At 54.5% G+C, this 140,717-nt stretch overlaps 1 protein-coding gene across 1 annotated transcript; it reads left to right on the top strand.

Moving 5' to 3' along the window:
* Positions 1-22,005: 22,005 nt before the first annotated feature.
* On the top strand, positions 22,006-131,294 carry LOC123952112 (voltage-dependent N-type calcium channel subunit alpha-1B-like). Its single transcript, XM_046021348.1, is given in 36 exon segments — positions 22,006-22,341; positions 34,199-34,297; positions 37,213-37,334; positions 44,303-44,404; positions 44,406-44,463; positions 44,499-44,565; positions 44,568-45,066; positions 45,974-46,191; positions 73,776-73,849; positions 73,851-73,903; positions 76,185-76,314; positions 76,427-76,486; positions 77,458-77,564; positions 78,148-78,159; positions 80,239-80,341; positions 82,191-82,351; positions 85,095-85,232; positions 85,973-86,174; positions 86,441-86,605; positions 86,882-86,992; positions 87,391-87,474; positions 100,977-101,093; positions 101,431-101,496; positions 102,811-102,902; positions 105,031-105,175; positions 110,266-110,393; positions 115,929-116,025; positions 119,001-119,109; positions 124,961-125,068; positions 125,584-125,696; positions 126,702-126,829; positions 128,161-128,296; positions 128,459-128,575; positions 129,680-129,890; positions 130,137-130,399; positions 130,764-131,294. Coding segments are annotated over 36 exon segments (5,262 nt in total).
* The last annotated feature ends 9,423 nt before the right edge of the window (positions 131,295-140,717 follow it).

The following is a 140,717-nucleotide window of genomic DNA, read 5'->3' as shown; positions in this document are numbered from 1 at the left end:
AAGGAGCCCTGTTCCCCACCAGGACGGGGAAGGCAAGGAGGGAGGGGGGCAGGCGGGAGGGAGGGAAGGGGAGAAGTCATAACTGAAATACAAAGAAGTGTCCATTATCAATCAGGCTAAGTCTAACCCAAACCCTCTGCTTCTCATCGTCTTTTCCAAATAAGCTAACATTTGAACCTCTGAAGTTCTGTTTTCTGAAGGTGCAGAAAGTTTTTTGAGAAATCATCTTATGCAGCAGGAGACTATTAACATAGTAATTCCATCTACAGTAAAATCACTTTATGAAATGTACTGCCCTAATCTTATTTAGCATAAAAATTCTGAATTTAGACTTTGCTGATTCTCCCCTGATGGCTAAATCTCTTCCTCAGCCCCAAAGTAGGTTCTAGTCTGAGCGTTTGGGAGCATTCCCCCCACCCACTTTTTTCCCCTGTCCTGTTTACAGAGCATGGTATGCCTGGCTTTCGGGCCAACATGTCCCTAAGGAGAAGAGCCTTCTTGTGGTTCACTTGGCGTTGGTTGATTGCTTCAGTTTTTTGGGCCAGCCTTGCATGTTCTGTTAATTTGGCCAGATGCACCCTGAGGCAATAGAGCACTTACAAACTTAAAAATATAAATACAAGAGCAGGAAAAATGTAGAGAGAAGAAGATTTGTGTCTGGACTACACAGAAATAGCTGCTTCTAGTCACAGACGATGTTGTTGGGGAACACACAGTTTTCAGTGTCAGGGCGGACTACAGAAACGGTTCAGGGTAATAATACACACTGACCTTTTAAAAAGATGCTGATCCTGAACAGGGTTCTCCTGCCCATGTGGACTTGGGTTACTCTTCCCATGTGACTGTACCCCGTGGCTGTGTGGAGGAGAGAGGAAGGCAGAGGGGCAGCAGGAGTGACCGGAGGGAAGAAGAGCAGCCCACTGTGGGGGCAGAAGAAGGGCTGCTAGAGAGGCAGAAGGAAGAACGAGAGGGACAGGTGTCCCAGACCCGGCAGGAGAAGGCATCCAAGGGTGGTGCGCACTAGCGCCCAATGCTGTGGAGAAGCAGGCATGAGGAAGTCTGAAGGAGCCATCGAAGGTTGGCTTCTCTTGGCATCCATAGGCTCACTGCCCTTTTTTCTTGTATAAAGTTCTTAAGGAAACCCTAACTCTATTGTTGCAATAAAACATGCAGTTCCAAACACTTTTCAAGGAAAGAAAACATTGAATAGTTTTTGGAATTCTTTTTCTTGATTGTAGTAGATAAACTTGCCCTGGCCAATGATTTAATGATGGACCAGGGTGGTAGGTGTCCTGGGTACAGACACTGAACTTGGTTCAGCCTTCTCTGGCCCAAGGAGTACCCATCTGTCGCTGGTGCTGAGACAATGCCCTTCAGTTCTTCACTGTTAGATAAGGCAGTCTTTTTTGTTGCTTTTCGGAAAAAGACAGGAAAGCAAACAATGAAGGTGAGTACAAGCAGCCCTACTGATTCTTTCCAAGAGTCATTAAGAAGCTACACACACATTTTATTTTCCTGTCCATCTTTCTGCCTTTTCTTTGCTGCATGTCTTGACTTAGAAGCTCCACGAGGAAGGACGAACAACGTGTGTTTTGTGGTCAGCGTCCGGCTTCACGGCTGACACACAGAACATGAGCTACTCAGGGGGTAAGTATGGTTGGGGCTGAGAACGAAATGCGGATCCATCGTGGTCTGCCGAGGAAGTAGGTAATACAATGGTCGCAGCTTCTGACCAGTGTTTCCAGCTTGAGTCTGACGCACTCGACACAAGTTAACGTCATGTGTAAGCCTCCGTGTGAAGTTATGGAAGGGAGCAGCCCAGTCACCCCAATTAGTCACACAGGAATTACCTGTTAGGTTTCTTTATTATATTAGAACCTATTATTAAAGGTTTTTTAAGAAGACATTTTAATATCAAAAATTCCTGCGCTTTCAATAGTGAGTGGAAAGAATGTATTTTCACTGAGTATCTAGCTGGCTAATTGTGATAATAATTAAAAATAATGAAATAGATTGCATTCTTACTCTATATCAGGTACTATCTTTTTCTGCTGGCAGTTTTACCACTGGGTTCTCGCAGGAAGCCACTGGCGTCGACCAGGTATCCCCACTCTTAGAAGATATGTAGCATCAGTGAGAAATCTAAGGGCAGAAGAGAAGGGGCCAAAAAATGAAGCTCTCTATGTTCAGATACACCAAATTCCCCGAGCACCACTCTTCTTAGATTTCCAGTGAGGAAAAGGAAAGAGGACCATCCACTGGCCATGAGCCCTCCCTCTCTGTCCTCTGTCCCTGTCCCTGTCTCAGTCTCGGTCTCACACTGTCCCTCACCACAGCTGCCACCGGACCCACATGCTCTGGGGTCAGACACAGGTGGGGCGTGTGCACCGGAGGTGCTGGGTGGGCCGCCAGGGGCGTCCTAGGCACCCAACAGGCCATGCTCTTCCTTGTCTCTCTTCTGCACTCCAGTCGGCCATGGTGGAGCAGCTGAGACAAACTGTAATGACGTGAGAGGTGCTTGCCACTTTCTGTCCCTGTATTCCCCTCCTCCAAGTGTTTCCTTGGGCTCTAAAGTCAGGCCATTCCCGATCAGAGAGCAGAGGAAAGCTTTGCCATCCGAGGACTCAGAGTAATGGGAAGGCAAGCTGGGGCTAGGAAGCAAAACCTCAGGACTACAGAGAAGAGTCCATGACCTGTTGTAGGAACTCAGTCGTGGGTCAGAGGTCAGCAAAGGTTAGCGGCCGAATAATCAACCAGGAACTTAGGGCAGGAAAAATACTTTAGCATAATTTTCCTTAGTTTTAAACTGTATTATAAAAATATGTCAGAAACCCCACATTATATCTTGTTCTTTTTCACCTTTGCCACGCATACGTGCTATTACCGTTTCTGGCCAACAGAAGCCTAGAAAGGTCAGGGCCTAGAACTGGGATGTCAGGAGGAAGACTTGGGGCATCTTTGCTTTGGGCAAGTTACCAGTACATGAGAAAAAGCTTAGAAATTTTTCTCCCATAAGTGCAAATAGAAGACTTTATTTAGAACCCGGCACACTAAGGAATCTGTAAGAAGCTGCTCCAAACCATAAGAGACTTTCAATTATAGGGAAAAACCCGAGGGTTGCTGGAGGGGAGGTGGGGGATGGGGTCACTGGGGGACGGGCACAAAGGAGGCGTGGGATGTGATGAGCGCTGGGTGTTACACACAGCAGACGAATTACCCAACTCTATGTCTGAAACTATGATACACTGTATGTTAGTTAATTGAATTTAACAAGTAGAAAAAAAAGAAGCTGGTAGAAAGTGATATAGGGGCGCCTGGGTGGCTCAGATGGTTGAGTGTCTGCCTTTCACTCGGGTCATGATCCTGGGGTCCTGGGATCGAGCCCCGCATCCGGCTCCCTGCTCGGCGGGAAGCCTGCTTCTCCCCCTCTCTCTCCCCATTATCCCCCCTGCTTGTGCTCTCTCACTCTCTCTGTCAAATAAATAAATAAATAAAATCTTAAAAAAAAAGAAAGTTATATAAAAATAATGACAACTTATGGAATGTTGGCAAAATCTAAATTTGATACAAAGGGACATTCTCTTATTTTTCCATTTTAAAGCCCTGAATGTAAAGAAAAGCAAGAGCATGCCAAACTTGGAATGTAGGTTTGCAAAGTGTTAAAAAAATTACTAATTTTTGGGGAAGGCAACATATTCCAGCCAGCAATCCATGATTGAAATTCTCCAATAAAACCCTCCCAGCTGAAAAAATTTTTTTCAAGGTCTATTTGTGTGGATACAGCAGTTTTGAAGCAGGTTAAGGACCCATTTTTCTTCCCTGAATCTTCACACAAATGGGTTCCCTGGGGTACCCTCTAAGCAAGAGATGAAGGTTATTCTCAGTTGATTAAACTAAGTGGGACTGCATGGGCGAAACGGGGTCACCAGAAAAATGATTTTCAGAAATTTGAATGTATCTATAAAGTATTGAGAGCACAGGTACAATGAACAGACGCGAGGTAACAAAGCTCTCCTGCTGGTCCGAGAGGGGCAACCTTCAGGGCAGCCTTCCTGCTCCTGAAACCATGTGCGTGCAGGGCAGATGGCGCCTTGGCTCCCATGGGAAGTTAAAAACGAGGGCTGCAGCAACACCAGATGTGACATCTATTTTTACCAAAGGAAAGTGGCTGGGTTTGACATGATGGGTACCGCTGCTTCCAGGGACCAGCCAGGGGTAGAGAGGACATTCAATTTCCAGGCCCCAGCCATTTGCTCACAGGCAGCTGCTAACAACCACCCAACCTAACTCGGGAAGCTTACTTGCCCGTAGCCCACCTGAGCGGCCCTGGGAAGGGAGGGTGGTTCATGCACAGACCTGCCCTTGGAAGGCGAGCAAGCTCCGAGTTCCCAGTGAGCTCCGTGCACCTCTCAGTGGGCTACCTGTGACATGAGCAATGATCAGAAGGTCCTTGCTCCTGGGCTCATTGTGTCATCCTTCTGGGAGTCTGGTCAACAGGAGGACGAGGCTTGGTCTGGTGCCCCGTGACTTTCTTGTCACCCTCACCTCACTCCTTAGATTGGCCAAGATCAACACTTCACCGGGAGACCTTTTGATAAAGGTAGTTTGCTGTCTGAATCTCTTGTGTTCTTGTTAGTTCTCTGCCCTTTGGTGCATCTCAAACCATTCCAAGTCTGGAAGATGGGGCACTGGACATCACTAAAAGCTCAGGTTGATTTTTAGTCTGGGGCCCAGAATCATGTTTATTCCACACTGCTTACTCCCCAGAAGGGATTCCCAGGGGTCAGAGGGAGTAAGTCCTTGAGACTCACAAACTTGTATGACTTGGGCTTCCTACAGACAAGCAGTGACTGTACACTTGGGAAACCCTGCTGTCACCCATGAGGGCACACAGCAGAGAGGGAGGCAGGAGGGGCCAAATATGGTTTCATAAGAAAGCTATTTTTCTATGTGTTCCTTGGGTGCCTTGGGTTATTTTCTCCTTTGCTATCTTTCCCCCAAATTTCCCCTTTTCCTCGCCATTTTCCTTTACATTTTTCTCTCCAGTCTTTGAAATGATCTTTTATTGTTAAATGTCATTTATTGTTAAATATTGTAAGAAACTATAGTTTTTCAATATGTATTGGATTTGGGGAGGGAGGAGACAGTGGTTTGCAGAAAACAGGCAAATACACTATTATTTCCAGTTTTCACTGTATGTTCTAGTGGTTGAGATTAATAACAGGGTAATCAGAATAAATATGTAATGGGAAACTTTATTTTTTAAATGATTTTATTTGTTTATTTGAGAGAAAGAGAGACAGTGTGTGTGCAGCGGGGAGAGGTAGAGGGAGAGTGAGAAGCAGGCTCCCTGCTGAACAGGGAACCATACATGGGGTTTGATCCCAGAACCCTGGGATCATGGCCTGAGCTGAAGGCAGATGCTTCACTGACTGAGCCACCCAGGCACCCCTAATGGGAAACAGTAAATGCTAGAGTCAATGGAATTCAAGCTGGAGGATTTTTCTAGGATTCCACTTTACAGCTGAATTGTCAAGGTCATTTTACTGTCCTCCAAGATCAAGGACAGGCAGGGTCTTAGGAATGAGCATCTAGGAATCATTACTCAAGCATGTGGAAATCACCCCACCCATGCCGTCTGTTTTTTCCTCTGCTGAATCAACCTCTGTAGCTGTCACGAATCTTTCCCTCGATTCTGCCTTCACACTGCTGTTTACTTTAGGGAAATTCACAGACTTGTAACGGGAAAATACCTCTCATCGCACGCTTTCCCATCCGTTAGGGCGTTAGGTATTTCACATTCTTTTTTCCATGGCAGCTGAGTGAGGTAGGTGATGTCCCCGTTGTATGGGTGAGGGAACTGGAGTTCAAGGAACTTTAACAGATTGCCTAAGCTGGTGCAGCTAAAAGGTACGGATCTGAACCAGTTCTGTTTGAGTCCCACACCTGATGATTTGACTGTTACCTCATGCTCGGCGAGGTGATAGAATAACCGCCCGTCTTACCTTTGCCCCACGCCACCAACACGGCAGCAGACCGGAGGGTCCGTGTGTTAACTGCTGCAGAAGACACGAAGAGTTCCAGACCGCCGTGCTGCTGACGTCTCAGGTCGTGCTGAATGTCTGATGAGCATGGCGTCTTGTCTGAGTGCATGTGTGGCCAGGCTCAGAAAGTGACTGTCCCAGAAGCCGCATCTTTCATACCCTGCAGCTGGAAGAATTCTGGATCACCTTTCAAGTGGAGCTCCTGTTGACGCCTTCTCAAATGAAGTGATTTCGCTTTGTGAAAAGTGAAGCTACAGCACCACACTCCAAACACCGTGCGAGGAACACCAAAGCTGTCTGTACAGCACTCTACTAGACAGCCCCTGGAGCAGTGGAAAGAGTGGAGCCCTTAAAGAGTGTGAGATTTCAGGGCGCCTGGGTGGCTTGGTGGGTTAAAGCCTCTGCCTTCGGCTCAGGACATGATCCCAGGGTCCTGGGATCGAGCCCCGCATCGGGCTCTCTGCTCCGCGGGGAGCCTGCTTCCTCCTCTCTCTCTGCCTGCCTCCTCTGCCTACTTGTGATTTCTCTCTGTCAATTAAATAAAATATTAAAAAAAAGAGTGTGAGATTTCGAATATATTGCTTAAACTCTCTCATCCCCATTTCTCTCAGAGTTATCATATATTCCATGAAAAAGCACCTAGCATAGTCCTGGCATATACTATATTTTCAACAAATGTTAGAAATGGGAAAAGAACACTCCAACGGGTTTTCAGTTGATTTCAGATCTACTAACTTCTTCTCGGGGCGAGGGTGGATGCGTCCCACCTGCACTCCACACGAAGATTCACATGCAGCAAACGAGGGCTCCATGAGGGGAAAAGGCAGGTTGAGGGACTCTACCACTTGAAATCCACCAGAACAAAAGCTAGGAATTATGGTAGCAAGTTGTGTTGTCTTTGTCATTTTCATGGGCACAAAGCCCAAGAATTCTACCATTTCAGAATATCCAGAGCGAGTTGTCTCAAGAAGCTAACTTTCTCGACCATGAGTGTGGATTGGAAGTGTAGGTCATCAGTAATCAGCAAAAGCAGTTCCAAGGATATTTTTTCAATAAACTACCTTATGGCAGCCATGTCAGGGCTGCCTGCCCTCTCCAAGATTTGGTCACCTGTTGGACCAGAGCACTCATGCTCGATAGTGAGGTGAGGTCGGTAGGAGGTATTCACATCCAACACCTGGCACCCGGTCCACTTCTGTTGGCTTTCCTGAGGAAAAGTATTTGGAATACCTGAATAACTTAACTGAACTTCAGCAACAATATGGCAAAACTCACCCAGTACCTATCACAGGATGGGTATGTCTCCTACCTATTAAAGGGTCTGAATATTATAAATAATACTTTTGAATAAATGAATGAACTAATTAACATTCCAGATGAAGTAGTGTTTGTTTAAAATTTATATTGCTCTGGAATTTTACAATGTTCAAAAAAGACCATTACTGGTATTTCAACAGCACCATATTTTGAAAATCTCTTGGAGACTGTGGACCCTGAGAAACAAACTGAGAGTTTTAGAGGGGAGGGAAGTGAGGGATTGGGTGAAGCTGGTGGTGGGTATTAAGGAGGGCACGGATTGCATGGAGCCCTGGGTGTTGTACACAAACAATGAATCCTGGAACATTGCATCAAAACTGAATGATGTGTTGTGTGGTGACTAACACAACACAATAAAAAAAAGAAAACCTCTGGGTCATGGGATCAATAGGAGATAAATTTGAAAAAGCTTTCAGGATTAAGTGTACAAGTTGTCTGAATAAAAAAAGACACAACAAAATCAGTTTACAATGTTTCTATCCCATACAAAAATGTTTTATGCAATCTATGACGAGGCTATGTATCAAAATAACCTATTTCCCTATGTCTTCTTAATTGCTTTATGTTTTTCTTTCATACAAATATTACCATAATCTTAATTTAGTAACAATGATCATCATTAAAATGCAATTCTTTTTTTGAGTCACTGGGCTAGGTGCTGTGACAATTAAAAACAAAAAAGGGGGGGGGCGCCTGGGTGGCTCAGTGGGTTAAAGCCTCTGCCTTCGGCTCAGGTCATGATCTCAGGGTCCTGGAATCAAGCCCCACATCGGGCTCTCTGCTCCATGGGGGAACCTGCTTCCTCCTCTTTCTCTGCCTCTCTGCCTACTTGTGATCTCTGTCAAATAAATAAAATATAAAAAAAAAACAATAAAAACCAAAAAAAGGTTCTTAAGTGGGTCCTGGTGTCGGGGGGAAATTTAAAGTAACCATAGGCAAGAATTTAAAGAATTTAAATCAGTTTTGAAGAACTTCCCAAGGAAAAGAATTTTTTGGTTGATCTTCCCTCTTCAAAATGATTCTGAGTACAGCTATTTTCATCTTTAATCTCTGGATATGGCAGTAATAGGTTAACATTATGGCTTAAAAGAATTATTCTGGCTGTGAATCTTCGTTTGTAAGACTTAGTAAGAGATTGTTATGGGCAGGAAGTTTATGAGAAGTTTATGAGACCTGCCAGCATTTCAACGCATCACATGGGTCATATAGATAGCACCGTTCGAAAAGCAGATGCCTTGAAGCAGACTGCTGGAAATTATTGGCTGAAACGATCTACCCCCCTCCCCCGTTTATAAATATACCTTTATATCCAGTCTATGTGATTATGTATGGGATGATACCTCAACCTTTCCCTGGATTGTTTCCTCTCACATGTAGTTGTGACAACAAGATCTGTCTTGGATATTGCATAGTACACACCAATAGTCCAAATCCTGATGCATGAACCTGCCTCTTTGACCTCATGAGCTTTCAGATTTCTGAGTTGCAGCCACAGAGACTGTGATTTAGCTTCCCATGTGGTTCTGATGAATATGCCCATTTCTGGACTACTAGTCTACACTTTACTTTCTATTTTGCTAGGTGCTGGGAGATGGGTCAAGGTGAACATCCGCTGGTATAAATTGTCCCATGGGATCTCAGTCATACGAAGTCTAGAATGCAGCTGACTAACACGTCATCTAAACATGGAGATGGCTGAGAGGATGCCAAGCATCTTCTCCAGAGTTCTTCGGTCAGGATGTGTGGCCGCTCCTCTGAGGAACACAGAAGGAATGCATCACTTCTCAAACTACAGCAACAGAATCACCCATGACAGCTGCCTTACCATGGGTTCAGCTTCTCAGGAAGTAACCTTTCTGTTGCTCATTAATGCTTATGGCAGTTAATGGGGAGGCAATATTTCACACACCAAGGAAGTGTGAGATTGCAATGGGGAAGCCTGGAACTTCTTAATAAATAGAGACAGAAGAAAATAGTGGCCCCAAAATGGTTTGCACTCCAGGAAAAAAAAAGACAATCTTATTGAAATTTGGCTCATGACTCATCTGACTTGTTTTGTTGTGTTCTGTTACTATTAAACTCAATGTGATGTTAAGAAATAAAGTTAAGCCCCTTGCCCTCCTTTTCATCTCCCAAGATCAAAGACCCATCAGTCTGATGATGACATTTTAAAAAATGTGGAACGGTCATCCATGGTCTTTTGCTACACACCCAATACAAAAGAAGTGCCCGATCCTAAGGAATTTACCATATAATAAGAAAAAGTATATCTCAAATGTTGAACTTAGTATGAGACCAGGATCAGAAGATGTTAGCATTGGAAGGGTCTTTATATCTGAACTGTACTATCCTATATACAATAAAAGACCAACACCCAGAGTGTGTGGGGGAAGCCACTCACCACCTTCCTACGGTTGTGGAACATACTGTGAAGTTTGCGTCACTCCTTGCCCCTTGAGTTTATTCATCTGGGGCAAGACAGCAAGGCCGATCAGCAATGCTCCTGCTTACTAAATCCCTCCATCTCTGTTGTATCCATGCCAGCCAAAGATTGCACAACACTGCCTCTGCTTGTAATGTGACCTTTCAGTTTCCTCCCTTTGGCAGCCCCAAATTTATTTTTTTGAAGCTATTAACCAAAGAGACAGACTTTCCTCTAAGTTGTTGCTCACTAACTTTTGCTCTATTATTTGCATTTCCTGCCTCTGATTCTAATTAAAAGGTAGAAGTGGTCGTGCTTATGGCATCAAGATGTCCCACATTTCAGATCTGACCCCCAAGAGTCCAAGACGTACCAACCCACTTCCCCCAAACTAGTGTCCAACAGCATTCCAATCTCCACCTATTCCTTTACCTTCCCTTCCCCTGCCCTGCATTTAGTCTGTCATGGAATTCTTCCTGTGTGGTCATCAGAGCCTACACTCCCCTCCTTCTTCCCCCACAGTCAGAAAGTACGGGTGTAAGTAGTAGGTGTAATTGCCTTCCCACATTTGGGAAAGCCAAGGAACTGCAGATGAAGTAAGTAGAGAATCACCACATGCTAAAACTCCCAGATCCAAAAGTTCAGACAAGGAGGCTGTCAAGACAGGCTGGAATACTTGGGCAAGGGGTCCTGGAGATGGGTGGCTAGAGGCAGGAAGGGAGCATCCCAGGCAAATACCTGGCACGCTCCTCTCAAGAGCTGACTCTGGTTTAGGGTCCCTGCTCCCACTCCAGGGTGGGGGGCAGTGAGGAGACTCCTGGCACCGAAGGCTTCCATGTATCCCACCATTCAGGGCCTGCTCTCCTTAACCATTGAAGTTCAACAGTCTTATGTACCTTCTCTGAAGACTTTCGTCAGCTAGGGTTAATCTCTTTAACAAGAGATGTCAGTGCTTAAATAACACATGTTTCTTAGAGCATTGTACAATGAGAAAGGCAAGCATGTATCCCAAAAATTTAGGGAGAAGAACCAAAGGTCCCAAAGCAACATCTAAGTGAAAAATCTCAACATTTGTGCTTTATCTTTAAAGTTAATAAGAAATGTACTTGCTGTGTTGCTCTTCTCACAGGTGGATTTGCTTCCCCTTTCATTCTGGTCTTGGCTCAAATGCCACCTTTGCAGAGGGGGTTCCTAGTGGGCCTCTCTGAATATGGTGGCCCCTTAGTCCACACTGTTCTCTTTTTAGCCAGCATTCTTCTTACTGTTGGTCCATTGATTATACCCCACGCTATTTGCAAGCTCCCAGGGAGGACTAGAGCAATACGTTTGCACAAAGTGGGTACTCAATAAGTATTAAGTGCATGAGTTTTACTCTGTGATATGTATGGTTTTCTTTTTAATTAAAAATATTGATGTTTTATCAGTGAATTTTTTTTACCATTTCAGAATAGATTTGGAGAAAGCTATTGCTTCATGAATATACATCTGGCAAGGCTGTGACTTTCTTATGTCCTGTGTCATCCTTCCCTGAGCTAGCCAGAGAGCTCATGACCCATGTAGGAAGCTCAGCTTCAAACCTTAGGGGTGAGTTCTGTGAAGGCACTGGTGGGCATTTGAGGGGCTTGTCCTGCTGGACGCCACCAGGTCATCTGGGGCCAGATGTGATGTGAGCACCCCCTATTTCCCTAGCTTTCCCCATCTTCCTCTACCTTCTGTCGGCATGTGGGCTTCCCATCAACCATATCTTTGCAGACAAACTCTGAGATGACCCATAGCTTGGGACTCCATTGACATCCCAGAGTCTCGTTATAACCAGTGTCAGAGGTTTCTGGGGGCTCTGACATGACCTTTGTTCCCAGAATAGGCCCCAGAAAGAGTCCCATGAGAGTCTGGGAGTCCAAGAAAGATCAATGGGTGATTGTGGCTCTAGCTAAAGCCACTCTGTGGGATCCTGCTGGAGTCCATCTCCCTTCTCAGTCTGGCTCTTTCGCTGGTTGCCAATACCACCTAGGGGAGTCACTTCATTGGAGTTTGAGGCTCATGCTTTCTAAAATGAGGAAAGGTTTTTAGATGAATTGATTCATGCAAGACGATGGAATGAACTCCGAGGAAGTTCGGGGTGGTCTCCAAGGTGGCTTCTATCTCAGGAGTTCTGACTCCCATCGTCCCCGCTCCTATGGAGTTCGCCCATTGCACACAACAGCTATTCCCTGGAAACTCCCCAGGGAAACACTGGACTGGCCAGTGTCTTCAGGGTGCACCCACAGGCCATTCTGATGTGGCTGAGCCCAGACCCAGGTCTTAACTGCCTGACTTGCTCAAAAACAGCAGTGCCTGGGTCAGGCCCGCACTGCAACTGCTGGGCCGGCTGAGTGAGGACCGAGCCCGGGACACTAGCCCTGGGACACCGACGGCACAGCGAAGTCAGGCAACGTGACAAGGGATTCTCCATCAGGGTAGACGACGCAAGGGCTCATTTCACAGAAAACATGACAAAACATTTAAGTGGCAGAATAGTAAGTAGTTCAACGTACTCCCCATGATGACAGTGATTGGAAAAGTGAGCGATGGGGTCAGAAAGGGGAATGGGAGCTCCAGGAAGCAGGCTGGAGTTCTCAGGGGGAAGGGGGTGTCTGTGGTGGAAGGGACCGGGGGCTCGTCATGGGTTCCAACAGTGCAGCGTCAGGGTGTGCACTGGCCCTGACCCATGACCCCGGGGGCACTGGGGGCAGTCTAGCTCCAGAGGATCTACAGAAATGCAAACTGGCCTGAGCAGAGCCTTCCTGGTCTGTCTTCTTGGTTCCTGGGTGTGGCTCTTTCTCTGCTTCTGGAGGCTGTGGATTCTCCTTTGTTTTCCTCTGAGCTGCAGCCTTTTGTGTGGATTCAGTCCTGTGAGTGGACCCAGATTCTTCCTGCAAGGAAGTGGAGTAGAAGTCGTCCTTGTGTCCTAAGTAGACCCAAAGAGATGCAACACTAACAGCCTTTTCCCAGGTCCCTGGGCCTTCCTCTGCTCGCCAACTCTGAGGTTTTAGAAAACATCTTCTATTCTGAACAGGTTGAAAGAATTGGTTTGGCTTTTTAAAAATTAGACAAAGTCATACTTTTATTAATCTATAAAATGATCTGTAAACATTGAATGAACAAGGTTTTACAGGATGAAGGGAGAATTGGCTTTGTAGTGGGGTTGGCACTAATGTTTACTCACTGTTGCCCCCGTGTGGCCATCTTCAGACAGCGCGTGGCCCAATGCCGATTTACCAGCTTCAAGGGAGAGTAAGACAGAGGAGGGTTGGTCCCTGAATTCCCTTGCTCCTAAAAGCCATCCTCTAATTTGGGAGCGATATTCTAAATCAAGTGTATTTTAACTAGATATTAGGATTAGGGTCAGGGTCAAGTTACATACATTAACTATGGACAGATTTTTGTATGTCAATCACACTTCTACATACAAAATGTATTTCAAAAAAAATAAAATGGGAGACGCCTGGGTGGCTCAGTTGGTTAAGCAACTGCCTTCAGCTCTGGTCATCATCCCGGAGTCCCAGGATCAAGTCCTGCATCAGGCTCCCAGCTCCATAGAGAGTCTGCTTCTCCCTCTGACCTTCTCCCCTCTCATGCGCTCTCTCTATTTCTCAAATAAAAATAAATAAAATCTTTTTAAAAATGGGGTAGGATATAGTCATCAAAGCACTGAGCACGTTCTCTGTCCCAGGAAATAGGTAATTATTGTTTAATTGTAGGTGAGGACTAGGAGCTGGTCCTACAGGTACTTGGCAGGCAGCATCTTGGCCAGCTGGCCACTTCCCCCCGACACCCACACCCAGCTCAGCCCATCCTCTGCTCTGCTCAAGGGCAGCAAGCAGACGGACCGGGTGCACGTGGGACTTCCTCCTGTCAGGCACGGCTTGCTTCCGACATGTAGAGAAGTTGGCCTGCTCGCATGCACATGACGTGTTCTTCTGGTTCCTTGCTATCGGCTTCCCCTTTCTGTCACCGTGGTCCTGAGCCTGTAGCTCCTGAGAACGTGGGTTTGCAGATTTCTGCGGACATTTCGAAGTGTAGGTCTGTGTCGCCTTTGTTCCCTGTGCTTGGGCCAGAGATGAAGGCGGGAAACATCAGCGCACTCTCAAAGCAGAGTATGAAATAGCCAGTGTGCTCTGCCCCCCACCTCAGCTTCAAAAGCAATGGCCAACTATGTACCTCGTGTTGTACCCAATCAGCTTTAGGGACTCATGGACGCATGTGACATGAAATCGTACTGAAAGAACTCTCGTTACGGAACTTTTGCTTTGCAGAAGACAGTTTGGCATAAAAATCCCTAAGAAAATGTGGTTTTTAAAGGGTGGAAGTGTGAAGCACGTTTTGTGGGTAGAATCCTGTTCTTCTCAGTGAAGGTGAGATGAGCAGAAAGTATACCTCAGATTCCAGCTGATTTTCCATCACTACAATCAAGTGTGTGTGGGGAGCCCCAGAGGTCTGGCCAGCTAGGTGGAGCTAATGGCCTTCAGTCTATCACTGCAAGATGGTGGGCTTCCCTGGTGGTTGTGCTCTGGCCAGTCCTGAGGTGGGTGAGGCAGAGAGTGGGGCATGGGGGGGTTGGTGACAGTTTTGCCCAGAGCTGTTATGGTGGATGGTGGTACAGGGGGAACAGGGCAAGCAGACCTGGGCGATGGCGAGGTACTGAGTGAATGTCTTGGGATTGGACAACAGTGGCTGTCTCCCAGTGCCTGTTCAACTCTTCAATGGCACCTCACACCCCAACCCTGTCAGTTCTGGTCAGTTCAATGTCAAGTCACACCGACATGTGTAACCACACAAGGACACAGCTGTGACTGTCCTTCTGGAGCATTCCTGGTCCCCCTGTCCACTGCTCTGGCCAACCCTGCACAGCCCCAGTCCTCCTGAGTGTCTCCTGTCATGGCACGTGTCACACAAGGCTGTCAGTTGTTGTCTCTCGGTCTGTCCTTCCTGCTTGGAGTACAGCTCTCTCCCAGATGCCTGGCTGGATGACAGGCCCATGAATGGTTTCAGGATCTTTTGTCCCAGAATAGCAAGCATCCTTCAAAACCGTGAAGGGCAGAGGGAGTCTCTGTCCCTCTGTGTGCCCCCAGCCTTGGATGGAACCTAGTGGCCAGGACAAGGGATTTGGGAGTCCTCCCAGATGAAGTTTGTTCTATGAAGGTGAATTCCTTCTGAGATCGTTCGGGAACCACATTGCATGGCCGTTCCTGGGGGACAGAAAGCATGCTCCTGTATTGTAGTCTTCTTGCACACTGTGGGTACCAAAGAGGAAACACATGCTCACCCTCACAAGTTCACACTTACACCTCTGTTTCTGAGCATGCCTACCATGGAAATGACAGTGAAGTCCTGTTGGGCTGAAGACCTGTAGTCATGCCATTCCAGGTGTCAGTAGAGGAGGATGGAGATGGAGTTCTGGCTAAAGGGATGGAAGTCCTTGCCTCTGGAGGTGAAGCAATTAGATTTGACCCAGAAGGTGCTATGTTCTACTCACAGAAGGGACATGACCCTAGGATCTTTGAGACCAGGGATTGGCACAGAATTTTCTGGAAAGTCTTCTGTAAGGGTTCTCTGTTAGGTGTTGCAGTCCACATGGTGTTTCTGGCAATGATTCCACTCTTGCACTGTGGCTTGAAAGCAACCACAGACCGTCCATAACTAATGTTCCAGTCACACTGGATTGAGAGAATATGGGGGGAGTCCCCATTTGGCCCATGAGTGGTAGTTTCCCATACCCCAGATCTGCAACAGGATGGATGATGGGGGAGAGGGCTCTTCCTTTCTACTGGCAGAGTGGGAGTACACTGGGATCTATCCTGCCTGACACTGGCCCCTGCACTTGAAAGGAAAAAAAAAAAGATGATAGTGAGACTGGCCAACAATTAAGGTGTCAGGAATTCCCTGCCTTTCTCGGGAGGCCTCAAGCTTCCCACAAGATGTTTGTCTGTGGTTGAAATCCATGTGGGTATTGTTTGGCTGAGTATGTCCCCATTGCCTGGCAGGTATATCTTGTGAGTTATACACCACACAGATGGTCATCTTGTTCAGGCCAAGACCATGAGTACAGTTAGGGTTCTCCTGAGTTAGAGGAGGATCTAACATGTGTGGGCTTCAGGAGGAATCTGATCCAGCCCTCAGCAATGTTATGGAGCACTTGGCTTCCTGTGCCCCCTGTGGCACTGGCAGGGGCCTGGCCTAGGCCACTTCTGCAGCCATGAGGGAAAAGCCCCTGGCCTGGGTGGTCCACCCCATACTTGGTTCTGCAGGCTGAGACCCAAGGTTCTTCCCACCTCATAGGCTGGAACCAGGTCTCATGGCCATGGATGAGCCAATTCCTGGAGCCACGGAATGGAGCCATGGAGGTTGGCACGGGTTGTTAGGACCTCTGGTTTTGTTTTTTAATTTAATTTAATTTTATTTTTTCAGTGTTCCAAGATTCATTGTTTATGCACCACACCTACTGCTCCATGCAATACGTGCCCTTCTTAGTACCCACCACCAGGCTCACCCAACCCCCACACCCCTCCCCTCTAAAACTCTCAGTTTGTTTCTCAGAGTCCACAGTCTCTCATGGTTTGTCTCCCCCTCCGATTTCCCCCAGTTCATTTCTCCTCTCCTTCTCCCAATGGACCTCTGTTGTAATGACTTTTCTAATGGCCATGGGGCAAGATCTTCTGGGACACAACTGCTAATAAAAGGAATATTAATTTCTGATAGTCAGTGAGTCCAAGGTGCTGGCTGAGCACCTAGCACCTCAGTCCCAGCATCTCAGTGCTACTGTACTTCTCTGCAGAGACGATGGCTGAGAAGGAGCAACATGGATGGAAACGGGTCTGGAGTGCACAAGGGAAGGGTGTGTGTGTGTGTAGGTGATTGGGGATAATAGCTCTGGCCAAGCTGTACCTCCAGTTTACCTAGGTTCAAGAAGGTGCAGGGAATCCGTGGTGTTTCACCCTCCATCATTGTGCAGATGACGAATATGACTTTGCATGGAGTATGGCAAGACTCGTTCCAAGTATTCTCTAGCTGGTGTGGAAGTTGGAGAGAGCAGCGCCCTCCATCTGCTAGGATTGGCATGAGAGGCTGAGTGCTCTCAAGGTGCCCGGCTTTCACAGGGCTCACTGTGAGCCTGCACACCAGGACTGACGAGGACAGTTCATGGTTTTGCTCTGAGGATGGAGTCTTGGAAGATTGTGGTGCCCTGTGTGATCCCGGGACAGCGACAGACCTGGAGTCCACTGTAGAGCTACCTTGTGGGAGTGGTGGTGATCTGCAGCGTCCGCTTCATGAGATGTCTGTCCTTTATCGAGTTCTGGGTGTGGCTTCTGCGACTTTGTCCTAACGGGTGGGATTTCCAAGGAGTGGGATTTTTTGGTGTTACTGTAAGAGTTGGTCCACCGGGAGTGGGTAAGTCCCCTTCTGCTGCTGAGAAGTGTGTCTCAGGGTTGGAGTGTGTATCACAAGCCTAGAGGTCAATGGTGAGGTGGTTACAGTGGTAATAATACTCACCATAATAGTCAGCAGGCTATTGTTATTGATGATTTTTATGGGCGAATTCCATAGGATGAGATGTTACATTTTGGTTAGGGATCCTCATTAAGTGCCCATAAAGGGTGTTTTTTCTGAGTTTCATATTTGAGGTCTTTTTATTACTTCTATTAGCCCTCCTTGTACTTGGCATTCCAATGAGCAGTGCATTACAACGTTGCTTGCCTTTTACATGTGTGTTGATGCTGATTCGAGACAGGAAAATGTTGTCAGGGCTTCCACAAATTGTACATGGAACAGCCAAATCATAAAATTTTAGTTTTGACACAAAGTATGACGTAGTCTGCTGTGATTCTCAGTTTAAATCAGAGGAGGGTGTGTTCTTTTGGTACTGGTAATGAGTACCATAGTCCTTCCTAGGGAATCTTATCAGATTCTATTGGGAACTTGGTCTTTGCTCTTGTGGAAGAATCGGGAGTCAACAAATTGTTTGTCTCCTATTTCATTTTCCATGAACATTTCCACAATATTTGGTTTCATACTTCTGCTATTGTGAACTCATCCTGACTTTGGCACCAGCTCACCCTTCTGTGCCAAGGGTATGTTCGATCCGAGAAAAAGCTGCTTCCGGGTGACTGGGAGACTCTAGGACCAGAACGTTGTCAGTAGGGAGCTATTGGGATCCTACATTCTAAACCAGCTCTTGACACCCAGATGAAATAGAATCCCGATTTAGAAATGTCAGATAGAAATTTTGTGACCATGCTGACAACTGAAGAAAATGTGTCCCTAAACCTAACTTTAACCCTGGAAACGAACTTAACCTTAAAGCCCGAACTGGAACCTTGAATCCCAAACCTGAAATTGAGCCCCACACCTGAACTCCGAACCCAAGTCTTGAATCCAAGCCTTGAACCACGAACCCAAACCCTGAGCCAGAACTCTGAGTCATGAGCCCTGAACCCAAGCCCCAAATTTGACCTTGAACTTTATCCCCGAAGCCACAAGTCTTAAACCCTAAATCATACGCCTAAAGCACTGAACTCTGAGCCTAACCATTACCCTCAGCCTCACTCAAAACCCTCATCCGTATCCCGATGCTAACGCGAACCCTGATCTAGAGCTCTGACTGGAGCCTGACCCTGAACCCAGACCCAAGCCCTTCACCACACGGTGGGTGCATTCGCCGCTGATGGATATTTGCAGTCTACACCTTTCGGTCCTTGTGAACACCGTTTGGGTTGGCGGCTAGGGTTAGGGTCTTGGACTGGGGTCAGGGCCAGGACTGAGAGCAAGTTGAGGTCAGAGTGTGGGTCTGGTCGGGGCCAGGGTCGTGATCGGTGCCGTTTGGGTCGGGGACTGTCGTCATCCACACTGTTTCCAGTTCGTGGCTCCTCAGCTGATTCGGAGCAGTCGGGCATCCCGGGCTCCATGCGGCTGCAGGTTCCAGAACGAAATGGCTCCAGCGGGACCCGGAGGGAGCAGGTGCTTCCTTGGAAGCGGGAGCTCCGCGGCCCTGCACTGCCCGCCACCGCCTGCAGAGGGCGCCGGACCCCAGCTCTGCCGGAGCCTGGCCGCGCAGCCGCAGCTGGGACCGGTCGGCCTCGTCGGACCCGCGGGGGAGACTTCCGGAGGCTGCGGGCGCGTGCGCCGACAGGACCCGCGTGGAGGGTGTGGGGCCGCGTCCGCGCTGACAGGACCCGCGTGGAGGGTGTGGGGCCGCGTCCACGCCGACAGGACTGGGTGAGGGGCCGCGGCCGCGCTGACAGGATCCGCCGTGGAGGTCGCGGGCGGCGTCGGCGCTGACAGGATCCGCTGTGGAGGTCGCGGGCGGCGTCGGCGCTGACAGGATCCGCTGTGGAGGTCGCGGGCGGCGTCTACGCTGACAGGATCCGCTGTGGAGGTCGCGGGCGGCGTCGGCGCTGACAGGATCCGCTGTGGAGGTCGCGGGCGGCGTCTACGCTGACAGGATCCGCTGTGGAGGTCGCGGGCGGCGTCTACGCTGACAGGACCCGCCGTGGAGGTCGCGGGCGGCGTCGGCGCTGACAGGATCCGCTGTGGAGGTCGCGGGCGGCGTCGGCGCTGACGGGACCCGCCGTGGAGGTCGCGGGCGGCGTCGGCGCTGACAGGAGTCCCGCCCCTCAGGCCCGCCGGAGCAGGTGAGCAGAAGCCGCCGGAGCAGGACGGGCGCGCAGTGTAGACGGTGCGGCCTCCGCGGGTTTGTGCGCGGCGCGGGGGTCGCGCGGGGCTGCGGGTCCCCCTGTCCCGCTCGGGTGCGCCCGGGTCGCGGCTGTGTCCGTGCGGCGGGTCCCGCACAAGGCGGCGAATCCCGGAGGGCTGCCGGGAGGGCGCGTCCGCGGACAAAGGCGGGGCCGGGGACGCGGGTTCCCTCCGCGGGGCTGCGGGGCGGCTTCCCGGGCGGAGCGGGCGTGCGGCCGCCGCGGGGTCTGTCGCGCTGAGCCGCCCCGTCCGCCGCCCCGGCCGCTGTCCCGAGGCCCGACCGCTTCCTCCGGCTCCGACCGGCTGCGGGCGCCGCGGGGACCTGGACCCCGAGTCCCGCCGCGTCCGCCGCGCCCGAGACCCGGCCCGACCCCGGCCTCCCGCGAGTGTCCGGCGGCCGCGGCTCCCGCGAGGGCGAGTGGCCCGTCCACGGGGACCGGACCCGGCGGGCTCGGCCTCCCTCCGGGTGCGACGGCGTCTCTGCGCCTGCGACCTGGTGCCGCGGGGGTCGGGAAGCGCCGCGTCCTCTGCGGTGACCTCGGATCCGCGGACCGTGTCCCAGAGACGCGTCGTCCCCGCGCGCAGACCCCGCGGTCGCTCCCGAACCACGTCGGCCGTCGCAGGGGCTGCCTCGGGCGTTTGACCCCGAACAGCGGCGCTGCCCCGCGGAACCCCCACGGAACCCCGGGTGAGGAAACCCTGGCGGCGCCCGCAGGGGCCCCGAGACCGCAGGCCACGTGAGCCGCCCCGACCGCGTCTTCTCGGTCCGGCGGGTTTTCTCCTCCCGGAGCCGCGGCCGGACTCCCCTGTGCGCCCGACCCCACGGGTTTGAGGGCGCAGCGGGCTCCGGTCTGACCGCAGGGTCACGTCCCTGGGGCCGTTTCGGTCCGTGCGCGGGGCGACATGCGTCCTCCGTCGTGTTTTCACGGCGACCAAACGTGACCACACGGACCGCTTCGGACAGGGCAGGTGGCAGGTCCGCAGCCTCGGCCGAGGTCACGCGCCGCACGTCATTGTCCAGAACGTTCTCCTCCTGCCCGAGGGGACCGTGTGCACGAGACACCGACTCCCCGTCCCCTGCCCTCGGCCCCGCAGCCGCATCCGACTTTGTGTCCCAGACGCCTCCTCCGAGGGGTCCCCGTGTCCGTCCCTCCCTGAGCACCGGCGTCCGGTCCTCGGTCCGGAGTGCAGAGTGGAGCCGGCAGCCTTCAGACGCGCACGTGGTGTTTGCCGTAGGTTTACGGAAAAATTGCCCCCATTCCTGCTTTCGTGAGTGTTTGTATCCGCAACAGACATGGATTTTGGTTAACATTTTCTGCAGCACTTAATACGACCACCGGTTTTACTTAAACATTCATTGTGGGTAACATTGTTTCACTCTATCGAACAACCCTTGAGATGTTTGTGAAGAGACACTTGCTTATGGCGCACAGTGTATCCGTGAGCTCTTGGTTTTGCAATTTTCCTATCAGGCTCCTCACGTTTATTTAAAGAAAGGTAGAGGAATGTATTTTGCTGATTTTGTGATGATTTCATTGGGGTTGATATTAGTGGTTAGGATGGGCATTAGGGTTAGGGTTAGGGTTGCCTTAGGCTTAGGGTCTCCCTGTCCTCGCCGGCACAGAGCCCATTCTCCTCCAGGAGCCAGAGTGATCTTTTTGGAACATAACCTTTGGGTCTATCTGTGGTCTTCTCCCCTCCTGCCTCCCCTCTCCAGCCTCACCTCTCCCATGGGGACCCTCTGTTCTGTGGGCACCCAGGAGTGTGGTTTCCCACAGGTGCCTCAGGCCTCTGGGAGCAGGAGGTAGGGAGGCCTGGGAGAGTGGCTGTTGCTTAAAACAGCCCAGAGCCTGCCCCCTTGAAGAAGGTGCACATGTTCACCGCCCCCAGCTCTGGGGTCCTGCTGCCAGCTCTGTCCGTGAGCCTCCTCACACCCTGTCCCCTGTCCCTATAGCTACATGGGCTTCCTGGACCTGTTCTTGCAGACAGCGGAGAAGCCCATCATGGTGGCCACAGGGTCATCTACTATGTCTGCACTGACCAGCCGGCTGCCAGGCCCATGTGCCCCTCTAGGAGGGCTGAAACATAGTGGTCCTCATGGTGAGACACAGGGTCACCTGCTACATCTTCACTGACCAGCTGGCTGCCAGGACCTGTGCTCCCCGCCCCCCACCCCAGCAGGGCCGGAGGGTGGTGGTCTTCGAGGTCTGTGGTTCTCTGCACTGGCAGGTTGTGTCCGTGCAGCACATGGTGATGCTCGGCTGCTTCTGCGAGCAGCACTTCCTCCGCAAGGTGGACGACTCGGTGTGTAGGTGCAGACCTGAAGGTCTACGACCACATGGGTGTGGACCTCCTGCCCCCCCTCTTTGGCACCTTGTACCCCAGTTTACTGGGTAGCCTGCAAGGACTTCAGCTACGAGTGCCAGCCGTAGTCCCAGGCCCACATCCCCAGGGATCAGGGAACATTTACTACATGGGGGCTTTTTTGGGGGTATGGGTGGTGGAGGTTCACTGACTGACCTTGGCCTGTCACCATGTGATGGGGGCGACCTGGCCAATGGGATGGAGGCCATGTGGCATGACAAGAGCCAACTGAGCAGGTATCTGCTCAACCATAAACTCACCAAAATGTTATCCCCAGAAGACCTGTGGGTCCAGCAGTGGCTGGACTGTCCCCTGGAGGACCTGTGGTACCCACAACTGCTGGGCTGTCCCTTGGAAGACCTGTGGGACCCGTGGCTGCTACACTGTCCCCTGGAGAACCTGTGGTACCCGCGGCTGCTGGGCTGTCCTGGAGGACCCGTGGGACATGTGGATGCTGGAGGATCTGTGGGATCCACAGCTGCTGGGCTACCCACCACCCCTTCCCCCATCATGGAGAAGCTGAGATACATGGCTGTGCCCAAGAATCACCAGGACACCAGGAACACGCGAGGGGCTGCCCCCATGTCCATCAGGGGATGAGGCCAGTGGAGCCGTCAGAGCAGGTTCCTTCTTCGGTCCCCTTGAGGGAGACTGTGAGGCCCAGATGTCCAGGGCCCCAGCCACACCTGCATACGGGAGGCCTGCCCGGGGACACAAGTTCCTCTCTTTGTGGTCACTACATTTTGATAACTTCTGGGTCATTGGCCCTGTGAATGGCTCCAGTTTTATGTCACATGTTTTTCTGTGTCAATCTGAGCATCATCTTTAAAAAGAACAGTCGAGAGAAAAGGTTTCCTCCCTGGTTCTGAACAGACACATCTTGGTGGGGCTGGGAGTGGCCCTGCAGCCGCCGTGGAGCCAGAATGGCCCTGGCTGGGTCTTCCCTCCCAGTCCCGTGGGGCTTCAGGGTCAAGCGTGTGACGAGCCACCTGTCAGACCCCCAGTCCCCTGACTGCCAGAGGACTTGGCTGTGGCCGATAGCTCAGCCTCCAGGAGAATGGAACCCTCTGGGCTATATGTGGTTCCTGCCTTGGTTTTAAATGGCTATTTCTGTGCTGGTGTTTGTAAAATGGGGGCACCGGCTCCATCTGGATGCAGGTCCTGTTGGGATTCCTCCGTGCCCACCGGTGGTTTTGCCCTTGTGCCCTCATCTGCCTGCGCTGTGTCTTAGCAAGCATTCACTGAGTGCCTGCTGTGAGCTGTCACCAACAAGGGGCGGAGCGTGAGAGTGAGAACTAAGATACAGGATCCCCGCTCCAGGGCCCTCCTGGGACTCACGATGGCCCTGACCTCCTGCCTCACTTCTTTCCTAGCGTGGTGTAACAAACACGTAACTGACATCATGAAGCACGTTTCAGGGTCAGTTCGGTGGGAATGAGTACATTCGCTCTTCTGGACCTGCCACCGCCATCCACTGCCACAACTCTGTCCTCACCGCCAACTGAACTCTACTCACCCTAACTCTAAACCTCCACTTCCCCTGCCCAGCCCTGGCACCCACTAGCTCCTTCCACCTCTATGACTCAGTTCTCCGTCCCTCACAAGTGGGGTCCTTCAGTATCAGTCTTTGGGGGACAGGCTTATTTCATGTAGCATAATGGCCTCAAGGTCTGTCCCCATGAGCCTGGAGCTGAACCACTTCCCCCCAAAAGGAGTGGTTCAGACCTTTCCTGTCTACGCCGAGCCTCCTCAGTCCCCTCTGCCCCTCATCTTCCTTCTCAGCCTGAAGATGATCCCAACCAATCTGCAGCTTTGAAGAGCTCAGAAAGTGAGGGTACCGCTGAGGGCACGTTTCAGAGAGCTTTCCGTTTTCAGTTCTTGAATCAAAGCCCTGAGATCTCTAAAATGCCAGCAGTGTTACAGTGTGGGCCAGAAAATCACACGTCTCGGTGCACCCAACACCACCTGAACAATTGGCCCTTTCTTGTCACTTGAGCTGAATGCAAAGGCTTGGGAGTGGGAGCTTGAGGGCAGGGCCTGAGTCAGCCTTTGTGTTTGGGGGACAAAGGCCGTCCAGAGAAGCTTGTGCCGAGCCTGAGGAGGGGGTCTGTGTGGAGACCGCAGCTGCAGACACTGCTGTCTCCTGATGCCCCCTCAGCCCTCCCCAGTGCACCTGCTTCTGGGCGAGCCCCTGCCCCTCCTCTCTGCAGAGGGCTCTTTCCTGTACCAGCGGTGCCTCCTCCCTGGCCAGTCACTGCTGGCCTGCAGCCTGGGAGGGCAGATACCAGATGACCTCCAGCCCTGGGGGCAGAGCAAGTGTGAGTGGGGTGTGGTCTTCCAGCTGGCTTGAGCGCCAGGCCCCCACCGTGCTCACTCTCCTGTGGGCTCACTGTGCTACGTCCTCCCTCAGGCTCCTTAGACCCAAGTCGTCCTCTGCTTGGGGACCTTTCTTTCTTTCTTTTCAGCGTAACAGTATTCATTGTTTTTGTACCACACCCAGTGCTCCATGCAATACGTGCCCTCCCTATTATCCACCACCTGGTTCCCCAACCTCCCACCCCCCGGCCCTCCAAAACCTTCAGGTTGTTTTTCAGAGTCCATAGTCTCTCATGGTTCATCTCCCCTTCCAGTTTCCCTCAACTGCCTCTCCTCTCCATCTCCCCATGTCCTCCATGTTATTTGTTCTGCTCCACAAATAAGTGAAACCATATGATACTTGATTCTCTCTGCTTGACTTCTTTCGCTCAGCATAATCTCTTCCAGTCCCGTCCATGTTGCTAAAAAGTCGGGTATTCATTCTTTCTGATGGAGGCATAATACTCCATTGTGTATATGGACCACATCTTCCTTATCCATTCGTCCATTGAAGGGCATCTTGGTTCTTTCCACAGTTTGGTGACTGCGGCCATTGCTGCTATAAACATTGGGGTATAGATGGCCCTTCTTTTCACTACATCTGTATCTTTGGGGTAAATACCCAGCAGTGCAATTGCAGGATCATAGGGAAGCTCTATTTTTAATTTCTTGAGGAATCTCCACACTGTTCTCCAAAGTGGCTACACCAACTTGCATTCTGCTTGGGGACCACTCTTGACCCAGGCTCCACAGGCTGGGATTGGGAGCAGATCATCTGGACCTTCTGGACTCATGCTTCCATGCCCATGGGCACAGGCTGGCCTCACAGACTCGTCAGAGGAGACCCAGTGCAGGAAGATGTAGGCTACTACATGGGAGATGCCAAGTGACCCCAGAGGGAGCATATAGGCCTTGTGCAAAGCACCGGGCTCAAGTGCTCAGCACAGGATCTGGACACCAGTCCACAGGACATGGGAAGCCCTGGTGGGGGAGGCCCTGGCAGGGGGTGGGGGTCCATAGAAGTGTCCCAGAACAGGCAGGACACAAGGAAGGCAACATGGCTGAGCTTCCCCAGGAGGTTGATGGAAGAGTCAGAGGATCACAGAGACCTTTGGGTAACCTCAGAGGCCCTGGAGATGTTGGCTGAAATGCTCTCATTTGGTCAGAAAAGTTGTGTCACAAACCCTCAGTCAAAATTGAATGATTTACTGTTTGTTGCTTCTAGGAATCAGTGTGTATGGGCCATTAGAAGTCACATTGCATGAAGTCTAGGATATATTTACTTTTCATCATTTTTCAGGACAAGATTTTTCTTGAGGAAATGCTAAGCATGTGTGTTTCCTTTCTTTTCTTTGTGAAATGGGCCTCTGTTTTCAGGAGCAGATTCCTGGTGCTCTTCACCACTACGAGCCCTGAGGACTACCCCCTGTCACCTCCCACAGTGGATGTGACCACATGGGTTGAGGGGAGCTCAATGATGAAGCCCCAGTGCTCAGTACAGAGCAGGGACCCCAGATTCTCTGCTGAATGAGGGAGGGCATGAGAGAGGATGACAATGAGGGAAAGAGAGGGAGGGAGGATTGCAGGGACGGGGGAGTATGAGAGAGAGGGAAGGAGGAGGATGAGTGGGGAGGGAGAGAGGCAGAGAGGGAGGCAGGGAGGAAGGAGAATGGAGTCCGGGATGGAAGGGAGGGGTGGAGGGGAAGGAGAGGGGGGAATGAGTGATGGAGTGAATAGATGAGGGAGGGAGGGAAGGAGTGAAACTGCAGAAGCCAGTCCACACATCAGGGGCCATTATTTTGGGTGAAGTCCGAGGAAATCACAACCCAGGCCCTGGATGATGGCTCGGGGCTGGTCCATCTGTCCGCCCAGTGCTGACCTTCCTTCTCCTCGGCCCTCTGTCATCCCGGATCCTCTCCACCTCCTCCTTAAACAATTCTGAATGTCTCCAGGAGCAGCGTGGCAGGCGTGGGGTCTCAGGAGGTGCTGCCGCGATCCTGTGCCCCAGACGACACGGAGAAAGTAGCCACGGGACATTCGGTCATGAGGACTGGGAGGACGATCCCATCCATCTCCTTGGGCATGAACACGGTTCCAGTCCCTGCTCTTTCCACCACCGCTGTGCCAGCTGCTCCTGAAAACACGTCTGTGAACGACCGAGCCAGAGTTTCTGGGGGTGAGTCCGGGCTGAGCCCTGCTAGGTGAACGGTGCACCTGTGGCCTGGGACGGGTGCGGCTCACGGTGGTCCCAGACAGGGGTGCCTGTCCCCCTTCTCTCCAGGGGACCTGCCTTGGACCTCTGCTTCCTCACGTTCTCCCCAGGGCTGCTGGTCCCCAGACCTGACCCCTGCCGGTCTGAGGGTGACCAGCGCTGGCTCCCCAGGGTTTCCTTTGCCCGAGTCCTTGCCCGGGAGCTCCTGCATCTCCGGACACATACTCCCCGTGTGCCCAGCCTCCCCCTCGAACTTGCACGTGTTTGGTCTCTGTCCCTGTCTCTGTCCCTGTGGGACCCGGTGACTCGGAGCATGGACTGGAGCAGACCCATGGGAAACCTTTCTCTGGCCTAGGGTTGGGAGCAATGCGTCTGCCCTCTGCGGCGTGCCTTCCGGCTTTCTGCATTTCCCTGGTTTCTGTGTGAGCCACGGGAGGGAACAGCCGTGTCCTGTCTGGGGACCGACTGGGGTGTCCCAGCAGGAACAGGGGCCTTGGCCCCAAGATTGTGCCCAGAATTCCTGAAGGGGTGCCCAGGATGACATCGCCTCTGTAATCCATTCTGCGCTTCAACATCAAATAAGGGCAATTCTCTGTCCAACAGGGAAAAAAACCAAACGAATGCCCTTTGAAAGTGGGTGGGCAGACACAAAGGCACCCGTTGAGGGATTCCACTTCCAGAAACCTCCAGAACACGTGCAGGAACAGAAAGAGAAAGCAACTTAGGGGCTGCGAGGGGCCAGGCCGGGGGAGCCATGGGCAGGGAGGGCTTGGGCTCAGGGTCTCCTTTGGGGAAGGAGCTCTCCTGCAGCGACGTTCTGGGGTGTGGTGGCGCAGCGTTGGGAATGTCCTTCATGCTCATGACGTGTTCAAGGGAAAACAAGAACTTTTATTTAAAATAAATAATACACAGCATAGAGGAGATGGAAGGCGACTAGGACGGTGACTCCATAGAGGAGAGGAAGAACACAGGGGGAGGGGAGGAAACATTCTGCGGGGATGTCGGGGTCAGGGGACGGGACGGAGGGTAATTTTACGGGGAGATCTCCCCGCAGAGTTGTGGGCTCTGGATGCGGGTCTGGGAGCCCCGCAGGAGCAGGTGCCAGGGCAGGCGTTGGGACTGGGGCGGGGGCAGGGTCAGCGGTCGTGGCCAGCGCAGGATCCAGAGCAGGAGCTGGGTCCGAGGCAAGAACAGGAGCCCAGGCAAGGGCAGGGAAAGGAGCAGGAGCAAGGGCTAGGGGCTGGGGCTGGGGCGGGATCAGGGGCATAGGCAGGGGCAAGGGAAGGCGCAGTGGTCCTGGCAAGGCCAGGGGAAGGGCCGGGGGCAGTTGAAGGGGAAGAAGCAGGGGCAGGGTCTGGGTATGGGGTGGGAACAGAGGCGCAGGCAGGCGAAGGGGAGGCCGTCCTGGCAGGAGCCGGGGAAGGGGCAGGGGCCAGAACAGATGTATGACCTGGGTCTGGGGCAGGGGCAGGGGCAGTGGCCCTGGCAGGGAAAGGAGAAGGGACAGGGGCAGGGGCAGGAGCTGGGGCAAGGGCAGGAGCTGGGTCTGGGGCAGGAACAGGGGCCCCATGAGGGCTCGGGGAAGCGGTGGGACCGAGGGAGGAGCTGGGTTAGGGGCGAGAACAGGAGCACAGGCAAAGGCAGGGAAAGGAGCAGGAGAAAGGGCTAGGGGCTGGGGCTGGGGCGGGAAGAGGGGCATAGGTAGGGGAAGGGGAAGGGGCAGTAGTTCTGGCAGGGCCAGGGGACAGGAAGGGGGCAGTTGAAGGGGAAGAAGCAGGGGCAGATTCTGGGTCTGGGGCGGGAACAGGGGCACAGGCAGGGGAAGGGAAGGCCGTCCTGGCAGGGTCAGAGGCAGGGGCAAGAACAGGGGTAGGACCTGGGTCTTTGGCAGGTGCAGGGGCAGTGGCCCTGGCAGGGAAAGGAGAAGGGACAGGGGCAGGGGCAGATGAAGGGACAGGAGCAGGAACAGGAAGTGGGGCATGTGCAGGGGTGATGGCCGGTGCAGGGTCAAGGGCAGGAGCTGGGTCTGGGGCAGGAACAGGGTCACAGGCAGGGGAAGGGGAGGCCGTCCTGGCAGGGGCATGGGAAGGGGAAACCGAAGGGGCAGGAACAGGGGTAGGACCTGGGTCTGGGGCAGGGGCAGGGACAGGGGCAGGGGCAGGGCCAGGAGCAGGAGCTGGGACAAGTGCACGGGTGATGGCCTGTGCAGGGTCAAGGGCAGGAGCTGGGTCTGGGGCAGGAACAGGGGCCCTGTGAAGGCCCAGGGAAGCGGTGGGACCAAGGGAGGATCTGGGTCAGGGGCGAGAACAGGAGCACAGGCAGGGGCAGGGGACGTGGGGGTAGCTCTGGTAGGGGCAGGGGCAGGGGGAGCGGCAGGAGCAGGGCTGGGGGCAGGAGCAGGAGCCGGCTCTCCCTGCACAGCATCAGCACCTCCGTGGGCAGGCGGCCGGTGCCCTGTCGGCTCCCGGTCTCCCGCCGAAGTCTCTCCCGTCACCATGTCCCCCTCCGGAGCTGCTGAGGTTGGGAGTGGGTCTAGCTTCTCCGCCTGAGTAGCTGTGAGAGGAGAGAAGGTCACCCGCGGGCCTGCCTCTCCCTGGGGCTTGGCAGAGACCGAGCACAGCCCAGGGTCTCCCGGAGAAGCCGCAGCCACGAAGGAACCCTCCCCGGGACGTCTCCCCGACGGCAGGCCGCCCCCTGGGTGCTCCGAGCCAGGTCGTGGCTCCCGGCCCCACGCCAGCCTGTGGGGGCTTCGCCCTGTGGGGCCCATCACCGACCCCTCCCCACACAGCCCCAGGCACCCCATCCCAGCCTTCTCACCCTCGGCCTTGGCCTCCGTGGGCTCCGTGTCCAGGACCGCAGTCCAATGGAGTAGCGGGGACCGTGGTCTGGGAGGGACCGGAGGCCTTCCCAGGACCGGGGACTCCAGGGTCAGGGAGGAGTGCGTGTCTTCCCGCCTCCTTCCTCTTTCATCCGTGGCCTGCCAAGGCAGAGACGGGGAGCGTGCAAGAGGCCGCAGAGCCCTGCCCGGCCATACCCACCGTCCTCCTGCCCAGTCCCCCGGCTTCTCCCGGATCACACGCAGACCTGCACGTGCACAGCCCCGCACCTGGGTCAGGGACCCGTCCCTGCAGGGTCTCAGGATAAACCCCGGGCAGAAGGACGCAGCCCCCACACCCCATCCCACGTAGCCAGCCTGAACCTGGGGTGTGAACATGACCTGCCCACCAGGCATCTGACCCCTCATCAGCCTGCTCCTGCTCGGGGCGTGTCCACCCCCGATGAGCTCTCTTCACACACACACACACACACACACACACACACACACACACGGAGGAGGCCTGGGGCGACACGGGTGGATCGGAAGGTGTGGGGCTGTCTGACTCGGAGCCTCCCGGGGTCACCTTTCGATTCTTCTTGCCAAAGGGCCAGAGGCGTCGGGGAGCCCTGCCAGGCCCTCCGCAGTGAGGGGATGTGCTTGGCGGGCGAGCTCTCCTCTGCTCGCCTCCTCTGGACTTGGGTATGCAACAGAGGAACATGTCGCTTCTGTGGGGATCTCCGCAGAAATGAGTTGGGCAGGGGGTTGTCTCCGGAACGTGGGTGCCTGGACACGTGGGTTCCAATTCCGTTGGGCTGTGTCGTCAGGGAAGTGAGGTCACCGCTGCCTGGGGGCTCCTTACGGGACTTCCTCCTCACCCTGGAGCTCCCTGAGGGCGCCCCTCCCCCAGCTGCTCCAGGCTCACCCCCCACCCCATGCCCTGTCTCTACAGTGACCCCCACACGGCCTACCCACAGCCCCTGGGAGGCCTGGGTGCAGCTGTGGTCCCCGCTGTGAGGGCCCAGAGCTGGGTTCAGACCGGGTTCCTGCTCCGGCTCCTGCCCAGGACTGGGACCGCGGACGCACCCTGTGGCTCCCAGGGCCTCCCCAGTCTCCCCGTGTGCACACTGGGGGTGTTCTGGCTTCTACTTCTGGGGATGCCATCAGGGGTGGGACCTCTCCATACGTTCCGTACCCGCTCTCCCGGGAGGCTCGTGCACACCCTTGGCGATGCACGGGCGAGCCAGGGGCTGGGCGGGGGCATGGAGCACAGCCCAGAGGGGCCTGGATCTGCTCTGGGATCCAGGCAAAGCCACCCTCCTTCTGCCTGGGTCCCATCAGCCGTGGCAAGGTGGCAGTTCATGGAGTCTGACCGTGGTGACACAGACTTCCAGGGGCTCCCATTAGGTTGAGGGCCAAGGGCCTCGTCTGCGCCCATGTGCCGGACAGCCCCCACCGTGGTTCCCGGGCATTCCCGAATCCGTCCCGCCAGGGTGGATGGCCCGTGGGACTGAGAAGGGGACAAAGTGTTTGGCGGTGATTTCCCAGCCGATGGAGGAAAGTCTGTGACTTCTCCTGGTTCCCTCTCTCCTGTGTTCGGGGTCTGTCTCTGTCTTTGACTTTGTCTCCGGGTCTGTCTCTGTCTCTGGTTTTGTGTGTCTCACAGGAGCAGGATCTGTGGGCTCCAGGGGTGATGGGAGAACCCTCAGAAGTCTCCCTTGTCCCTGTTTCCCTCCCCTGGGCCGGTGCTTGGTTCCTTGCTAAGGCCTTGTCCCCCTGAGCAGAGCACTGACTCTGGAACCTCTTGCACATGGGGCCCTTGAGGCTGCAACAAGGAGGGTCCCGACCTTGGTCCCCAGACCAGGGCTCTAGGGCTCTGCCACATTCTGCAAGCCCACGATGTCAGCCCCCCAAGCCTGCAGGCTGTCCTCTGCTCAGAAGGACCTCGAGGTTGTCCAAATCTTGTTCCCAAGACTGGGAGCACAGTGGGTCAGGGAGAGAGATTCAAGGCCAACAGGCTCTTCGACAAGCCTGTGGGAGCCTAGGGACAGCTCGTCTCTATGGCCCCATTGATAGAAGAGTAAAGGGAGGCCTTTGGCGGTGTAGCCCTGTCCACACTGGGGAGGGGGGGTTGACCTCTTCCTACTTCCAGGGTAGGTGTCCGGGGTGGTGAAGGACACCAGGCCCCAGACCCTGTCCTCACCCAGTGCCCTGGCAAAGCCCCTGGGCCCCTTGGGGACCCCTTGACCATCAGCCCTTCCTGTCTCCCCTCCCCATGCTAAGGATCTCGGTCCTTGCCAGGAGTCCTGACGCCCCTGACCCCATGGCCCAGCTGTCTCCAACCTCTTTCTTCTTATCCGCCTTGTTTCCCACCATTTTCCCAGGTTGTCTCCCCCTCTGAGCCCTAGCTGGGCAGAGTGGGGTGTGTGTGTGTGTTTGTGTCTGTGTGTGTGTGTCTGTGCGTGTGTGTCTGTGTGTGTGCGTGCGTGTGTGTATGTTCGCACGCTCAAGCAGTCGCCTCTCCCTGTCTGGGGAGGCCCGAGGTCACGTCCCCACATGGGACGGGGTGGGTAGCTCTCCCCAAGGATCTGAGAGGCTCTCACCCTCCAAGCAGACCTCATGGGAGGGTCGGGGCTTGCCTAGGACTGGAGGGAAGCTCTGCTCCTTGGACTCTGTACCCGTCTTTTGTCCTGGGCCGGTCCCTGCCTCTCTTGACCCCAGGTTCCCAACTGTCCCTGAGGCTTGGACATGGAAATGCTTGAATCTGGCCGTTCCTCCAGGGGGAGGTTGAGGTGGGGGAAAGGTGCCCCAGGCACACAGACCTCCATTCCGAGACGGCCAGGTGTGCCCAGGAGACCTGCACGCAGCACCTGGACCGTGACCCAGCCTTGCGGTGGATGTGTACGCGACCCATGGCGCAGTCCCTGTCTGGTCCCCCCTGTTCCCTCACCTCTGCCACGTGCTCTGGGTCCCCGAAGTCTGCTGAGCACCAGAGCCATGCCTATCCCGGGGAGCAAGGCTCAGGATGCAAGGCCAGGCAGGTTGGACATGTGGGGATGCAAAGGTCACCGAGTACTCCCCACCCAGCTGGCCTGGAATTCAGAATCCCTCCCAGGGTCCCGTGAAATGCGGGGTTGAGCCAGAGGCCTTGGAGACATCAGTGGCAGGGCGGTCAGTGGGCCCCTTCCACTTCTCCTCTCTCCCTCTGCTTAGTCTTCCTGGTTGTACCCGGGGACAGAGGTCCAGCCTGTCCTTGGATTTAGCCCTGGCTTGAGTCAGTGGGTGGAAGGAGGACAGGGAAGGTTAGGGTTTGGGTTAGGGGTTTGGGTTAGGGTGAGGGTCACAGTTAGAGTTAGGGTTAGGGTTAGGGTTAGGTTTAGAGTATTAGGGTGAGGGTTGGAGGGTTAGGGTGAGGGTTAGGTTTAGGTTTAGAAGGTAAGGGTTAAGGCTAGAGGAATAGGGTTAGGATTAGTTCAGGGTCTGGGACAGAGTGGTTGACGTGCAGTTTCCAGCCCACAAGGACGATGCCTCGGGCTCCCAGGAGAGCGCTGGTGCCGAGTCCGACCTGCCCTAATACCCCATGGGGCTGGAGAAAGGGCGGGGCTGGCCCACAGGTTTGACTCATCTTCTTCCAGACCGCCCTAAAGCCCCTATGGCTCTGCCCTGTTTCCCCACAGCACTCCTGGACACTTGACCCTGTTTGTCTCTCCTTGCCCCTGCCTGGCTGGCTCTCCGCTGGCCTGGGACCCGTGACCCTGCAGGCCTCCATTCACACCATCCGTCAGCTCCGGACCCCATGGCAGGGAGCCCTGCCTTCGTGGGGGCAGGAAACCCAGCAAGGAGAAGTCGGGGGACTGGGGGGGAGTGTTTGTTTCACTGTTTAGCAGGCGGGTGGGACCTGGGGGTGGCTGACAGGGTTGTTGGAGAGGGCAGGAGCCTGCAGTGTTGACTCAGATGGTGGGGGTGGGGTGGGGAATGAGTGCTGTCGGAAGGAGGTGCCGCCCCCCACCCCCGGGACCGAGCTGTGGCCTGGAGCTCATCCTGACCCTGCACGGTCAGGCTGGGGTGCCTGTGGTCAGGCCTCGTGCTGACCAACGTGCGTCATTCCCTCTGCCTCTGTGCATCTCTCCGGCTGGGCCCTGAGCTCTGGGTCCTGGCCTTAGACCCGCTCTCCAGGTGTGGGAAGGCCTCCGAGGTGCTCGTCGCTGGGTTAGTGTGGGGAAGTGGACCCCAGCCTCGCGTCCCGTCCTCCTCTGATATGCTGGAGCCCTGAGCAGCCTTGCCTATGAGGTGGTACTGGGTACATGGGCCCCCTTGAGTGTCGGGGGCATCTCCCTGCCAGACTGGGTCCTGAGCAGCCAGTCACCGCTGCTGGCCTTCCACAAACCGGCTGCTCCTCAAGGCTGGCCCTGGCAGAAAGAGCTGCCCTTGGGTTGGGTTGGGGGTGGTGCGTCCCCAGGCCTGTGGGGAAAGAGCTCTGTGCCGGGGCTCTGACTGGGGTGACCGTTTCCCCAGAGGACACCGGCCGGGTCTGAGATGGCGTGATTGCCCTGGGGAGGGGCTGCTGCACCCTGGTGCTGGGCAGGGCATCACAGAGGGTGCCCAACGTCCCACGCAAAGGGTCGCCCCGCTCCAAACGTCCGCAGTGCTGAGGGACGAGGCGACGGGGGAGGGCCTGGGTCTGCTGGAACAGAGTGCAGGGGCGGGCTGGTCCTGGGGACATGCTGCCCCGGGGCGCACAGGACAGGAGCTTGTGGGAAGAGGCGGCAGCCCGGTCCGCTCGCTTGGCTGTGTGTCTGGGTGACGGGCCGGCAGAGCGAGGGCCCCCGGAGGGCATGTGGCCCCTAAGGGAAGGAGGCTGAGGTCTCGTCAGGGGAGGGGGGCCCAGTTCTGCCCGGGGGAAGCTGGGCTGTGGCTGTGGGAGGCTCGGGCTGGGGCAGAAGGTTCCCTTCCTTAGCTGGAGCCAACCAGACACTCTGCTGAATGTCTTCCTGGCTATTGCCGTGGACAACCTCGCCAACGCTCAGGAACTGACCAAGGTACGTGTGCAGGGACACGGCCCACAGCCCAGGAGGGGCAGGGGGTGGGGCAGCCACCCATGTCCCACTGCGTGGACCCAGAGGGCCCCGCGGAGGGCCAGTTCAGGGTTAAGGGCTCAGGTGACCGCTGTCTGGAGCGTCTCCTCAAGGTCGCAGGCAGGTGGGAGTTAGGCTGCCGCTGGGGTGTGGTGACGGTGTGGAGGGGGCGCGAGAGACGCCGGGGCAGGAGGGGCAGCTCGTGGAGAAGCCACGGCCTGGAGAGAGTGGCCGGAACAAGAGGTGCCGCCCAGAGAGAGCCTTGAGGAGTGGGGGGCAGACTCCTGGCCTGGGGGGAAGCACCATGACGTGTGGCAGGAGACGTGGCTGAATGAAGTGGCAGGTGTCCCCTCAGCCAGAGGCACGCGTGCGATGGAGACCCTGAAGGGAGGCGTGGGGTCCCTGTGCTCGTCCCTGGGCGGTGAGGGGCCCCGGTGGTCAGTGCTGAGTGTGCCGGGTGAGCCGGGGTGGTCGCCGGCGGTGCTGTCCTGCGAGGCCGGGCCTGGCTGGCGCCGGCAGGATCTCTGCCGCGTCCTTGTCGGCGGGGCTGGGACTCGGCAGGACGGCCTCTCGTCCCAGCGGGCGGCCTCTGAACTCATCTCTCGTCCTGGAGCCTGGCGGGCGGCGTGATTGTACATGTCCTCCCCTGTGGTTTCCTTCCCGAGGACACAGCCGTGGAGGGGGCGGCCTGCTCTCCCGCGGTCCGGCCTCAGGCCTGTGCTTTGAACGAGCCCCAGCTCCTGGTGCGGAGGGTCCGGCCGCCTTCAGGCCCCCTGCGGCAGAGGCCCCGCGTGCCAGCTTTCTCGGCAGAGTGCGTGCCCGGTGTGTGCCCCTTTCTGGGCGCGTGCCCGTGTGCTGGAGCTCACCGCGTGCACAGCCCTGCGTGTGTCTGCTGCCGTCCACACAGCTGGCAACACCATTGCTGTCCTGGGGCCCAGCCAGACGCAGGCCTTCCGCGTGGAGGGCGGGTGCGGGACGAGTCTGCTGTCCGCAGAGGGGCTCCCGACCGTACAGGCCCGCAGGGCCCCCGCCGCCCCTCCCTGCTCTCTGGAAGATGGGCTCCTGCTGGGGGCAGGCCTAGTCCCGTGTCTTCCTTTGCTTCTGCTCAGACTGCCTCTTCTCCCAGCCCAGGCTGAGGCTGTGCTGGGGCCTGTGGGTAGAGATGCCTCCCTTGCTCTGGCTGCTGCCCTCCGAGGACGCGGAAGTCCCGCCCGCCTGCTCATTTCCATGTCAGCCTGGGCGAGAGGGGCTCGGCCATCCAGAAGTTGCTTGAGAGTGACAGTCTGAGACTCCTGGCTGGGCTGCTGGGGCGGGGCCAGGGGGCCTGCATCCACAGGGCACATCTTGGGGTCCGGATTTCCGGGTCCCCAAGAACTGGTGGTGCCCAGGAGCCCTGGTGGTCTGAGCACTGGCTGTCTTGGGGCAGGGGGTGAGCCTGCGTCTGAAGTTCTCACGGTCTTTACCAGCTGTGCAGCAGTGAGGACACACCAGGAAGCCATGTCCTTGGGGCCCTGTCTCCATGCACAGACAGCCCGTGCGATGGCCCCTGGAGGCCACCTGCCCCAATTCAGGAATTCCCCTAACTTGGCAGCTGGGGCAGGCAGAGACCCCGCTGTGTCTGCCTGGAGGGTTTCCGGGTCCTTCCTGTACGTTCCCACAGTGTGTTACAGCACCACATTCCTTTCTAAGTGGGAATCAACTGTGCGCAGTCTAGAAGCTCGCCCTTTGGCCTGGAGGGCTGGGACCGGGACGGCGCCTCCAGCTTGAAGAAGGGCCTTGACAGGGTTCCGTGGTGGATAGAGTTCGCCTGCTCCGTGGAGCTGAAGCTTGAGGGCGTCTTGCTGGGAAGTCTGCAGGCAGCTAGCGGTCTTAGTTCTGGCCATTTGGGGGCCTCTAGGAGAAAATTCATGGGCATTTTGGGCCACAGTGGGAATGTCACTGTGCATGGAAGCCATGTGGGCTCGGGATTGGGGTATCTGGGGAAATACGGGTGGTCTAGCTGAGTTACATGGGGGCCTTAGTTTCCCTCCGTGGGCCCACGGGCACAGCCCCGAGCTTGCATCCAGGTCCCAGGAGCAGAGCAGTTGGTTCTTCCTGGAGACCTGGGGTCAGACCAGAGGGTCTGCCCAGACGCCCACTGCCCTTCTCATGGGAGGCAGAGGCAAGGTATTTGCCAGTGTGCTGGAGAGTCGCGGGTCTTCCCCAGGAGCTTGGTGGGGGAGGGAACGCAGGCACTGGGGTGGCTGTCCAGGCGGACCCAGGGAGGGACTTGCCACAGCCACAGCTGGAGACGGGTAGACACATGTGGCTTGATGGGTCCCAGGAGGAGGGGCGCAAAGGCCGGGAGGTGGTCCGGTGAGACCCACCGCTGCTGCTGATTCCTGTGAGCGCGTGGGGCCGGGATCCAGGCTCAGGGCCACAGCTCTGCGTCTTGCCTTTGCTCACAGCTTCGGGGCAGAGGCTTTGTTCGGGTAGGACGGTTCCCCTCAGGCGAAGGGCAGTGGGTGGGGGAAGGAGGATGTGCATTCTGATGGAGCCGAGTGGGGACGCTGTGGGACAGACACGCAGGCAGCAGCCGGGTCCCGGTGGCTGGAGCTCACGAGTGGGGTGGACGTTACCAGCTGTGACACCCTGGCAGATGGCCCACAGCAGGAGGGCTTGAGGCGAGACTCTTGGGGACGGTTGCCTGGAGTAGCAGGCATGGAAGGTGGTCCCTGCCGGCTGCCAGAGAGCCTGTGTGGAACTGGTGCTCAGGGCTGGAGCCGCTGCCAGCCCCCAGGTGCGAGGGCAGGAAGGACTTAGAGGCCACGGCGGTGGGGGGGCAGCGGAGAGCTGACGTGGTGAGAGTAGACGCATCACACTTCGGTCTGTTCAAACAGGACGAAGAGGAGATGGAAGAAGCAGCCAACCAGAAGCTTGCTCTCCAAAAGGCCAAAGACGTGGCCGAAGTCAGTCCCATGTCTGCTGCCAATATCTCCATTGCCGCCGCCTAAGGCTCTTGGTGGGGGGGGCAGGTGGCGGGGGTCGCTGCAGCCTTGGGCTGAGCCTCTGCAGGACGCTCCTCCTGGGGCTTCCTCAGAATCCCTTATACTGGCTGGAGCTTCTTGGGACGCAGCCCCCAGGAGCCGTGATGCAAGGGAATGGCTCCCCTCCTGGCTCCCCTCCTGCAGCAGCCCGCGAGCAGCGTTCGCCGGGAAGAGCTCTGTGGCTTCTCCCCGTTGCAGGCGGAGCGAGGCGTGACGGCACGTGGCCCTCCCTCCGGGGGTCGGACTGGCTCTGACTTGGTCCTCAGCGGGCTTGGGTGGCTCCAAGCCTCTGGCTGGACACGGGGTGTGAGTCGGGGGTCAGGTCAGTGTGTCTGTCTGGACTCCACTGTTTAGGGATGTGTTTTTGAGCCAGACGATTTGCGCCGCACGTCAGCAGCCCAAGAGACTTATTGCACTTCCCCAAAACATCTCCAAGGGCTCAGTATGGGGACAGAGGCCAAGGGAAGCCTCGAGGATGACAAAAGGTGAAGGCAGGGCCAAGGCTTCCCCGGGGAGACTGGTCACCCTGAGGTTCCCCTGAGCCTCCAGGCACATTGCAAACCACAGTGGGAAGTACTGGGCCCTCAGAGCTGGGACAGAGGGGCCAACCCAGGGCCAAAGGCTGCTGTGTGGTGGGGGAGGTCCCCCGGGGTGGGCAGGGAGGACTGGGACTGAGGGAGGACGTCTGGGCTAGTATCAGGGGGCCATGAGAGAGCACAGAGGAAGGAGCCCTGCTCGCGGGGAGCTCGCTCTCCAGGCTGAGTGCACTCGGAGCTGGGCACTTGTCCTCGGTGCCACGGCCCACCCACACAGACCTCCAATTTCCGACGCAGCGGGCCTCTCCCTCTCCCTGCCCCCAGGAACAGCTGCAGTGCACACGCGTCCGGGCTGCTGAGCGTGTGTGCCGGCAGGTGGACGAGTGTGCGGGGAGAGCGGGTGTGCAGGTGTGCGCGAGGGCCCGTGTCCGCTTGCGTGTGTGAGTACCTGTGTGTCACGTGTGCGTCGTCGTGGCCCTGTTCTTGTCCAGCGGTCCCCGGGGGATGGCCTGTTTGCTAGGAAGGCCTTTGCAGAGCACCTGCCCTCAGCCGAGCAGGAAGCACTGGCCTCTGGGGGGGAGAAGCTAAGGAGGCCCCTGACCCCGGGGCAGGGATGCCGGGGGCTGCAGAGAGCTGGGGAGGACTCAGCAGTCGCCGCTCAGACAGCCACTGGGGGCTCAGGGCTCAGCTGTCTCTGGGTTGTTGGGCTGATTCGGTGACTTGGACGGCATGGTGCTGGGCTTGCTTGGTGGAGACCCGGCAGATGGCCCTTCTCCTGGGCTCGTAGCTGCTGGTGGTCTGCGTTAGCAGAGGGAGCTGGTGAGCCTCTGACCCGTTCCTGGGCCTGTGGGTTTCTCTTCAGCATCTGCCTTCTCTGCTTTTAGAGGGGGTGCTGTCCCATGGGCCCCGTCCCTGCCAGAGCTGCCCATCCCTTAGGGGTATAGGGCAGGGCGTCTGTTCCCATCGGGCTGAGAGCTCCGGGCAGCAGGTGCTGGGGCCCTTGGCACCACAAGGGAGAACTTGTCAGGCCACCAAGAGAGGTCTGGGTGCTCTTCCTCGGTCCCCGTCCTCCTCCGGGAACACTGCTGTGTAGCCACGAGGCTGCAGATGGGCACACCCAGGCCCAGGGTGTCACAGTTCCAGCTGTGGGCGTGACCACCACCTTGGTGCTTCCTGGGGAGGCACAGGTGTTCTCCCTCACGGTGGGGCCTGAGCTTGGTGTCCACTCATTCCTGCCGGGCCAGCCTGGGTGTGTGCCGGCCTTGGCCTCCGTGCTCCCCCTTCTTGGGCAGGTTCCCCTGGGATGCAGCTTTGGGCCTTGTCTCCTGTGGCATGTCCTCCGTGTGCCTCTGTCGGATGGGGCCGGTCCGATGTGGTCACTGGAGATCCTGCCCCGGGGATGAGGTCTGAGCTCTGGGCGTGTGGTGTTGTCTTTCCTCTCTGAGCGTGGAAGCCGAGGCTCAGACCTGGTTCTGTCTGTCCGTTGCCCCGCACCCTCCCAGCTGTTTCTCCTCTCCCAGTGGATCGTGTTTGTGGGTGGGCTTGTCTCCTGCTGCTGGGTGGGCTGTGAGACAGGCCTGAGTGACACGCGCCTTGGCTCTGTCCCCGTAGCCAAGCCGCGTGGTCTGTGAGGCGGGAGGACTGGTCCAGAGGCTGTGGCGCCCTGGGAGGGCCCTTTCCTGCCCTCAGTGTTCGAGGGGCTCCCCGGGTTCTGTGCGGCTGTGCTGAGCCCGAGGGGCGGGGCTCCTGCCTCCTCAGGGGATGTCCCCGTCCTCTGGAGTTGGGCTGTGGCCTCAGGTGATGGCCCCTTCAGGCTCCTGGCAGGGAATGACCGAACACTCACCGTTCACTCAGGATGCCCAACACTCACTGCCACGTATGGTCACACCCAGGACCACACGTGCTCACTCACCTCACACGCGTCCACACGTTCACACACACACACCTCTTTGCTCCTGGGACCCGCAGGGGGACGAGTTGCTCTGAGCCCCTCAGTGTGTAGACTCGGCCTTGAGAAGGAGGAGCTGGGAAGCTGTGGGGCCTTCCCCTAGGGGAGTGACCTCAAAGGGGAAGGGTTGTAGAGATTTCTGGTTTCTCTGCTGGTTTTGGGACGGTGTCCAGAGAGTCTCTGGAAAGTGGCTGGAGTCCCAGTGAGGAAGTGGGTTGGTGATGTAGCCCGTGTGCCCCTGGGAGGGTCACGGTCAGCTGCAGCGCCCGGTTTGGAGCCTGAGGGGCCCAGGACTCAGGGGTGCAAGGGTAGAACGGGGCAGGCAGGTGGCAGGGCTCAGGGGGAGCCGAAAGGTAAGGTGTCCTGCGTTAGCTGGCTTTGCTCTGCCTCCGAGGCAAGGCAAATGCACAGGTTGTCCCACGGCAGCCCCGTGGCAGTGGGACACCCAGTGGCAGGCAAGAGCCATTTGGAATTCAGGGACGCTTGGTGCTGGCTCCTTCCAAGCCCCGTGCCGTGCGTGGGGCCGAGGGTGCCGAGCTGTGGGCTGGCCCCCCGACTGCAGCTTCTTGTCCTCTGGCCGTGGCGGGGTGCTGTGCTCTTTCTTGTGTCACTGTTCCGCCCGGTGCTCTTTCTTTCTCAACTTCTCTTTTACCCCAAGGTCTCAGCTGGTGCCCGTTCTGATGGACGCGTCCCCGGCCTCCTGCCCAGACGCCCACCGCAGCCTGCGCCCTGACCTGATGTGGCTTAAATGTGTTCTGTGCCCCTTAGAGCCCTCTCTGGTTTCTCACTTCTGTTTTGTCTTGTTTCTTGCATGTGCAGTTTCGTAAAGCACACTCGGGGTGCCGTGTCTCACAGCTCGTCTGTCTCCAGCGTAAACTCACCGTGAGTTCCTCTGCTATGACATCCTCTGTGCCTTCACGGGGGCTACACGCCACACCGCCGCCCTAACCGCTTTTGCTCCTCCAGCCCCTTGCTCCGGGGCAGCTCCAGGAAAGCCTTCTGCAGCTGGCGGGGGACGGCGGGCACGCTTCCTGACGGTCCCGAGTCCTGCTCCGGGCCTCAGACTCTGCGCTCGGCCCTTCCCCTCCCCGCTGGTCCTCTTGTCTGCTGTCTGTCCCTGGCGTCTCTCTGGTGTCTCGGGCATTTTTCTGCTTCTCTTGAGGTGGCCGCTGCTGGGCTGCCATGGGGCCCTCGTGTTTCCCACAAGGGAGAGCGTCCAGTCGGACTCACCGAGGACATTCACGGGGTCCTCCTGCCCCATCCATTTTTGACTTCGCAGGGGTATATCCGCGACCCTTAGGAAGCTGTCCTAGTGTCGGCGGAGCTGCTCTCACGTTAGACCAGCCAGAGCCTGAGGTCGGCCACAGAAACCCCGGTGTGTCACTCTGGGAGGAGACACCCGTCTGCCTGGGGAGGAGGTCCTGGGATGGTTGGCTCCAGGGGCTTCCTCTCGGCACATGGGACATGTCTGGAACTGTTGGCTGTGGTCTGCCCAGTGGGCGCGGCAGCACAGTGCCCTCCCTGGGGCCCAGGGGTGTGGGAGTGCGGGCCTCTCTGAGCCACCTGCTCCCTGCTCGGCCAGCCTAGACCTGACGGGGCTTGTTCACAGGCTGTGGGGACCCTGGTGTGTCACATGGTAAGAATGCCGGGTCCTGGATGACCGAGTCCCAGGCTGGAGGAAGGTGTGGACGGCAGTTATGGGCTAACAGGAGGGCTGCCTCCCCACGCCGGCTGCCGCACACACCTGGCGCTCTCAGCCCAGACACCCGAAGTGGGGTCGTGCCACGGACGCCCCTGTCTGGGCCTTGCAGGTGTCCACAGGGCCTGGGTTGGGCGTGGCCGAATAGGGCTCTGCCAGCAAGCTGGGGTCGAGGCACTGTGGAGCCACTCCCCGTGTGACTCCTTAAAGAGCCTTTTACAATGAGGACTTGGTCTGGAACACTGTCACTGTGTTTCAGACGGTGGCCTGGCCCTTGCTCTCACATTCTTGGTGTTGCGAGCTCCGTGGAGAGGTGCGGAGACCCGGGTGGCACACTGCTTCATGAACCAGACAGAGCAGGGACCGAGCAGCAGCCTGGTGCAGGTCAACTCAGACACCAGCAAGGAGGGGAGGCCTGCTGCACGGTCCCCGAGGAAGCCAGACCTCTCCGAGCAGTGGGTGGGTGCAGGCAGCTCCAGGTGTCCTTAGGGCCCGAAGAGGTGACCCAGCAGGATCAGAGCCACAGGAACCTGGGGGGCTGTGTGAGCCCGGCTGCTCTATGTCTTGTTCCCCCGGGAAGTTCTGGGGGAGTCTGCTAGCTCCGTGGCACCCTGTATGTGACCGGACAAGTCGTCCCTTCATGGGGTTTGGCTGGTCTCTGGGAGAGAAGGAGCTGCAGCTAGGGTTGGGGACAGCAGGGCCGTGTCCCCAGGAGACTGTCCTGAGCTCCCAGCCTGCACACTGTCCCCACTGTCTTCACCGCCTGTCTGTTCTGGCGGAGAGCCGGGCCCAGGTCTTAGGCTGCACCCAGCCCTCACCCTGAGGGCCACGGGGCGCTGCGTCCCAGCCTGCGTCACGTGGCCAGGCTGGCTGTCGGCCCTCATGGGCTCCTATCACCCATCTCATGTGGTTCAGCATTGTTCACAGTTGGGTCCTACATTTTGGTGTCAGGCTGGGATGGGTAGGTCCCCTGGGCTCTAGGTTGAAGTCCAAGGAACGGAAACAGAAGGTGGGGGGGGGTCTGTTGCAAGGTGTCCCTGGGAGCAGGGAAGGGCAGCTTTGATGGCTCAGAGGAGAGAGGCCAGGACCTGGCGAGGCAGTTGATGGTGTTGGTTAGCAGATGGCCAGAGAGGCCACACTTGTCCCCCATGCATTGCCCTGACTGCCCAACACAGGGGCTCCCAGGTGAGGGACAGACATTGTGCTCTTTGGCTTCCATTCTTGTGAGGCAGTGCCCTGGACGTGGCTCCCCGCACTGGAGCCTGGACTTCCCCTCCAAAGGGGCTGGATCTGGCATCACACACTTCGTGCAGGCGAGCTGCAGGCACTGGGCCGCCCCCTCGCCTGGCCACCTCTGGCTTTGCAGGTCAGCATGGTGCTCAGTGGCCCAGGGCCCTGATACCGGTGGCCCGTGCAGCCCAGGCCCTGGTCCGGGGCCCCTCAGGCTGTGACTCTGAGCAGTCAGTGCAGTCAGGGGTCTGGCCATGGCCTCACCTCTTTAGAGACCTTTTTCCTGTCTTGTCTTTGCACGCGTCTGACCCTGGCTCCGTCAGTGACTTGGCTGGAGGGCCCTCTGTGAGTCTAGGCTCAGTGTCTCCATCTGTGAAGTAGGGAGGTTGCCGTGAGGTTGGAGGAGATGGGCCACTGCAGCCCACAGCTCAGCGTGGCTCTGAACAACTACCACGACAGTGGGTCCGGAAACCCCCAGAGGCTGAAGGGCAAGACTCTGGCCTCAGACGAGGTTCCTGCTTGGCCAGGGTGGGGCTGGGGTCGCCTACTTTGGAGGCCTTATTCAGCACAGATTCCAGAATGCAAAGGGTTTCTCATGCATCCTTGGCTGGGAGCCCGACATGTGACTATGTGGATGAGGCTGGGGGTGGTCAAACCTTTGATGGCCTATGCAGGGACAGTTGAGCCTGGAGCACAGACCACTCCTGGTGCTGGGGGGCTTCTCTCTGTGCCGGTGGAAGGCAGGGGCTCTCTGTGGAGCCAGGAGAGTGGGGGGCATTGAGAACACAGGAGGGAGCATCTCTAGCCTCAGACCTAACTGCTGGGCCCCTGGGAGCAAGTGGTCACTGAGCCGAGTGGCAGGTGCCTGGATGGGGCTGACCACCGTAGGGAGCAGTCCCAGCTTATCTTTTGGCCCTGAGAGGGGGCCACTGCCCCGGCCCTTTGCTCCCTGGGCTATGTCCACCCTGGTCCGGGGGACCCGCCTCTTCTCAGGGCCTCTCACAAACACCCCCGTCTCCTGGCCAGTGTCTGTTTTTCCAGAAGTGGAGGTGGAGAAGCCCTCCCTGGTCAGCTCTGCTCCATGCTGAAGCAAGGCCAGCGCCCCAGGGCGGCTGCAGGGGGCTCCCTGCCTCCTGCCTCTTCCTCAGTCCTGCCCCATTCCCACGCCGCCCCCTCCTCTCCCTGTTGGCCTTCCTGGCCAGCAGCCCACCTGCCCTGGAAGCCTGTCTGCCACCTCATGCTGGTGCCTGTCTTTCCCACTGCCCTGCGTCCCTTGGCCAAGGGCCCCTGGACAGCTGCTCCAGGGTGGCCTGGAGCCCCCCTGCCCACCCGCAGGCTGGTGCTCTCATTCGGTGGGGCCATGATGGGGGGGCAGGGCCGAATTCTGGGCCCCTGGGCGTCCCTGACCTGTTCTGCGCCGGTTGCCAGGGCTCTCCAGGCCCCCCGCCCGCCATCGCTCCATCGCCGCGGCCATCGGGGCTTCCCGAGGCAGAGGTGGGCAGCGCGGCCTCACCGCCGGTCTCCCCGCAGCAGGCCGCAGCCCTCGGCCAAGGCGCGCTCGGTGTGGGGGCAGCGGGCCCGCCGGCTGCGGCTGCGGAACCTGAGGGCCAGCTGCGAGGCGCTGCGCGGGAGACGGACCCGAGGAGCGGCTGCGCCACGCCACCGCGCGTCCCCCGCGGCCCGACGTGGAGGCGCCGCCGCGCGTCCCCCGCGGCCCCACGTGGAGACGCACCTGCACCGGCCGCTCGTGGTGGAGCTGGGCCGAGACGGGCCGCGCGTCCCCGCCGGGGGCAAGGCCGGCCCGAGGGCGCGGGGGCTGCGGAGGGCGCCGACCGGCCGCCCCGCAGGCACCACCCGCGCCGCGACAAGGCGGCGGAGCAGGAGCGGGCGGACGCGCCGAGGGCCGACGGCGGGGAGCCCGGGGCCCGGGAGGAGCGGGCGCACCGCAGCCGCAGCAAGGAGGCCCGGAGCGAGCGCGGCCGGCGTCACCCCCGGCGGGGCTCCCCAGAGGACAAGGCCGAGCGCCGGCCCCGACGCCACCGCGCGCACCGGCACGCGCCCGACCCGGCCAGGGACGGCGGCGCCAAGGGCGAGCGGCGGGCGCGGCACCGCGGCGGCCCCCGGGCCGGACCCCGAGAGGCGCGGAGCGGGGAGGAGCCGGCGCGGCGGCACCGGGCCCGGCACAAGGCGCTGCCCTCGCGCGAGGACGCGGAGAAGGACGCGGCGGAGAAGGAGGGCGAGGGCGAGGGCGAGGAGCGCGACGAGGAGCAGGAGCTCCGGAACCACCAGCCCAAGTGAGGAAGCGCGCGCCGGGGTGGACCGAGCGGCTGGCCGGGGAGGGCCGGGGCGGGGTGCAGGGGTTGGGGGTGCGGAGCTGCCCAGCGGCCCCTGTCGCGGCTGGTCCCCCTGCCCTCTGTCTCCATCTCTCTTGTGGCGGTGACGATCCTGCCTTGTTGGGGTGTCGCGTAGACTGCTTAAAACTGGGGGGCGGGGTATGCTCTGGATGTGGGCCTTTAGTCCAAGGCAGCCGGCGGGAAAGAGGGCATGGGGAAAGTTGTTGGGACTGGTGTGGGACACGTTGGCGGGGAAGAGCATGCTGGCCCAGGGAAAAGAAAAACGTGGGAGAGCCCGACAGAGGCCTAAGGAGGCCACTGGGCCAAATGGTCGAAGGGAATAGGGCCAGGCTGGGGGGCCATGACACAGAGGGCCTCCTGCCCTTCCACAGCAGCCTTGTCCAGCCTGCCTCGGGCTGGGCCAGGATCCCACTCTGACTCTGGGAGCAGCAGCCCCCGGGCTAAGGCCAGCCGTCTGCAAGAACTCCTGCAGCTGGAGGAGACCAGCCAGGGTCAGCCCAGTCCTGGCACCGTCTCTGTGCAGAGCCCTGTGCTGGGCCTCTCGGTCCTGGCTCTCGGAGGAGTAGCTGAGGGAAACCCTCCTACCGGCGTCTTCATGCTGCAGACGGTCCCCTTTCTAGACACTGTGATGGCAGCCGTGCCTGGTCTTGTGCCAGGCACGGGCAGGAGAATCAGCCCTAAAAGCACAGAAATGTGCAAAGTGATAAAAACCAGAGGAAATGCCAGAGCAGCAGAGGAAGCGGCCGGGGCTGTATTTGGTCGGCACAGGCGCACAAGGAGCTGGGTTTTGCAGACGGAATAGCAGTTGGGGGCTGCATCGGACTCTGACGTGCATTCTTGGTCTCAGGGAGCCACACTGTGACCTGGAGGCAGGTGGACCCGTGGGTGCGGGCCCTGTGCACGCCTTGCCCAGCACTTGTCTGCAGAAGGTGGAGGAACAGCCAGAGGATGCAGACAATCAGCGGAACGTCACACGGATGGGCAGTCAGCCCTCGGACTTGAGTGCCACTGTGCACATCCCGGTGACGCTGACTGGCCCTCCTGGGGAGACCACAGCTGTTCCCAGTGAGTATCTCCCATCTGCGTGGGGCAGGGCCCACCTTGTGCAGGCCCGGTTGGCTCTCCCCCAGTCCCCTCCATGACAGCTGCTTGGGGATGGAGCCTGCCTGTGTGAACTGTCTGACCAGCTGGAGAGGAAGTGCTTTGTGCTCGGCGTCCGTGCCTTGCTATCTCTCTGTTTTCCAGTGGCCCCGAGGAGCCCTATTACTATCCCATGTCACTTAAGCGCTGTTGTCCTCCCTTCCAAAGATACTTGCAAGTTACCAGCTAAGCGCCAGTTGGGGTGTAGTGCTGGGGGACAGCAGGAGGGAGCGGGACTGGGGCCGCCCTTGTGGGACTTATAAGTCTCATCAGGAAGACAGACCCTAGGATGGTCATGACTCTTCCTAGTTATGTGAAAGCTGCTACGGACCTCGGCCCCAGACCTGATGGGGCTGACAGCTAGCCAGTGGTCTTCCCACGACTTACGTGCTTTGTGACCCCTGCTCTGAGGTCCCCACAGGCCTGGGCCTGAGCTCTTCTTCCCTTCCCTCCCTCCCACACTCCTGACTGAGCAGCTGCTCCCTGCCCAGCCATGTGCAGGCACTGAGGGTACGAGGCAAGCAAGAGGCTCTTTGTGTCTGCAGGTCACTCCGTCTGGTAGGGACAGAGAGACCTGGAGGGGTCAGACACAGTCCCAGACACTGTGTGCAGCAGGTGCACAGATGGCTTGTGAGCACAAAGCTAGAGCATCCTGGGGCCGGCTGGAGAGGGCCTGGCCGTGGGAGCTGAGCTCACATGCAAGGTGTGACGAAGTTTAGTCTTGAGAAGACCAAGGGCCATGCAATGCCGGCCCGTGTTTGCAGATGTGTCCACACACACACAGGCATGTGCACGCACCCCTCACCTCTTGGGCAGGTGCTCTCATCTGGGGCCTGGGAACCAGTGTACCGTGCCAGGGGTAGCTGGAGCATGAGCTCTGGCTGCTTTGGCCTCCCGCCGCCCTTCGCTTCCTTGGGAGCGAACTCTCCCTGGCCCATTCTCTGGTCTCAGCTCTCATGGGTGCTGATGGGCCTGTGTTCCCAGACTCTTGGTCTGCTTTTCTCTGGCTTAAGCTCCAGGATGGGCCCAAGGTTCCCACCTGGCTTTGTCTGTGAGTCAGGTGCAGTCCCTCCTCCCCAACTCCTGGCAACCCCTGATCTTTTTACTGTTTCTGTAGTTCTGCCTTTTCCAGAATGTCATCTAGTTGGAATCATACCGCGCACAGCCTTTTCAGACTGGGTTCTTGCACTTACAGTGTGCACGTAGGGTTCCGCCACGTGCTCTCATGGCTTGCTAGCCCACTTCTCTCTAGCGGGGAAGAGTAATCCATTGTCTGGCCATTCCACAGTTGATCCATGCACCTGCTGAAGGACATCGTGGTTGCTTCCAAATTTTGGCAATTATGCATAAAGCTGTTGTAAGCATTTATGTTCAGGATTTTGTATGGACATACACTTTCAGCTCATTTGGGCAAACAGCTAAGAGCTTGACTGTTGGATTGCAAGGTGAGGTTGTGTTTAGTTTTGTAAAGAGCTGGTAGTCTAAGCAAGTGGCTGTACCGTTTGGCATTCCCGCCCGCAGTGAGTGAGCACCGTTCGTCCAGCTCCTCTCCAGCATCCCGTTCTGTCAGTATTTTGTGTTTTTGCCATTCTGGTAAGTATGTAAGGGTATTTCCTTGTTCTGTTTGCAGTCCCCTAATGACATGGGACGTTGAGCATCTTTTCATTTGTGTATTTGCCATCTGCATGTCTTATTTGGTGAGAAAACTGTTCATACCTTTGGCTGACGTTTTAATTTTCTTATTTGAAAGAAAATTTGAGCCTTAATTTTTTGAAGAGCAGTTTAAGGTTCAAAACAAAACAAAGAGGAAGGTACACAGAGTTCCCATGACTCTGTGCCCCCACACAAACATAGCCTCCCCCATTACCCACATTCCCCGTCAGATGCTGCATCTCTTACCAGGGATGAGCCCCCGTGGACACAGCGTAACCACCGACGTCTGTGGTTTACCTTCAGGCTCACTCTTGGTGTGTCCGTACCATGGGTTTGGACAAAGGTACAATGACATATCGCTGTCACTGTAATATGACACAGAGTATTTGCCCTGCCCTAATAATTCTCTGTGCTCTTCCTCTCCGTCCCTCCCCCTCCCCAACTTTAGCAACCACTGATGTCTTTACTGACCATGGTTTTGCCTTGTTCAGAATGCAATATGTTTAGCATCCTGTAGTACGTAGCCTTTTTAGACTGGATTCTTGCACTTACGGATATGTGTTTAAGGTTCTTCCATGTCTTCTCATGTCTTGAAAGCTCCTTTCTTTTTGGCATTGAGTAATATTTCCATTGTCTGGCTGTTTCACACTTTATCCAGTCATCTACTGAAGAACATCTTGGTCGCGTCTAAATTTTGGCAATTGTGTATAAAGCTGTTAAAAACATCTGTGTGCAAGATTTTGTGTGAACCTGACTTCAGCATCTTTGGGTAAATACCAAGGAGAGTCAATGGCTTGATTATATGGCAAGAGTGTGTTCAGTTTTGTAAGAAACCACTGAACTGTCCATACCATTCTGCATTTTACCACCAGTAACGTACAAGTGCTCCCATTACTCCACACCCTTGCCAGCATCTGGTATGGTCAGTGTTCCAGATCTGGCCATTCTGTAAGTGGGTAGCGGCACCCAATTGTTTTGATTTGCACTTCCCTAATGACGTGTGATGTGGTACGTTGCCTTTATATACTTATTTGCAATCTGCATTACCTTTTTGGTTAAGATCTTTGGCCCGTTTTTAAAATTAGGTTGTTTTCTTATTTTCGATTTTCAAGAGTTCTTTGTAAATTTTAGATAACACTCCTTTTTTAATCAGCTGTGTTTTTCGCAGCTTTTCCCCTCCCGTTTGTGGCTCATCTAATTGTTCTCTTGACGTTGTCTCTCACAGAGCAGAATTGATCAACTTCAGTGAGGCCCAGCTGACCCATTATGTCTTTCATGGCTCACGTGCTTGGTGGTGTATCTAAAAGGTCATCATAAACAAGGTCATCCAGGTTTTCTCTGATGTCATCCCCTAGGGGTTTCATGGTTCTGCATTTCCCCTTTAGGCCTACGAGCCATTTTGATGTAAGTTTTGTGAAGGGTGTGATGTCTGTGTCTGCATTCATTCCCGCATGTGGACATCCGGGGTTATAGCTCCCGCTGTTGAAGAGATGGTCTTTGTCCCACCGATTACCTGTGCTTCTTTGCCCTGATGGTCAGGTGGCTCTGTTTCCAGGGTCTATTTCTGAGCTCTCTACTCTGTTCCGTTGTTCTGTTTGTCAGTTCTGTCACCGAGATGGCACTGTCTCGACCACTGTAACTTTGGAGGGAGTCTTAAGGTTGGGTGCCATTGGTCCTCTTTGTTCTTCTCCTTCTGTGTTGAAATGTTGGCTGTTCTGCGTCTGTTGCTTCCCCATATAAACTTGAGACTCGTTTTGCTGCTATCCGTAAAATACTTGATGAGATTTTGAGTGGGACTGCATTGAATCTACAGGGCACATTGGGAAGAACTGGCACCTTGGCAGTATTGACTCTTCCTGATCATGAACAAGGAGCATTTCTGTCTTTAGTTAGTTCTTTGATTTCATTCATCAGAGTTTCTGTTTTCCGTATGTAGGTCTTGTCCATATTTTGTTAGATTTATACCTAAGAATTTCATTTGGGGGGGAGCTAATATAAATGATACCATGCTTTTAATTCCAAATTGCATTTATTCATTGTTGATAAGTAGGAAGGTCATTGACTTTTGTGTATTAACCTTGAATCCTGCAATCTTGCTAAAATCACTTTAAAAAAAGATTTTATTTATACATTTGACAGACAGAGATCAGAAGAAGACAGAGAAGCAGGCAGAGAAAGCGGGTTGGGGGGAAGCAGATTCCCTGCTGAGCAGAGAGCCCGATGCAGGGCTTGATTCCAGGACCCTGAGATCAAGACCTGAGCCGAAGGCAGCGGCTTCACCCACTGAGCCCCCCAGGTGCCCCGCTAAAATCCCATTTAGTGCCAGGAGTTTTTTGTTGAGTCTTTTGGATTTTCTATGTAGATATCACATTATCTGTGAACAAAGAGAGTTTTATGTCTTCCTTCCCAATCTGTATATGTTTTATCTCTTTTCTTGCCTTATTACTTTAGCAAGGACTTCCAACATGGTGTTGAAAGGAGTGGTGAGAGGTGGCATCCTTGCCTTGTGGACCTGACCTTGGTGGGAAACTTCAAGTTTCTCATCATTGAGCAGGAGGTGAGCTGTCGCTTTTTAAAGATAGTCTTTATCAAGTTGAGAAAGTTCCCCTCTATTCCTAGTATTCTGAGAGTTTTTGTGATTGGTGGGTGTTAGATTTTGTCAAATGCTTTTTGCATCTCTTGATATGATCAAGTGACTTTTCTCTTTTAGTCTGTTGATGTGATCATTCAATGATTTTCAAGTGTTGGAAGAGCCTTGAATGCCTCGGACAGATCTCACTTGGTTATGGTATATATAATTTTTTTTATACTTTCTGGGATTTGATTTGCTAATATTCTGTTAAGAATTTTTGCATATGTTCATGAGAGATATTGGTGTATAGTTTTCTTTTCTTGTAATGGCTTGTCTGGTTTTGTTACTAGGTAATGCTGACCTCATAAAATGAGTTAGGAAATACTCCTTTTGCTTCTATCCCTTGAAAGAGATTGTTGACAACTGGGATAATCTCTTCCTTAAATGTTGGGTGGAATTCATTAGTGAACCCACCCGGGCTGATGCTTTCTGTTTTGGAAGGTAGTTAAGTTATGAATTAATCTCTGTAATAGATAGAACCCTATTTACATTGTCTAGTTCTTCTCGTGTGAGTTTTGGCAGATTTGTCCTTCCAAGGACTTGGCCCATTTCATGTAGGTTATCGAATTTATGGGCATAGAGGTGTTCATAGTGTTCTTTTGTTATCCTTTTCATGTTCATGAGATCAATATTGATGTCCCCTCTTTCATTTCTTCTATTAGTAATTTGCGTTTTCCCTCTTTTTTCTTAGTTAGCCTGAATGATTTTAATCTAAATTTAATGATCTTTTCAAAGAAACATTGGTTTTGTTGATATTCTTTCTTTATTTTGTGTTTTCAAATTCAGTGATTTCTGCTCTAATTCTTTTTTTAAAAATTGTACTTATTTATTTATTTTTTGGCGAGGGAGAAGGGTGGGGGAGGCGTGGAGGAAGAGAATCTTTTTTTTTTTAACATTTATTTATTTGACAGACAGAGATCACAAGTAGGCAGAGAGGCAGGCGGGTGGGGGGGGAAGCAGGCTCCCCGCTGAGCAGAGAGCCTGATGCGGGGCTCGATCCCAGGATCCCAGGATCATGACCTGAGCCGAAGGCAGAGGCTTTGACCCATGGAGCCGCCCAGGTGCCTCGGGAGGGAGAGAATCTTAAGCTTTACACCCAGCTTGCACGACCTGTACCTCCATCTCCTGACCCTGAGACCGTGACCTGGGCCGGAAGCAAGAGTCAGTCGCTGAGCCGGCTGAGCCACTCAAGTGCCCTCTGCTCTCATTCTTGCTAAAGTCTTCTCTGTTGCTTACTTTTAATGTTCTGTTTGTGTGTTTGTTTCCTACAGCGGGAACTTAGATCACTGATTTTAAGTCTTTCTTTTCAGGTATGTGCTTTCGGTGCTATCTGTTCCTTGTAAGCATTGCTTTTGCTGCATCCCGCGAACTGATGAGTTTCATTTGCACTTAGTTAAAAATATTTTTACACTGCTCTTGAGATTCCTCTTTGACCCATGTATTACTTAGCAGTGTGCTGTTTAATTTCTACATATTTCAGGATTTTCCAGTTATCTTTCTGTTACGATTTCTAGTTTAATTCCATTGTAGTATGAGAACAGACATTTGTGCCCACTGTTTAACTAACTGTTTTCTAACTGTTGAGTTTTAAGATTCCTTTTTATGTTTTGGATACCAGTGTTTTATCAGATATGTGGTTTGCAAATAACTTCCGCCTGTTTGTGGCTTGTCTTTTCATTCTTTTAATGTCTCATGTTTCTGATTATTACTGGTGCAAGGGTTAGAATTGGGTTTCTGTCATGGCTTCTGCTAGGGGCAGAAATCTAGGCTATTGACTTTTTTATGGCAATTTTGTATCCTACTACTTTCCTGAACCCTCAAATTGTCTATTAGTTTTAGCATCGACTCTTTGATTTTTTCCCCCAAGTGTATTTTGGAGACTTCTACAAATAAGTACTAAGTACTCCTTCCCAGTCTTGGACTTCTCAAGATCCTTTGCTTTTTTTTTTTTAAGATTTTATTTATTTATTTGACAGACAGAGATCACAAGTAGGCAGAGAGACAGGCAGAGAGAGAGAGGAGGAAGCAGGCTCCCTGCTGAGCAGAAAGCCCAATGCTGGGCTCCATCCCAGGACCCTGAGATCATGACCTGAGCTGAAGGCAGAGGCTTAACCCACTGAGCCACCCAGGGGCCCTTTTAAAAAAAAAAAATTTAAAGGTTTTATTGCATGATTGCACTGGCTAATATGCTATCAGGTAACAATGGAGTTGGGGTTCCCTTCCCTTGTTTCTGCCTGTATGAGTTTAGATTCTGGTTTTAGGCTTGAGAGGTTATGTGTGTGTGTGTGTAAGTAAAGTCAAGGTACAGCACCCATTAATTCCTATTTCAATAAGTGCTACAGTCTTTGAGGTAGGGTTTTTGGGTTGACCCAAATTCCAGACCCAGTTCCAACAGGGACGCCTTCCCTGTCCCCCACCCCTCCGCCCAGTACCAAGCAATTCTCAGACACCAGCAGGGTGTCCCAGAATCCAACTCACTTCTGATACTGCTGACCAGTAGATAGCATCGGGCTCCACAGCTCAAGGGTTCAGTCCTAGAAGACTTCCCGCCACGCTCCACCTCGGGCACCGGTCAGGAGCCCCGGGCTGTCACCTCTGCTTCTGACCTATCAACTACGGACTGGGCTTCCGACTGCTCCCCTCTAAGTTCTTTGGCTTGCTCACAGAGCTCTGGGAAACACGGAACGTTTGCCAGTTCGTTAAAGGCTGTGATGCATGTCAGAATCAAGAGCGAGGTGAAGAGATACGTGGGGTGCGGGCTGGGAAGAGGGTGTGGAGCTTCCCTGCCCTCTGCTGGCCACTCTTCCCGGTCTCTGCCTGCTCACCAGCCCCGAGGCTCCCTGAACCCAGTCTTCGGGTTTTTATGGAGGCGTCGTTGCGGTCCTGATGTACTAAGTCATTGGCCGTCGGCTGGTTCCTCCTCCAGCCTCTATCCCCTCCCTGGAAGTCAGGGTTGGGGTTGAGTGCCTCAACCCTCTAGTCACAGGGCTCGTTCTCCGGCGGACCAGCTCCCACCTTTGGGTGGAGTCCAGAAGTCACCCTTCAAGACAACTGTGTCACCGTTAGGGCTCTGAAGCGTTCTCAAGAACTATGGATGAAGGCCAGATGTCTGAGAAATATATTGTGGTCATCTGAGTGACCACACATGTATTTCTTATAAATCATTATATTGCATATTTTGTTTTATTTATTATTTTTAAAATCTAAATTCAATTAATGAACATATAATGTATTATTGGTTTACAGGTATAGAGGGCAGTGATTCATCAATCCTATAGTTACGTATTTTATTTATTTATTTATATTTTTATTTTTTAAAAAATTAAAAAGTTTTTATTAACCTAGAATGTATTATTAGCCCCAGGGGCACAGGGCTGTGAAACAGGTTGACACACTTCCCAGCGCTGACCACAGCGCCCCCTCCTGATTGCGTATTTTAAAGGGAAGTGTGTTCTGTAGCTCCTTATCCTATGTTCAAGCATCATATGGTTTAGGTATGAATGCGGTGTAGTCCCTGATGTTTAATTTTGTCAATCCATGACTGAAAATGAAATGTTGTTCTGTTGCCCTTTCCTATTATCTTAAATGGGAAAATTATAATGTGCTATAAAAATTTTAATGTATTAAAGTTGGTTGTACTCAAAATCCCCAATTAATTTTTAAAAACAGGACTGTGGTGCCTGGGTGGCTCATTCAGTTAAGTGTCTGATTCTTGATTTCGACTCAGGTCATGATCTCGGGGTCGTGAGATCAAGCCCCATGTTGGGCTGTATGGTCAGCTGAAGTCTGCTGGAGATTCTCTCCCTCTGCCCATCCCCCTGCTTGTGCGTTCTCTCTCCCTCTAAAAATAAATAAATAAACCTTAACGAATACAGCTCAAGGACAGGTAAATAGTGGAAAGTAAAAACCACCCCGTTCGGACGCAGAATCCCACCGCATTTTCCCCGATCACCACAGCTAAACTAGTTGTTCACAGGCAGTCGCTGTGCACACCTTCATAGCGGCTTCTGCCCTTTTCAGAAACATCCGCGCATCGTTCTGATCGTCAACCAGCTGAACTTGGAATCTTGGCTGAGAGTTTTTTCCCACGTTTTTTGGGTTACAAATGTTATATTGAGGGGTGCTGGAGTAGCTCCGTGGACCGAGCAGCGGAGTCCTGATTTCTGCTCAGGTCACATCTCGGAGTCCTGGGGTGGAGCCCTGGGTCTGGCTCCACACTCAGCAGGGCGTCTGCTTCCTTTCTCTCTACCCCTCCTCCTCCGCTCGCTCTCTTTCTCTCTCACATGGATAAATCCACCTGTTAAAAATGTTATGTTGGGTTTGGGGGAAGTACACATTTCTCCTACGTAAATGTCAGCCAGAAGAACCCCAGCAACACTGCAGCGCAAGACGCATGTTCTGAAGTGTGCGTGTCATCAAACTGAGGGGCCCTCCACGGGGCCAGTTTACCCAGGGTGGTCTCTCTATGCTATGCCTCTTACCGAGCCACAGAAAGAATCAGAACGTTTTCTTCTTTTTCTTTTCTGGGATAGTTTAAGTAGCATTAGGATTGCTTGGTCTCTAAAGATTTGGTAGAATTCCCTCGTGAAATCATCTGGGTCTGGTTTCTTTGGGAAGGATAATTCTTTGATAATTTTTCTTTTCTGTCTGGATATTGTCTGTTTAAACGTCTTACCTCTTATCTCCTGAGATCTGTTTGGTAGATACAATTTCCTTAGAAATGATCATTCGATCGAGGTTTTCCAATGTATGTATGTATAGTTAGACATAGAAGTGGCTTAAGTTTTTTAAAAATTTTCTGTTTTACCCCCTTAATCATTTTTTATCCTGTGTATTTTATGTTTCCTCCCTTTTTTGTTGATTAGTGATTTATATATGCTGTAGGTTTTCATAAAGAGAACCAACATTTTATTTTATTGATAGTTCTACTGTGATTTTGGTTTTTAACCTTTTACTTCCCAATTTTATCTTTATTATTTCCCTCTTGCCTTTTTGTTTTACTTTGTTGCTCATTTGTTAGCTTCCTGAGTTAGACACTTAGTTTACTTATTTTATTCTTTAATTTTTGTGACGTGATTACTGAAGGTTATGAAATTTCCTCTGATTAGTAATGTAATTGTATGCTTTAATTCTGACATTTGATGTCTTCATTCTCATCCGATTTTAAAGAAATTAGGTAACTTTGGTTTGTCTTTCCTCCAGGTGCTTGTAGATTCCTTGGGATTTTCTGCATAAAGAATCAAGTCATCTGCTAGTGGACAGTGTATTTTTCACTTTCTGATGTGTGTGTGTCTTCTTTCCTTCCCCCCTCGTTGCACGGTCGGCTTCCAGAACTGTGTTGAACAGCAGTGGTGAGAACTGATGTCCTTCTCTTAGTCTCGTCTTGTGGGAGGAGGGAACGTGTAGTCTTTCAAGGTGCGAAGTATGATGTTAGCTCTCGTTTTTAGTTTTGGGTTTTTTTTGGGGGGGTGTTTATAGATGTTCTTTATCGAGTTGGGAAGTTCCCCTCTGTTCCTTTTTCTTGAGAGTGTTGGCATTAAGTCAGAGCTATATTTTGTCAAGCGGTTTCTGCCTCCGTCGATGGGACCCTGTGGTTGTTCTTCGGTGACACGGTCGTTTGCGTTGTTGGTCTTCAGATGCTAGGTCGGCCTTGCGTCTCTGGGGTACGCTCTGCTGGCTGCTGTGCACAGCCGTCCGTGCGTGCCGCACTCCTCTGGGTATGCTGTGTGCACATTCGTGTAGACCGTGTCAGTGTGCGTTTGTGTATACTGCTGAATCGTGCTTGTGGATGTTTTGTGAAGGAGTTTTGCCTCTGTCTTCATGAGGGATATTGGTACTTTTCTTTCTTTCCTTTTCATTTTTTTGTGCTGTCTTTGGGTTCGGTATCACAATGGCACTGAATTCATAATTTGAGTTGGATAGTGTTTCTTCTGTGTTTTAGAGGTGACTGTGGGGAACCGGTGCTAATTGTCCTATCAACGTTTGGTAGACTTTGCCAATGAAACCTGTATTTTTGGAATTGAAAAACAGTCCTCAGTCGTGACAAGGCTGTTACCTATTTCATACCAGCACCTGCCGGTTTTCTGTCTGGACCTGTCAGTGGCTGGGAAGGGGCGCTCAGGTCTTCAAGCAGAAACGTGGATTTGTCGCGTCTCTCTCAGTTCTGTAGGCTTTGCGTCGCATACTCTGCGTCGCGGCTGCTGAGCACGTGCGCGTGGAACCACCGTCTCCTTGAAAGGTTGGCGCTTCCAGCGTCGCGCGATGTGTCTTTCTGCGCCCGATGATTTTCTTCGCTCCGATGTCTACTTTATCGGACATGGATGTACCTACTCGTACTTTGTTTGGATTATATTTGCGTGGTGTATCTTTTTCACCTTTCTGTGTTCAAACCAGCTATACGGTAATGTTTTAAGTTAGCTTCTTATAGACGGCGCACGAATGGGTCGTGTTTTTAATCGGCTTTTTTAGGTCTGTTTTCTATTTGCGTATTCAGACGATTTACATTTGATGTAATTGTATGCGTTACGACAAGTCTGCTGTTTAATTTTTGTTTATTCTTTGTTTTTTATTTCTCTCGTTTCTTTCTTTCTTTTTTTTCTTTTTTGCCCTCCTATGGGTTACTTATGTATTTTAGAGTTTCATTTTGATTTATCTGCAGTACTTTTGAGTCTGTCTCTTTGTATTGTTTTTCAAATGGTTGCTCAAGGTATCACACTACATAGTAACGCATCTCAGTCTACTGGTATTGTTATTTCACCAGTTTAAGTGAAATATAGTAGGTTTACCTCTTTTTCCTTCCTGTGTATGGATGTCATGATCATTTCCTCCACATTCCTTTAGAACACTCGGTGTGTGTTTTAGTTTGTGCCTCAGGTGACAAGCATCGTGTAGAAAACTCAAGAGAAGGAGAGTGTGTTCATTTACCCATGCTTTTACTTCTGTTGTTCTCCTTCTTTCCTGATATTCTGGTATTTCTTCTTTCATAATTTACTTTCTGTTTAGAGGGTCTTTCTTATTCTTTCCTTTAGGGCAGTTCTGCAGCTGACAAGTTCTCCACATTTCCCTTCATCTGAGAGTGTCTGGATTTTCCCCTTCGTTCCTGAAGGGTGTCTACACTGGATATAAATTCCGGGTTGACAGTTCTTTTTTTTTCAGCACTTGAAAAACGTGTGCCTCTTCCTTCTGACCTCCATGGTTTCTGATGAGAAATCCACTGTCATTCGAATTGTTTTCTTCCTATAGGTAAGCTGTTGTTTCTCTCTCGCTGCTTTCAAGATTTTTTCTTTGTCTTTGTATTTCAGAAGATTGATTATGATGTATTTTGGCATGGGTTTCTTTAGGTTTATTGTGTTTGGGATTTACTCAGCTTCTGGAATTTGTAGGTTTATGTCTTTTTGCCAAATTTGGAAACTTTTTCATCCATTCTATCTTTGAATACATCTTCAACTCCTCCCTCTTTCTTTTTTCTTTCCAGGACTCTGTCAGCATGAATGGTTGATCTTTTGTCCTAGTCCCAGAGGTCCCTGAAGCTCTGTTCACTTTTTTCAGTCTATTATCTCTCTGTTGTTCTGATTGGGTGATTTCTATTGTTCTGTCTTCCAGCTCAATGATTCTTTTCTCTGTGCCTTCCATTCTGCTGCTGAGCCCATTTATTGAGTTTTTTCATTTTTTATTATATTTTTTCAGTTCTAAAATTTATATTTAACTCTTTATCTCTCCTATTTCTTTGCTAACGATTTTCTATTTCTTTGCTGAGATTTTTTGTTTCATTTGTTTCCAGTGTGTTTTTAATTGTCTGCTGAAGTATTTCTATGATGGTGCTTTAAAATTATTTTCAAATAGTTCTAACATCTGTATCATCTTGGTGTCTACAGATTGTCTTTTCTCATTCAAATTAGCATTTTCTTGATTCTTGGTGACAATGATTTTTTTAATTGGACCCTAGATATTTTAATATTATATTATAAACTGGGGCATCTGGGTGGCTCAGTGAGTTAAGCCTCTGCCTTTGGCTCAGGTTATGGTCTCAGGGTCCTGGGATCGAGCCCCAGCATCGGGCTCTCTGCTCGACAGGGAGCCTGCTTCCCCCCTTTCTCTCTGCCTGTCTGTCTGCCTATTTGTGAATTCTCTCTCTCTGTCAAATAAATAAATTAATAAATCTTTAAAAAATGTATTACAAAACTCTGAGTTTTACTTAAGTCTTCTGTTTTAGCTGGCCTAATGTGATTCCCCTCCAGCAGGGGCAGGGTGGGTGAGCTGCTTCGTTCCGGACCCGCAGAAGTGAAAGCACAGGTTTCTCGTGCGACTCTCACTGACACCCACACCCAGTGGAAGCAGGCTCCTTGCTCTTGCTGGGCCTCCACGGATACCACCCTGAGAGAGGTGGGAGTGCCTTGGCAGTGCTCCCCACATGACCTCTGCTGACAGTGTGGGTAGATTTCATTACTCTGGGTGGTAGTAAGTCCATGTCTGTCTACTGTGATTCACTCTGGCAGGTAAAAGGGAGGGATGCCTCATGATTTTGGGGTAGAAATTGCAGTTCAGGCTACCCATGTGATCTTTGCTGATCTCACATGGATGGGGGGGGTCTTGTTCCTGCAAGGTCAGGATGAAAGTCTCTGCTCCCTACTTGGCTCTCTGATTCTACCCCGGGAGGGGCTCGGGGTACCTCATTACAGGCTGGTGAGGGTAGAAGTCTGCACTTCCAACCTGGCCTCTGCTCATATGAGCCACGATGGAGCTACAGTTTCCTCTGGGGTGTTTGACTACAGTAGAGTGTTTATTGTCTGTAAGTTTCCTGTCTTTATAGGCTGCATCGTTCCTGGCCCTATTGTTAGGGAGCGCTGGCTTTTTGGGGAGCTTTTAAAAATCTGTGCCTGTTGAGATTTCTGGGTTGCAGGCTTCTCCTGCACCAAACTTAGATAAGGCATAGAAGAAAACCCAGAGAAGAAAGACTTTCTGCCGTGTTGTTCCTCGGGCCCCGAGGTCCCTAACTGATCTGGCTTCTCTCCACCTTTCAGAATCTTACGTTGGCCTTATATGGTGCCTAGGGGTTTTTGTTCTGCTTAGTGGGATGCATCTTTCCAAGAGCTCAAGTCTTGAGTTAATTTTTATATATGGCATGAGGTGAGGACAGAGGATTTGTTTTATTCCCTTCCTCCTCCCCACACGGATATGCATTTGTTCTGTTGCCGCTTGCTGTAAAGGTTAGCTCCTTTTTCTTCATGGAATGTCTTTGGCACTTTTATCAAAAATCCTGGCTCATTTCCCCCATCTTCTTTTCATCTTGCGATGATTTCAGTCATGTCTGTTTTCCCTTGGACTCCTTGTGGTTTCTGAGGCAGTCTTGTCTTTCTCTTTTACTTCATTTCTCAGATGCTTTCTTTTCAGTTTCTCTCCTGAGTTTGGTCAGCTCTCATCTCTCTTCTCCTGGTTTTCCGTATATTCTTATTTCAAGCTTTTAACTTTTTTTGTGGTGGTTTTTCTCATTAGCAGTTGCTGGTTTAATTGGATCTGATCCGTGTTGGAAAGTTGTGTTGTAGTTTGCTTTTCCTCTGCTTTGTGGTGTTTTATTTTGTGGAGCATTTGTTATTAGCGAAACATTTTATCCTTACTTTCTGTTTTCTTTTGCTAGAAGCTTTGTGGGGTGGTCAGGTTCCATTTCCTGATGACGAGGAAGCATGCTGAATTTTCGGAGACCAGTGATCACATGTGATTGTGTGGGGAAGGGCAGGGGCTCCGGTGGCTTCGCTGCGCTCCGGTTCAATGCACCCTCTTCCGTCAGTCCCGTGAACTGCAGCCTCTGTCCAGTGGCGCCTTGCTGGGGGCTGCTCTAGCTTGTTTCTCCTTCCCTTCATCACAGAGCTGCTGACGTGGGCTGCTCCCTTCCAAGCGTGTCTTTTGCCTCCAGAAGCAATGTCTTCCCGAGGTTGCTGGTGTCAGGGCCGTGTACTTGGTGGTGGCAGGGCTTCGAGGACCTGCCACCCCCTCTTCTGAGGACAAACACCGTGTCCCACCGTCACCTGGTTCCTGCCATCCTCTCCCTCCTCCACGCAGCCCCTGCTCGATGCCTGCTTGTGCAGGCTTCAGCGTTCATTTTCTCACTGACGTGTAAGTTCAGGCTATACTCATTTTCCGGGTGCTGTAGGGTTGGACTGTGGGTGATTTTACTAGCTTTCCTTGCTGGCTGTGTGAGTATCAGTGACTGCCATCATCTGTGGGACACCCTCTTATCTTTTTAGTTTCCCCTGAATTTGCAGTTGTGATCACCGTGACATTTCTAATTTCCTTCCCTTGGTAACCCCCTAAATCTTTGTCTAGTTAAATAGACTCAATTTTTGGTTTTCTTGATCTTCTCCATTGTATCTTTGTTTTCTGTTTTTATTATTTTTTCTTCCACTTCCTCTAAGATTCTTTCTCCCAGTTACTAGCGGGACACGCAGCTCCTGGCATGTAAGCTCCTCCACTTGCTGGTGGTTCAGTTTCTAACCTTTGCTCTAAGAAGGGTTTTAGTTGTGTCTTCTGAGTTTTGAAACACCATAGGTTTCATACTTCTAAATCTTTTTCCAGGTTTAATTATCATTTCTCATGACCCATGACTTATTTATAGTGTTGTTTTGAATTTCCACATGGCAGAAGTTTCCTAATTTTTTTTTTGCCATCGATATCATTATATCTTCTAACATTTCATCAACTCTGGCATTGAAAGGAAAGCATCCATTTGGCTTTTCCTCCCCTTGTGTTTGAAGAACATTTTTGGATTTATTTCTTTTAGTGAGGTTTGATGGTGGTAAATTCAGTCTGCTTGAAAAATCTTTATTTTAACCTTTGTTAGTAAAAATTAGTTTTTTTTTAGATTATTTATTTGACACACACAGAGAGAGAGAGATCACACGTAGGCAGAGAGGCAGGCAGAGAGAGAGAGGAGGAAGCAGGCTCCCTGCTGAGCAGAGAGCCCAATGGGGGGCTCGATCCCAGGACCCTGAGATCATGACCTGAGCCAAAGGCAGAGGCTTAGCCCACTGAGCCACGCAGGTGCCCCCAAAGTAGTTTTATTTTGTGTGGAATTCTAGTTTGTTAGTGATTTTCTGTCCACAGTGCCACCATTCCACTGTCTTTTCTCCCCTGTGGTTCTTGCGGAGAACGTAGCCGTCAGTCTGAATTGCTCTTCTGTGGGGCCTGCTTCTCTCCACGTTGCTGAGAGGAAGACTTTTTGTTGTGGAAAATCAGAGCCTTGGAAGTAGAGACTCAAGTATGATGGATCGGCACATACTTGACCCCCACCCTTAAGCAATTATCCACATTCTGTTAATCTTTGCTTTGAACCTTCTCATTTTTTCCCCTGTGCTTTTTTTTAAAGGTTTTATTTATTTATTTGACAGAGGGAGATCACAAGTAGGCAGAGCAGCAGAGACGGAGAGGAGGAACAGGCTCCGCTGAGCAGGGAGCCCAATGCGGGACTCGATCCCAGGACCCTGAGATCATGACCTGAGCTGAAGGCAGAGGCTTAACCCACTGAGCCTCCCAGGCGCCCCTCCCTGTGCTTTTTGTATATGATTTGTATATGTTTATGATTTTGTATATGAGTTTAGTTCTAACTGTGCCTATAAGCATCTTGAACAATTAAGGATGTACAACCACAGAGCATTCTTACACCTAGCAATACTGACAATAATTTCACAATATTACTTAATGTCGATCCCAAGTTTAAATTTTACCAATTTTCTAAAACATAACTTTTCACCATTGCCTTGTTAGGATCAGGGTCAAAACAAGGGCTACTCCTCTGCCGTTGCTTGCTCTGTGTCTCTTTCCCTCTGTGGCAACTTCGCCTCTCTTGTTTTATGCCCTTTTTTGTCGAGGAAGCTCTGTCGTTTGTCCTGTATGACTTCCCCCGTTCTGCATGGACTGATTTCCTCACGGTGTCATTTGATACCGCCCTCTGTCCTCAGCGTCTCCTGTTGACTGGAAGTTCAGTCTAAGGCAGAGCTTCTGACTTGTTGTGTTGACGGTGGCAGGCCTGTGGTTTTGAGGCTCTTCAGCAGCATCTCTGGCCTTTCCCCTCAAGATGCTGGCGGCACCCGAACCTGGGACAACTAAAACATGTCTCCAGAGGTTACCAGGTGTCCGTGGAAGGCAGAATTGCCCTTGTTTGTAAACTACGGATCGAGAGACTCGATTGGACGCCAACGAAACTCTTCCGGGAAGCTCCGCAGGTGGGCTTCCTGCTGCCCTTACGTGGCCACGTCGTGTCGGGGTCACGGGTTTTCCTCTTTGCTACCGACAGTGGTTGGTCCTGGTCCGTCCACCCTGAAGTTCTCTACCACGCTTTTCCCTGAAGGCTTTCGTAGACACTGAGTTTTGCGTCACACGATGGTGAATTCATGATTCTGTTTTCTTTGTGCACTTCTTATTTTTACCTTTCCTGGAAGGAAGAACTTACCTCGTCAACTGCTGGAAATGTAGTTGGTATTTGTAGTGAGAAAGATACATGCTTACTTCTGTGCCTTTCCGTAGAGCATCATTTGTTTGCTCGTTTCTATTTGAGAGAAGATCTTACTTATTTGAGGTGGCGGGTGGCGTGGGCAAGAGCAGAGGAAGAGGGACAAGCGGGCTCCGTGCTGAGTGTGGAGCCCAGTGTGGGGCTTGAACTCACGACCCTGAGGTCGAGACCCGCGTTGAGTTGGAGAGTCATTGCTTAACCAGCTGAGCCCCCAGGCGCCCCCGTGTATGGGTCTTTATAATAGTGAACCTGTGCCCAGAAATTCTAAATATGGCCAATTCGACATTTATAGAATTATTAGTACGAGTTTTTTTATTTTAATGTGTTTGATGTGCTTTCGTTCTTGGAACTCACTATTACTTTTGGTGCTCAGGTTGTCCCATCTTTGGTCACTGGGTGCACCTTACAGTTGGCCTTTTTTTGACCTCACATGGTTTTCATCGAGAGCAGTGTGTTCCAGGATTATCGTGTCCCTTTTCTGCCCCAGACGGGGAGTCAGCCATCTCTCCAAGAAGACCTGTGCACGGGACGCTTTCTGTCCTCTTACTTCCGCGGCCTCGCCTTCGGCTCCTCCTGGAGGACTGCCGCGGACCACCGCAGGGAGAGGGCAGGAAGTGGACATACATCACCCAGGCGGCCAGAGCCAGTGAAGGGTGGTGTGAAGCCAGAGGAGCCCGGCCTGTGGCTTCAGGTTGGGACGACGTTGAGGCTTAGCTCAGACCCCAGAGCCCGTGTGGGAACAGCCCGACCCTACTATTACAGGGTTTTACCTGCCACCACACTCTTGCTTGGCTGTTCGCTCTCTCCTGTGCTGTTTTCCTCACTTCCTTCCCGTTTATTCTGGAAGTAGTCGGTCACCCTCCCGCGGCTGCTAGTCTTGCGGCTTCTGTGGGGCCTGATCTGAGACGCGGCGGCCCCTTTGCTGGGAAATGATGCTTGTTTAGCGGTGTGGTTGCTGCTACTGCGTTTCATTGCTTCCAATGTTTTCAGAACTGTTTTCCGTTTTAAACCGGAGTAACGATTCATTGAAATGCCGGTGTCGTGGGCGTGCGGTGTCACGCTAGCTTCAGGTGCGCGATGCGGCGCCCCGTTCTGAGCGTCACTCGGGGCTCATGGAGACACGTGTCCTCGTAATCCCCTCCCCTGTCTCACCCACCTCCAGCCCCATCTCCGCTGTGGAACCGCCAGTCTTTCTGTACAGCGGAGAGTCTGCGTCTTTTTCCTTTTGTTGGGTTCGTTTATTCGGTTCCACATACGCGAGAAAGCACGTGCTGTTTGTTCTCCTGTGACCTCACGTACTGCCGTGCTCTCTAGATCCGTCTGGGGTTCCCGTGGCAGGATCTCGTCGCGCTGCGGCTGAGCACCGTTCCCTCGCGCCTGTGCCTGTCACGTCTTCGTTCGCTCACGCACTGGTGGGCGCTGGGGCTGCTTCCCTAGGTCGGCGGTCGTGGACAGTGCTGCAGTAAGCACGGGTGCTGGTTTCTTTCTCTAAAGGTCTGTTATTTTTTATGTGAGAGAGCGCACGCGCATGCGTGGTGGTGAGGCAGAGGGAGAGAGAGCGCACGCGCGTGCGTGGTGGTGAGGGCAGAGGGGGAGAGAGCGCACGCGCGTGCGTGGTGGTGAGGGCAGAGGGGGAGAGAGCGCACGCGCGTGCGTGGTGGTGAGGGCAGAGGGGGAGAGAGCGCACGCGCGTGCGTGGTGGTGAGGGCAGAGGGGGAGAGCGCACGCGCGTGCGTGGTGGTGAGGGCAGAGGGAGAGAGCGCACGCGCATGCGTGGTGGTGAGGCAGAGGGAGAGAGCAGCCCAAGCAGACGCCCTGCTGAGTGTGGAGCCCGACACGGGGCTCGATCTCCCCACCCTGAGATCATGACCTGAGTCGAGATGCAGAGTCGGGCTCTTAACGGACTGAGCCCCCAACGCCCATGCGTGTACCTTCTCGGATTAGTGTTTTTGTGTCCTTCGGTAAATCCCCAGTAGTGCAGTGGCTGGACCATGTGGTAATTTTAATTTTAACTTTTTTTTTTAAGTTTTATTTATTTGACAGACAGAGATCACAAGCAGGCAGAGAGGCAGGCGGGGGTGGGGGAGCAGGCTCCCCGCGGAGCAGAGAGCCCGATGTGGGGCTCGATCCCAGGACCCTGGAATCATGACCTGAGCTGAAGGCAGAGGCTTAACCCACTGAGAACCCAGGCGCCCCATCTTCTTGATTAACCTCCTTCTCCTTCCCGCACGGCTGCGCCAGTTTGCTCAGGCGCTAGTGCTGATGTGCGAGCGTTCCTTTCTCTCTGAACCCTGCCCAGCGCTTGCTGCACACTGCTGGTTCCAGCCATTCTGACAGCTGTGACAGGTGTGTCTCCTCGTGGCTTTGAGTTCCACTTCCCCGGCGATGAGGGATGTTGAGCATCTTCTCATCTCGATGTCGTCTTTGGGAAACGTTCGTGTCTTCTGCCCATTTTTAATTGGATTATGTGGGGTTTCTCGGTGTTGACTTGTGTAAATTCCTTAAAGATTTTGGATACTGACCCTTCATCTGATATGTCCTTTGCAAATACCTTCTCCCATTCAGTAGGTTGTCCTTCTTTGTGGTTGTTGAATGTTTCCTTCGCCGTTCAGAAGCTTTTCATTGTGATGTAGGCCCCATAGTTTAGTATTGCCGCTGATTCCCCTGCCTCAGGAGACATATCCAGAGAAATGCTGCTACAGCTGACGTCAGAGAAATTACTCTCTGTTCTCTCTTCCAGGGTTCTTATGGTTTCAGACCTCACACATAGGTCTTTCATCCATTTTGAGTTCAGTTTTGTGTATGGTGTAAGACAATGGTCCAGTTTCGTTCTTTTGCATGTAGCTGTCTGATTTTCCCAATACCATTTTTTAAAAAGATTTTATTTATATTTTTTGAGAGAGAGCAGGAGAGTGAGCGAGCTGGGGAGGAGTAGAGGGAGAAGGAGAAGCAGGGAGCCTGACGCAGGACTCGGTCCCAGGACCCTGAGATCGTGGCCTGAGCTGAAGGCAGATGCTTCACCGACTGAGCCACCCACACCAAACACCATTTATTGAAAAGACTTTTTTCCGTTGGGTAGTCTTATCTCCTTTGTCATGGATTAATTTTTTTTTTTGGTTTTTCTGTTTATTTTTGGGTTTTCTGTTTTGTTCTTTTAATCTCTCTATTTTTGTGCCGGTTCCGTACTGTTGTGAGTACTACAGCTTTGTAGTGTATCTTGAAATCTGGGATTGCAACACTTCCAGTTTTGTCCTTCCTTTTCAAGCTTGTTTTGTCTATTCAGGAATGTTTCAGTTCTATACAAATTTTAGGATTACTTGTTCTAATTCTGTGAGAAATGCTGTTCATATTTTGATGAAGTTGGCATTAAATCTGTAGATTGCTTTGGGTAATATGGACATTTTAACAATATTTGTTCTTCCAGTCCATGAGCCTGGAATGTCTCTCCATGTATTTGTGTCATCTTTGATTCCTTTCATGAGCGTTTTGTAGTTTTTGGAGTATAGGTCTTCCCCCTCGTTGGTTAAGTTATTTTATTATTTTTGGTGCAATTGTAAGTGAGAGTAGTTTCTGAATTTTTCTCTCTGACATTTCATTATTAGTGTATGGAAGTGGAACAGATTTCTGTATATGGATTTTGTATCCTGCAACGTTACTGACTTCATTTATCAGTTCATTTCATGTTTTCGTCACTTATAGTTTTTTGGTAGAGTCTTTGGGTTTTCTCTTTAGGGTATCATGTCATCTGCAGATAGTGAAAATTTGATTTCTTCCTTACCAATTTGGATGCCTTTCATTTCCTTTTCTTGTCTGATTGCTGTGGTTAGAACCTGCAGTACGATGTTGAATAACAATGGCGAGAGTGGACGTCCTGTCTTGTTCCTCATCTTAGGGGAACAGCTCTCAGCTTTTCACCATCGCATATGATGCTAGATTTGGTTTCTTCATATAAGGCCTTGATTATGTTGAGGTATGTTCCTTCTAAAACCTACTTTGTTGAGGTTTCTTTTTTCCATGAATAGATGTTGTACTTTTTTCTTTTTTAAAGAGAATATGTCATGTATTCTTTTGCCATTTGTCATTCAAATGTAAGATTATAGAATTTTTATCTTACTTCTTTGATTTTGTATTTATATCTCTTTTCCTTTATACCAAGCAGTTTATCTTTTTGTTGTGGGTTCACAGTGAAATTCAGCAGAAAGTGTAGATTTGCTGAATATTCACCACCCAACCTCCCTTCCTATCAGCATCCCCGTAAATGTGGTGCATTTGTTACAGTCAGTGAGCCTACGCCCGGAGTTCAGAGTTGATATTGGGGTTCAGTCTTGGTGTTTTATGTTCTGAGGGTTTGGACAAAGATATGAGGACATATACCTACCTTTATAGTATCATGCCGAGTAGTTTCACTGCCCTAAAATTCCTTTATTTGTCTTTGATTTTTGTTTATTCTGTTTTTTAAATTATATTGTTTAAAACATTGTATTTTTAAGTATGTTGGCTTTCTTTCTAGCCACATATTGCCAAGCAAAATTTCCTCTTAGCCTAAATAGTTTCTCTGCAGATTACTTTGTTTTCTATGTAGACATAGTTATACTGCCCATAAATACATAATTTTTGACCAATGAACTCGGTAGAGTCTGTTTTTTAATTTCCAGTTAGAAAATTTAAATCTTAATTGATCTTTTTGTTCCTGATTACTGCCTTAATTTCTAACTTAATTGCACTGGGGGTTAAAGAGGAAGACCCGTATCATGGTTTCCTTCGAGATACACTTATAATTGCTTTACGGCTTGGCACCCGGCCAGCTTTTGTAAGTCCCCCCGGTGCTTCAGAGGAATGTGCTGGGGCACCTGACTGGTGCGAGTCGGTTAAGCACCCGACTCATCATCTCAGCTCAGGTCGTGATCTCGGGGCCGTGGGATCACGTGGTGTGGAGTCTGCTTGTGCGTCTTTCTCCCCTCCCTTTGCCCTTCTCACTCATGCTTTCTCCCTCTCTCTCTCCCTCTCAAATAAATAAATAAATAAATCTTAAAAAAAAGGGAAAAGAGGAATATGTTTTCTCTAATTTGGGGAACACTGGCCTTAAAATTTTTTTTAATGTACTTTTTTATTATGTTCAGTTAGTCACTGGCCTTTTTGTATTTGCTAAATCAAGTCTTTATTGCTAAATATTCTGTATATTCACTCGTGTTTTGCCATATCAATGACTGACCCATTGATAATTGGGGTGCATTGAAATCTTTCTTTTTTTCTTTATTTTTTTAAAGACTTTATTTATTTATTTGACAGACAGAGATCACAAGTAGGCAGAGAGGCAGGCAGAGAGAGAGGGGGAAGCAGGCTCCCCGTGGAGCAGAGAGCCAGATGCGGGGATCCCAGAGGCTTTAATGCACTGAGCCCCCCAGGCGCCCCGAAATCTTTCTTTTTTTAGACTTGTCTGTTCTTGGAATAGTTTGGAACATGCATCTCATTGTGGGGACAGTCTGACAGGTGACCGGCCGTTGTTATGCATGTTTCTACAACAATAGCTCTGTGAATCTGAATCTCTTTTGTGGGGCTTTTATTTCTTCATTAAAAACCACAAAACTTCTATTAAGATATATGTCGCTTTCTGTATTTGGGGGATTTTCTCTACGTGTGAACCCTGACATCTCACAAGGTCTGCGCGACCCCTGCTGACCACAGTCAGTCCAGTGGTTTTTTCTTAAAGTGTGTGTTTCTGTGCGAAAATAGAACGGACCGTTTTTCTTTCGAACATCTGGCAGGTGTATCGTTTTCCAACTTTTGGCTTGTGACCTGTATGTGGCCTTACGTTTTGGGCATGTCTCTGGGACACTGCCTGGAACTGGGGTTTGAAGGGCACAGCTGGTGGCCAGAGCTGGCCGCCGGGCCGCGCCTGTGGACCGAGTCGGGTCACTCGGACTCACTTCGTCGGTCTCGTTCTACCTTTTTATTGCTTCATCTGCTTCGGAGTGTGGCATTCGTTCCATTTTCCTGTGCTTTTTTCTTCTTTCCACTCTGTTAGAAATAGGAGAAATTGGTCACTTACTTGCTTATGTGTCACATTTCCCTCTGCTAGTTTAAAAGCTACGCACTCTGTCTGGGTGTCTTTTCTCGCGGTGCTCCCTGTCATGGCGGCGGCGCGTGTCACCAAGTCTGTCCTTGGGTTCGCTCTAAGCTCCCGCGGGCGATGCTGGGACCCCGGGGTGGCAGCTGCGATCACGCTTCCCCCAACTTCCTTGTCACGGTCGGCCTTTGTGGGACAACGCTTGATCCTTTCCTGATCTTAAAAAGTGGATGTTACTATTGTTTTGACTTTACAGAGATCACGTTTCTTTAGATTCATCCGTTTCTTGGCTTTCCTTTTTATATTGCATCTTGGATCTTCCGTTATATCATTTTTGTTCTTTTTTCATTGAAGTATAATTAATAGACAGTGTTATATTCGCTTCAGGTGTACAATACAGTGACTCAGCAATTCCTTTTTTGTTTTTATTTATCTGAGCGGAAAGAGAGAGAGCATGGAGGGGGCAGAGCAGAGGCAGAGGGAAGCAGACTCCCGCCGAGCAGGGAGGGAGCCTGACCCGGGGCTCGATCCCAGGACGCTGGGACCACGGCCTGAGCCAAGGGCAGAGGCTTCACCGCCCAGTGCCTGGGCACCCCGAGTCAGCAGTTCTCTGTATCACCCAGCGTTCATCATGGTCAGTGGCCTCTGGAGCCCCTTCCCCTATTTCACGTGTCTCCCCTCCTACCTCCTCTCTGGCAGCCTGGTTTTTCTCTGTATGTAAGTGCCCATTTCTTTGCTTGTCTCTTTTTAATTCGTCTCCTTTTATTTTTTATTTTTTTAGGATTTATTTATTTATTTATTTGACAGACAGAGATCACAAGCAGGCAGAGAGGCAGGCAGAGAGAGAGGAGGAAGCAGGCTCCCCGCTGAGCAGAGAGCATGATGCGGGGCTTGATCCCAGGACCCCGAGATCATGACCTGAGCTGAAGGCAGAGGCTTAACCCACTCAGCCACCCAGGCGCCCCTGTTTGTCTCTTTTTAATTTGTTCAAATGTTATGTTTCTTGAATCCACCTGTGAGTGAGGTCCTAGGGCATCTGTCTTTCTTGCATTTACTTATCTCGCTTAGCCCAGTGCTCCCCAGATCTGTCCGTGGTGTTGCCGGGGCGAGATTTCATTGTCAACGCTGAGCGCCCATCTTTATCCACTCATCTGTCCCTGCGCCCTTGGGCTGGTCCACACTGGGCTGTGGTAAATGCCGCTGCCATGACTGGAGCTTTCTGAGGAGTGTTTTCCTAGTCCGTGGTAAGTCCTCAGTAGTGGAGTCACTGATCATGTGGTGATTCTGTTTTTCGGGTTTCTTCTGAGGCGCCTCCGACTGTCTTCCGCCACGGCTGCACCCGTTTGCATTCCCACCAGCAGTGCGCGAGGGCTCCTTCCTCTCCACACTCCCCAACGCTTATTATTTCTTGTGTTCTTGATAAATACCATTTTCTGTCCTTCTTAACTACAGACCTTCCTGCTACAACATGCGCATTCCTGAGAATGCCGTGCCCAGGAGGGAGCAGGCCTTGTCACAGAGTGAGGGTAAAGGGCAGGGGTCCCCCGCGGCGCAGCTCCGTAACGGGCCGCCGACGCACGGGTGCAGCCCAGTAGAGCTGCTGCCCGCCCAGTTACCTGTCGGCGCTGATGGCCGCGTCCAGCCTTCAGCCTTGCTGTCGTCCCCGACACGAGCTTCCTGGAGGGCCTTTGCCGCTAGGGGAGACAGGCCTCCTCTCGCACCTGCCGCAGTGTGCGGGGGCAGTAATTGGGACGCGCGTCTCGTCTCCCCGACACCCCACTCTGGGATTTTGCCCCTCATTCCCAGATACTTCGCCATTCCCAAACACCAGTCTTTGTTTCTTCTCCCTGTGAGCGTGTCGCTTTCAACTGGGCTGTTCCCTCACCCTGCAAATAGGTACATGGGCTTAGGGGGAAAGCTGGGGTAACTCGGGGTCACCTCTGTACTTCTCTTCTCCCAGGATTGTAGCTTCTTGGCTCCTGTCCAGGTTGGTTTGTTCCCAGCGCCTTTAAAACACTTACATTATGTGTTTTGTTCAGCGTGTTGGTTGTTTTCGGTGGGAGGATGAGTGCATTTTCAGTTTCTCTGCCACAGGTCATGGAAATGCTGGGTAATTTTATAGACAGTGATTGTTCACGCATTTCTTTAAGATTCGTTTTTTATTTACTTACGTATTTATATTTACATACTTTATATTCTCATCTCACTTTTTTTAACTCTTGTATCCGAAGCCGGGGGAGAGGGAGGTAACCTGTTACTTATTTCTGCTGTCTTTTCATTCATGAGGACCTTGATCCTTGGTGTGTTTGGCGACGGTTTTTATTTTGAGTTTGGGTGTGACTGACCTTACTCTGCCATTTCTTGGCTGGGCTTTTGTGAGATAGCGAAGCCCTGTAGAAAATGAGTTGCTGGACTCCTTTTTCAGTTCTCCCAAGGGAGGTGTACAGCTCGTGCCCTTCTGAATGTACAGGAGAGAAATTCTTTCCAGAGCGTGGAGGTCTGGAGGGCTGAAGTTCTCTTCAAGCTGGGATGGGTCGCCCCGTCTGTGGGGCCGGATGAGGGATGATTTCGTCATGACGTTTGCTCTCCCAGAGGCCCAAGGCACCACCGGCCTGGCTCACTTTAGCCCCTCGGAGGAGAGTAGTTTAGTGTGACCCCGCCTGGATCTCCCGCCTCGTCTCAAGCCCAGGGCTCAGGGCCCTCATCCCAGCCTTGGCAGATCATGTCCCCGTGCAGTAATGTCTCAGCTCTGATCTAGAACGCAGAGGTGACAGCGGGAGCCGGGGAGTGCTGTGAGGACGCGCGGAGCCCTTGGACCATGTCCAGCATGTGGCTGTTGCTCGTGAGTGTTCTACCGTCCCCGCTCCGCAGCTGGCCATTTTGCTGGGTGGACTGCCCCATTTCGGGGTTGAATTTTCGTAACTGTCAAGTCTTGTTTGTCGGTTTGCTTGTTCGTTTCTTAGTGACTTGGTTCTAACAACGAACTTGGTCTGCTGCAGTTCTGTGTTGATCCTCTCCTCTGTTTTGGTCTGCTTTGACCTCATTGATCACATTTGTGGTTGCTGTAGATCTGTTCCAGGAGAGTGTTTCCATCCAGTTTCTGGCATCTTTGTTCCACTTATCTTGTGCAGCCAAACTCTTCACTGAGTCCATATTGGTCCTGCCTTATTGTTACTGGGGAGTCCGAAAAGAAAAGCTGTGGTTTTAAAGTAATAAATTTTTCTTAATTTAAAAGTAACGCGTGCTCATCATGAAAAAATTTTAAATGTTAAAAATGTTGTGACGAGAATTAAAATTCCTGTCCGCTGTTGAACGATCACCACAATTAGTACTGTTTTGGTGTTGCTTCTCTCCCCACATGTGTGACTGTTCTGGAGTTGAGCTCATCGGGGATGTACAACGACGCAACCTTTTTTTTTTAACTTACAATATCGTAAGCTTCTTTTGTCCTTGGAAGTATTTGTAGGCGTTTTACATATCTATGGTGTGGTAAGTCACGGGAATACTGCACACTCAGTCTTTTTCCTACGATTGTGCCTTTTATGGTTTTTTGTCACTGTAGAAGAACTTCCAACAAGCCCCTTTGTGAATGCAGGTTACAGATGAAACCAGGGAGCAGAATTCTTTAGACTTCTTGGCCAAATGGCTTTCTGGAAGATTTTGAATGACGTCAGCGGGAGCTGCTGGCCTGAGCTCTTCCACGCGCGCCCGGGGCCTTTTCTCGGGCTCAGCCGTCCTCCCTGGGACTGGCGGCCGCACCCTCCTCTCCGCTGCCTTCTAACAGCCCGTTTCTCGTGGGATGCCGTGTGAGGTCCAGTCCTGGGCCTTGGCTCCAAGTCACTGCCCCGTCTTCCTGGGCACCCCTGTGGTCTCAGAAACTCCGTTACCCACAGGAACAGAAACGCACCTTGGGATAGAGAGAAATGAAAAGTCAGTGGGAGAAAAAGCACGGCGCACAGACACCAGAATCCTGGTGAATCCTGGTGGTTTGAGGTGTGGGTAAGCACAGGAGCAGACTGAGGGGCAGGGCAGTGAGCAGTGAGGCCGAGCGGGGGCCCCTGTGAGACGTGGGCTCTGCTGAAGTCCTCCCCGGGTCACCGTCCTGGCTCTGTAGGCCTTTGCCAGGGTCCCAGGCTGGGTTCGCCTGGACTCCGGGGCTCAGAGGAGTGTCTGTGGTCCAGGGCAGGTCCCCGCTCCTTCCCGTCCTGCTGGCCGAGATCCCTGCGGGGTTTTCTCACCACACAGACACGTGCCGCCTTTTCTCCAAGAGGCACCGAGCCCTGAACCCAGTGAGCGGAGCCTGATGGCCCTGGTCTTGGGGGCCAAGGGGGACTTTGGTGTTCACAGAACATCTAGACCAGTGGTCCCTGGTGGGGCGGAGGTGCCCACAGCCGGGACCCCGGGCTCGGTGCTGCTCCCATGCTGACCCTCGTGCAGGGAGAGGGGAAGAAGGGCGCCCGGTGCTGGTTCCGTCCTCAGCCGCTGTCGGAGGGGGTCTCCTGTGAAGCAGGGTCTTAGGCCCACGCCGTTCCCTGGTTGGGTCCCCGCAGGCCAGTGGGGCTGGGGCTGGAACCTGTCTGCTGTACGGGTGAGGCCGTGTGGTGCCGGCTTCACAGGCACCACGTCTCTAACTGGGTGGCCCTGTGTCCTTGTAGGTGGTAACGTGGACCTGGAAAGCCAAGCCGAGGGGAAGAAGGAGGCGGAGGCCGATGGTGTGATGCGGAGCGGCCCCCCGACCCATCGTGCTGTACAGCTCCATGTTCTGTTTAAGCCCCACCAACCTGTGAGTCTCCTTTGTGGGCCCACGCCGCGTGCCTGTCCCATATCCGTGGCCGTGGTCCATGTGCACGGTAGCAGCGTGTGCTAGACGTGGCCTGGTGGGCATGGTTCCATGCCCTTCACATGTACTAGAGTCCTGATCCCCCAGCAACGGCGGTCACCCCGCAGACGAGGATGGAGAGCCACGGCGAGGCCCCAGCCCATCCGCACATGCACAGGAGTGAGCCCCGCGGCAGGGCTAGGGCTCGAACCCGGTCAGCCACAGAGCTGCCACCCCCGCAGCTGGGACTGCTCATTGCCGCTCACATGTCCCATTTATGTCCCTCGTGTGTCCCCTTCCGTCGTGCCCGCCATGCACACATGCCTGCGTGTGTCCACCTGTGTTTCTCCGCTCGGTGTATCATGAAGTCGCCGGCGTTTCTCGCCCCCTCATCAGTCCAGCTGGTGCCGTAGGTCACCCAGGACTTCCCTAACGGCAGGTTAGGTGCTGGGAGAACAGGGGAATGAGCAGAACGGACAAGGACCCCGTCCTTGATAAGCTTCTGTGCAGGTAGGAGAAACAGAGAGCAGAGCAGACAGTCAGGAGGGCACCTAAGCCCTCACAGGGTGGGAGGCACTAGGAGGCAGCCCAGAGCTTTGGAGGGAACTGCTGTGGGGGTGGGAGGGTCAGGTCGGGTCTCAGTGGGACGGGGAGGGGGGTGGGGCAGGGCAGGGAGACCAACCCGCAGAGGCAACAGACAGAGCGAAGGTGCGGGGCAGCAGGGTCCTGCGGGCAGAGGGTCTGACGGAGTCTGGCTGCGCCCTCCGGCCCCACCCCTGCACACGTGCCCTCTCTCTGCCTGTCTTCTCGCCTTCGCTCGGCACCCACTTCCTGGGAGCTCACTGGGCCCTGCTAGGGGGCACGGTGCTGCCCGTGAGCGCGGACGTGTGCCGGAGGAGCCGGCGATGGGGGTCGGTGGGGACACGGCCAGCCTGGGCGTCCGCAGAGCCCTGCACAGAGCTCCGCGGGCGGGCCCGGTCTTCAGGAGGAGATGACGGAGGCCGTGTGGGGAGTTTGGGAGTGGAGTGCTTGGGAAGACAGTTGGGAGAGAATCTGCGGAACTTGATAGATTAGATGGGGAGAGGGAAGGAGATGTCAGGGATGACCCCGGGCGTTTCTGCAGGCCGGCTGCCCCCCCACCCCACCTGAGCTGGGGGCAGGCGGGTGCGGGTCCTGTGGAGCAGGGACAGTCCGCGTCGGGTCTCTGCTGGGGCTTGGGAGCCGGGTGGACTCGGGGCATGATGAGGGGGAGAGCTGAGGGGATACTCAGTCCCAGGACACAGGATGAAAGAGGCAGAGACAGAGTGTCCCGGAGAAGGGAGAGGCGTGTGCACAGAGGGTGGCGTGGCGGGAGGTCACCAGAGGCTCTGGCCGGGGGCGGGGGCAGAGTATGGCGGTGGTCCCCGTGGAGAGGGGAGCACGGTAGCCCCTTCAAGGCGGAGAGAGCGTGGGTGGGTGCGGCTGGGAGGTGGAATTCCCTTCAGACCTTCGGCCCTAAGAGTAGGAAGTGGTCAGAGAGGGGGCCGGGCTGCAGAGTGAGACACGGTCTGTCCCGCCTCCCCCGGGTTCTGCTTCTGTGGCTGCTCCTCCCAGGGGACTGGCTTCCCTGCCCCCTTCCTCCCCACCTAGGGGTCTTCCCAGAGCCCCTGGTCACTGCCTGCCGCCATGGTGTGGGCTTTGCCAGCATTTCAGTCTCCCGTTGGTGTCTGGCCACACTCCCGTGCAGCACCAGGCCCCAGGGTCCAGCATGTGCCTAACAGAGCAGAGTCGTGGTCAGTAATGCCCGTGGTGCTGCAGGGAGGCAGGTGACCCCACAGCCCTGGCGGGGACCCCGCAGCCCTGGGGGGACGAGCACGGGCCAGCACGGACCTAGAGGAGGGTCGTGCACCCGCCGTGCACAGGAGGCTGGGGTCCAGCCTTGTCCTCTCTGAGCAGCCCCCCCCCCGCCTCTGTAAATCTGTAGAGGGCGCGGCCGTCCACACACAGCGGGGGACTGTGCGGGGTGGCTTTGAGCCCTCATTCCTCATGTGCCGGCTCTGCTGTGGGTTCCTGCAGCCTTCCCGGCTCTCTTCCCGGGCCACCCTTCAGGACTCGGAGGCACCAGCAGGCGCCTGGGCACTGTCCGCCACCTGCAGGGACACAGCAGAACCCGGGTGTGGGGTGGCACGGCGTGCAGGGAGGGGTTGGGTGTGTGGCCCGGGGAGGGACCGGTCCCGCTCATCGGGGGCCTCTGCTCTGCCCGCAGGCTTCGCCGCTTTTGCCATTCCATCGTGACCATGCGCTACTTTGAAATGGTCATCCTTGTGGTCATGGCCCTCAGCAGCATCGCCCTGGCTGCCGAGGACCCAGTGCGGACAGACTCCCCCAGGAACAATGTGAGTGTGGCCCTCGGGCTGGAGGGGGCCGGGCCGGGTCCCGTCTGCTGGCTCCGGGGGCATGGGGGTGGCGGCCGGGGCCGGCCCTTGACAGGCCCTCCTGCGGTTCTAGGCTCTCAAGCACCTGGACTACATCTTCACAGGCGTCTTCACCTTCGAGATGGTGATCAAGGTGAGATGTGTGGTTCCCTGGTGGCCCCGGGGCTTCGCTGGTCTTCCCTCACATGGGCCGGCCGGGCCGGGGCTGCTCACGAGGCGTGTGCTGGCTGTGCCCTGGCCGTGTGCTCCCAAGAGAACCGTGCACACGGGCATGCTCATGGGTGTGGTGGGGGGCGCAGGCCAGTTCACCAGACGCACACCGGCTTTGGGGGAGCCCAGGAGCCGCTCCTGCCACTGCCACCCGCCAGCCAGGCCTCCAGGCTCCTGGGAACGTGTCCCCCTCGGGCCAGTCCCCTGACGTCAGGCTGGGAGGAGGGAGGCTGAGTGGGTGCTCAGAAGAGCTCTCGGGCGTCCTGTGAGGTGACGGACACACCCCTTCACCGCTCGGTTCTGCGTCTTGAGTCCTGACGGGCTTCGCTCCTTCCTCAGCGTCTGACAAGTGGCTGCGTGTGTGTGCACAGGCGCTGTCTTTGCCCACAGGGCTGCTTGGGTTGTACCCGCGGCTTGGTGACTGGTGTGTGTGTGTGTCTGTCTGTGCGTGAGCTCCGCTGCTTCTTTTCCTCCTGCAGACTCACGGGGGAGGTGTGTTCTTTGTTGTCCCATTTTAGAACATGGAAGCTGGTGCCGGCCGGAAGTTGCAGCTGTGGGACTGGCCGAGCCGGTCCTCGTGAACCGGCCCTTCCTCCTGCTGCAGAGAGCTGACCCTCTGCGGGCTGGGCAGGGTGCGGGCTTCCTGGGGTGGGGGATGACTGCAGCCCGGCGAGGGGAGGGTGTCACCAGAGGGTGGGGAGCCCAGGCAAGATCTCAGCCAGCCGTGACCATGTAGGGATATTTGGATCGACGGTGTTGAGGTTCAGAGGCCCCACTGAGGCCCTCAGAAGACAGGATCGGTGTGGCCTCCTTCCCCCAACCCCATGAGTCTGGGGCCTGGCCCTGCTCTGCTTTCTGAAATATTCAGCAGCTAATATTGTTGCTCCCCTGCAGATGATTGATTTGGGACTTCTGCTGCACCCTGGGGCTTACTTCCGGGACCTGTGGAATATTCTGGACCTCATCGTGGTCAGTGGGGCCCTGGTGGCATTTGACTTCTCGTAAGTACCAGGTCTGCCCTGGGTCTGGCCGGGCTGCCAGCCCAGGGCTGTGGTGGGTGTGTGGTTCGGGCAGGAGGGGCCCCCACTGGCCTCCATGGCTGTGTGCAGCTCCCCTCCTGTCTACCTGGGACTGGGCTGTGTGGGACGGAAAGCTTCTCATGGCCACCCGTCCCTGCCACGGCCTGTGGTTCTGACCCCGGGTGGGCAGGCCTCCGGTTCCTCTGGTGCTTGCCTCTCGGGTCTTCGAGAACCGCTCTCCGCCCCGACCTTGGCTGTGCCACCTGGAGAGCCGGAGCTGGCGGCCGCTGGCGGGTGTTCCCCCACCGCAGTGTTGGGCCCCGGTTTCTCTGACTCCCGAGTCCACACTCAGCTCCCTTGTGGCTGGGCCTGGGTCGACTCCCTCAGACCCTGCATGGGGGTGGGCGTGGGGCAGGTGTGGGGGCCGGGGTGGAGCTACAGGGGAGACCCAGAGACCAGGAGGACCCGAGGGATGGTACCTGCATCTTCTCTGAGCATTCGGGGACGGCGGCGCCTCCTCACTGACTCTCTTCTCTTTGTCTCTTTGTCGCTGGACTCTCGGTAGGAGCTTCATGGGGTAATGCCTTCCCTCTGCCCCTCACACGGCCCCACATCATAGCCCAGCGTGGCCCCTCCGGGCCGGCTCACTGCCACGTGTCACCTCTGCTCCCCCTCCACTGTCCAGAGCGCATGCTGCCGGGAGCCGTGTCCCCAGGCCACGGGTCGCTGCCTCACCTCTGGGGTCTGAGCTGGGGGCTGGGGCTGGAGCAGGGCACCCCAAGTAAGTGTTGGAGGCCGGGAATGTGGGCCCTGAGGGCAGTGAGGGCCTGGGTGGGAGCTGCTGTCCCCGTGACTGCCAGGACGTTGGCCATCCTGACGAAACTTCCCACGTGTCTGCTCCGGCACTGGGGCCTGTTTCTTCTCTCTGTTCCCCACGACTGCCCCCGGCAATGCGCAGCCTCTACTGTGGGGGTCATAACTGGTTTTCTTTGTGCATAAAGTGTCAGTGAGGGGCTTAGGAGAAAGACAGGAAAGGGGTGTAGTGCAGCCGGACGGACTCAGTGAGAGAGCTCCGAGCGAGCGAGCGGGGCGTGAGGTCTCTAGACACAGAGCACGGACCACTTGAGGCCTGTCCCTGCAGAGAGCCCTCCGCCAGGAAAGGAAAGCAGTGACCCTCCCTTCTGTATCTACGGGGGGTCTGCCGGCCCCTGTTCTCTTGGGACTGGTCTGCAGGGCTTCTGGAGGAACCTGGCCTGCGGGCGGGTGTCCGGAATGCTAGGGTGACAGGAACACCTGACACAGTGTCTGGAGGTTGGCGTTTCGGAGGGAGTTTGACCTGGCTCGGATGTAGGCCCCGGCTGGTCTTGGGGCGGGTCCAAGGGACGAGGGCTCCCCAGCTCTCCTTAACCCACGGGTCCCACCTGAGCCTCACAGCTGCCTTTCCCTAGAGCTTAGTGGAGCCCAGAGAAGACCACTGGAGGCCCTGCCCCCTCTCCCCATGCGCAGGCTCCTTGGGAACTCGGAGGGAGGTGACCTCTGAGCAGGACGGACTAGGACCCCAGTCCTGAGTCCTCAGCCACTGCTGGGTGGGGTTGTGGCCTTGCTTCTGAGAATCGCCTCTTTAGGCAGTGAGACGTTCCCGCGGGATCACCCCCCACCCCCACGATCTGCGCTGGCTTTGGGCTGGCGAGAAGGCTGCCCCAGAGTTTGATGACAGCTGGGCCCCTGGCAGCCCTAGGGAGCCGGCCGGGACTGCCCCAGCGTCCTTGTGCGTGGCCCCAACCTGGGCCTGCTGGTCCTGGGTCTCCGAGCCGGCGTTGGGTGTCTGGAATGTTCTTTTCCCGACTCTGTCTTACCCCCCACACTGGGTGTCCTTGTCCGCTGCTCTCTTGGTCTCTCTGTGGGCTCTTTCCTCCTCCTTCCCTCCCTCTCTGTTTTTCTCTTTCCTTTGGTCTTTCTTTCTTTCTTCTTTTGTCTGCCCTTGCGTGGCTCCATCCCTTCCGCGCCCAGTACTCAGCTGACGTTTGCTCGTCCTCCTTCACGCCTCCGCATCTTCCTGCCTGTCAGCCTTCTCCTCCCCTCCCTCCCGGTCAGTTTGACATCGTCTGGAGGAGTGTGGGAGCAGCTGCGTGAGGACAGGCAGGGAGACCCAGTCGTGTTCCCCTCACCTCCCTCTCCCGGGACTGAAAAGCAGGAGAGACCAGCCCTTCCAGAAGGCTCTGACCCTAATGGCTTGTAGGCTTCTGAGCCAGGTCTGCAGTCCTGGGGCCAGCTCCCTTCTCTCCTCTTTAGCCCCATGGTTGGTGTCCACATGGCGGCCGGATGAAGCCGTTTTGGGTGGGCGTTAGGGGACCCCTCGCATGGAGATGGTGGACGTGGTCTGCGAGAATGGGTTCTTTCCACCTGGAAGCCTGGCTTTCCCCATATGCCAGGGGCTACCCTGGGCCTGGTCTTGGTCTGCTCAGACGAGGCCTGGCTCGTGCTCCCGCAGGAGGAGTGCGGCAGCCGGTGGGGCTGGCCGGGTGGAGGCCTGCCTGTTCCTAGGCCGTCCGCCCTGGGCCCTGTGACCGAACGCACAGGGGAGTGCTACCCGGCGGCTTTGTGGGAGCGGCACGGGTGCCGTCCTGCTTCTGCATGTGTGGCTTCTCCCTTCTAGAGGATCCAAAGGCAAAGACATCAATACCATCAAGTCCGTGAGAGTCCTGTGCGTCCTGCGGCCCCTCAAGACCATCAAGCGGCTGCCCAAGCTCAAGGGGAGGGCCTGGACCTGGGCTTGGGCAGTGTGCAGGGCTGTCACGTGAGTGTAGGGCTGTGCGCGCATGTATGTGTGCCGTGTACATGCGTGTGCACATGTCTGTGCATGTGGGTGCAAGTGTGGCCGCCTTGTGTGGTGTGTGGATGCGTGTGCGTGTGCGTGCACCTGGCGTGCCGTGTGGATGCGTGTGCATGCACACACGTGTGGTGTGTGGATGCATGTGCGTGTGCGTGCACCTGGCGTGCCGTGTGGATGCGTGTGCATGCACACACGTGTGGCGTGTGGATGTGTGTGCATGTGTGTGCACCTGGCGTGCCGTGTGCATGCGTGTGCGTGTGCGTGCACACACGTGTGGCGTGTGGATGCGTGTGCGTGCACCTGGCGTGCCGTGTGGATCCGTGTGCGTGTGCGTGCACACACGTGTGGCGTGTGGCGTGCGTGTGTCCGTAGAACTCACCCGGTCTGGCTGCAGCTCCCCTCGTGGGATGGGGCGAGTGGAGCTCCGGGAGATCACACGTCGTGTCAGTGGGTCCAGCTCCCCCAGCTTCCCCTTGGAGTGTTCTGGAAGGCTCCTCTCCCGTGACCGGGCAGCACCAGCAGCTGTTGTACCGGGAAGGGGAGGGGCTGCTGCGGGGCGCCTGGGTGGTCCAGGGTCCAGCTCCTGGTTTCAGCGCAGGTCATGATCTCGCGGTCGTGGGATCAAGTCCTGAGTCAGGCTTCGTGCTCGGGGGGAGTCTGCTCGGGATCCTTTCTCTCCCTCTGCCTTCCTCTCTCTCGCTGACTAATCAAATCAGTTACATTTAAAAAAGGAAGAAGGGGCTGCCGAGAGAGGCGGAGGGTCCTGAGGGAGACGCAGGGAGGGCGGGGGCTCCTGAGAAGTGGTTCCTGGCCGGGCGCCAAGTGTTGGAGGGGCTGAGGTCCTGGAGAAAGAAAGTGTGAGCCCCAGCTTGGAGTTGTGCTAAAATACGGTACGTACCGAGCGTGGCCCTCACTGTGAGGAGTGCTCGCGAATCTTCCACTCGGTTAAACCCACCAAATGGTGCCGTGACGTCGCCCGCGCTGCACGCAGAGGCAGGCCTCGCGGACCTGAAGCTTGTGGGGTGGTGGTGTGCTGGAGGCGGGGGCTGGGGGGGCTTGAGGGCAGCCTCAGGTGGGGACTCAGACCTGGGCGGGCAGCTCAGAGGTGTCATGGCCCCTGGGCAAGGGGGCCGCGGCCGCACTTGCTGAGGCAGCCACTGGTGTCGGAGTCGGCCAGCGGCATCTCAGGAGATGGTCGTGCACCTGCTTCTTTGCACAGCCCGGGCTGCCGCGGGTCCCCTCGGCTCTGAGGGATGGGGACCAGGCCAGGGTCTGGCAGGCAGTCCAGGGCCGGCTGAGCTTCCAGGCAGGGAAGATCCTGAGAAGAAGCCTTGGTGCTGGTGCTAACAGATGGCAGAGTCACCTCTGGGCTACACCAAAACACGCTTCAAGTCCCCGTGTCGGAGCTGGCCACAGCACTGCGGTTTTCTGCCCCGTGCTGGCTCGCACTGATGGGCAGGGGCACAGCGTGCCCCCCCAAGCAGGCCCGGACGCGGGAGCAGAGGACTGGCCATCTCCCCACCCCGACCCTGTTCCCGCTGTGTGGGCCCCTCCCGATGCTAGTTGACCTGGGCTCCAGGCCGGCCTCACTCAGGTGGCCTGTCCTGTGAGTGTCCTGCCAGCATCCAGGCCTTCTGGCCTTAAGGCCCTTTCTCGCACCTCCCGCCCTCCCAAGTCCCGGGAGACGCAGCAGCTGTGTTGGGGGATGGGTGGCGGGTCCCTCCGTGGGTCCGGCCGAGGCCCTGGGCCTCTGAGCCTGGCCCCCGCCCCTGCAGGCCGTGTTTGACTGCGTGGTGAACTCGCTGAAGAACGTCCTCAACATCCTGGTCGTCTACATGCTGTTCATGTTCATCTTCGCCGTCATCGCCGTGCGGCTCTTCAAGGGCAAGTTCTTCTACTGCACCGACGAGTCCAAGGGGCTGGAGAGGGACTGCAGGTGAGCCGAGGCCGGGCGGGGCGGGGGAGGGGCCGCGTGGGCCAACTGAGAGCTGCACCTCTGCCCCAAGGCCACACCGGGGACTTCCCGCGCGTCTCCCTCAGCAGAGCCAGGGTCCGGCCACTCTGCGGGACATGCTCTTCCTGCCCATGACATCGGGGAGCACACGGGGGCCACTGCGGTGGCCGGAGGGCTCCAGGCCAGGCTCTGAGATCAGGGGGCTGCCCTCTCTGGATCTGGCCCCACCCCACAGGAAACAGGAGGGGGAGCTCAGTTGGGGGGGCTAGGGGAAAGGGAGGTAGGGACTGGGGTGGGTGCTGAGCAAGGCAGCAGGGGCAGCTCCTTCTCCCCCCGCAGGCGATGGTCCCCGTCGCCTCTGTTCAGGCAGTGTTCTCTGGTGTGAGCGAGTCACCACGTGCCTCCCCCTCTGTGCCTGCGGGGCATGGGGGATGTTTCCAGTTGGAGGCCTTCCTGACTTGTCCGGGGCACGTGTGCTCGGAGCACACGTCTGCGGTTCCAGGACGGCGTAAACCTGGCGGTCGGTTGCAGGGTTGTGCACTGTGTTTCTGCAGGTGCTGGTAGACGTGTGTGAAATCATCTTCCGCCATGCGGACGAGGGCTCCAGGCCTGCACCGCATGGGCAGACTTGGGCTTTCTGTCTTGCGCTCTTCAGCCTTTCTGATGTGGGGCTGCTGGCCCTTCTCTGTGGTGTGATTCGTGTGGTAGCCAGTGATGCTGGGTCCTCCCCAGGTGATGGGCCGCTCAGGGTCCCAGGAAGGGTCTGGGCACGGCTTCCCCTGTTGTCCTGTATGGGTTGTCTTTCTCTTCCTGACTGATTTGTAGGAGTTTTGTAAGGTCCTAGATCGCAATCCTTTGTCAGATCTATGGGTTACAGTTGTCTTTTTCTCTTTTGTGGGGTGTTTTCAACTTTTTAAAACGTGTCTTTTCAAAAACCAAAGTCGTGATTGTAGTATGGGCCACTTAATCTCTGTTACATTTAATGCTCTCTGTGTCCTGTTCAGAAAATCTATCTGAAGGTCAGGGAGAAGTCCCCTTACGTTTTCCTCTGGAAGTTTTATTTCTGCCTCTCCCGTTTGGATCTGGGGTCTCTCTGGGGTTGATTTCCCTGTGTTAGGTGAGTGTGGACACAGGCGGGTTTCTGTAGATGGGCACTCAGCTGGCCAAGCACCATCTATTTGCAAAGACCCATCCCTCTCCCCTATTCCGTGGTCTGCTTTGTTTTTACTAAGCTATGATTCCTATGACTCATCCCCTGGAAGTTCACAGTTCCGTGATTTTTTAATGCATTCACAGATAGGGCAACCGTCACCACAGTCAACTGTAGACAATTTCATAAGTTAAAAATAACGCAAAAACTCCCATGTTCTTTGTTACCACCAGCTCCCCATCTCTCCCCTCAGCAACCGTGAATCTATTTTTGTGCCTTTACAGATTTCCGTGTTCGTCTAAAGGAAATCATAACTATGTGGTCTTCTTGGTCTAACTTCTTTCCTTGTTGAGGTCACCTGCGCTGTACCGTGTGTCCGAACATCGTTCCCGTTTATGGTTGGATTTTATTCCATGCTGCGGGTGTGGCCCAGCATGTCTACCTTGTCCTCTGTCGACGGGCATCTGGGTGGTTTCCGTCCTTTGGCTGGTGTAACTGATGCTGCCATGAAGTGTTTGTGTGGACGGATGTTTTCATCTCTCTGGAGTGGACGCGTTGCCCTGGAGTTGATGGGTCCGTGCAGATTCTGCTGCCCCGTCTCAGGGACCGCGGGGCTCTTCCGGCACGGCCGACCCGGCCTGTGTTCCCAGCAGCCGTTGGGGAGAGTCCTCATTTCTCCACATCCTTGCCAGTTCTTGTTATTTTCCTTTTTAAAAATTAATTATCGGACGCCTGGGTGGCTCAGTGGGTTAAGCCGCTGCCTTCGGCTCAGGTCATGATCTCAGGTCCTGGGATCGAGTCCCGCATCGGGCTCTCTGCTCGGCAGGGAGCCTGCTTCCCTCTCTCTCTCTCTGCCTGCCTCTCTGCTACTTGTGATCTCTCTCTCTCTCTGCCTGCCTCTCTATCTACCTGTGATCTCTCTCTGTCAAATAAATAAATAAAATCTTTAAAAAAAAAATTAATTATCGCCCTCCTCCTGGGCATACAGCAGCATCTCACTGTGGTTTTCTTTTGCATTTCTCGGATGACTCCTGATGTTGGACGTCTTGTGTGTGCGGATCAGACATTGGTAAACCTTCTTTGGAGAAATGCCGATTCAGATATTTCACCCATTTTTTAAAATAATTGATTATAATTGTTCTTTGTATACTCTGGATCCAACTCTTACCAGAGAGGCGATTTTCCAGTATTTGGTTCCGTTCCGTGTTGACGAGGCTGTGAAACACAAAGCTTTCCATTTTGATGACGTCTGCTTTATCTCCTTCTGGGGTTGGCATCCCGTCGAACAGTCGTTCCCCTCGTTCCAGGCCCCAGGGTCGTCGTCTCACAGCTTTCTGGTGTCAACTCTCACCTTCACGTCTCGGTCCGTCTTGCGTTGGGTCTTGTACCTGGAGGGGGGCGGGGTCCAGCTTCCTTCTTCTGCGAGCAGCCCCCGCTGCCCAGCGCTCTCCGTGGAGGAGACTGCTCTTCCTCCGTTGGACGGGCAGCCCTTCTAGAAGTCAGCTGGCTGTCGACAAATGTGTGTGTCTGGATCCTCTGTCTTCACGCTAACCTCACGTGTGTGCTCGTCCCCAGGGGCCAGTATCTGGACTACGAGAAGGAGGAGGTGGAGCCTCAGCCGCGGCAGTGGAAGAAATACGACTTTCACTATGACAACGTGCTCTGGGCTCTGCTGACGCTGTTCACGGTGTCCACGGGAGAAGGGTGGCCCACGTGAGTGCTCACTGCTCCACGTGGCAGAGCAGGGAGCAGGGGGGCAGCTCGGGCAGGGAGTCCCCACCCTGCGTCCGGGCATGTTTTAGTCACCCGGCAAATGCCCTGTTGGCCCTCTCGGGGCAGACACGGCTCTGCTCTCCAGGAGTGGGAGGAGCAGGAGATCCAGACAAGGTGCACAGCACAGCGATCGCCTGAAAATCGTTTTTGAGTGGCTGGAGGCCAGAGGGAGGATGGGGCTCGATATCTCCCTGTCCTGCCCTTCTGGCCCCAGTTAAGGGTGGGCAGAGGGATGTATGTGTTCCGTGCCACACGGGATGACAGGGGACTCCCTTTGGGGCTGGGAGGACCGCCACTCAGAAGGTGGGATCAGTGCCGTGTCTGGAGCCCAGAGTTTTCTAAAGGCAGGTGAAGCTGGGCATGAGCAGGTGTGAGCCAGGAGTCAGCAGGGCAGGGCAGAATCCCCAGGCCTCCTCGTGTCCTGGGGTTAGGACCTCTGGGCCCCGGAGACCGCCCCTTGATGGCTGTCCACCAGCCCTGAGTACAAGCCCGTCGGGAAGGTCATCTGCCTCAGGAGACCGCAGTCTTGGGGAGAGGGCTGGGGCCCACAGTCTTGAGTACCCCCTTCCTTTTGCCGTCCCTGGGTTCAGGTATGGAGGCCTCACCTGTCATACAGGTCTTGACTTTCCGTGGCTCTGTCCTCGGGTCCCCCTGACACTTGGTGTTTGCTCTTGGTGCAGGGTCCTGAAACACTCCGTGGACGCCACCTATGAGGAGCAGGGCCCCAGCCCTGGGTACCGCATGGAGCTGTCCATCTTCTATGTGGTCTACTTCGTGGTCTTCCCCTTCTTCTTCGTCAACATCTTCGTGGCCTTGATCATCATCACCTTCCAGGAGCAGGGGGACAAGGTGATGTCTGAATGCAGCCTGGAGAAGAACGAGGTGGGTGGCGCCCTCTTCTGCCTCACGTGCACGTGGGCCACGGATGCTCTGCTGGGCCCCCCCCGATGGGCCACGGAGGCAGAAGCACTGGGCTTCCCTTCCACGTGGGGCTCACTCATTGCTACAGAGCTGGCGGCCAGCACGGGGGGCGGGCAGAGGAGGAGGCTGGCCCAGGCTGCCTGCGAGGGTGGAGGACATGGGTGGGATGCTCTGGTGTGGGGGTTCCCCTGCCCCCTCCGGGTGCTCACTGCCCCTTCCCCGTGCAGAGGGCTTGCATCGACTTCGCCATCAGCGCCAAGCCTCTGACACGGTACATGCCCAGGGACAAGCAGTCATTCCAGTACAAGACATGGACATCCGTGGTCTCGCCTCCCTTTGAGTACTTCATCATGGCCATGATCGCTCTCAACACGGTGGTGCTCATGATGAAGGTGTGTGGCCTGGCCCGGGGGCAGTGTGGGACCGCTGGGCTGCGAGAGCGCCGCCGTCGCGGCTGGTCATATCCTGGGCAGCATCGGATGCCTCCTGTAGCCCCGGGCCAGGGTTCTCTGTGGGCTGAGACAGTGTGTCCTGGAGAACACGGGGAGAGCAGGGACGGCTGTCCCTACCTTGGGCAGGTGCGCAGCTCTCGGTGCTCTGGCAGGAGGTCAAGGTGGGGTGTCGTGGGGCTGCCGAGCCTGCGGCCGATGGCGCTCATTCCCACGCAGTTCTACGACGCGCCGTACGAGTACGAGCTGATGCTGAAGTGCCTGAACATTGTGTTCACGTCCATGTTCTCCATGGAATGCGTGCTGAAGATCATCGCTTTTGGGGTGCTGGTGGGTGCCTTGGCTCCCTCTTCGCGTTTTGGTGGTCTGCACTCTGGCTCCCTCTCTGTAAGGGAACCTTCCGGGACTCAGAGCGTGGAGCTGGGAATTCCCCGAGCCCCCAGAGCAAATGCGACATTGCCAGGGCCCGGAGGAAGGGGCTGCTTCTGTGCTCTCAGCTGCCTGAGCTCCGCCCCAGCCCAGCTCCCGGAGACAGGCGGGGCCATGTTCCTCCTCTCTGGAAGGACAGCTCTGGGTTCTGCACCTGCGTAGACCCACAGGTGTTTGCTTACCAGCCGGGGCGGCCCACCTGTCCCTCTGCCCCTTTCTCGATGAGGACACTTCCTGCGACACCGCTCCTGGCTTCTGCCTTGCTGGCCTCCGGCACTAACTGCTCTTTTCCTCTCTAGAACGATTTCAGAGACGCCTGGAACGTCTTTGACTTTGTCACCGTGTTGGGAAGTATAACTGGTATTTTAGTAACAGAGATTGCGGTGAGTAGCATCTCCTGTCCTTGCTCCAGGGCCCCAGGCTGGTTTCCTTCTGGGCGGGGCTCCCTCGGTGTACCTCCGGGTCCTGAGTGCTAGGCCCCCTCTCTCCTGCCCAAGGAGCCCCCGGAAAGAAGAAGGCTTCTCTCCAGAGGGCAGTTGAGGATTTGGTATTATCTTGGGAAATGCATTTTCTTGGATTAGAAAGTGGTTTCCAAAAGGTCTTCTGGTCTGGTGGCCTGAGAGTCACGTAGGGGCTCCATCAGTAGTGACTGACCAGGAAGACAAGAATCTTAAATCTGCATGTGTCTAAGAAATCGAACAACTTGGCACCAAATTACAGGAAGTGAATTTAGACTATTTTAGAATATCAGGTTTGTTTTACGTGTGTGTGTGTGTGAATAAAATGAGGTCCTCGTCCACATCATACACGGATTATGGGCAAAAACTGACCACATGCTACAGCATAAACTTGTCTCAACCCATGTCACAGAATCTGAATTCAGGCGATAGACTTTGAGTACAGTGCATGAAGTTAGAATTAAATGGCAAAACGTCTCCTCTCTGTCTTAGACTGGGCTCTCCGGCAGCCGGCGTGGGAGTGGGGTCTCCGACAAGTCGTTCCAGGAAGCGTTCCCGGGCAAAACCGCGCGAGTGGGGTTTGGGGAAATGGGTGGTAAGTGGAGGAGCATCAGGAGTGTTGGGTCTGGAGCCCAGTGTCGGGTGAGTTTGGTTCGTCCCCCAGGGGGCCCAGAGACAAGGGGGCCATGGCTCAGAGCTCTTGCCTCTGCGCTGGTCGGTCCACAGCTACGGGCTGCACCTGGGGTCCGGTTGTCAGATGCCTCCAGCCCTCCTGAGGGCACCCCGTGCGGCGGCTCTGCAGCCCTGGGGAAGAAGGAGCGCCAGGCTCCACGGCGACAGGGCTGGACAGCAATGCCCGGCCGACTGCTGTGACCCCGGCCCCGCTCAGCTCTGCCACTTCTCACACCGGGCTCACCTCCCTTGTTCTTCAGGGTGGTGCTGGCCTCCGTGTCTGGGACAGGTGTCGGGAACCACCTGGAGCTAGTCGCGTCCAGGTGAGGCTCACGCACATGTTCTTCCTGTCCCCCCTTGGGGTGGCCTGACTGGTGGCCAGCCTGCTGTGGCGCTGGTTCCTGGGCCGGATCAGGGAGCCTCCAGTGAGACCCTGTGTGGCCCAAGCCCCAGCTCGTCACAGTTGTGTGGTTCTGGCTGACATAGTACCCCAGTCGTGATTACGACTGTCACAGAGCATCTGGAAAGGCCCTGGCGAATCCCCTGGTTTCCAGATAGACGTCTTCCTGCCCTGTGTGTTGGTAGCTCGGCCCTTCTCAGTGACCGGCATCAAACACCCTGGCCAGCCCGGAAGCTCCGCTCGGCCTGCTGGTCTTATGGCACGAGAGGCAGCAAGTGACGGGGGGCCACCATGACAGCATTCCACAGTGGAACACTTCGCTACCCCTTGAGCCAGGACCTCTAGATTGGCCAACGAAACTTACGGAGATGATGGGAACTCAGTCTGACGTGGGCGGCCGCAGGGCAGTGAGGGGCCACCCCTGCTCCCCGCTCTTGCTTTCCGGGCCTGTACAACACTGGGACGCCAGCACCATCTCTTGTCTGTCCACTCACCTTGAAGGACGTATCCCAGCCCGGGAGGCAGGTCACCAAGCCGGCACTTAATCTGGGCCTTTAGGAGCCTCTTCCAGGAGGTTCCCACCTCCTGAGGGATGTGGACTGGGGTACGCCCGTGGACCCTGTGTCGCCGGCTCCTGTGTACCTGCCTGTGCGTGCTCTGAGCGGATGTTACGTGGAACCCAGTTGGGTAAATTCGATGCTGGTGCAGGCCAAGGTGCTCCCTCAGCAAAGACAGACCCACACCCAGAGTGGGAGGGATCGCAGTTGAGACAATCCACCGCCACTTCCAGCTGAAATGGTTCCCCCGTAACCAGTTGTCACCAAGTGGCTGGTTGGCAGCCTAAAGCACGGTGTGCCGTAGAGGCCTCCTTGACTTGCGCGCACAGCAGGCTGCGTGTTAGGTAGGGCCGTGGCTGGATCGGCTTTGCTGAGAGGAAGCCTCCTGAGCTCAGGCACAGCTTTCCCCTCAGCAGGTCACTGCACTCGCAGATCTGCTGTGTGAACATGGGGCTGGTGAGGGTAGAGGCTGGCCGTCATCTCTCGGGTCAACCAGCTCAAGGCCTGGTTTTTGGTGCCCTGTGGCTGTGGGTGCTCTGGGTGGGCACTGATGTGTAACGCACGGTCGGCTGGGCCCATCTAGATGCTTTTCCTCAATTTCCGTTCCCTCCGGAGCCGTGGCTAAGCTTTAGCTCCTGCCCGCGGTCTTGTCGTCAGTACCACAGGCAGCTTCTTTGTCCTTCCGGGCCGTGGCTGATCAGGTTCCCCGCCGGGTCCTTCGGGTCGCCTCTGGGTGGGGTTCTAGGGAGGCTGCCCCCGTGTATTGAGCCAGCCGCTTCAGAGATCGGGTTTGAGCTTCTTCTCCCGGCTTTAGGATCATCTCAGGATATGTTGGGGTGGGGGTGAGCTAAGGAAACAGGTGCAGCAAAGGTGAGAGGCCTGGGGCACTGGGCCACCTGTCACGTGACTGTGTCCTCTGAATGTGCTTGGGTTTGGCCCTGGATGCAGCGGTTCCACCATGACACCGATCGTTGGCAGGCCTGCCGCACACACTCCTAAGGACAAGCAGCGGAGCCGTGGACACGGCTGTCTCATGGTCAGACACGGTCTCCACCAGGGCCCAGTAGCCAGGAGTGGCCCCTCCCATGGGTGATGTCTTCAGCCAATGGCATGGCCTTGCTCCAGAACTGTAGGTGTTTGCATTGACCTTTCTCTGCGGACTTTCCAGGGACTCCACACGGCGTGTCTGCCCGCCGCGGACGCCCAGCACCGTGGAATCTTGCATCTCTCGGCCCAAGTTATCGGGCTTCTGGTACTGCAGCATGGGTCTTCATCTCCCTGCTCTGAGTCCTCTCAAACCTGGCAGCTTCGTGTCACGTGATAAATGGCTCAAATAGTATTTCCTCAGTGATGCATGGCATCGTCAAACTCAAGGAAGCCTGCCAGGAGCGGGGAGTGTGAGGTGTGAAAACCAATTTGTCTTGCCTCATATCAGTGATTGTAGTAGTTGTATGCATTAGCTTTCTGCCTAAAATATCATGAAAGATCATCCTAACCCTAAACAAGGTCCTTTTTTTTGATATTTCAACTTTATTTTATTTTTCCAGTGTTCCAAGTTTCATTGTTTATGCACCACACCCAGTGCTCTTTGCAATACGTGCCCTCCTTAATACCCACCACCAGGCTCATCTAACCTCCCACCCCCGTCCCCTCCCAAACCCTCAGTTTGTTTCTCAGAGTCCACATCTCTCATGGTCTGTCTCCCCCTCTGATCTCTCCCCACTCACTTCTCCCCAGCTCCCATTGTCCTCTGTGTTACTCATCTCCACAAGTAAGTGAAACCATGTGGTAATTGACTCTCTCTGCTTGACTTATTTCATTCAGCATAATCTCTTCCAGTCCCGTCCATGTTGCTACAAAAGTTGGGTATTCATCCTTTCTGATGGAGGCATAATACTCCATTGTGTATATGGACCACATCTTCCTTATCCATTCGTCCGTTGAAGGACATCTTGGTTCTTTCCACAGTTTGGCGACTGTGGCCATTGCTGCTATAAACATTGGGGTACAGATGGCCCTTCTTTTCACTACATCTGTATCTTTGGGGTAAATACCCAGCAATTCAATTGCAGGATCATAGGGAAGCTCTATTCTTAATTTCTTCAGGAATCTCCACACTGTTCTCCAAAGTGGCTGCACCAACTTGCATTCCCACCAACAGTGTAAGAGGTTTCCCCTTTCTCCACAACCTCTCCACAACCTCTTTGTCAATTTTTGCCATTCTCACTGGTGTCAGGTGGTATCTCAACATGGTTTTGATTTGAATTTCCCTGATGGCTAGTGATGATGAACATTTTATTTCATGTGTCTGTTAGCCATTTGTATGTCTTCTTTGGAGAAGTGTCTGTTCATGTCTTCTGCCCATTTTTTTAACGTGATTATCTGTTTTTTGAGCATTTGAGGAGTTCTGTATAGCTCTTGGATATCAGCCCTTTGTCTATATTGTCATTTGAGAATATCTTGTCCCATTCCGTGGGTTGCCTCTTTGTTTTGTTGACTGTTTCCTTTCTGTGCAGAAGCTTTTGATCTTGATGAAGTCCCAAAAGTTCATTTTCGCTTTTGTTTCCTGTGCCTTTAGAGGCATATCTTGAAAGAAGTTGCTGTGGCCAATGTCGAAGAGGTTACTGCCTATGTTCTCCTCTAGGATTCTGATAGATTCCTGTCTCACGTTGAGGTCTTTTATCCATTCCGAGTTTATCTTTTTGTATGGTGTAAGAGAATGGTCGAGTTTCATTCTTCTATACACAGCTGTCCAGTTTTCCCAGCACCATTTATTGAAGAGATTGTCTTTTTTCCACTGGACGTTTTTTCCTGCTTTGTCGAAGATTATTTGACCATGGGGTTCTGGGTCCGTATCTGGACTCTCTACTCTGTTCCACTGGTTTATGTGTCTGTTTTTGTGCCAGTACCACGCTGTCTTGGTGATTACAGCTTTGGAGTAAAGCTTGAAATCAGGTAATGTGATGCCGCCAGTTTTGTTTTTGTTTTTCAACATTTCCTTAGCAACTTGGGATCTCTTCTGGTTCCATACAAATTTTAGAATTGTTTGTTCCAGCACTTTGTAAAATGCCGGTAGAATTTTGATCGGAATGGCATTGGAAGTATAGATGGCTCTAGGCAGTATAGACATTTTTTTTTAAAGACTTTATTTATTTATTTGACAGATCAAAAGTAGGCAGAGAGGCAGGCAGAGAGAGAGGAAGGGAAGCAGGCTCCCTGCTGAGCATAGAGCCCGATGTGGGGCTCGATCCTAGGACCCTGAGATCATGACCTGAGCCGAAGGCAGAGGCTTAACCCACTGAGCCACCCAGGTGCCCCAGCAGTATAGACATTTTAACAATGTTTATTCTTCTGATTCCTGAGCATGGAACGCTTTTCCATCTTTTTGTGTCTTCTTCAATTTCTTTCATGAGCCTAAACAAATTCTTGAAGTGAATAGAAAAAGAGTGAACACCCCTAACTACTGATATGAGACTAGTACAACCTGGACTCCAGAATTATTTAAAAAGCAGAATATAATAAAGGAAGATCATACTCCATGCTCATTCATTAACACTGAGTAGAATGCGTTAGAGAGTCTAATGTAGATTCACAGATCAAAGGATACTGTTAATGTGGTCCTGTCATTGGTGCAGAGAAGATGTTCAATAAAACTCAAATTGTATTCATGATGGAAATTATTAGCAATGTAGGAATTATTGACTTGAGGAAGAGAATTTACCAAAACTCCTGCACTAACATCATACGATGGTGGAATTTGGAAAGAATTCCCTTCAAAATTAGGAAAAGACCGTACCCTAAGCTCTCCTTCTTTTCAACATTGAACTTCAGGGCCTGGTTGCTTCAGGAAAGTGAATGTCAGCCCCATGAGGATAGAGGTGTTTGTCCGGATCACTGCCACGTTCCAGGGATTGGGTGTTTGGTAGGCACTTGTTGAGTGAACGAGACAAGAAAAATAAGTAAAACACCCAAGTATTAAAACAGAAATAGGCAAAGTTGCTATTACTCCTAGATAACATTATTATCTGTAGATGAGATCTGGAATCCTCTCGAGCCAAGAAGAGCGTTCAGCACGGCTGCTGCGTGGAGCGCCTGAGCGAGTGGTTGTCTGCAGATCATGGCCGCACCAGCCGTCCCACCCATAGCCTGACGACATCTGAACACAAGATCCTTATGTGGAAAAGTCCTAACCCTCAGTGACAGATAGGAAAGGAGACTTAAGTAGATGGTGTTAGCACGTCAGTACTAAATAGTGTCAACTTCAGAGATGGTTCTGCCCAAATTGATCTGTAGATTCAATGTAATTTCAATAAGTGAATTTGTTTTTGTTTTGGAAATTGGCAAGTTGCTTCTAAAATTCATCAGAAAGGGCAAAGGCCCCCTAAATACTCAAGATCCTTAAGAAGCAGAGGGTGCTGCTGGGGCAGTGGGCGTGGAAAGGTGCTGTTCTTGTTGGTGATAAGACTTCGTACAAAGCTAGAGTGTTAAGACTGTGGTGCCGGCTTGGGGGAGAGTAAATGAGCCAATGGAAGGAATCAAGCGCTTAGAGTCGGAATCACTCGTGTATGGAAACTTGATATATGACTGTGCTGCTTAGTGGTGAGATAATTCAACAATCGATGCGGGTATAATGATGATCAACATAATGAAAGATGGAAATCGGATCTTCATCCATTCACAAAAAAGCTATTTCAAATGGATGAAAATACTTAAATATAAGAGGAAAAACTTTAAAACTCTTAGAAGAGAATACAGGAGATTCTCTTTAAGACCTCAGGATAGGGACCGATTGCTTAAGCAAACTATAGGAAGCACCATCCATAATTGAAAAGAAAATTCTACAAGATGAAGAGTTTCTGTTCATCAAAAGAAGAAAGGGCAACCCATGAAGAGGAAGGGGGTATTTGCATCACATTCCTGCACTTATCTGTTATGAATCCCTTATAAATTATAAATGGATGAACCCATTATCCATTACCAATATTTATGCACTGCCTGTCACGTGGTGAGCAGTATTCTAAGTGCAGGGACAAACGATGAACATCTCTGAGTTTCATTCCAGTAAGAGAGACGCAGTGTCGCACAATGAGAGGCACTGGGAGAAGGCTAAGCCGTGAAGGGTTATGAGGCACGGGACCGGGGGCGGGGCTTTGGTGGCTGTGTGCCCAGAGGAGATGCCACTGACTTGGTGACCTGCCAGGGAAGATGTCTGGGTCTGTGAGGACGTGGAGCCGGGCGCCTGGGGCAGCGGCCCCGAGCCTCACCCACCTGCACCTGCTGCGTGACGAGGGGCGGGGGAATGGGGAGAAGGGAAGGATTTGCAGTCGCAGTCAGTTTGGGATTTTATTTAGAGTGAGGTAGGAAGAGGAGGGACATGATCTGCGTTTTCAGACCAGACGTCTAGCGGAGAGTGTAGTACAGGGCAGAGGCAGAAGCAGCTAGGTGGGTTAGGGCTTAGCTGGTCATCCCAGAAGCAGACCCCAAGACAGTTCAGTGCAAGTCATTCATTTGGGAGGTGACCTCAGGAATACCAGGGAGCAAGGAAGTGGGCCAGGGGAGGGAGGTGGCCGGAGCGCCGTGTACTCCGAGGGCAGTTACCACCGTGGGTCCTCACGGGGAGCCCTGAACCTCCATTATCCCTGCAAGCGGCAAGGCGACCGGTCTTTTTCAGCAAGTGCTGTCAGCCACTAGCCGAAGGCTGCTGGTGCGGGGAGGCCACGGAATGTTAATTCTCAGACACCTGTGTCCTGGTCTGGGAGAATACGAGCGCCACGCAGGGGGCCCGGTGGAGGGGCTGGGGGCTTGGGCTCAGGTGAGAGGCCGTCGCTCTGGATGTGTTTTCCAGTAGAGCTGCGGCGTAGCAGCGCTCGGTGACGGCTGAGGCAAGAACGGCGTCCGATCTGAGCGCGGGGACGTGGCTTGGCTGTCATTGGAGTGGGAAAGACTGGGGGGACCAGGTTGGTCGTGCACCGTTTGTACATGTGGTCTGGGGGCAGCGTGTGTGCGTTAGGGTGGGTCGCCTGCTGGCCTTCCAAAGGACTTTTCCAACAGGCCGTTGGACAGATGTGCCGGGAGTTTGGAGGAGACATTCATGCCAGTCCTACGCTGGGGAACCATGAGCCTGTAGGGGCAGATCAGAGCCGTGAGACTGGATGAGGTCAATGACAGAGAGCAAGAATGAGCTCCTCGGGCCTCGGTTGTACCGACATCGATTGGCAAAGGCGTGGTCGGAGGGCCGAGAGGTTTTCTGAACCATTAGTGAAGGTTAGTGTCCAGAATGTGCAAGGCCTTTCAGTGAATCGTTAAGAAAAACAGAAGCAACCAAATGGAAAAAGGAGCTGAAGGTGTAACTGGGCATTTTGCTAAAAGACTAAGAAACAGAAATGACCAATGAACCTATTTGTAGTTAAGGAAACGTAAAGTGAAATGACATTGAGACGCCCTTTCACACCCTCCGGTTTGTCAGACAGGAATTCCAGCCATGCCAGCGCTTAGCAAGTGTGTCAGCCAGACCCTCCACGCTCCTGCTGGGGAAAGTGTGGCAATCCCCAGAAAGCCAGGTGTAGGCACGCCTGCTGCTCGGGGATTCCCTCTTAGGTCTCGTGCCAGGGGGTGTCTGGGCAGGTGACCCGGAGACCCTCTCATACAGAGGTTCGTGGCTACACAGTTCATGGCAGCCCCGAATGCCCCGGTCGTGACCCCCCGTGAACAGAGTGCTGCGCCCCACGCACGGGAGGGTGGTGTCTGCATCAGGAGGGAAGCCCCTGAGAAGCAGTTTGCTCACCGTCAGCAAGTCTGCCCAAGTCTGAGAAGGCTGCGTGCAGTAGTGTCCCGTCACAGGTTAAGAGAAGCCAAGTATAGCGTGTTTTCAGAGTTTGAGGTAAGGCAGTAAAGAAAAGGAATTGTTAACAAGAGTTACAGGTAACTACTATGTCTAGCAAGGACAAAGGGAGACAAGAAGGGCTTCGAAAGTCTTGGTGACATTCTGATTTCTTTAAGCGGGGTGACGGATAGATGGCCATTTCATTCCTTTTCTTTAAAACGTGCATCTATACGTGTATTTATACATGTTCTTTTGTGTATGTGGTATGTGTCATGGTTTTAAAAACTTAATCCAAATACTGTGGGGAAAAGTTCTGAGCTGCCACTTTCATGCAGAAACCACGGATGTTTGTCACCCAGCCATTGGCATTGTGGCATTGCCCAGGCGCTTCTCATCCAGGAAGTTTGTACCAGTGTGGTGGCTGGGAGGAGCAAACTGGCGGCTGATCCCTCCGGGCCTCGTCCTGGGACACAGCAGAGTCTTTGTTCCCCGGGTAGAGGGACCCAGACACCAAGCTCCGATCTGCAAGGACACAGCTCTGGGTTCCTTCGTGGGCGTGTGTCCTCTCAGAGCGGGCAGAATGACGAGCGGGTATCAAGGGTGAGCGTTGCCAGGCATGCAGAGCGCACGATGCCGAAATGTCTTCTGGGGAGACCTCTGGCTCCAGAGAGGCCCGCACACAAGGCAGAGACCTTCTCTAAGCAGGAGGCCCAGTGTCTGTCCCTCAGCTCTTGGACACGCGAGGCCTGGGTGGCTTGTGGTTTGATGAGATCTCCCTTCAAATAAGCCCTCCGTGGTGGCGGCCGTCAGCCCCCGATGCCCAGCAGGGCCGGCGGGAGGACGGAGGTGCCGCTCGGCTCGGAAGCTCCGCTGGCTCTGGCCACTGGCGCTCCCGTCCTTCACCCTGTTCTGCCCAGAGCGGAAAAGATGAAAGGGAGCCGGCGCGTGGATTAGTGGCGTCTTTATTTTTGTTCATGTGTAGTCACTCCGTGTGTTACTTTGTGAACGTACTTTTTTTCCTGAGGCAAAAATATGAGTGTCAGTTCCCACCTCCCAATTAATCCAAACAGAGCAATAGCCTTCACCAGGGTCGTGTCCAGACAGCATCCCCAGGGAAGCATAAAACTGACATTGATTTCTTCGCCTGGAAATAAAAAAACACGTGTCTGTGAGTCGTCTTTGGGTCTGCGTTACAAACAGGAATGCAAACGAGCGCCACCCTGTCTGCATAGCCTCCAGATTTCCGAAATATTTGAGCTGGTGCATTTTCAGCAAAATGTGCGAAGTTCACTAAAATCCTAAAATCTTCCAGTGAGGTATTCGAAGTTCGAGTTTTTGCTTGTGTTGATGACTCATTTTCTCTTTTGTTTTCTGTTTTTGTTCTTGATTCACCGTAAACTGCCTGCTGACTCACGCCACCCAACCGACATACGATGCGAAAACCATGTCTCCGTCTGTATGTTGTGCACCTGCTGCTCAAACATCCCAATTTGTAAATAACACGCAAACACCCATCCATGAAAACGTCACGTATAGGAAACGGTTGGCTTCATGACTTTAAACAGTTCTTACAACTCCTTGCTTTGCTTGCTCTGCTCCTGTTCCTTCTCCTGTGAGGCCTCACCACTGCTTCCTGAGGCGTGTGGCCAGAGTCTGGCAGTCCCCATCCCCTCTGGTCTCTTCTCCTCAGCATCTGGGGTCCAGTGGGGGCTTCCGAGGGCCCTTCCGGGGACCGTTTGATTCAGGAACTGGCCTTGGTCTTCTGAGCCGAGTGGGTCAGTGCCCAGCCAGTTCTTCCTGTTGGGACTGGGTTCAGAATTGGAGGGATGTTGTAGGGCATGAGGTTTGACCTGCTCCTGTGGAGTCCATGGTTTCTCTGGTACCATCTCCCTTCTGCTCTGTCCCCATCGAACCCACATGCAAGGTGGTTCTCCCCAGTGGCCTCTGGCGATGCCTCCTATAGTGTTCTTCCTGGAATTGCCCTTCCAGGGGGAATCCGCTCTGGGCCTCGGGGCTGGAGGGGATCGGAGATTGTGTCTCCGTGATTCAGAAGGGGTCGTGTAAGGCCTGATGGAGCGGGAAGAGGGTCTGTCCCCAGAGACAGAGCACCTGGCTCCTGCGTCCAGCCTTCCCTGGAGCACGTGGCCGGCTCGTGCACGCCTGCTCCGTGGGCTCGTGCGGGCTGCGGTGGCGTGAACTGGGCCTTCCCCCAGGCCTTCAGGAGTATCTGACGGGAGAGCAAAGACACCAGGAGCCGACGAAACTGAGGCTGTGACTGGAAGTTCATATAAAGTAGCAGGTCTTGAGATCCTGTTACAGAAAGTGAACATTAACGATCAGGTATTTCACAAGTGGAGGAGATCTTGAGGTTTTGAGAAGATGCCATTTGATGCAGAAATATTCGAGTCTCTCGGGCCCCTCCATGGCCGTTCCCTATGCCCTTGGGAAGAGCCCCCCCGCCCCTGTGCCCTCCCTCTTCAGAGCACACAGTCACATGACACGCTGAGCACATTGGGGTCTGTTTCTCCTCATCGTCCCGCCAGGAAGAAGCCAAGCAGGAGAGCAGTCTGTCGCTCACTTGCTGCCAGTGTGGAGTGTGGCACCCAATAGATGTGCACGGGGCGCAGGGAATGCCTGTTGGGGCCTGGGGCCCCTCTTTGTGGGGGGGGGGTCACGATGCCTGGCGTGCCTTTAAATCCCTCAAATCTCTGATTCCTCAGCATCTGGGCACAGCGTCCTAATGTCCACATCTTGTGGGTGAGGAAGCCAGGGGCTCAGAGGAGCTGGGGACAAGGGTACCCTCAGGGTGAACCATGCGCCACATTGCGGATCGCGATAATGCCTCTTTGGGGTGCCTAGACCTTCCCAGTGCCGAGGCAGGTGGCAGTCAGGAAGGGCCTGGCTTTGAAATAAGGTGCTTGGGGCTCTCTGGTGTGACAGGAACCATGGACTCTGGGAGGATGGGGCAGGCCCTTCCTTTCCACCACCGAGGGGCTGGCTGAGGCCAGAGGTGACGACGGGTGGCCGTGGGGAGGCTGCCGTGTGCTTGCTGCCCGCCCCCCGTTCTCCCGCATGCTTGCTCGCATGCTGGTGCCGGGCAGCTCCCGCCCTGCTGCGGCCCCGGGGTACCCGTGCTTGGAGTATCTGTGGCTGCTGTCACCATCCGTCCTCATGGCTCTCTCAAGCTGTGTGTCTGCGCCCCCCCACCCCCTCCCGAGTGCCCCCTGGAGCCCTGAGAAAAGACGTCTGGGGGGAGGGGTGAGAGCTTGAGTCTCAGAAAAAGTAGGTGGGGATGTGTGAGCTCCGCGTCGGTGCACTGACGGTGCACACGACCAGTGCCCTCCCCTGCCTTGTCCTCCGTCCCTTCTTTCTCACCCAGAGCCTCTGTTTCCCCCAGAATCTCTCGGTGCCCGTGGCCTGAGCAAAGTCCTTTGGGCTGGGCAGACGCTGACTGTGTTGTGACAGTCTTGGGCCCTCCAGACGCAAGTGGGCGGGTGCGGTCCACGTGGGGACCTCGGAGGAGGCACTTGGCGGCTCGTTCGCCTTCCTCGGCTTTACTGCCTCATGCGGAGGATCTCCCAGCGCTGTAATGAGGTCACCCTTCCACGGCTGTGCCGGTGCCCCAGAGCCGACTGGCTCACCTGCAAGCCTGGGGCCCGCAGGGCGGGTTGGGTGTGTCCCGCACTGGGTGTCCCTTTCCCAGCAGCTGAGGGAGCGGTAGGCAAGCCTGTTCGCCCTCCAGGGTCCCACCCCACGGCCCACTTCTGCCTTTTGCTGATCCAGACCCTAGTCCGCACCTCCTTGTGAGCACCAGCCTCCTCCCTCCTGGCTCCCACCTCTGCCGCCAGCAGACACAGACTCCAGTCCCCAGCACCCCCCACCCGGTGGGAAGCAAAGGGGCAGACAAAGCTGGGTGGGGGCCTCCGTCCTCAGAAGTAGGAGTGAGACCTGCCTGTCCACTGAACGCTTCGTCCCAGCCAGGACCAGCTGGGCAGCCCTGGAGGGGGCAGCCAGCTCTCCCCGCCTCCCCCGGCCCCTGCACGTGCTCTCCCGCTGCCGCTCTCATTGAACATGTCGTGTTCTCTTCTGTCTCCGTCGGACCACTGAATCCGGCGATATGCTGTGTCTAAGCCTGAGCTGCTTGTGTGTGTTAGACACCCAGGGGTCAGGGAGCGGCTGTCGTGCAGGCACCTGGTCTCTAAGCAGACAGAGGCCGGGAAGGTGCCCAGGGCCACAAGCCCCCCTACGTCATCCGCCCAGAGCCGTGCTTCCTGAAAGGGATGGGCTGATAATTCAAGGTGCCCCCGGGCCGGGGTGGAAGGCTCACTGCCCCTCGGATGAGGGAGCCATGCTTGACATCCCGGGATCTCTGCCGCTGGGAGCATTCGTGGATTTCCTGAGTGGCTTCCGTGGTGTGGGCAGTGGTATCGCCCACACTTACCCTTCCCACGGTGACTTGTCGGCAGGCACCATGAGCAGCTCTGGGGGAAAGGTCTGCCCCTCTGCCGGGTCCCAGGCAGGCAGGGGCTTTGCTAGCCATGCGGAGAAGGGAAGGGCCCCTCAGAGGCTCTCCGTGGAGAAGCAGCCCTGCCCGGCGCTTGGACGGCTTGGCTGTGTCTCGCAAGGGGCGGTCCACGTTGGAGGCCCATCCACAGGTGGTCTCCTGGCTCCTCTGGGCAGCAAGGAGCTGCTTCTGGGAGTTCGTCTCTCTCCGTCCCTGTCGGGTGCAGGGGAGCCTAGAGCAGAGGGTTCCGTTGATTTGCTGCATGAGAGGTGATTGGCAATGACAAGCTTCACTTTCGGAAGGTTTTCTGGTGGCCGATTGCTGCTTCTCTACTGTAGAGCAGTGACTTTCTGTTTGGTGTCTCTTTGGATCCACTTTCCTTCGGGGCAGGTCTGGGAGAGGCGGGTGGGAGGTCTGCCGTGGCGGGAGGCTGATCGCCGCCGGCTTGAGAACAGCCTGTCTCCCCCGCAGAACAATTTCATCAACCTCAGCTTCCTGCGCCTGTTTCGGGCCGCCCGGCTCATCAAGCTGCTGCGCCAAGGCTACACCATCCGCGTTCTGCTGTGGACCTTCGTGCAGTCCTTCAAGGTGAGGCCCGGCCCGGCGCCCTGACCCCCGGAGCGGCCCTCCTCCTGGAGGCCCCTTGGCCCCTGTTGCCCTGTTGTGGTTTACAGACCTCCGAAGTTGCCCAGACAGCGCCTCAGTCGTGCTCACTGACCCTGCGGCGGGACGCACAACTGCTCAGGGATGAAGGAAGCGAGGCCGCCTCTTGGTGGAGGGGCTTTGCGGTCAGTGGGGTGGCTCTGCGGCCGCTGAGGTCCGAGCGGCCCCAGAGATGCAGCCACCATCCCCTCCGCAGACGAGGTACGAGCCAGGCAGCGGGGCAGCCCCCTGGAGCTGCCCTGTCCTCCGTGTGTCTCCACAGGCCCTGCCCTACGTGTGTCTGCTCATCGCCATGCTGTTCTTCATCTACGCCATCATCGGCATGCAGGTGGGCGCGCTGACGGCACTGGGAGCGGCGGGTGCTGGTCCGGTCCCCGCGTGGCGACCGTGACAGAGTGACACTCGGGGAGCTTTGCTATGAGGCAGACATCGTTCTCAGGACCTTGTGAACTTAACTCTCAGAAAGGCTCTTCTATTGATGAGGACACTGAGGCTGGGCACCCCGAGTCTGGGCCTGTCTCCAGAGTCCTCTAGTGAGGTGTAGTCCCCCCGTCTGTCATACCGTGCTCTGCCGTGCTCCTGAGTAAAACCTCACGGGGCTGTCACGGTGTCGGTGGGCTCATTGGACTGGGTGCTGGGCCCCCGTGCCGGTGGAGCTTTGAGGCACGTGTGCCTGGTGCTGAGCGCCAGCCGGTCCTTCTCTCAGTCCAGAGAACTGGCCCGACGCTTTACAGGAGATTGTGTGTTCCAGCAGAAAAAGTCGGCAGGATCGAATCGGATCACTGTACTGGCAGGTCCAGCTGGGAGGATTTAGATCGCCTTCACTTCCCCAAAACCCTTTGTCAGCTATTTGGAAAAACATTTAAGAGACACGAAGCCGGGTTCCAGATTTAAATCTTTGGCATCGGGCCACTTTTCAACAGTAGGGTGGGAGTTGGATCCCAGTGTTAAATTACAGTGGGAGAAGCCACTGTCTCAAAGGTTAGGCGCAAACTGATTTTTAAACTCTGTTTCAGGGAGTGAAAAGCTTCTCTTGCTTTAAAATTTGCTGATATCTGATGCTCTTTAAAATGTATTTCTGTGCTTTTTTTTGGTGGATGTATAAGACCATAAGGGTCACTGAGCTTTGTTTTTGGTGAAGATGTGATAGTTCCTAAGTTTTTCAGCCAGGTTACAGATTTTAAGCCAAGTACGGTTACTGACTTGTTTGCATTCCTAACCCCAAAAAGAAATCAATTAAAGTGGATAAAAAGCCCATTCTGGTATTTGCACAGACACTTGAAAAGAAACTTTCAAGTTGATCTCCTAGCTATTATCACAATAATTCCCGCCTCCGTGTCACTGATGAAAGAGTGAACTTTCCAGGGCATCATCCGTCTTCCGAACGGAGCGGCCCACGCACGCTGAGCTCCGGCCGCGTTTTTACTGGGTGTGCGGACTCGTGTCTGCAGACACGTGGAGCTGGGGGAGCAGAGACGCATTTGGCTGGAAGCACGGGCCCCTCCAGCCCCGGCCGCAGTGGAGGTGGCTAAGGGCTGTGTCCTGGGCCTTGTGGGTTCTCATGGGCACATGCCCTCCTCTGCCTGGCCACAGCTCCGGGGGTCCCAACAGCACCAGCCTGCAGCCTTCTTTCTCCTTTCAGGTTTTTGGAAATATCACGCTGGATGATGACAGCAGCATCCACCGGCACAACAACTTCCGGACGTTTCTGCAGGCCCTGATGCTGCTGTTCAGGTGTGTTGGTCGGGGTCGGCACAGGCTTGGGGGCTCCTCCGTTCCGGAGGGACGGGGTGTGCCGACCCACTCGGGCAGGCCTCCCCTCAGTGGGCCTTCCCAGCTTCTTCTCTGCTCTCCTTGGCATCCTTCCTTAAGGGTTCCTGGGCCTCGGGGCAGACGGAACGCAAGCCCCCGAGGGAGGTCCACCTGAGAGCCCCAGCTGTGAGGCTGGCCTTGACCACCTTGGCTCAGGTCCCCGGTGGTGGCCAGAAGGGCTTAGTGAGGCTGCGGCCAAGGGTCTGGGAGGACAGAAGGTGTCCCGCAGGATCTTCTTCCGTGTGCTGGCTGTAAGCCTTCCTCTGCTCACCTTGTTGACTGCAGGGTCTGTGGGACGAGGGACGCTGGGCGGCGGGGCTGCTGCCGATGCCGTGTGCGCTACTGAGGGACCCAAGGGACTCAGCTGGCCAGACCTGCTGGTGCGAGTGTGCCTCCGGCCGCCCCCGGGGCTCACAGGACTGCAGTTCCCTAGGCTTTCCACCCCAAGTCCAGCGGCAGAGCGGCTTGGTCCTGGCTCAGGTGCCTCCAGGTGAAGACGTGCTCGGGAGGCCTGGGGGCGCCTGTTGTCCTGAGACGGGGCACGCTCTCCGCAGAGTGGGGGCTGTCGACCCTCCCAGTGTGGGGGCTGAAGGGAGGGGTGAATGTGTCTCCCTGCCTCCAGAGTCTCCTTCAGTAAGGCAAGCCCACCACCGTGATCCTTGGAGGGAAGAAAGGAGCCCTTTGGAGGGACGTGGGAAGGAAGGGGCTGACACAAGGTGCCACCCGGGGCTCATTCTTGAGGTTCCCACGTGTGCGTTTCTTTATGCAAATGCTTGGAAGGCCTGAGCTCGGGGTGTCCCACACAGTTAGTCCCAGGCAGGGCCCGTGAGGTTCTTTCCATGGAGGGAGAGCAGGCCGGTCTGCCTTGCTAGGCTGCCCGGAGAGAGTTGGCCGACTCTCGTTCTTTCAGTCAGAGGCCGACACTTTCTCCAGATGACATCGTCTCTCCGGACTTTGCCTGTTATGTTCGTTTCGTCTCTTCATCTGTCAATGTCCTGCCTCAGGCTCCAGGAGTTGAGGCAGGCCTATGAAACCAGCCACAGCTGGAAGTGTTTGTTCTCAAAGATCTCTTTTCCTCCCTGATCTCTGAGTCACAGGGGATGCCCATGTCGGTCAGGCCTGGCACAGGACAGCTGCCCTGCAGGAAAAGCCCCCTACTCCTAGCCACTGGTGATGGCCAGTGGGCTCGCTTGTGCCCGGAGCTGGCCACACGGGCACACCAGGTGGGGGGCACCCAGGCCTCTGGTCTATCTGCATGTCTGCTGGACCTCCGGCCCTCGTTCTGACTGCAGATCGGGGACAAAAGTCCATGAGGAAGGGTCCTCCATGGTGGCCGCTCAGGGTGGTGGGGCTGTTCTTGGTGTGTTCCGGAAGCAGCAGACACTGGTGCGGCTGGAGTGGGCTGAGCAGAGACCACTGAGAGAGAATGGGCTGCAGGCCGCACAGAGTTGCGGGCAGTTGTGTGCATTTTGGATTTGCAGTGAGTTGGGGGGTGTTGAGAGAAGTGACTTGATGTTACCTGTGTTTGTTGGACCCACTTGGGTGTTGGGGGGTGGGAGCAGGAAAAGCCCCTTGGAAGCTGTTGCAGAGCCCAGGGAAGGTGATGGCGGCCTAACCCAGGGTGGTGAGAGGGTTAGAGTCTGGATGTTCTTTGGAGCAGATGAGCTGATGAACAGGGGTGGTGAGAAAGAGTGGAGGCAGGGATGACTACGACCTGTTTGGCCGGAGAAACTGGAGGGGTGGAGTCCCCCACTTGTTGAATCAAGGAAGGCTGGGATGGCACCTGCTGTCGGGCAGGCCAAGAAAGTCTGTGTTGGCTTCGAGGGGCCCAGCGGCCCATGGAGGGGCTCTCACCACGGTGCCGGCTTCTGGTGCACTGCCTTACGTTCAGTGAGTAGTTCTTTCTGAGTTCATGGTCAGTTTGCAAACCTAATGCCAGAGGGTTCTGAGCCCAGTGAGGGTGTGCACCGGCGCCCGCTCCTCTGGGAGCCCTTCTCCGGCTGGCCTGGCCCTTCCTTCGTGGGCCTCACGGCTCTGCCCTTCTTCTTAGGAGTGCCACGGGGGAGGCCTGGCATGAGATCATGCTGTCTTGTCTCAGCAATCAGGCCTGCGATGAGCACGCCAACGCCAGTGAGTGTGGGAGCGACTTTGCCTACTTTTACCTCGTCTCCTTCATCTTCCTTTGTTCCTTCCTGGTAAGTCCTGGTCACTGTGCCCATGTGTCCACCTGTCTCAGTCCATCCCAGGAACCCCGACGTCTCTCACAGATCCCTGAGGCTGATTCATGTCTCATTGCAAGCTGATTCTCTGTTGATGGTCCTGTGTCTCTGGAGACGATGACCTGTAAAAGGACCCACTCTGTGATGAGCTCCTGTGGGCCTTTCCTTCTCAGAAAGAGTTTTAAGTTTCCACAGGACCCCTGTCCTTTAGCCTGTAGCCTCTGCCACGGTGGTGAGTTACAGAGAAGCAGCGCTGCAGCCGGCGCGCCTGGGGCGGCGCGGAGCTCAGTGGATTGGGTCCTGGGGCGTGGATTTTGGTCCAGGCCAGTAGACATCCCTGGGAGACTTGGAGCAGGGCCATGACCCAGTCTGGGTGACGTTTCCAAACCTTGCTCTGGCTTCTGACCAGGAAAGGCTGAAGAGTGACCAGGGAGGTGGCTGGAGGTGACAGTGCCTAGAGAAGGGTGGGGACCAGCGTGACAGGAGATGAAACACGGGCATGAGAGCAAACGAGGGAGAAAGCGGCCCCTGCAGTCTGCTGGCGCGCTGCAGAGACGCCCTCGTCCACGGCCAGCGGCGGCGGCAGGTGGTGCGGCGGCTGTGGAAGTCAGCAGGGCAGCTCCTCGATGAGGGAACGACGGAGTGGCGGTCTGATCCAGCAGCTGCACTCCGGGCACATGCCAGAGCTGAGGGAGGGGCCTCACGCCGGTATTTGTGCGCGCACGTTTGCAGCGGCGTCATTCACAATGGCCTGGAGGCAGAAACAACCAACGTGCCACCAGCGAGTGACCGGTTGTGACATGGACACACAAGGGAGTACCATCCGACCTTAGGAAGAGAGGCCGTTCTGACCCATGCTGCAGTATGGATGGCCCGTGAAGTCATGACGCCAAGAGAAAGAAACCAGCGGCCAAAGGAGAAGTAACGGCACGGTTTCAGCTGTCTGAAGTCCCTAGAGCAGGGAAGCTCGTAGAGACGGAGAGTACGATGGCAGGCACCGGGGACTGGGGGAGGGGATGGGGATTAGTATTTCGTGGGGGCAGGGTTTCGTCGGGGAAGACGGAAGAGTTCTGGGGACAGGTAGTGGGGACGGTGCCCCTCAGCTGTGAACTTCAGAGTCATTAAATCTGTAAGCTCGTTGCTATGTATATTTTATCAAATTCAGAAAATGGTCTTAAAGAAGAATTAGCATAAATCCTGTTCAAACTTTTTTTATTTTTAGAGGGGGGCGGGCAGAGGGAGAGAGAGAGAATCCCAAGCAGACGCCATGCTGATTGCGGAGCCTGATGTGGGGCTTGATCTCATGACCCTGAGATCATGACCTGAGCTGAAACGAAGACTGGAACGCTGAACTGGCGAGCCCCGCAAGTGCCCCTTACTCAAACTCTTGCAAAAAGTAGAAGAAGAGAAATATCTCCTAACAAATCCTGTGATGCTGCCATTATCCTAATACCAAGGACAGGAATGATGCCCCCAGAAAGATAACTACAGACCAACGCCCGTGCTGAGTACACAGTAGGTGTCCTGAACGAGATACCAGCACACCGGCTCCAACGGCATGTTAAGGGTTAGACACGGTGATCGGGCGGGATTTATCCCAGGAGTGCAGGGATGCATCTTTGACATACAGAGACTAACCAATGTGATGAGGGAAACACCTGACATGATGATCTCAATAGATGCAGAAAAGCACTTGACCCAATTCAACACCCTTTCATGACAAGAGCACGTAGCAGACTTGGAACAGAAGGGAACTTCTGTAACGGGATGAAGGGCACTTATGAAAACCTACACTTGACATTAAACTCAGTGACGAAGGATTACAAACTTTTCCTCCAAATATCAGGGACTAGACAAGGTCCCCACTTCTTCATCACTTCTACCCAGCATTGTGCTGGAAGTCCTAGTTAGAGCAGGTAGGCAAGGAAAAGAAATAAAAAGCACCCAAATTGGAGAGGAAAAGGTAAAGCTATCCCTCTTTGCCGATGACATGGTATATGTAGAACATCCTGAAGAACGCCCATGCCCACGCACGCACACACGCCCACGCACGCACACACACGCACGCACACACACACGCACGCACAGTGCTAGAACCAATAAATGAGTTCATCAAAGTCTCAGAGTACAAAATCAACACATAAAAGTCAGTTATGTTTCTGTGTACCGGCAATAAACAGCCTGAAAAGGAAATTAAGGAAGTAATTCCACTTCCAGTAGCATCCAAAGGGATAACATACCTAGGAATAAGTACCTGTGAAGATGAAAACTTGCACAGTAAAAACTGCTAAATAAGTTAAGGAAGACCTAATTAAGTGGAAAGACATGCAGGCGCACGGATCCGAAGGCAACGTTGGTGAGGCGGCAACGTCCCCACAGAGTGAGCTCCGGATTCAGTGTGCTCCCTGTCAGAGCTCCAGGGCCCTTTCTACAGGAATGGAACAGCTGATCCTCACATTCGTGTGGAATGGCAAGGAGCCCCAAATAACAACAAAACCTTGAAAATTAAAGACCGAGTGAGATAACCCACGTTTCCCTATTACAAAACTTACTGTAACGGTACCATGAGTCAGAACAATGTGGCTGAAGAGGCCCTTCTCCGAAGAAGACATACAGATGACCGACAGGTACATGAAAAGGTGCTCCGTGTCACCGTCGCCAGGGAAGTGCACATCAAGACAACAGCAACCCCTCGCCACATTTAAAACGGACGATCAGGAAGAAGACGAGAGATGGCAGGTGTTGGCGAAGATGTGGAGAAAAGTGAACCGCTGTACGCGGTCAGTAGGAATGTGAGTTGGTACAGTCCCTATGGAAAACAGTGTAGATGTCCCTCAAAAAATAAAAAATGGAACTAAAATATGATCCAGCAATCCCACGTTCGGTATATGTCCACATGGAAGGAGAACACGATATTGGAGACAGATCTGCATGCCCACGTTCACTGCAGCATTACTCACAATAGACAAGACACGGAAACAACCTAAGTGTTCATCAGCAGAGGAGTAGATAGGAAGACTTGGTGTGCACACACGCACACACACACACAGAGTATTCAGCCACGGGAAAGAAGGAAACCCTCCTGTCATTTCTGCCAGCATGGATGGATCTTGAGGGCATTGTGCTAGGGGAAAAAGGCCAGACAGAAAAAGGCAAATACTACATATATCCCTTACATGTGGAATTTTTTTTGGAAGCCAAACCACAGAAACAGAGTCGAAGAGCTGTTGCCAGGGACTGGAGAGTGGGGGAAGCAGGGACGAGTTGGTGAAAGGGTGCACACGTTCAGCTCTACTACGAATAAAGTCCAAGCGTGTGAAGTAAAACATGGTGACTATAGCTGATAACTCTGCATTGTATAACTGGAATTTTCTAGAGGGCGGAACGTAAGTATTCTTCCAAAAATATGTGATGGGCGTGTCAGCTGGACGGCAGGGGCGCTTCGACAATTGTGTGTGGAGAGACTGGAGTGTCTCGTGACTGTGTCAGTCACGTCTACCTCAGTAAGGCTGATGCAGGGCAGTAGGCATTGGCGTAAGGACAGACCGTGGGAGTGGGATGGAGACTCCAGAAATAAATCCAAATCTCCATGGACAGTTGATTTTTGATGAGGGTGCAAAGCTGCTCAGTGTGGCAAGAACAGTTTCTCTGACACATCGCGAAGAGACAACCAGATGTCCACATGCGGGGAAAAAAAGATGGACCCCACATCACCCCGTATACAGAAATGAACCCAGAACTGGAAAAAGACCTAGATGTAGTGTGAACACCACAAAACTCTTAGAAGAAAGCATGGGGGCAGATCCTGATCTCGGATTTGTCGAAGGATTCTTAGATTTGACGCCAAAATCACAAGCAACAAAAGAAAAAATAAATTACTCAAAATTAAACACTTTTGTGTGTCAAAGGGGATGATAAGAAGTGTGAAAACGCAATCTAAGGAATGGGAGAAAATATTGACTAGTCGCATATTTTTAAGGGGGTAACATACAAAACACATAAAGAACTCTCAGGATTGAGCTGCAAAAGACAAGCACAAAAAAGTGGGCAAAGCATCAGAACAGACATGTCGGCCAGAAGGTGGGCAACGTGGCCAACAAGCACATGAAGATATTCATCATCTTTGGACTAAATCAAGGAAACTCAAAACCACGCACTTGCTTCACACTCCCTGGGATGGCCACAATAACCATTTTTTAACGGAAAATAACCAGCGTTGTCAGAGACGTGGAGAAATAGTGACTCTTGCGCATTGCGGTAGGAATGCAAAATGCAGCAACTCCTGTGGAAAACAGTTCAGCCGTCAGGTGGCAACGACCCACACGTCCATCGGTGGGTGGACAGAGAAACAAACTGCTGTGTCCCCCCACGGTATGTTATTCGGCCTTAAAACGCCGTGCGGTTCTGCGCCTGACGACTGGGTGAGCCTCATGGAAAGCGGAGAAGCCGGGCCCGGGAGGCCCTCCATGGCCCCGTGCTGAGGGACTCCTCTCGCATGAAACGCCCCAAGGAGACAAGCCTGTGGGTGCCGGACAGACACTGTAGGGAAGGGGGACAAGTGAGTGACTCCTTCTGGCACAAGCGTTTTCTGGGGCGATAAAGAATTTTGGAAACCCGAGAGGCAGTTGACTGATGTTGTGAATTAGTAAAGCCACTGGGTTGTGAAACACTGAATGCATGTTCTGTGAATTTCAACTCCATTAAAGGGAAAAAGAAGCCAAGCTTGTGGCCACCAGCATCGAAACCCCTAACTCCAAAGTCGCTGCTTCCCTTGGCAGCCAGCTGGGAGGGGATGAGGAAGGTGACGGGAGGTGGGCAGCGGAAGGGGGCGGGAGGGCTCAGGAGAGTTGGCGGATCTAGCCCCGGGGCAGGGGCCCGCGGCCAGCCGTGGTGGTAGAGTGGAGGGCGGAGGTTGCCGGGGAAGCAGGGCTGGACGGGCTCCGGGTGAGCTGGAGTGGCCTCTGCTGCTGGGATGGTCTCACACAGGCTTCGGCGGGAGGGGAAGGGCTAGAGTAGAGGCTGGCGGAGGTCTCTTTATGTCACCCCTTCTCCTTCCTGTCCTGCAGATGTTGAACCTCTCTGCGGCCGTGATCATGGACAATTTTGAGTACCTGACACGGGGCTCTTCCATCCTAGGGCCTCACCACCTGGACGAGTTCATCCAGGTCTGGGCTGACTACGACCCGGCGGCGTGGTGAGTTGCCCCCGTGCTCCGTGGTCCTCAGGGTGGTCCATGCCACGGATCTCGGGACAAGGCTGGGGGGCTTCAGACTTGTGTCACGGGAGGTCTGCCCCTCAGTTCTCGGCAGGGCCCGCGTAGGGTGGCGCTAGGTCCCCCTCTGGGTGGCACGTTCCTTCTCATGCCCACAGTGCTTTCACACAGCTCCCTGGACGGAGAAGTGCTCCAGGAGACCCAGAGCCTGGCCCTTAGCAGCTTCTGAGGGGTCTGTGAGGCTCCGGGCTCTTGTGGAAGAGGAGCATATGGTCCCCTCGCAGTCTGTCACATGAGGAGCCTGGAGGGCTCAAGGAAGAGGGTGTGGACACAGCAGGAGGGCCTTCCCCCGGGGCCTCACCATCCTCATGAAGCTTGGAGGCCTTCATGGAACAAATGACATTCTTCCTGCCCACGGGCTCAGGCCTCTCCCTCTCTGCCATTGCCCTTGGGAACAGGAGCCAACACGCACCTGTGTCCCCAGCCCCGGCTGCGAACAGCGGGCACTCGGTGAACTTTCACTGACATCAAAGGAGCTACCAGGAAGGGTCTAGTGTGTTGGGGACCCTCTGGTCCTGGTGTGTTAAGTCAGGTGAGGGGCGGCTCGTTTCCAGACAGCAAGGTGTCGTCAGGGGACCGGCTGGGGCTAAAACGTTGTTCCGTCGTCCGTGGGAGAGTCCCGCACAGGGGGACGCTCTTACCCTCGGGCCCACGAAGCAGCGCGGACTCACCGTCTGCCCATCTGTCTGTTCCTTCATCCCCCGCTGCCTCACTGGCTTCTTCACTCATTCACGCTCTCAAGCAGGTTCTTGAGTAGTGATTCAGGGCGCGCTCTGCAAGGCTGCCAGGACGTGGAGGGGCCAAGAGCCCTGGCTGCTGGGGAGGACACGGGCCTGCTCCCCGCCTCGGTCATGGTGAGCGCCCAGCAGACACGAATGTGAGCGAGCGGGCTCCATCCCTCCCACGCTTGGAGGCACGGGGAAGCCTGGGGAGATGGGGTGTGGGCACTCCCACGTCCTCTCTCCGCAGCTCCCCAGCCTGCCTGTGCCCCCCTCACGCAGCTCTGGGTGTGGTCACCCCTGTGTGGTAGAGGCCTGGGGGAGATGGTCAGTGTCGTCGTGGTGAGGACCCTCCAGCCCACAGATGGCCTGAGTTTCTACCTGTGTTTCCCTCAACGGAAACTCAGCGAGGGGATCAGGTGCTCTGACCCCAGGGCCCGGAAGGCCTGGGAGCTTGGCGGGGCTCCCTCAGCCTCCTTTCCTGCAGCCTTTCTGGAGCCCCTGCCGCATCCCAGGAAGGTCAGAGGATGCTGCGGGAGACCTTCCCGGGCCGGCATGTCCTGAGACCACGGGCAGCACCCGCAACTCTCGGGCATCGCTGTGCCCATAGTGTTTCTGGGTGTTCTCCGTTGTGAATCTTTTGCCATTTTCACACATTGCCGAGTGAGCGTAGCTGTTCCTTAACATTTCACGGTGTAGGTGACTGTTTCCGTGGCCTTGGGGGGTCCTGCCACTGTGCTGATGCGCCACCAGGCTGGGCCTGCCATGCCCAGTCTCGTTCTGGGGCAGGTGGGGGTTCTCTGGTCAGGTCAGAGGGCAGGGGAGACTCCAAGTGAGGCTCTTCCCAGGAGGGGCACCTGGACCGTGGGGTTGAGCGATGCTGCTGTTTGCGGGCACCGTGATTCTGGAGGTTGTGTTGCAGGGAAACGGAGATACTGTGGGTTGAGACTGGGACGTATGTCCACGTGGTCAGGACAAGCATAGGCCGGAGCAGGCCTGTGAAAGGGGAGGACTTCTCCCACATCTCTATGAACTGCACACCCAGGACTGCCCCTCGTCCAGTCGCAGGTGGAGCAGAATTAGGACAGACAGGAAGTGGACCAGGGCCAGACTGTGGTTTTGTGATGGCGCAGGCTTTCTGAAAACGGGCCTCTGGAAGGCAGAGGCCGGTGGGAGTGTGGTCGAGAAAGTCTGTGGAAGAGCGGACAGCAGACAGAAGCCTCGGGCCAGAGGTGGCCTCTGTGAAACAGCGCACAAGCCCATGGTCCAGAGTCACACAGACGTGACCGACAGCTGACGCTCAGGCTTGCTGCTCCCACGTGTGCCCGGGGCTGAAGACAGAGCGTGCCTCCAGACGGCAGGGGACAGGGGAAGGCCCAGCAGAGGCCACTAAGCAGACCGAGTCCTGGGCCCAGGACCAAGGAGAGTGCTTTGAGCCCTTCCTAGCCTGCATGGTAGATGCACGGATGTGGTCCTCGTGGTGTCCCAGGTGGCCACTCTGCTGTCTCCTGGTTCTCGGAGAGACTTAAAAAAACAATAGAACTCTGTGAAATTTCCACACTTTCGTATGCGTGTGTGTGTGTTTGCACCTGTGTGGCTCTGGGAGCGTGTGCACAGTGCCTATGTGCAGGGTGTTTTTGTGCGGGTACGTGTACCGGTCTGCACACTCGGGGCATGCGTATGTGCATGCGTCAGCAGACACACGCGTGTGCACGTGCGCACATGGCTGCGTGTACACGTACGGGTACACACATGTGACTGTGTCGACGTGTGTGTGCTCCTGTGCACATGTGAACGCCTGTGTGTATGAGGGTGCAAGGCACGCGCGCTTGCGTGTGTGCACGTGTGTGGACGCAGGTGTGCGTGGGCATGCATGCTGTGGGAGGTGAGGAAGGCACGGGCTGTTGCTTTCTGGTGCCCGCCTCCCCCATCTTCGTGGTGCCTCACTTTGTGGTGAAGTGTGGACCCCGAAAGGAGAATCCCGGCCCCACCTGTGTGCGATCTGTCTGCTCGTCTTTGTGCTCATCCATCCGCGCAGTCACCCTTCCGGAGCATCCGCCGCGTGCTGGGGGCCGGGGGTGTGTAGGCGAAGCAGGCCCGTGCTCTCAGGATGCTGGGTGAGATCAGGGGAGCTGTAGTGGGAGCCCAGCTGTTTGAGGAGGGAGGGACCCCATCTCCTGGTGGGTCAGAGGAGGTACCATCTGAGCCAGACTGAGAGGGGCAGGACGGATGGAGCTCCGGAGAAGCGGGTGGGGCAGGACTGAGGGAAGGGGTCTGATCGTGTGTGATGGAGAAGAGAACTCATTGCAGAGGGGCTGGAAGGGTGGCTGGGACAGGCGGAGGAGGTCTTGAACCTCAGGACCGACCACAGCTTTGGCCTAACAGACAGCGAGGACGGTGTTTGAGTCGGCACGACGGTCCTGCTCCCCCACTTTCCATCTGGTGCCCTTGGGGGTTTGATGGTGGAAGAGAGACGACGAGCCCAAGAACAGGCTGGGCATTGGGTTGGGTGATTACCAGGGCTGGGGGCTTCACCAAGCTTCCAGACCCTTCGTGATGATGCCGTGGGTCCAGTGAGGTTAGCAGGCACCTTGGGTGAGGCAGAGTGGGGCTTCCTCTTTCTTCCCTCTTCCCAGAAGTTTGGATCTGACGGGACAGGAAAGAGAAACGCGTGTTGGCTGGGGTGCCGGCCCTGGGACAAGGGGGTTCTTAGCTGGACCAGCAGATTCCAGGAGCTTCGGGAGGTGGGGACCGTCAGCAGAGCCAGGCACGGGGTCGCAGGCACGCGGGGAGCAAGGGTAGGGGCTGCCGGAGAGGGTGGGGGAGCAGGGCCCAGCGAGCGACGGGCCAGTGGCTCCGGTGTGTGCATGCTGGGGGCTGGGGGCCCGGGCCGGCTGTGTTCTCTGGTGTGTCTCCTGCCTGCCTTGGGCTCGGACATTGTCTTGGGGCTGCCATGCTTCCTGGGGCCGTCGGAGCCCCGGGGTTCCTGTAGGGAGCTGCCTGTCCAGCCGCGGGGCTCCTCTTCCGGCCGCAGGCTGGGTGGGTGGGCGGGACGGGCCCCGCTGCCTTGGTTGCCGTAACCTGTGACGTTTCCTTTCCAGTTGCCGGATTCATCATAAGGATTTGTACAGTTTGTTGCGTTGTATCACGCCACCCGTTGGCTTAGGGAAGAGCTGCCCTCGTAGGTTGGCCTACAAGGTTTGCGACTTCAGAGCCTCCATCCCACACACTCTCCCCTGCCCGAAATGCAGACACAGCACACACTCCCTGCCTGGTTTGGGAATGACGACACCTCACCTCTCTTTCCTCCTGCCCTGCCCTGCCCGCACTCCGACCTCCTGGACGCTTCGGTCCCCCATCTGATCTCCTGACCCCTCCAGCCGGCCGGGGAGAGGCAGCCTTCTGAGGCAGTGCACACGGAGCTTTCTGGCTGGGCCTCGAGGGCAGAGGTCGGCTGCTGGGTGGGAGCTGGGGGCCAGGCCCTGCCTGTGCCCAAAGAAGCAGCTGTCTCACCTGGCTTTGCCTCCCGGCTCTCAAGGGTGGGCTAATGGTCAGACAGGCTGGAGGCCAAGGGCCCCAGAGGAGGAGAGCATGGGCACAAGGAGACCGGGAGCAGCTGCCCCTCCCAGTCCGAAGAGCCCAACAACCCAGGGTTTCTGGTCCCCGAGGGAGGCGAGGGCAGAGGCAGCCGAGGCCCAAGGATGGGCTCTCCTGCTTCACCTCCGGATCGATCCACTCGGCCAAGGCTGGGCACCCGGGGAGGAGGGCCAGGCCCTGGGGCAGACGTGCCTGCCAGGAAAGAGCTGTCCCTTTTCTGTCCTGGGAGGCCTGCACCTGACCATGTCTCTGGGACCCCGAGCAGGTCCCATAGGCAGGTGTCCCCGGGGGTGGAGTTCAGGCTGCAGGCCTGGTGGCCTGTCTACCTCTGGAAGACACAGTCAGCAGCCCCCGACGCCTCCCTGGGTCTGGAGCCGGTCCCGTCTGGTGGCCCCAGCCCTGTTCCTGGCGTGCTGTCAGGAGGGGACAAGAGTGGCTCCAAGCCACCTCCGACCCCCGCTGCCCACCGCGCCCCCCCACCTGCCCCCGCAGTCTCCCATTTCCTGCCCAGCCCTGACTCCCAGCAGCAGCCCTGCCCTGGGCGGCCTCGGGCGTCTCTGGGCTTGGAGCAGGACTCACCGGTCCAGTTTATCTCGAGAGCCTCTGGGCTCCTTGCAGAACAACGTGGCTCCCGCTCTAGTTCTCTGGCCTGTTTTAGATTTTTCTCCACTTTTAGCCTCCAGGCTAACTTGGAAGCAAATTGGGCATTAAGGAGCGCTGACGTTTCTGCCGTGGCTCTCAGGCTGGCCCCTTGGGTCAGGCCCCAGCTCTCCTGGCACGGTGAAACAGCTCTCTTCCGATTTGGCATTGTCTGTGGTTCCTAAAAGTGTAAAATCCGAAGTTGACAACCCAAAGCCGCCCCGATGCAGCCCTTCCTCATCCCTCCATGTTCATTAGCTCAGACGTCACCCCTGCCCGCTGCCCTGCGTGGGGCTGGAGTGTGGAGGTGAGGCTGGGAGGGGCAAGGAGGGGATCGAGTGGAGCAGAAAAGTCCCTCATTTTGCGTGTTTTGACTTTCGGCATGTACTCTGACGCTGGTTAACTGGATCTGTTTTCTTGTCTGCTTCCTCCCCCTCCCCTCCTGCCGCACCCCTTCCTGTGGACCCCACCCTGCCTCTGCCTCTCTGGGCCGGGTCTTCAGTGGGCGCATCAGTTACAATGACATGTTTGAGATGCTGAAACCCATGTCCCCACCCCTGGGGCTGGGGAAGAAATGCCCTGCTCGAGTTGCATACAAGGTAGACCCCGACCATGCACCCAGAGGCTGGCTGTGCTGGGGATGGCCTCCGGTCTCCTCTGGGGGCTTCTCCGTCTGTCTGTCTGCCGCTCTGCTGTCTCACTGTTTCTTCCGTTTCTCTGTTCCAACCACGTCCTCTGCCTTCCCAGACAGAGGGACACGGGTACCACGACGGTGTCTCGCAGCCACCCCTTGTTCCCGCGGGTCTGCCCACCCTGAGAGGCCCTGAGAGGCTCAGGAAGACAGAGGCGGAGCCCTCCCCCTGCCTTTCTTCCCTTTCCTTCCCTTTCCTGGAAATGACGGGACAGACCACCTTCTTGACAGAAGCTGCTTTAGTTCTGGGCCCAGGATGGCTCTCAGCTTCTCTGTCCCATAAGCGCCTGATGAAGGGGGAGGAATCCAGCCCTTTGGGGCTGACCCTGGGGTGATAGGGTTCTGCAGGGCCTCTGGCACTTGGGAGGAGCCCACGCCCAGCTCCACAGGTGCGGAACTCCTGAGGCCTGGGCTGCCGTCAGCCTGGGGAGGAAGCATCCCCACAGTGGGAAGGAGGCACTGTGGCATTAAGAAGGAAAAGGGTGCCAGGGAGAGGCGTCCTGCTGTCGTTCCTGGGGCTTCAGAGGGCTGCTACAGGGTAAGGAGAGCCTCAGGGGCTCAGGTGGCCCCATGCCCCCTCCCTCCAATGCCCAGGAGGCTGAGCTGCAATGAGGGGTAAACTGAGGAACACCTCCTGCCATCCCTCTTTAGGAGGTGAGCAGGTCACATGGCCCAGCCCAAGCCTGTTCCCACCTGCCCATGTGTCCTCAGCCACCCCCCTTTGGTGCATGGGCACCTTCCATCCGTCCAGCAACCCCCCCACCTGCCGCCCAGCACTGAGAGCCCCCCTGCAGCTCCTGCTGCCCCAGGAAACAGAGCCAGCCTGAGTCCTGCAGCTCAGCCGGCGTGTGTCGGGAGGCTCCCTGCCCCTGCCCTCTCTCTGAGCAAGCCTCCCAGCAGAGCGCTCACCTCTCTGGTTCTGTCCACGCTGTCCATGCTCCAAACCTGGGCCCGTCTCTGTCACCTGGCTCAGCACAGCCTTTGGAAGCTAAGCGGTTGTCCTTCAAGCCGTCGGCGGACGCCTGTGCTCTCGTCCTCAGCCCTCCCCTGCCTGGCCTGCACGTTGTGCCTGCCTGGAGGCCTGCATGCGCGGCCGTAGCTTTGTTCCCAAGAAGGAGAGTTCTGTCCAAACTGGTACCTGGGGTGGGGCTGGGCAGGCCGGGCCCCTCCCCAGCTGTGCTGGCCCGTTCCAAGGTGCTGGTCATGATGAGGCCAGGGGCGGCCGCAGGCTGGGTGGGAATGGAGGGGCGTGGAGAGCTGGGGAGGGAGCAGGAGAAGGGCAGAGTGCTGTGACCAGGAGGGTCTCAGCCCAGGGCAGAGATGCCTATCTGTTTGCCCTGGCCTTGTCCTGCTGCTGCTTCCTGAGATCCTGGCCCTTCTAGGGCCTGGTCAGGCAGAGGAGAGCCTCTGGTGAAGGTGCCTTGGACAGAGCTCTCTTCTCTTGGTGATCACCTGCTCGCCCCTCCACGCTGGTGCCCAACTCCCTGACCCCCTGGAGAGGAATCCCTCTGCCTCTTTCTGTCATTGGTGCCGGTCTACAGGGACACTGTGCTCTGGGAAGCCCGTTTTCCTGGAAGCCCGTTTTCCTGGTGTGCGTCACACGGGTTAAGTGTACGGTCCTGGGACCACGAGCGGGTGAGCCAGGTGGGGCTTTGCCAGCATTCAGGGGGGCAGAGTCTGGGCTCATGTCTCCAACCAACCAACCTCTATTAGATTGAGGATTGGATTTAGGGCCGAGACACTGGGGGCAGGGCTGAGGGCCCTCCCCAAAGGGGCTGCTGTGTTACAGGGTACGGGCTTGGCAGAGGACAGGCAGAGCCCAGGGAGGGACCCTGCGCCTCCGTCTCTAGCTCCTGTCTCGTGGCAGAGGACAAGAGACTGCTGGGAGGAGATAGGTGGGTCACGGTTTCCCTAGGGCTCCAGGTGGCCAGCTCGGTGACCTGCCATGCTGAGGCCATTCCAGACATACTAGGGACACTGTTCTTCCTGGACATCACATAAGTTCTCATAGCCTCAGGCTCCGGGTAGCTGTTGGCTATTCCTGGAGGTCTGTGGGACGGACACACGTCTGTCTCCCACGGTTCTGTCCTGGAAAAATGAGGAGAGGAGAGGGGCGGTTCAGCTGATGGGGAAACAGGGAGAACAGCAGCAGGACACTGCCCCCGGTCTGGTCCGGAGTACTTTTACTCCCGTGCAGTGGTCTTGAGCCTCTCCCGACGAGCCCTCACTTGGCTCTGTGCAGTCCCATCGGCTCTGGGTCCTTCTGACTGGAAGGTGCTGGCTGCTTCTCCCAGGTCCCCTGGCTGGGTGGTGAGAGACGAAGCCTTCCTGGGTGGAGGGAGGCCTCACTGGGAGCTGGAGCTCGGGGCTGTGCTCATGGCTAACCTGCCCCTTGTCCAGGGCTCCGGGCTGCCAGGGGAACGGATGACACTGGGCAGAGCAGTAAGGACGGGGTCTTCCCGCCCATCTGTGGGCTATCCCAGGGCACCCCAGCCTCAGTTCTGCAGCCCAAACCCCCCTCCGTCTTGAACCCAGGCCACATGCCCCTTACTCCAGCCTCGGGCAGGGGTCCTTCCGGCTGAGCATGTGCCTGTTCTTTCAGAGGGACCCAGCCTTCTGGCTTGGTGCGATGTGACAGCCTTTACCTGGATGTCCCTTTGTCTGCGGTTAGGTGAAGACTCAGCTCCGGTGAGGGTGGGGGTCCAAGGGTGAGTGTGAATGCTGGCAAAACTCCCAGCCACCCAACTTTGCTTGGGCCTGGGCACCTGCAGAAGCCCCCCCTCCCCAGGAGAAGCCCAGCCTCTAGGGGCCTCTAGCACCTTGTCGTCCCATGGTGGAGGGACCCTGGCAAGCCTGGCCCTGACCTGCTCCGCTTGTCCCTAGCGCCTGGTTCGCATGAACATGCCCATCTCCAACAAGGACATGACTGTCCACTTCACGTCCACGCTGATGGCCCTCAATCGGACTGCGCTGGAGATCAAGCTGGCTCCAGGTGAGCAAGGCAGCATCTGGGGACGGCGCCGAGCCAGGACCAGGCCGTCTCACTCCAGAGCCGCCCCCAGGGGGCTGTGCAGGGAGGAGGGGTGAGGAGGCCTGTTTGGAGGGGACCAAGGACAGTTGCCCATGGCGCCTCTGTCGGGCACCAACCTTGTCATCTGACAGCCACTCGGGGGCTTGTGAATGATCCCAGTTTCGTGGGAGGGAGCTGATGTGCAGTGAGGTTCATCGACCCGTCCCGGTCACCCAGCGCTAGAGCACGCGGAGACAGCGGTCTTCCAGGGCGGAGGGTCTGTGCCTGCAGTCCACTCCCCGAAGTGAGCCCAGCCCCGGGCAGGTCCTCTCCCAAGCGGACAGGACTGCATTGCCGGTGGCCAATCTAGGAGAGAACAGACCTCCAGTGTGTCCTCCCCACCTGCAGCCTCCTGTGATGCCTGCTGTACCTTCAGAGGAGATTAGAGCCACCAGAGGGGATCGGCCTTGTCCCTGCCCCCACACCACCCTCCAAGCTGCATTCATGACCTTGAGCTCAGCCATTTTGTTTATAGCGGATGAGTCAAGGCCAGTCCCGTACCCCACCACCCCTTGCACCCTAGGTCCCGTTCTCATCATCTACCCAAAGATGTCACACCAGAAATTCTGCACCCCGCTTCTTGTCCTGTCACTTGCTTCCTCCCTGTCGGAGTCCTTGTATCCACATACAGACGTGCGACGATCTCTCCCATCTTTAAAAGGTTTTCTGCTCCCTCCGTCCGCTTCCCTGTGTTTATTCTTCCCTTCCTCGCAACCGGCTTCTTGAGAGACTGGTCTGCAGGGTCTGTCTGGTCTCTCCCGTTCACTCCGCAGGAGGGTCCGTGCGGCCGTGCTGTGGGAGCCGCGCTCGCTGAGCTGCTCAGTGACCTTATCTTCCCTGTCCACAGCTCAGCCTCTCCTCGGCTGCCGCCGCCTCCTTTTTGAATCCCTTTGAGGTTTCTTGTTGTGTTTTCTCATGTCTCCCACTCTCTGGATGTCACTGTGCCCCTCAGACTCTCTCTGTCCCCTCGGTCCTTCCACCTGTTCTCATGGCTCTAAGCACTGGGAATCCCTACTTCGTGTTTTCAGTCCAGGCCTCTTCCTGAATCCCAGACTTGCATTCTCATGTGAGGAGCTACGTGAGAAAAGTTATTTACTGTCTCCACTTGGAGGCGCAGGAAGCGTTCCAAAGCTCACTTGCCCAGACTTGATCACCACGTGTTCCCTGCAGCCTTTCCCATCTCCATCAGTGGAAACTCTCTTCTTCCAGTTGGTCACTCAAGCTTTGGAGTCATATCTGATCCCTTGTCATATCTCCTGACTCTACCTTCAAAATACACAGAGTATGATCACTCCTCTGCCCTCTCCCACTGCCAGCTCCTGTCCAAGCCACTGTCTCTTGGGTCTTGGCTAGATTGTTACCGTAGCTTCCAACTGGTCTGCCTCTGTTCTTGTCTGCCTTCAACATACCAGCAAGGACGATCATGTCAGAAACCAAACCAATAAAATTAATAAACCTCTGGCTAGACTAATCAAGAAAAAAGGAGACAACAATAACCAATATAAAGAATGAGAGAACACCACTACAGGTCCTGCCGCCATTAAATGGATAACAAGGAAATTTTATGAACAACTCTCTGTCAGTAACTTAAATGAAATGGGAAAATTCTTTGACACCAACTACCAAGCTCATTCAAGCATGGATAACCTGAGTGGGTTAAAAAAAGGAAGAGATAATCTGAGTAGCACTATACTTCATAAAGAAATTAAATTATAGTTAAAAGACTTCCAACAAGAAAATCCATGGCCCCGTTAACTCCATAGGTGAAGTTGGCCCAACATTTAAGGAGGAAATAATACCTGGCCTATATAAACTCTTCCAGAAAATAGAAAAAAAGAGCATATTTTTCAACTTACCATATGATGCTAACATTACTCTGATATCAAGATGAGACAAAGACATTATAAGAAAAGAAAATTATAGATCACTATCCCACATGACTGCAGGCACAAAAATATTCAACACAGTTTTCTCAGACTGAATCTGATTATATATATTTCTATTTATTTGATGACAAAAGTAGGGTTTATCCCAAGAATGCAAGTTGAGTTCAAGTTTAAAAATCAATCAGTATAATTTATTGTATCAATGAAGTGAAACTACATGATCATCTCAATAGATGCAGAACAAGCATTTCACAAAATTAAAAATTCTGCATAGCGTAGTAACTAAGGAAGCCCCTTCAATCTGACCAAGGATATCTGTGAAAGACCTTCAGCGAATGACACACTTAACAAAGAAAGACTTTCCCCCTAAGATCAAAAACAAAGGAAGGAGGTCTACTGTCATCCTTCCTGTTTCACATCTTACTTTAGGACCTAGCCATTGTAATAAGTTAAGAAAAAGAAATAGGAAGCATGCCAGTTGGAAAGGAAGAAATAAAGCCATCTGTATTTACAACTGGAATGATTATCTATGGAGAAAATTTGAAAGGCTCTAAGAAAAGGTGAGTAAAATGGAGGTATCTATAAAACAAGGAATGCCAAGGATGGCTGGGAGCCACCAACATCTGGGAACAGGCAAGGAAGAATTCTTCACTAGAGCATATGGAGGAGGCATCCTCATGCTGGCACCTTGATTTTGAGCTTCTGGCTTCCAGAACTGAGATAACAAATTTCTATTGTTTTAAGCCATTAAAAGAAGTTACTGAAACAATACACAAGTTTAGCAAGGCCACAGGATACAAGGTCAATGTGCAAGAAGCAAATGTATTTCTACATATTAACAATTGAAATGGGAAAAAATTCCATTAAAATCGCACCAAAACCATGAAATACTTCTGTGTTGCTGGATAACTCTACAAAGTATATATGTGCGCTTTGTACGCTGTCAATGTCAAAGCACTGGCTGAAAGAATCGAAGACCTAACTGAGTCAAGCCCTGCATCGTCTTCCTGCACGGGAAGACTCCGTGTTGCCATGATGTCAGCTCTTCCCACACCGATCAATAGAATAAATGTTAACCCAACCAAAATCCCAGTTTTTAGGTAGAAATGTACAAATGAATTCTAAAATGTCTGTAGGAAAGCAAAAGAACTTGAGAAGCAATTTTGAAAAAGTACAAAGCTGGAAAACTTACTCCACATGAATCAGAAGCTACCTATAAAGCAAGTTAATGGCAGAGACATGGGTCGGTGGAACACAAAGGACACTCACACTTACACAGCCAGTGGGTTTTTGATGAAATTGTAAAGGCAATTAATGGAGAAAGGATAATTTTTTCAACAAATGGTACTGGAAAAATTTAGACAGCTATATCCCCCCAAAGGGGAAAAATCTTGACCTTTACTATCTTAGTGTGCTTGGGCTGCCAATAACAAAATACCATAAGTGAGTGCTTTAACCCAGAAATTTATTCCTCACAGTCTAGAGGCTGAAAGTCTGATTCAAGGTGTCGGGAAGGTAGGGTTCATCCCCAGGCCTGTTCTCTGGGTTTGTAGGGTGGTCACCTTCTCACCATGTGCTCACATGGTCTTTCCTTGAGTGGGTACAGAGAGTGAACGAATTTTCTGGTGTCCCTTCCCAGAAGGACACTAACTCTGTAGGTCAGGCCCTGCCCCCCCGACCTCATTTCACCTAATTACCTCCTTCTCAGCCTTATACAGTCCCAGCGAGAGTTCGGGTTTCAACAGGTGAGTGGGGGTAGTGCACAATGCAGCCCATGGCACATACCTTTCATCTCCTACCAAAATTAACTTGAAAATGATCATAGACACAATGTAGAATGTGAAATTATAAAACCTATAGAAGGAAACACAGGAGAGAACTTTTGGCAATTTTGAGTTTGGGAAAGATTTTTTTTTAATATTTTATTTATTTATTTGACAGACAGAGATCACAAGTAGGCAGAGAGGCAGGCAGAGAGAGGGGGAAGCAGGCTCCCCGCTGAGCAGAGAGCCCGATGTGGGTCGATCCCAGGACCCTGAGATCATGACCTGAGCTGAAGGCAGAGGCTCTAACCCACTGAGCCACCCAGGCGCCCCTGAGAAAGATTTTTTAAGAGAAAAAGCACGAGCCATCAAAGAAAAATCGATAAATTGAACTTCACCAATGTAAAAAACTTTTGCTTTACATTTAAGAAAATGAAAAGACAAGCTAAAGCAATGGTGAAGATATTTTTGAAACATATATCTGATACAGGGTCAGTTTCCAGAATAGGTGAAGGTCTCCCACAACTCAGTAATAAGAAAATAGACAAACTGATAAAAATGGGCAAAGGGTTTGAACAGACATGTCACCGAGATGTATATATGGCAGGCAAGTAAACAGTTACAGAGACGCTCAATATCATTAGTCGTTAGAGAAATCCAAAATAAAGCCACAATAAGGTAACACTACATGGTTATTAATATGGTTAAAATACTTTTTTAAAAGGACAATATTAAGTCCTGGTGAGAATGCATAATATGGAATTTTTGTCACCCTAGTTTGGCAGTTCCTTACAGTTTGGCCCAGCCATCCCACCCCTAAGTGGGAAGAAAAGAAACGTCTTTACAGAAACATCGATGCAGAGGTTCACAGCTTTATTTCATAATCCCCTCCAAATGTAAGCAACTCAAGTGTTTACAGGTGGTGAATGGATAAGCAAATTGTGGTCTGTCCTTACAGTAAGATAGTCCTCAGCTATCAAAAGAAGCACACTAGGGGCGCCTGGGTGGCTCAGTGGGTTAAGCCGCTGCCTTCAGCTCAGGTCATGATCTCAGGGTCCTGGGATCGAGTCCCACATCGGGCTCTCTGCTCAGTGGAGAGCCTGCTTCCCTTCCTCTCTCTCTGCCTGCCTCTCTTGTGATTTCTCTCTGTCAAATAAAAAAAAAAAAAGAAACACACTAACGACACGTTCGCCAACACAGATGAGTCTCAAATGCACTGGGCTGAGTGGGGAATCCCCCCAAACCAAGACACCCTGCGATGTTATTCCTGTGGCATTCTGGAGAAGGCTGCATAAACCGGGACAGAAAACACACAGGGAGGGGAGGGGAGGGGAGGAGAAGGCCAAGGGTCAGTTACAAAGGGAGCACGGAGGGGCTTTGGCCGTGGTCCCACGTCTCGATGGTGGGGGTGGATACGTGGCTTCGGGGGTTTATCGCAGTTCACAGAAGGGGACGACTGAAAAGGATGAGTGTCACTGTACGCACACCACACTAACCCTGATGCCAAAAAAAGATAAATCAGTATTTTATGCCTCCGCTTCTTCCCATCTCAGCATCTGCTCCTTGCAACGCCCAACCCCCATGCCCTGCTCAGTGAGCCTTGCTGTCCTGGCTCATTGCGTGTGACACACCCTGGTCCCTTTCTGCCTTCGGGGTCGTGCACACACGACACCTTTCCCGACCACCCTGTCCAGCACGGCAGCCCTCCTGGTATGTCATCCCTCCTCCTTGGCTGCTTCTGCACCCAACACCCTAGATTTTGAACTTACTGCCACTTTATTAAACCACGTCGTGCCGCAGAGGCAGTAGCTTTGCTTTCGTTCCATCACCTAGAACAGTACCTGGCACGGGCGGGTGTCCACTCGATAGTGCTGAAGGGCTGGACCGCCACCGTGACCTTCTCCACTCCCAGGGCCCGTGCACGCAGGCCTCTGTCTCCAGACAGGAGCCCATCGGGGCGCTCAGATGGCCGCCGTGGCCACGCTTCTTCCTGCTCTGCCCTCTCTCCTAGCACTGTCCTTGCCCGGTTTCCCTCTACACCACACCTCTCCCCGCCTGCTCCCCAAGGGGGTATGCGACGGCTGCTGACATCTCTCTTCCCCTCCACACCCTGCCCCGCCCCAGCCGGCACCAAGCAGCACCAGGGTGATGCCGAGTTGAGGAAGGAGATCTCCTCTGTGTGGGCCAATCTGCCCCAGAAGACCCTGGATGTACGGGTGCCACCCCACAAACGTAAGTGAGGGCAAGAAACTCCCCTTGTTCACCCCCTTCTGTGTCCCACCCAGAGGCAGTGCCGGGACCCCTGGGCCAGGGTGACCTCATTGATAGTCTAGACTTCGATTCCACCTGCGGGGAAACGGTCTTACGAGTGGGCACATAGGGACTGTGGGAGGGGATGACCTGGGCTTTATTCTGTTGGCCACAGTCCCCCCCATTCCCGGTGGGGGGTGTACTTAAAAAGATCCAGAGAACAGCAGGGAGACTCCTGTTAGAGATGAAGGGCTTAAAGATTAGACCCCATATCCACTTCACTGGGAGGAGATGCAGGGCCCTGTGGAGAGTCAGTACAGCTCCAGGGACACGTGCCCAGTGTCCAAAGACACCATGTGGGGACCGTGCAACTTTGGCCAAGCCCTGTGGCCTTTCCTGAGCGTGTCCGGGGTTCCTCTTGGTGGGGGCTCTTCTCTTGTCCCACCCCACCCCGCCTTCCTCCGCCATACTCCGTCCTCTGTTTTCTTTCCCTCCAGCCGATGAGACGACAGTGGGGAAGGTGTACACGGCTCTGATGATATTCGACTTCTGCAAACAGAACAAGACCACCAGGGATCAGATTCACCAGGCCACGGGAGGCCTGTCCCAGGTACCGGGTTTCAGGGTTCCCAAGAAGTACGCCTCAGGCTCTGACACCCGTCAGCTGTTTCGACAGCAGAGGGAGCGCGCATCCTCCTGGGGACAGCACGGCAGGAAAAGGAGGACGAGAGGTCCCAACTGTGGCTTCACCTCTCCGCCCCCAAAGTCAGAGACTCCATGCAGCCTGTCTGCTTTCCAGTGGCTGGTCTCTTGCTGGTCCAGGGGTCCCCTGACTTGGAGAGCTAGTGTTCGGGAGCAGTAGACAAGGGACTGAGAACATGTTCCCTGGAGATGCCGCTTTCTTAAGTGGTAGAAGAAAGAAGTTTGAACAACACTCGAGGAGGTTGTCTGGGGAGGTGCGAGGAGAACTTGCTTATCCTGCACACGGGCAGGGAGCAGAGAGATTCAAACCGATGGGTCCAAGGTCATGATTTGTTCCACTCATGACTCTGACTGGGCTGGTGTGGGGCCCCGTCTTCCTGATGTCACCCTTCAAAGAGAACAACTTCCCACATAGCCAAAGCGTCAGTGACCGTATGTAGACTCTTGTCTAGAAAGTTGCCTGGTGGTCAGGGCTTGCGGGCACAGTCACCCCTCTTGGGATGGGAACTATCTGATGCCCGCCCACACCGCAGCTCCCCGTTCCCCAGGCCGTCGCAGACACCCTTCCGTGCCCTGCCCCCCACCAAGCCCGGAAATCTCAGAATTCTGCTCAATCTGGGGCTCACGCAGCCTCTGCCCGTCAATCCAAGTCGACGAGATGAAATATTTTTACCATTTCTAAGTGGATGCAGTCCCCGGATTTTGTAGGTGAGGAAGCTGAAGCTCCAAGAAGTGAAATGACTTTGCTGATGTCACTTACAGGCCAGGCTGGGAGGAAGACCCTGCCTCCCTCCTGTGTAGGGCTGGGGCAGGGCAGAAGGAGCACCAGCCCACGCTGTGGGGACCCAGCAGCTTCCTGGTGCACCTGTCTCTGCCCTTAGAGCTCTTCCCCTTCTCTGCGTCCCTTCTGCAGATGGGCCCTGTGTCCCTGTTCCACCCTCTGAAGGCTACAGGGGAGCAGACACAGCCCGTGGTGCTCCGAGGAGCCCGGGTTTTCCTTCGGCAGAAGAGCGCTGCCTCCCTCAACAGCGGCGGGGCCCTGTGAGTACCTGGCCAGGGGGCGTGGTGCTGGGAGGAGGGAGGACTCCTGGTGTCGGCACCTCCCAGAGGGGCTCTCTGCAGGCCTGGCCGCAGGACATGGAGCCTGGTCCCAGCGCCACTTTGGGAGGAGGCTCCACTGTTCACCCCGTGCCCACCTCCGCCCAGATGGTTCTCGTGGGTGGTGCCTGGAAGCTGGCCCAGGCCGGCTGCTGGAGCCGTCTGTGGTGGTCCCCAGAGCTGATTCCCCAACGCGACACAGGTGCCTCTGATGGTCCCGAGGTCAGCGGCTCCAGACCGTCCCCTCCCAGTGCGTGTGCCCATTTGCCTTCCCACGCAGGGGCCTCTGCCTCTGCTCACTCCCTGCCCGTCGAGAAATTACCTGTTTCCACCTCGGTCCCCACCGCATTCTGTTGACGCCTTGTGTGTGTCTGGTCTTCCGAACCCCTCTAAGACGCCTTTCCCTCAGATGCCTGCTCCGGTCGCGCTTTCTGAAGCAGCTGTATCCGGTACACAAACTGGTGACATCCTTCTCGCCTGTCCTCTGACTCTTGCCGCAATAATTCTTGGGCATGAACCACCCAAACCGAGTGCCGTGAAAGAGCAGTGACCCGTCCTGTGCCGTGTGTCGCCGAGGGGTGGTGCAGTGGGCTCCTCTAGCCAGCCCCTGGGGCCAGCAGGGTCCCGTGTCTGCTCACACCCCATCGGCTCAAACGGACCCCTGGCTGAGCGCCGAGGGAGGGGCTTCTGCTCCGCCTCATGCAGCGGGGGCTGAGGCGCAGGGCCCGAGAGCAGACTGGGCGTGGCCGGCATGCTTAGGGCTCCCGACGTCCTCTCGTTGGCACACGTTTGGATGCTCTTCTTTGAAGCCAGGTTGTGGGTCTTGCACTGTTAATGAGGTGGATTTTGCTGAGTCCTAAACTGCCCGTAACTCAGCAGCCAGGGCTTGCCGGGCACAAGCATCAACAGGATGTCCGTACTGGGCGTTGTGCACGTCATACACGTGTGGTCTTTGCTGAGAACCGTCCCTGCTCCAGCTGCACACAGGAGGCCGTGTTTAGGGCTGAGGAAGCTGTTGGCTGGGCCCAGCCCTCCCTCAGACTCCTCTCCGGGACCCGCTCGGGCTGTCTGCTCCGATCCTGGCTCTGGGTCCACACCCCTTGCCCCATGGCCATTTGAAGGCCTGCACGGGAGGGCCTTGCGCCGCTGGGCTGCTCCTGAGCCCGGGCAGAAGGGCCAGTGTAGCTTCCTATCAGGCTGGGGCCAGGTCCTCGGTGGACTTGCCGGGGCCCACAGACCTCTGAGCCAACAGGACAATCGTCTCTGCTCTACAGACAAACCCAAGAGAGCGGCATCAAGGAGTCTGTTTCCTGGGGCACTCAGCGGACCCAGGAGGTACCCAGTGAGGCAAGGGCACCCCTGGAGCGTGGCCACTCCACAGAGATCCCAGTGGTGCAGCCGGGAAAGCCGGTGCGGGCTCCTGGGGACTCCGGCTGGGGCTGGCGGACGAGATGGGGGGCGTGAGGCAGGGATGGTGCGAGATGCCAGGAACGCGGCAGGGAGCCCCGGGGGAGGGGGAGAAGGTGAGAGTGGAGTGGAGGCTGCCGTGACTGTGCGCTGCTCCGTGCCCAGGCCGTGGAGGTCCAGATGCAGAGCGTGGCCCTGAGAGGTCCTGACGGGGAACCCCAGCCTGGCCTGGAGAGCCAGGGACGAGCGGCCTCCATGCCCCGCCTGGCTGCAGAGACTCAGGTGGGTGGTCTGGGAGGCTCAGGGTCATGGGAGGGTGGGGGAGCGGGGGATGAGGAAACCTGGCTTGGGGAGGGCTTGTGTCCCTCGTGAAGGCTCCCCACCTTATGGCAGCCTGGATGCTGTCGGCCCTGTTGGGGACTCCTGGGACTCCACAATGGACTCAAGAGGAACAGCCAGGGCCCTCCGAGGCCTGCCAAGAGTCTCCAGCACCCACCGGTGGTCAGCCTCTTTTTGGGTTACTGTGGGCCAGTGTGCGTGACCCAGCCTTTCCCTCTCTAGGACATACCTGTCCCACCCTAGTGCACCCCCTTCCCGCCAGTGCATAAGGTGCCTCACACCTTGGTCCTCCCTTTTCCGGTCGAAGCTCTGGGGGTGATCTGCCCTGTTCCTTCTCTGGTGTGCAGGAGCTCCCAGCTCCGTCCCCTGCTCCTTCAGGGATGCAGGGACGCTCTAGGGCAAGGGGGCTGCATGCCCTTTCACAAGGACTCAGAGAGGGGCCTGCAGACCTGAGACTGGGTCGGGGGCCCTGTTTTCACTTGCTGGGAAGGTGAGGGGCTTTAGAAGAGCATGACCTGTGGCCTGGGGCCTTCAGCGCTGGCCTGGGGCTGGCCCTGTCCCTACCTCCTTTTGTGGTTCCTGGCTCTGCACATTCAAAATGACTTCATCCTCTAAACTTGTCTCTGTGTCCCACTGCTGGTGGCTCCCGCCCTCTTCCCCTTCCTGACCCTGGCCAGTGGAGGGGCTGCAGGACACTGAGTGGAAGCCGTGGGTCTGCTCCACGTGGGCCCATTTCCACGGGTCCTGATTCCAGCTCAGGGCGGCAGCCCGTGGCCCTGGCCCCGCAGAGCCGTCACACGCAGCTCCCCTCGGTGCTCTCCTAGCCCGGCCCCAGCCTCCCTCTTCCTGGCCTCCTCCCTGTCCTCCCGGGACAGGGAGGCAACAGCTCTCTGCGCCCTGCTGGCAGAGACGGACAGCGGGAGAAAGGGTGGCCCTGGGTGGGGAAGAGCTTTCCAGGGAGAGGGAGGGGCCTGGTGGTTCTGGAGCCCCAGACCCGTCTCTCAGACTGTGAGATAAAGGATGCCCCCCCTACCCCCCGCCCCGCAGCCGGCCCCCAGCGCCAGCCCCATGAAGCGGTCCATCTCCACACTGGCGCCCCAGCGCCCTCACGTGGCTCATCTCTGCAACGCGGCCCTGGACCGCGCCCGGGCCAGCCAGCCTGTGCGCCGCCCCCCCCCCCACCGCTGCCACCGCCGCAGGGACAGGAAGCAGAAGTCCCTGGAGAAGGGGCCCAGCCTGTCTGCAGACACAGATGGTGGTGCGTCAGGGTCCCTCGGATGTCCAGGGCCTGGGGCAGGGGTCTGAACCCTCTTCCTCTCTGTGCCTCGACCGTACAAGCAGTCCTGAGTAGGGGTGGTGAGTCGCAGGTCTGGGGAACAGGCAGGACCACCCGCCCACCTCGGCTCTTCCCCGGGTCCTCCTGCTAGTCCTGGGGACCAGGTCTGGGCTGGGGGTCTGTCTCCCCGCCTGGCTCTCTGTGCTGACTTTCCCTCTTCCTGGCCAGCACCCAGCAGGGCCGCAGGGCCAGGCCCACCCCCGGGAGAGGGACCCACAGGCTGCCGGAGGGAGCGCAGACAGGAGCAGGGCCGGTCCCAGGAGCGGAGGCAGCCTTCTTCCTCTTCCTCGGAGAAGCAGCGCTTCTACTCCTGCGACCGCTTTGGGGGCCGTGAGCCCTCGCGTCCCAAACCCTCTCTCGGCAGCCACCCCACATCGCCAACAGCTGGGCAGGAGCCAGGACCTCCGAGACCAGGAAGACGGGACCCCCTCGCTGCCCCTCCTTGTAAGACTCCCCCCGCCACCACGTTCCGAATCGTCCTTCACGTGCTGGTTCCCTGGCCCGAGTCTCCTCCCCTCTTCCTTGCCCCACTGCTCCTCCACCAGCCCAGGCCTCCCCTCCCAGCTGCCCTGGACTGGCCTCTGGTCTGGCCTCTCCCTGAGCTGTGCCTGTCCCTTTGTCACCTGTTGTTTCCAGCTACATTTCCCCCACCACACACCCTACCTGTCCCCCTCCTCGGGCGCCTGCCTCTCTCCCTGCCTCCCTGCCCCTCCTCCCAGTGGTGCTCACCTGCACTGGCCTCTGGCCCCGTACTTTCATTTTTTCCTCTTTTTGCTCTGTTCTGCTTTCTTGTAGGGTGGCGGCTCCGTGAACGGGAGCCCCTTGTTGTCGGCATCCGGTGCTAGCACCCCTGGCCGTGGTGGGCGGAGGCAGCTCCCCCAGACTCCGCCGACCCCCCGTCCCAGCGTCACCTACAAGACGGCCAACGCTTCGCCTGTCCACTTCGCTGGGGCACAGACCAGCCTCCCCACCTTCTCCCCAGGCCGGCTGAGTCGTGGCCTTTCCGAACACAACGCTCTGCTCCAGAGAGACCCCTTCAGCCAGCCCCTGGCCGCCGGCTCCAGGATCGGCTCTGACCCTTACCTGGGGCAGCGTCCGGACAGTGAGGACGCAGCCCGCACCCAGCCTGAGGACACGCTTACCTTCGAGGAGGCCGTGGCCACCGACTCAGGCCGCTCCTCCTGGACTTCCTACGTGTCCTCTCTGACCTCCCAGTCCCACCCCCTCCGCCGCGTGCCCAGCGGCTACCACTGCACTCTGCGACTCGGCTGGGGCGGCCGGGCCCGGCACAGCTACCACCACCCCGACCAGGACCACTGGTGCTAGCTGCACCGCCCACGCCACGCACCTGCGCCGCAGCCGCCTTCCGCCGATGAGTTTTATCGTCCACGCTGGCTCCGGGGGACGCTCAGGGGCACCGAGGCGGGGGCAGCAGCCCCTGCGGGGAGGGGCCCTGCCTTTGGGGCCAGCTGGGGGGAGGCCCCGCTGCTCCCCCCGCCACCTCCTCCTTCACACTGGACCGAGTCTTAAGCCCTTTCAGACGGGGCTGTGGCTCTCTCTGTCCGCCGGTCTGCCTGCCTGGGTCTCGTACCACAGACCCTACATGGGAAGTGGCTGCGTGTGCTGAGTAGGACGCTGCCGGTCTGAATCCTGCGTGCTGGGTCCCAGCATCCGGGGTGTGTGTCTGGAGCCGTTCCGAGGAGGTCTGGAGCTCGCGGAGGCCATCCTTTATCCAAGTCTGTGGCCCTGGGGAACCTGGCACGTTTGAACGCCTGGCCAGACAAGACAGAGTTGACGGTCCACGGGCAGCAGCCTGGGGAGCCTGGGCCGTGGCTCCATGCGTTCTTGGCAGCGCCCACAAACACAGACATGTCCGGCGTGGCTCTTTGTACCTGAAACCACAAGTGGACCCCAGAAATACACTCTCACACTCCGTCCTCTCCCAGATGCTGTCAACCCTGGCGGGGACCAAATCTGGAAACATTCTGGCTGTTGGTTTTGGTTTTTAATCACAACACCCTTCGCTCTTTTGTCAATTCCATATACTTGATCTAGAAAAAAGAGAAAAACAAGACTGGGGAAGGAAATAGCAATACTACTTAAAAAAATCCAACCTGTAGGAAGCTCTCAGCTCTTTGGTGTGTGTGCGTGTGCGCGTGCACGCGCGTGTGTGTGTGTCTTGTGTGAGGAGACGCTCTTGCGTCCAGCCTGGGTGGTCCCCCAGCTCCCCTGGCCCCTGCTGCTCTCGACCAAGTGCCTGACTTCCGAGCCCTCTCGGGCCAGGCTCCTGGGGGCGGTGCCGTGAAGCCTGTGTGAAGCGTGGGTGAATCCTTGGAACTGTGCCCAGTTCCAGATATCGGCCAGGTCCAAGGCTGGTGCCAGTGGAGGACACTCGTGTAACATCCAGTGGGACGGCTGTCATTGGAAACGAAGCGACCACTTCCCCGTGTTCCTCCCACGAGTGAAAGGGCTTCCTGGGAAGCCACACAGCAGCGTGGAGCGTGTCCTCGTGTGGGGTGTTTTCAGTCTGTCACACTTCTGAATCTCAGGGACGGGATGCCTGCCAAAGGGGACACGATGTCTGTCGTTGTGAGCTTCTTCTCAGAGAAGGCCAGAGAGAGGGAGAGGCACTCGCAAGAGGGAGAGGTGGGGGCAGGAGGGAGGGTCTGTGTCTGGGCAGACGCGGCACTCGGGACGCCCCAAGTGAATGAGGCCACGACTCCGAGGAAGGGACGCGGCAAGGAGAAGCTTCGAGACTGTGGCTCGCGTGGGAGGCACGGAAGCCCGGCACTGTTCGTGGCACAGGACGTGGGAAAGCAGAAAGCGAAAGAGGAATCCAACCTCATGGCTGCTCTCAAAAGGGAAACACCGGAGTTAGGAGGCTGTGGGTAAAATGCCGGGAGACCCTTTGTTGCGTGGACGAAAGGAGAACCTAGATGATCAGATTTTGGTGCGCCCTCCGTATCTGGAAACGTCAGATGATCGCTTTGCCGGATCTTTTGAGTGATCCCATTGGCTGCCACCCCATGACTCGCCTTAAAGAAACTTGGCCTGTGATGTGTGTGTGCGTTTCTCTGTGTGGAGGTGTGTCCCAGTGAGCGGGTGTCGCTAACCCATAGGGCTATGCAACAAAAGACACATGTTCAGTAGAACTAAATCACATCAGACCACCACCTGTTCCAGGGTTTCAGCACGATTGTGACCAAACCATTTTATAGAATTTCCTTACCGGAAGGCACAACACTCTGAACCTTTAAGATTACAGAGTATTTTACTGCGATAGGAAACGATAACTGGAGGGTATCTCAGCCTGCATGAGACGCTGTGCTCCTGTTGCAAAGTGGAAGGATGTGTATTTTGATACTGATGTTTCATCTCTGGCCCATGTTACTTTGAATGTATCCATTCTGTGCAGAACCGCAGCTGCTTCCAAGGCCATGGTGGGTGGAGAATCACTGTTGTAGCCCAGCACAGCCTCACCAGTTTGTCTGGATTCTTCTAGACACTGGAATTGGTGAAAACTACAGGGAGTGGGGGAGGAGATACCCCGTCTTGTTTTCCTGACTTTGGGTTTTGTTTCTGTATCGTCTCTTCTCAGCTATCATATGTTTCCACTGAGATCTCATAGTGAGTTGCCAAATTTGAAATGCATGAACCAGTTGTCTGCATCTGGAGCAGTCAAGCAGTGGCTGTAGTTTGAGTAAGTTATGTGTGCATGTAAAATATATACATATATACATATATACGAGTATGTGCATGAAATGTATATCTTCGCACTTTTTGATACAATGTACTCATTTGTTAATTTTTAATTATATTTGATATAAATCAAAGGTTTGTTGCAAAACTTTATATTTAAGAACAGTGTTAAAAAAAACACAAAAAAACAAAAAGAAGTCCCAACCATGCAACACAACTGGGACCTGCTTTAAAACAATCCTGTGATTGATGAGTTTGCTGCCTGAGTAATATTGATCACCCAGACTTTGGATTCTGCTATTGTTTCTACAATGACATTTTGTATGAATCAAAGTCCTTGGATTAAAATAAAACTTAGCAAAAAATCAAATCAAACCCCACCATGCTGCTGGGTGATGTATGCAGGGGGTGTGGGAGTCAGCAATCTGTGTGTCCTCAGGAGGCCGGGCTGCCTCCATGGGCACGCGGGTGGGAGTGCAGACCCGAGGAGCTCTCTGGAGAAAATAAGAACCCTCTGAAACTTTTTTGGGTCTGTTCATGATGCAAGTGTGGGGTTGGGCTGACGGTCATGGGTTGGGGTCAGGATCAGTGTCTGGATCGGGGCCATGGTCTGGGTTAGGTTTAAGCATAATCAGCTTTCTTCCCCCTCCTCCACCTCCCTATGCCTCCAGGATGGACAGGACTCACCCAGGGTCACACGTGAGTCAGCGGTGAGTTGGAACATTGGTTTTTGGCCTCTCACTCCTGGGCTTTAACAGAAAAGTGAAATAGCTCGTCACTGACTGTTTCAGATCCAGCTCAAGCCCACTCAGGAGCTGTAGAGGGCCTCAGAGGTCATACACAGCTCTTCCTCCCTCCCACCTGAGAAGGGTGTCACTGGCCACACTCTGCCTGGGCAGCCCCAAGTTCCAGCACCACTCTGACCCACGAGGGCACTGAGGAAACACGTATGGATTGATACAGGACTGACTGCAGTGGCCTACCTGCCCCCATGTGCAGTCTCCTTGCAGGCCGGTGGGGCTCTCCTGGCCCTGGCTAGATCCTCTGTCCCATCCAAGTGATCAACAGTGAACAGTGGACAGACAGCCCTTGGCCTATCACCATCTCAGGAGGCATCTGTGGTTCTCCAGTTCAGGCCAGGCATGGTCTTGACAACCCCTATGGCCAGTTACTGAGCTGACCGTGCTCCTGGAATGTAATAAGTCCATGGGCTGTGTAGACAGCCCCACAGGATGTTTCCATTCCCAACACCTGCGTGGTTGAGACAAGCTCGTCCTCCTTCAGTCTCCTAACCTGCCAAGTGTTGGATGCGGCCCTGGCCACAACAGCTGTCCTGCAGACTGGCTCTTCTGTCCTTTGGTCTCCCGATATGTATGTAAACCTTGGGCATGATTATTTGTTAGAATCGAGGTTATGGGAGTAACTGTGTCTCCCAGCGAGCAGTGTTCTCACTGAGACCGTGTGGATTCAGAGAGCCGCATGCAGGATTCAGGACTGTGGCCTCCAGAAGGTGTACCACGTGTGGATTCTAGGTGTGGAATGATCCTTGAGCCTCCCACGACTTCACTGAGCAATAATTTCCTGATCATCCTCATATTTGGTGTCTGCACTTTGTAAAGGAGAGAGAAGAGACTGGAATGAGCCAGTGTGTTCTCTGGGGTTGGGAGATTAATGTGTGTGTGGGGGCAGGGGTGACTCCCAGGCTTCCCTCCTCCCAAGGGCACAAGCGAGGTCTGTGTGCCTTCCAGTCTCTGAGATCCGAGGACCCAATGCCCAGGGCAGGAGCCTTGAGTGTCCCACCAACAGCAAAGTTGTTTTTTCAGCAGTTATAAGAGCGTCTTGCCATCGTGGGAGGACAGGAAGAGCCCTGGATGGGCGGCTAGAGCCCCTGACCCTAAGTGCACCCCTTCCTTCCCTGGGCTTCAGATTCCACAGCTGTGTAGTCACCCACCAGTGATGCAGAATCTGCTGCTTTCCCCGCCCAGCATCTGCTCTCACATCCAAGTCCAGCCTCTCAGCTTCCCTTTGGGAACCACATCTCACCTGCCTCCCACCCAAACAGTTCCAGAGGGCAGACCCCCCATTCCGCCCACCTCAAAGATGGACATATGATCCAAGTCTACCCAACCCCATGCTCTGCCCTCTGGGTGCTCTGATGGCTTCAAGGATGAGAGTGTGACCCGAGCCAGGCCAAAGACACTTAAAGCCATGACTTCGTGGAACCCAAGGGAAAGAGAAACGCTTCCCAGTAGAATGGATGGTGAGTGAGTGTTAGGCTGGAGTTGCGGGAAGCCCCAGGTGCAGTGAGAGAGACTGTGCCTGAGAATGGGGTCTCCCCAGAGCACTTAGCAGGATGGAGTGTTGGAGAGGGTCCAGCTCACCCTGTGAGACTGTGAGCCCTTGGGCCTGCCAGGTCTAGACCCACTCTTGTTTCTTACAAGTGTTAATGTATTTCTACCATTTAAAAATTTATTTTACTTCAGTAAATATGTCCAGTCCCTCGCCATCCACAGTGCTGGGTGACACATCAGGGTGACAATCCCTGAGACTTCCCATGCATGGTGTCCTCACAGGGTGGGCCAGAGCAGGGGGAGACAAGAAGGTGGGGTCAGGTCCCAGAGGAGCTCCGGAACGGTTCTGTCCCTGCTCCTTCTCTGTCCCCGGAGAGGAAAACCCCAGAACAGTGAGGGGAGAACCAGCAGGAGCAAGAGGCCCCTGGATGGTTAAGTGATCTGCTTGTTTTTCCCTTATTTTAGGGTCCAGTTTGTAAATGTGCATTCTTATTAGGAAATTACCCATTTCCTCTAGGCTTTCTGTCTGATGCAATAGGTTTCTCTTATTTGACCTTTAATTTCTACTCCTTTTTTTAAAAAAAAAAAAGATTTTATTTATGTATTTGATAGAGAGAGAGAGAGAGAGAGTACAAGCAGGGGAAGCAGGAGGGACAGGGAGAAGCAGGCTTAACAGGGAGAAGCAGATGCTTAACTGACTGAGCCACACAGCCGCTCCTAATTTCTCCTCTTTTTCTAGTTTTCTACAAAATTTTCACAATTAATGAACAAATATTGATGTGTTATTTTTAGCTAAAGTCTGTATTTTATTTAAGTCCCCTCCGTTCTACCTTTCTTGCTCCAGGATCCCATGCTGGGCGCCACGTGCCATGTGCCCATCATGTCTCTTCAGGCTCTTCTTGGCCATGACCGTTTCTCAGATTTACTTGTTTTCCTCGTGATTAGACTGGGGTTATGGGTTCTGAGGAAGCAGATCAGGGAGGTAAAGGGCTTTGTCATCACTTTGTAACAAGGGAACACTTATCACTGTCCGTGTTCATGGTCACCTGCTGAGGCAATGCTGGTCAGGTTTCCCCATTGTGAAGTGACCCTTTGCCATGAGCAGGAAGACACTGCTCTGAGCCCACACTTTAGGAGAGGGGAATTAACTCCATTTCCTTGATGAATGGTTGAGTGTCTCCATCCATTCTTTGGAACTATTTGTAATTTGTTAATAAAAATGCAACCAGGTAATTTAAAAGATCCCACTCCCATTGGCTTCATTGAACAATTCATGAAATAGGCAGCATCTCATTTAGCAAAAAGAAAGGGGCCTGTTTGACCTGCAGGGGAGGGAAGGTATTTAAAGGCACAGAGGGGATTGAGAAAAAGAAATTACTAGAAAAGGATGCACTAGATGCATTCTAGGATCATTAGACAACGTCCCCTTCCTAAGGGGAACAGAAGGGGCCATTCAGCTCATGTACCAGGTTGACTGGTTGAAGGTTACGCGGAGGTGAGGTTGTGTGGAACTGCACTTAAGTCAGATAGTAAGTCTTGGTTTGCTGGCTTGGGTCTCTTGACATAAGTGACTCCATTTGGGGCCTGTGGTTTCTCTTTTAAAACATCATTTATTCTGGGGCACCTAGGTGGCTCAGTTGAGTGGCTGCTTTGGCTCGGGTCATGATCTCAGGGACCTGGGATCGAGCCCCAGGTCAGGCTCCCTGCTCAGTGGGGAGTCTGCTTCTCCCTCTCCCTCTGCCTCTCCCCTCTGCTCATGCACTTCCTCTCTTTCAAATCAATACATTAAATCTTTAAGGAATCATTTATTTTTACCAGTATGGAAACCAGGGTAGCTCGTGCTCCAGCACTACAGTGTTTGGTCGCTGGCTCATTCCTGCTTTGGTGATTGGGAGCGCTTTCCATTGACATCCTTCCATCTCTGTGGCTCTTTCCCTGAGACTTCCTTACTTTCTGATACTTCCAGACTATCCTGGCTCCTGTACTTCCTGTCTCGGTTCTAGTGTCAGCAATTTCAAGGAGCGCTGGTTAGTAGAGGGTGGTATTAAAGTCTTACACATGGGAGCTAAATGTGCTCAGTGGACAGTGCGAGGCAACAAATGCATGCATTCCCACCTGTGCCGACACACCTAGTCATAAAGATTTCTAGGTGCGACTGTCTGTGTCCACATCAAGCCAAAGACGAGTTTACATTGACGTCTCCAACCTGGCCCATCACCACGTGGAGATTGTGATCTTCTCTCTTTGCTGATCTGTAACTTCCTACTCTAACAGGGACAAACCCGGCTCTCCCCAGCTGCCATTCCAGATGTGGAACGGATGTGGTGTCTTCAGAACTGGTAGCCACCACACTTCAGGGAAAGAACTTTATCAAATAGAGTCCACCGTGTACATACAGTACATTTTCCTTTACTCTAAAGATTCCATTCATTTCCAAAGTTACCCAGGTCAGCACATTTTGTCCTGCGATCTACAGTGAGGGTCTTTTTTCCCCATACGTTTCTAATACAGTTAGATTATGTGTCCTGTTCTGTATTCCGTTGAAGGGGAGGAAGAATTTTTCCTTGGCCTGAAGTTCTTACCATGGGATTAAGAATAAAATTGACATGAGACAGATTAACAGGAGAAAAAAAACCCCCAAAGTGTAATGATGTGTGCCTAGAGACCCAATAATGAAACGGAGGTCTAAAGAAATGATCAAGGAAGCCAGGTTTCATACTTTCTAGAGAAAGAGAAAATACACCTGTGATGAAATCAAGGACAAAGAAAACTTAATCTTGGGAGCTTCAGTTAGTAAGGCATTGTAGACAGAATTTTGGCTGGGACAGTAAATTAGTAAAAAGTAACGGGGATTTTTTTTTTTTTTTTATACAACCTTATGGGCTTGAAATGTCCCATCTCTGGTGATGTTGAAAACTCTTTACCTACTGGTACAGGGACATCTTCATATGAGAGATCGATTTCCTGCCTCCAGGGGGCAGAGGAGGGTCTAGGTGTCCTCATTGCATAGGCTGTCTCTTAAGTAACTGTTATTAAAATGATCTATATGTCAAAGTGGCAGATTTGGGGCAGCCTGCCCTTGAGCCCCTATTCCATCCTGTAACACTCCCACATCCTAAATAACATAGTTTCAGTAGATTATGATTTACTCTTTGGGATGCAAAAATGTTTGTGTTTTTTAAAGATTTTGTTTTTAAGTAACCTCCACACCCAACATGGGGCTCAAACTCACAACCCCAAGATCAAGAGTTGCATGCTCTCCTGACTGAGCTAGCCAGGTGTCCCAAAACGTTTGGGTTTTGACAGATGCATAATGACAGGTAGAAATCATTAAAATATCATGGAATTCACCCCCCGATGCTTTTATCATCTCCAGCTTGCCTTTTCCAGAATCTCCCACAAAGTGTGTAGCATTTTCACACTGGATTCCTTCACTTAGAAAAATATATGTAAAGTTCATCTTTGTCCTTGTATGGGGTGATGGTTTGTTTCTTTCTATTGCTGAATAGATTAACAGGAGAAAAACAAGTCAAACTTCAATATCATGCATGTGTCTTGTATTCATGGGAGATGCCCAGGGAAGCGGAGTAACTCTGTGAGTGGTTCAGCCCACACCCTAAATGCTACCTTCAACTAAAGACCGAAAGATTTTGGGTGGTGGGAAGGCCAGTTCAGGGATGTTATCAGTGAGCACAGTAAACGGGGGTACAGTTGTTCCACAGATTTAAGTCTGTGCCTTCTCTTTTGGCATGAGTTTCTTGAGGTTTAGTCATTCTGTTCCGACACAGAGGGAGACAGGCTTACAGATGGAGTGTCCCTTTAGAAGTGTGCATTTCACTCACCAATGGCACCTTTTACCCAGTTGTCAGAGGTTCTCCCGTATCTGCCGTTTCTTAAGATTAATCAGCCCAAATAACCCTTGTGACAAAGAGGCCTATTTTGGGCGGCATATTCTGCTTCCTTCTCATGGATGCGCTTAGTTCCCTTATGGATTCATTTATGGAAGGACATTCTGGCTTCTCTAAATTTGTAACCATTATGAATAGAGCTACTGTGCATAACTGCAGGAGAGTTTTTGCTTGGAAATAGTTTTTCAAAGCAGTTGTTTAAATACTAGAAGTGCGATTGTTGGATCTTAACACGAGACTTATTTCGGTTTGGAAACTGTCCAAACTGTCTTCTGAAGGGACCGTTGCTGTCATTCCTCCCCTTCCAGCAATCGGCATCCTTGTTTTTGGAGGTTATCATTTGTAGTAGTTGTGCAGTGCTGTCTCACTGTTGTTTAAATCTGTACCTTCCTCATGATGAGGTTGAGCATATTTCTGTATGCTTATTTCGTACTGTACGTCTTCTTTGTCCAGGCACGTTCAGATCCTCACCCACGATCGATTAGGATGTTGCGTTCTGATAGCTTTTTGTATATTTTGAATGCAAATATTTTACCATATTTTACCAGATGTGTATTTTGCAAACATTTCCTCCCATTTCTTGCTTGTCTTTTGGTTTTCTGAGTGAGGTCTTTCCCAGAGCAGAAGATTTTAGGAAGTTCATGTTATCAGTTTTTTCTTCTGTGGATTGGCTTTTGGTGTTGTGCGTTAAAACTCATCACCGAGCTCAAGGCCATGTGGGTTTTCTTCCGTTTTCTTTTTGCTATTTTGATTGTTTTACATTTTAAATATATCTACAATTTTGAACGAATTTCGGTGTAAGTTGTAAAGCTTGTGTCTGTATTTCACTTAATTCCACACGGTTTCTAACG

The sequence above is a fragment of the Meles meles genome, chromosome 10, assembly GCF_922984935.1.
Source record: "Meles meles chromosome 10, mMelMel3.1 paternal haplotype, whole genome shotgun sequence".
NCBI classification, from domain to species: Eukaryota; Metazoa; Chordata; class Mammalia; order Carnivora; family Mustelidae; genus Meles; species Meles meles.
This window is presented reverse-complemented; position numbering and strand designations above follow the sequence as displayed.